The sequence below is a fragment of the Paramormyrops kingsleyae genome, chromosome 13 (genome assembly GCF_048594095.1).
Source record: "Paramormyrops kingsleyae isolate MSU_618 chromosome 13, PKINGS_0.4, whole genome shotgun sequence".
Lineage (NCBI taxonomy): Eukaryota > Metazoa > Chordata > Actinopteri > Osteoglossiformes > Mormyridae > Paramormyrops > Paramormyrops kingsleyae.
In genome coordinates this window covers 31861638-32005816 of record NC_132809.1, presented here as the reverse complement: position 1 = coordinate 32005816, position 144179 = coordinate 31861638, and the positions used below count along the sequence as shown (strand labels likewise).

The following is a 144179-nucleotide window of genomic DNA, read 5'->3' as shown; positions in this document are numbered from 1 at the left end:
GCTTCCCTGCCTTCACAAAACGCACACCTTGCAGAATTGCTAGCCCTCCCTCCCCTCCCCTACTGTCCCTGCCACTGGCCCCACCCCAGGCCATCTGTGTGGGGGGTGGGGCTTCACTTGCTCCGCCCACCCAAAACAACCCAACCTCCAGAGGGTCCCTGAGCTCCTGGTACATTCAAGCCCACTTTGCAGAGCAGAAAACCATAACAGATTCTTAAGATGTGGTGTCCTTCATGTGTCGTAGAATCACTGCTCAAATATCCCATGTAAACAAAAGCGTTAAGGGAACAGTAGAGGTCTAATATTTGTATTTGTTTCCTATACGTTGTTTTTAACCAAAGAAAATCTATTTTCGCCCATTTATAGACCCAATATTTTAAACCACCTTCAAGGGTACCACAGCAAGGGTTCTAGTGCTGCTTTAATAAGCTAAGAGTCCACCGATAAATAAAAGAGATGAGTTATGGTTAATATGACATCCCCAAGGCTAATGCTATAACGTGAATTTGTAGCTGATACGTTCCTGACAGATACAGCTCGATAATCTATATAAACACATCAAAAAATCAAAGGGTTTATGTTACAGGGAAATTTACTATAAATGCTTTAAATTCAAAATGGAATAATCCTGCAGTCCGTGGAAAAGATTTATAAAAACTGCTTCCAAGGCAAAAGCTGGGGAAAACAGCCCAGATCTATATATGATCACTGCCGGGTCTTTATTTACTTACTGAAAAATTAAACAGTTCTGATCTCCTCAGGAGAGCAGGTCAGGGGGGGGGGGGGACCCTGACTCCCAGAACTGAACCTTTCAGGCAAAAAGTTTCCTTTTTCAGTAAAATTTTATTTTTCATTGGTTCCCATCTTGCATAATAGTGGAATAAGATGACTGGGGCTCATTGTTTTCTTAATGTTTCTGAAGTTCCCAGTTTGATCAGGATTGTGACTGATCACCCTTCATCCTTTATATCTCACTAGCAAAACGAGAGGATAAGTTTCAAACACAGAGCAGAAAATCCGAAGAGGACATCAGCAGACTAAGCATCTCAATGAACAATCTGTCACCGGCCCGAGATGAACTTCTCCTCCTCACCCGCAGGGTAAACGGCAGGCACAATGTGGCTGTGAAACGCAGAACCGATGAAGTGGAAATGGACCAGAGATTTAAAGAAAAAAAAACATCAGTAGAAACGATGGCTTAATTAAGGAGAGAGCGACGAGTGAGGCTGTGCTTCACGCCTTACATTCTGCTCATTTAGTACTCAAATCAAGCACACTTTCAATAATGATAATGGCAAGACATTCCAGTCAAGAGACACAATGGTCAGTAGCGGGAACAATTCCTGATTTGCAACCACCCTAAACAAAGGTTTAGCATAGACTAGGGGTGGGTGATATAACGACAATTTCTCATGACTGGTTGCTACTGTATCCACGTACATAACTACTTAACTCTTATTATAATGACAGAACAAACGGACGATCAAGCAACAGCTGAAAATTCAGAGGGTGCAACAGTATGACAACAGACAGACGCATGTGAAACAAAGACGTTTCAGCCGGCATGACTTCTCAGTGCTGTCTGCGTATCTCACTTCTTCGTCAATTATCTGTCTGTCAGTCTCATTTTAGTAACTTGATCTTGAACTAAAAATTTAAATCAATCTTTTCTAACCACTTAACTAAAAAAAACAAAAAGAGAAACTGCATATACCAGTTGGACTGCTAAAAATATCATTTCCAAAGTCATTCTTTATGTGCAGTATATTACGTACCTTAAGTTTATTATAAGAAAGTTACAAGGAATGTTTCCTATAAGGACAGAATGGTTGGTTAAGTGGTCAAATAGTTAACATTGATACATACATTATAGTTTGGCTGGTTTGTAAAGAAGCAAAAAAAATTGTGATATATATATCATGGGTCATAATTCTAAGCAAAAATACTGTGATATGACAGTTTGGACATTTATCGCGCAACTCAAGCTAAGACTAATCAGACTATTAAATGTGCAGTTTTGTGCGAGTTTTAACTGCTTTCAGTATGCAGTTACCAATTAGCTTGTGGCAGACTTGTGGCTTTTACCTAGAAACAAGCAGCAAGCTTGCAGACCAGTGCTTCCCAACCCAGTCCTCGTGGTTCCCCATACAGTCCACATTTTTGCTTCCTCCCAGCTCCCAGCACAACTGAACCAAACAATCAAGAACACTGAATACCCGGTACTGGTGTGTTTGGAGCTGGGAGGGAGCAAACATGTGGACTGTATGGGGAACCACGAGGACTGGGTTGAGAAACGCTGTTCTGGAGAATAAGAACATGGAAGGCGCAGAGCCAAATCATGAATAACCCTTCAAAGAAACAGGAGGCATCTGCTGGAGGAACTGTCGTAACGGTGTGTTTTTGAACAAGTCTTCTCATAGGATAGAACCCTCTCCATCTTACAGCTGCTGCACACAATCTATTTAAAAATAATACATTCATAAAATGATGCAGTGCTAAATTATAGGAGCATGTTAAAAGCGCCATATGCCGTACAGCAAGTCCCTCTCTGGGGCCAGAGCATCTGAGACAAAATGCAAATGCTCTGAGGGGCATCGGCGGTGCCCGCAGTCAACCCTTCTAGAAAATTCTATAACTCCAAGCAGCCGATGGACCATTTCTCAGAGGAATCAGCTTTGATAGAGAAGATCTCAGTGTAGCCTGATGTATACAGTGGATGGTTTTAGTGTCTGAGGTTCAAGACCCCCCCACACTAGCAGCCAAGCGACCAGCAGCCCAGCAAGGTCTGACTCCTGCTTGGCCGACATGAATGACTCATTAAGATTAACTAAGTATGGATCTGTCAGGGTAAGAACAAAAGGAGATTCAGTGCAGATTCAGTGGCAGACAGACTAAAGTGACTTTTGTATTTTGCCAGTGCATTCTCTCTCTCTCTCTCTCTCTCTCTCACACACACACACACACACACACACACACACACACACACACACACACACACACACACACACACAGGGATGGTCCATTGTAGTCTCACTTTAATGCGATTTATTCAAAATCCCAAATGAAAGAAGTACAAATTAAAATAAAATTAACAAAAACTAATTGATGTTATAAATAGCAATCACAGTGTAAAATGTCCCAAAAAAGCTAGCAAAACATAGACACACACACGCACACACACACGCACACGCACACACACACACACACCCAGATTTATGCTCCCAGTTCTCCAAATTGGCACTGCAGGGAAGACATCAATTTGGTATCAATCACAATTATGCTCCATCCCAGGACATCTGTGTCATCCTCATCGCCACTCACTCACAGATCAATAAGCCTTGGAGATGCTGTGGTCAGGGCACCTACCACACCCCCCCAGTGCCCCTACCATGCCCCCCCAGTGCCCCTACCATCTGTGTCCCCGCTTCATTTAGGAGACACCCCAATGCCCCCCCCCCCCCTTCACGGACATTTCACAGTGACGTCCTTGAGAGGATGTCTGAGGCACCAAATGCCCCCCCCCCCCATTCCACCAAACTCCTAAAGAACGGGCAGGCCTGACGGTAAACAAACATCCCCCCCCCCACACTCCATCCCAGCAAGGCATCTTCATCGATATTCAATTTGCTTTCATTTTCACGCTATTTTCACCATCAACCACGGTGCCTGATCCATTTTCCGAGGCGACACATCGGTCTGCCTGTTCACCTTTCGTGACCGGACAAGCATCGAACCCCTGGCCATCGGCGCCATCACAGAGACCCCGAGAGGCGTCCAGTGGGACACAAAGCTCTGCTTGCAGCGAGGGCTGTCAGTCCGTCTGTTGCCCGTCATGCCCCTTCTCCGTGGGGATGCCCGGCCTTCCCCTCTGGCCTTTGGCTGACTTTGCCCTCCCCCGTCCACCGCAGGCCCAGTGATTTGGCTGAACCTGGACTTCCCTCTCTTTGTCTGGCCCTCTGGCTGACCCCTCTCTCCAGCTCCCCCCCAAACACGCAGCCCCACCCGGAGCTAATTTAAGAAGTCAGCCCATAAAACCTGGGAAGCCAAGAAAACAAACTGTCCAAAGGGGCGGCGATGGCTAATGGACCCATAAAAGGCCCTTTTTACACAGTTAAATTCCCCATTACATCCCTCATACAGGAAAGCCGGCCATTCAAATAATGAGAGAGAGAGAGAAAGAGAGAGAGAGAGAGAGAGAAAGAGAGAGAGAGAGAGAGAGAATGTGAGCAGACAGAGGCGACTGCAGGCCCTCACGTGGTGAAGTCCACCGATCCTACAGCACGGAAAGATTGTGGCCTCATTCACCATGTGGTTATGGACTAAAACACTCATTAAAATCCATACAGGACTACATTATATACACTAAAGAGTATGGAAACAGGGGCACAGCCCTTTTAGGGAGGCGTTAGCCGCTACCCCTCTACAAATTAATGTACACTAACTAGTTTACACAGCGTGTTTAAAATTGGACCCCCCCCCCCCCCCCACACCAATAAGAGTTTAGCTTAGGCTTGCAAATTTTTAATACCATCGTAGCTTCCAGACATTACATTCTGGTAGACGATATTTTGAGCACTTCCAAAAGCAATCCAAAACATCACAGTATAGCTAAAATACCACGATATACCCAAATATCATAAAACTGGCAATGATGAAGCCTGAATTAGCCCTAGTGACGCATGGAGACAGGGACAGCACGCACTGGGCGACCTACCTAACACCCGCACAACACAGAGACAGGGACATCACGCACTGCGTGACCTACCTGACACCCGCACAACTCAGAAACAGGGACAGCACGCACTGCGCGACCTACCTAACACCCAAACACAGAGACAGGGACAGGACGCACTGCGCGACCTACCTAACACCCGCACAACTCAGAGACAAGGACAGCACGCACTGCACGACCTACCTAACAGCCGCACATCTCAGCGACAGGGACAGCATGCACTGCGCGACCTACCTAACACCCGCACATCTCAGAGACAAGGACAGCACGCACTGCACGACCTACCTAACAGCCGCACATCTCAGCGACAGGGACAGCATGCACTGCGCGACCTACCCAACACCCACACATCTCAGATACAGGGACAGCACGCACTGCGCGACCTACCTAACACCCGCACATCTCAGAGACAGGGACAGCACGCACTGCGCGACCTACCTAACACCCACACATCTCAGCGACAGGGACAGCACGCACTGAGCGACCTACCTAACATCCGCACAACACAGAGACAGGGACAGCACGCACTGCGCGACCTACCTGACACCCGCACATCTCAGAGACAGGGACAGCACGCACTGCGCGACCTACGTGACACCCAAACACAGAGACAGGGACAGGACGCACTGCGCGACCTACCTAACACCCGCACAACTCAGAGACAAGGACAGCACGCACTGCACGACCTACCTAACACCCACACATCTCAGCGACAGGGACAGCACGCACTGTGCGACCTACCTAACATCCGCACAACACAGAGACAGGGACAGCACGCACTGCACGACCTACCTAACACCCGCACATCTCAGAGACAGGGACAGCACGCACTGCGCGACCTACCTAACACCCGCACATCTCAGAGACAGGGACAGCACGCACTGAGCGACCTACCTAACATCCGCACAACACAGAGACAGGGACAGCACGCACTGCACGACCTACCTAACACCCGCACATCTCAGAGACAGGGACAGCACGCACTGCGCGACCTACCTAACACCCGCACATCTCAGAGACAGGGACAGCACGCACTGTGCGACCTACCTAACACCCGCACATCTCAGAGACAGGGACAGCACGCACTGTGCGACCTACCTAACACCCGCACAACTCAGAGACAGGGACAGCACGCACTGTGCGACCTACCTAACACCCGCACATCTCAGAGACAGGGACAGCACGCACTGCGCGACCTACCTAATACCCGCACAACTCAGAGACAGGGACAGCACGCACTGTGCGACCTAGCTAACACCCGCACATCTCACACGCTGACACATCCAGCCGCGGTAATCAAGAGTTTCCTTACTCCCACTGGTCACCAGTCCCCCAGGCCACACTCCTTCCCAGGAGGCTCCTCAAGGACTCACCTTGTTCCTCTCAAAGAGCTCGCTCTGGATACTCTTGAGGTCAGAGTCCAGGGCGCAGGCGGCCTGTCTGCGTTTGCGTGCCAGCTGCTCCTCCAGGTCCTCCATCTGCGCACGCAGCTTCTTGTTGTCGCGCTCCAGTGCCAGCTTCTCCGTCTCCAGACGCTCTCGCCGTCCCCACTCTGCCGCGTTCTCCGCCTGCAGTCGCTCCATCTGGGGGGGGGCAAGATCATAAAAGCTCTGTATTTAACCAGCAAGGACACAATGAAGAATTTACAAAACAGGCACGTCCATGTCTCCTTGGTCTCTAAAAGTATGATGCAAATTCAACATGGCTTTTGGCACCGCTTAAAAACATGCAGTGCACTCCTGGGCACTCAGAGCAAATCATTATCAAAAGGCAAGAATGGCAGTCAGCTATCCCACTTTGCCTCAGTATTTACTTATTTAGGCAAATTCACAATTATCTCGATGACATGTTGATGAGGATGCAACACAAAGGAATGTGGGGTAGGGGGCGCCAGAGGTACAGGGTCATCAAGGACCCGAAATGAGATGTTGGCAGAAAAGGAAGCAGGATAGCAGATTAGTGGTATGTGCAAAAAAAAAAAGGACAGAAATATCAGGTCATATTTTATTTCTGACATGAAAAAATATATTAAAAAAAACAAAAACCAAAAAGATCAGGACTTCAAGGGAGCAGTCCATATAAAGAGACATTTTCATGGATTTTCCCATAAAATGGTAATTAACAGGGTGCAAAGGAGAAACCATAAAAAGATGGCAAAACATATTTATGTTCTGTGCTTGAGGAAAAAAAAACTGAATTCTGTGGTTTCTCTCTTTATGTAGACTGGCTTGTAGTCATTGGCATCCTGGTTGGCAGACATGATCTTCACAGACTCTAATCTGACGGACAGGACCTGCTTGCGGCATGTTGCAGGCGGACAAAAACCTTGTCGAAAGCAAACAGTTTCGGAGAAGAAATTCTCAGAAACCACAAAGCAAGACTCATTATTTACTCAAAGTCTCTCACTTTAATCAAATCAACAGATTTGGCTCAAAACCATTATTACAAGACAGGTTTGTTTGCCAAGCTGTGAATGTTTGGTTTCTGCTGAAAGTGTGTGGATAGTTCATTCATTATGAAATATATTTGACTTTAACCCTGCATATTAACACAAAGTAACCCATCCATTCTCTAGAACCACTAAACCAAGCCAAACACTGGGAGCGATGCCCGTCTGTCACAGGTCACACCCACTCCTGGAAAGTTTCCCGTGTTGAACATTTAAACATTTGAAGCACGTGGACTGTGGAAAGAAACTTAAGTGACCCAAAGAAAAACAATGCAAACATCAGTCCACATACAAACCCAGGCCTGGTGTGCGGCTCAGCAGATTAAGATGCTGTGTCTGTGGTTGGGAGGTTGTTGGTTCAAATCCCATAGTCAGCAGAGTGATTTTACCATTGGGGTCATTAACCCCCAATTGCTCCAGGGGCTGGTCGTCAGTTAAATAAAATGTGTGAGGTCTCAGTGCTACTCATTCAGCCATGTAGAGAGAAATAAACATGATTTATATTTACTCAGTGATTTCATAAATGTCTACATGTGGCACAGAACAAACACCAAATCAATGAGGCAGTAATATCGAACACTTGTTTGTGCTGATAATAATGGTAAAATTGTGAACCAGTAAACTCCACAGCCAGAGACACATATCCTAAATATCACAGCTTTTATTATTATTTTTTTAATCAGTCATATTTTACAATTCAGGAATCAATGCTGGACAGAAGGAACTAGTTGCAAAAACTGCATTCATTGTCCGGCAGTAATTGGCATCGATGTATTTAATGGATAAAACGTCGCAATGCCAAAAAGAGACTGCGACTTTGATGAGGAGCAGATGGGCCCAGTCTTTTGCAGATATACGGACCCAATCCAGCCACACCAGGCCAGAAACTTCCAAAACACAGACTCAGAAAGCTGGGAATTCTTCATCTGAGAGCTTGAAAGAAATGATAACACACCTACAGACAGACAAACCGACTCACGACAACAACGGCGTATGAACACTTAAGGATCCAGACACCCTTCCCACCAGCACAGGCACGGGGCAGCACAGGCACGGGGCAGCACAGGCACGGGGCAGCACAGGCACGGGGCAGCACAGGCACGGGGCAGCACAGGCACGGGGCAGCACAGGCACGGGGAGAGCTCTGCCTGGCTTTCAACATTATCCAGAGACGCAGCCGGCCAGTAGGGAGATTAGTTGTAGGGATGGTCCCTCGTTCCCCCGGCCGCTCCGATCTGACCCAGACTCCCACACAAGCCCGGGGCCAAGTATCTCAACTTGGTGATGGACAGGATGGTTTTTCTGCCGTTGCAGGAATCGGCTCCCATAGGCATCAATGCAGGCTTCATGGTCAGAAGCCATTATGGAAAATGCCGTCCATAGGCACCAAGGGGGGGGTGATATCCATCCCCGCGCCCACACCCCTGTGGCTGACCCCCTACCCAGCCTCTTCTCTGGACATAGAACCGGCGGGGGTCATAATCCACTCGGAGCCAGAGAGCCAGGAAGCCGGAACCTCAAACCTCCCCCCCCCCCAGCCTGGCCTCTCTCATCAACGGCAGCTCTTAAGCGCCCCCCCCCCCCCAATACCTCATTAGTTACATACACTTCCTCTGAGCAGCAGCACCTCATATATTTTCTCTTTGGTGGGGGTGGGGGGGATGCAGTTGAGTACTCCATCAGTCAGGCTGCATCGGAGCTCAGAGCTTCTGCGTTATATATCACAGCAGGATGGCTGCCGTAGTTTACAGGAAACACGCTTCAACCCCCCGCCCCTAGCACGTAATGACCAAGCAGGGAGCGGGCATCATCGCAACACGATCTCCGGAAATTACCGCACCTTTGGAACAGTGCCCGATAAATTCCGTGGGGCTCGGGATGGGAAGTGGGGAGTGGGGAGTGGGGAGTGGGGAGAGGGGAGTGGGGAGTGCAACCAGGCCTTGCACTGCGGTGATGAGTCACTCGCATAAACAACGGAAGCTGATTGGCCATTGGGCTGAAAAGGCCCGAACCGGCGAAAAGTTTACATCATGTGATCCGGTGCAACCAACACACCGCATGCGACTCCACGAAGGGCGAGGCGGTACCGTCGAACCCGAGGATAACTCAGTCCCGCGAGCCTCGGCCACTGATGTCTCTATTATCCCGCGATGACAAACGGTCTGTGGCGAGACACAGATCGTAATTAAGAACCTGACAGGCGAAGCTGGCAGGAGGAGGAGAGGAGAGCAGAGTCTATGATGGCACCATGCCAAGCGATGCGGACCAGCGAGGAGGCCGACCGGGGTCACGAGGCTCTCTGACACACACACACACACACACACACACACCTCCGCAAAAACCCAGGTGAGACAGAGTTAGTCAACTGAGTTTTAATGCAAGGCAGCCATATTCAACGGTGAAAGGTAGATTATATATGAGTGACTGACTGATAGGCTGCTGACTTTTTGTGTGGATGGGGGGGTTGTGACCCCTCCAATAATCAAAACCAGTCCTTAAATGGGTAGAGAACTCAACCCCTAAAAATGCTCAATCCTACGTTGTGGTGTGTGAGTGAGTGAGTGAGTGAGTGAGAGAGTGAGAGAGAGAGAGAGAGAGAGAGAGAGACAGACAGACAGACAGACAGACATGCCTAATAGTGCCTAATATATAGATGTACCTAACAAGTACCTAACAGAATTAAAAGAGCTACGAGAAAATGGTAAGCGACAAAAATCATGGGGTGTCGTACCTGGATCATGGGAAATGGCATAATGAATTTCATGAGCAAAAGTGACGTTTGACAGTCCATCAAGGTCTGACAGTGCTGGGGGGTGTTTCCAGGTGTCAGATAACCCACATGATCACTTTTATTACTGACGCGCCTTTAAAAAAGTGCACTATTCTCCTTTTGAAAGACCCTGGCAGCCCTCCCCCCGTGCTGGGCGGACAGCGGTACCCGCTGGGCCACTTCACCCGCCTTGTGAGGTCCAGCTCTGGCTTCCAGTGCTCGGGTGTGAGGTGGGGGAGGGGGCACTCACCTCGCTCCTGAGCTCTGCCAGCTTCTTGTCCATGCTGCTGCGTGCCCCCAGCTCATCCTCCAGGTCCTCTGACATGCGGCCCAGCTCGTCCTGGTGCACCTCCTTAAGGAGATTTAACTGGAGTGGTGGGGAAGGGGGTCACACAGCGTCCCAAACACCCCATAAAACACAATTTACTGCACATGATACAAGGACAGAGGAACTTGACTGGCGCTTAATGGCTTCACTACCCGAACGGTGACCTTTGACCCAGAAACAGGAGGTTAGCCGGATGTCACTGCACGCATTCTCTGCTGTCCTGCTCCAGAGACGCCTTGCTCGAACCCGCACCACTCTACCCACGTTGTGTCAACACTGTAGACTCTCAGATGAAGTGGATGAGAGCTGAATTCGGGGTCATTCCACGTGACTCGTAATCTCATATGTAATTTCACACATGGCACATTTAGCTATTTTACACGCTAATTTTCATCATTTGCATTCTGCTTAGTTAGACCAGCGTCTGGGCCTGGACGCCTTGCCTGCCTACCATTTACCCTCGAGCTGCTGATATTAAATTGGTCTGAAGGGCTAAAATAAACGTAAAAGGTTCTATTTCCGGTGAAGCTTCCAGAAGAGCCTGGCTGGCTGTTCACTCTAAGGCCATTTCTACAGGAAACCTCTCCGTTGTGTCCTGTCCCTCTGCCCTGCATTATTCTTTGCATCCTCCCGCTAAAGCGCTGGTTCCCCCTGCTGGCTGACTATACATACTACACCCCTCTGCAGCTACACAGCTGTTCTTACTTTGAAGGGAGGGGAGGGGGGAAAGGAGGGAAAAAAAAAAGTCATTTGTTTTGAAGCTGTAATCAACTCGGCTGCATCTACAGAAAATGGGCGCGTGCCAGCCTTTAATGACAGCGGAACGGGCGGGGAATCACGGCTGGCTCCGATTCCGAAGCCGCGGGGAGCCGGTGCCCAACATGCCAGCAGTACTGATTAAAGAACAGACTTGCGACTCTGACATACCTCCCATTCTGACCCAGTTTGTGTGTGAAAGGGCCAGCCTGCTACCTTCGACAGATGGAAGCCTTTTCAAACACACAAACAATGCTGCCGGGTCAGACTCCCTCCAGGTTCTGTTTTCTTGGCCTGTTTACTTAACTGGTCTGTCACATGGTCGCTGTCACATGGTCGCTGTCACATGGTCGCTGTCACATGGTATTAAACGTATTCATTTGTGAATGTGGGCAGTTGGATTCCACTGCGCTTTGTGAAGCGTCTCAGGTTCCTGGGACACCCAGGCCTGCGTTTCTGAAGCCAGTCGTCAGGGAACCCGTCATGACCTCCTACTGGGGGGGTCCCCCTCCAGGAGTCCCCAAGGACCACGCTGAGAAACACTGCCCTAGGTGTTGTGCCAGAAAGGTGAGGGATTATACCGGCTCCCCGTCTCTCGCTAACAGGCTGCAGGGCAGGTTCTCCGGTGATCGCGGCTCCCCACCTGTTTCAAGACCTCTTGCCTGGCTTTGTTCAGCTCCTCATACTTCAGTTTCCACTGACTGAGCTCAGCCTCCAGCTTCTCGATACTCTTAGTCAGAGAGTTCTTGTCCCTGCAGAGCGAGAAGGCAAGACTGAGTCAGATGTAGCAGCAGACGCCGCTGCCAGAGCGAGGCCTCGGAGTTCTTCGCCTTCTTAGGCGTTTTCATGAAAATAACAAAACACACACTTTTTACAAGGCACACTCTAGAAAATACGTGACAACAATCCGCCTCGCCCCATTCTGAACATGGCCTGAACGTGCCGTACAGCCTTCGAACTCCCCAGAACAAGCAAGTATCTCCCTCATCTTATTTCCAAGAGGGGTTCCTTAAAACACTGCAAATATCTTTGTATTCATAACTGCTCTTGCTGATCTTCCATTTGCAGAGCCCTTGTCATCCTCCATACGGCCGTTTACGACACTAAATGCCGCCTAAGCGCCAGCCATAGACACCGGCAGGTTAAAACTGAGCCGAGTTAAAGTAAAATATACGTGTGGCGTCCCCAAGGCACCTCCACAACATGTAAACAACCTCTTAGCATTGTCGCCCCGCAGAGTCTAACAGGAGCAATTAGAGGTAGTAGTCTCTGAATCTCGTTAGCAGGACCCAGCAGCGATCCTCATTCATAACGAGACAACGGCGAGCGTGACTCAGAACATCTCATGGACCAATTCAGGCTGGACAGATCTGCTTGGAGGGGGCGGGGTGGAAGAGAGCAGGTCCACATTCGCCATCAGGAGACGACGAACCAGCCGCTCTTCAGCAATAATAACCCCCCAGAAGTACTGCAGGAGTCCACATTACTAAAGGGAGAGGACTCCTGGGTGGGGGAGTGCAGCATAATGTCACTCATAATGGAGGAATTTAAATGCTATACCCCGAAGCTACACCAATGTCATGACCCCCATGTACCCACCTGCCGAGCTGCGGCCCCCACCCACACAGTCACATCTATTCCCCCGTATGACAGAGAAACAGAGGGCTGGAGCTCACTGGGAATGGAAAAGCAGCAGCAGCATGTCTCACCTCCATACTAAAAGGTCCTGAGGAGTCCTGCCTGAATCGGAACTTCACTTCAATAACCCTCCGTGAGCCCTGACTTATTACTACGTCCGGCTGTCCCTCTGCTTCAGAGCAGAAAAGCCCCCGGGGCTGGAGGAACAAGCACAGCGCCCCCCCCCCACCAGCTCTGCACCAGAAGGTTTAATTTCAGCACCTCAGACGGCCATTTCCATGGCTCTTCAGAACGACCATCATGCATCTGGCCAGCGAGGTTCCGGGATGGGGTGTCACCGACTGCCTCCCCCCATTATAATTATTCTGGGTGACCCGTTGGTTTAGTTTTGGGGGGGGGGGGGGTCTGGAAGCTTACTTTTTCCATAGAGGTCATCAGGGGCAGGATTGTGGGAAACTGGCCAGTTGTAGAGCAGGAACATACAGACATTACTAGCAGCATAATGAAATCTTGAAAGTGGCTTTTTTTACCTCTGGGCTACAGAGTCAGTTATCAGACACCCGGGGACTTTTGTAACAGCCACACTTTAATTCAATAAGCACTTTTCCTTAAAACACTCTGAGGACCCGGCTAAAAATAGGACCTCGACATGTTAATTACGCGGAGTAGATGTGAGCTGGGAGAGTCCCTCTAGTGCCCCCTGCTGGCCGGCATGCTTACTCGCGCTCCTTCAGCAGGACCTTCTGCGACTCGTCCAGGCGCAGCTGCAGCGCCGTGACCTTGCTGCTGTCCCCCTCCAGGGCGGCGATGTCATCCCACAGCAGCCGGCCGCGGTCCTGTCGGCTAGCCGTGGACCGGAGACTGCTGGTGCTACGCCCCTCCCAGGACTCGGGGGTGTCGGCTGTGGGCTGCAGGAGGCAGTCCAGGAGGTCAATGTCCTGGGGGAAGCACATCATAGATTTTATTTCTGGATGGACTTCATATAGGTCCATTGAATATTAACTAATAACTATACAATCCTCATTCCTCTACTAGCCTGATACCACTCGGTGTTCTTGATGTTGAACTTTTTGCTCATTAAATAGTCGTCTTTTTCGGGGGGGGGGGGGGGGGGGCATACATGATTCCTCCGCTTGTCCATCTCAGACCAGGGAAACGAGCACGGCACAGACGCCTCGCACCATAGCAGAGATGGGTTGCATGTTTTACAGTGCTTTACAGTGCTTTACAGTGCTTTACAGTGCTTTACAGTGCTTTACATGCCTCGAGTCCTTCACCAGCACCTATGCCTGCACTGTGCCATTTGCCTCACTTGTATGTCGCTTTGGACAGAAGCATCAGATAAATAAAATAAATGTAAATGTAAAAATATATGCCTTTAAAGCATTACTGAGTGCAAGTATATACATATAAATAAACATGCACAGGCCATTGAATTAAGCAGTAACCAGAAGTATTCACAAGTATACATTATATTTTCATTACTTTTGCTGTCATTATTGTTAAGGTTCCCATCTAACTACAACTGCCCTTCACAGCGTTTTGACCTACAAAGATCTTCCAATTTTCTTCTTCCAAAAGAAGGTATAACACAGTATAGACAAGCAGAACAGTATGTCACCACCATAAGGGTTGTAAAAAGCTGTCAACCATCAGAGGAAAACATATACATATGCCTCGATTTAATGACAAACAGCAGCCACAAAGTCTAAAAACAGGGTATATAATCTAAACCACACAGAGTAAATGTGTTGTCAGGCACTGTACATTAAACTGGGAAGCGCCACAGACTTCGACCATTTCCTGCCTGAAAACGAAACCAGTGGTCGCATATCAAAGCTGCTCTACTGAGCTACACTAATTCCCAAAGCACACCCGCCATAAGGCCCGCAATTGCTGCCAGCTATGCGCAGTTACGGATATCTACCACAAGAGGTCTCCGTATGTAAATAGAACTACTCAGCGTTAGACATGTGGAAGCACTCAGGAAAGTCTACGTTTCAAAGCGGGATCGTTGATGGGACAGGAAACAGGATCTAATTTGACCAGGGCCTCCGAATTGAATTACTCTTCTAAAAGCTGTTTATCCAGCAGAGATTTATAATATACTAGTACGTGAGCTGCATGTACGTATACATGTGTGTGTATGTGTGTATTAATATGAAAAACGTCCCTGTCTATGTTGGCACAGAAGCAGTTGCAAAGGTACAACATGCTAGGATCTCTTCCTCCAGGGTGGCCAGTTATCAAATATTCTTTTTTTTTCTCCCCAGTGAGCCATGTGTTTAACACAGTGTGTGAGTTTGACACAGTAGCTGAGCACAGGCGTTTGAAGGCACTAGCCCGGACCCCCAGCAGTAATGCACGCAGCCCTATGCAGGGTCATATCAACGTCAGTCAGCTACAATGTCCGTGACACAGTGGTAGATTCATTACGGTCTCAGCAAGGCTTGGCTGCTAGCTTTTCATACTGTCATACCTTCCAGACATTATACCACGGTATACAGTATTTTAGCGCCATTTTCAAAAGCAACATTATTCCAGAATTTTTAAAATCTTGGCATTGAAATTCACTGACTGGGGGGCTTCCCACAACACATCCTGCCAAATGTATTTCCAAGGTACTGTGTGAATGTTTCCTCGAACACAACCAAAATAAACTCCGCTTCTTTCATTCGTTTCCCATAACCACTTATCAAAATTCAGGGCTATTCGGAACCCAGAACCCATTAGCATAGGGGACCAGCTGGACTGGAAGCCAGTTTATCACAGCGCACTCGCAATGAGCAAATCAGACACCTAACTTCATGCTGTGAGACTATGATATTACTTCGCAATCCGGTCCTTGGGGAGCCACAGACAGACCACGTTTTTGCTAACTCCCAGGGAGCCAGGAGGGATCAAAAACGTGGACCGTCTGTGGGTCCCCGGGGACCGGATTGGGGAACACTGGACTACGGCAAAGGAGCGAGAGAACATGCAAACTGCACATCCCCAGCGCTGCGGACTCCTTCTCACTCTGCTCTTTGTGAGTGAAGCAACGCTGTCACCATGCCGACCTCTTCCAGATGGAGGGAAATAGAGAAACAATATTTAGCATGTGTGACAAAAAGGAACTGCTTAAATACGTACTAATACGGACTGCATAGCTAGCAGATTGGGAGACCTGTCTGCACTCTGAACACTAGTGTTTGGAAAGAGTAAAAAGAAAAACAAAACTATTAAGTAACTGCAAAAGCCGACTACTAAGGGAAACATACGGAGTTTACTTGGCACCACAACTGAAAAAGTCATGCATTTTTCCCTTGCACATTCTGAGAACATCTAGCTCGAAACGAATCTCAGCTCACAACGTATTGCCAAAAAAGACAAATACAGCACGTAGCAAAGTACACAAAAAAGAGCAGAAAAACCTCAAACGATAACTTCAGCGGGCATGTAACATACGGTCATTAATTACATAAACTGTCACTGCTCAGATGGCAGCCAATCACAGAGAGGGGGGGGGGAAACGAAGCTGCATATTAAAACTGCGAAGACAAAACTGAAGAACGGTTTGGATCGTACTCTTAAAACAAGGAGAAGAGTCAACAGGAGAGAATGTGTCATAGGTGTGAGCGACACAGCAGATTGGAAACAGGCAGAGACATTAAGGACAGATTCGGCGATCGCACAGTAATTACGCAGCCACTGCGGGGCAGGGGGGACGGATAAACACGCACGTTTGGGACGAGCTATGGGGGACTCAGGCACTTTAAAACGTGGGTCAGCAGGGGCAGCCACACCAGAGCGTCAGGCTCCAACAGAGTGGCATTGGCGGGAAGACGAACAACCCGCCACGAATTCCTGCCTATGCCTGCAGCTCCAGGTTCTCAAAAATAGCAGCCGGGATGGAGAACAGTGACCTTGACCTACAAACGGGCCGTCGGCATAGAAACAGGAACCGCTGGCCCTCTGGGATTGCCGATCTGCCGTGGGAGATCATTAGCAGGTGGAAGCATTTCAGGGATGGAATTTCATGTATCACGGCGAGATGGGCTTGGGGGGGGGGGGCGGGTTTGCACATTTCCTCTGCTTGTCCATCTCCGAGCAGGAACACGGACACGGCACAGATGCCTCGCACCACAGCAGAGACGGATCGCACGTTTTACAGTGTGCCGACATGATGCCGGGCCTTCCTCCCTGGATTAACGATCTCCAGCACCAGTTTGCAAACGAGATCCTCCAAAGATCCTCCAAAGGAATATAACCTGAAACACCACCTGGAAAGTGGCATAAACGTCACATGCATTCACCTGGGGGGTGGGGGGGATGCTCGAATGCACAAAATGGCACCGTCAATCAACGTAGAATAAGACCAGATTCCAGCCTAAACATTTTCACAAACACTTATTCAGGGGAGATTGTATTGCAGCAGGCAGACAACTTAATGGCTTTAATAATGAGTGTATTTAGCAACTATAATGACAGAATGTATTATAAAGCTCTGCTACTGATGGTAATTTAATAAACGTGAACAGACAACACTTAGTGTTGTTATGCTTATTCTGACGGTTCATCTAAAACAGCGTTCTCTTCCTGCATAGTGCTAGTACCACCATGGTATGCCACACAATTTGCACAGTGTAAAACCACCTTTATGTTTTGTGATAATTTAAACTACTCCCAAAATTACGCAGTGATAAAGGAAAATGTGCGTTACAATGAACTGAAGCGTTCTAGAAATCATAAAGGTAATTTTATTAAAATAATAATAATAATAATATAAAAAAGAAGGAGATGCATCGACTTCAGATATTGTCGTCGACCCATTTTCAGCTTCAGCGTCATGGACTTCGTCGAGCAGTTGCAGCAGCCCTAGAGCATATTCAGGGGCGGGGCCACAGGCGCACTGGCCCCTGCTGAAAGCTGATTGGTCCCCGGAATCCTCCTTCCCCTGTCACTCACCCATTCAAAACATATGATGGGCTACCTTGCTCTTGTCCGGTTTCTCTGCTCCCACGTCCCGCACGGGCTCCTGCTCCAGGCATCCAGGACTCTCGGCCTCCTGCTCCTTGTCCTCCAGGGGAGGAGGTGGGGAGCCAGGGTCGATGGGCGGCTCGCCGGCGCCCCCGTAGCGCTGGGCGTCGCGGCGCAGCTGCTCGTTCTCGGCGGCCAGCTCCTGGCGCTCACGCCGCACGCCCGTCAGCTCCTTGGTGAGCGTGTCCAGCCGCTGCCGCAGCTGCCGCACCTCCTCCCGCGCTCTGTTGCGCTCCGCCCGCACCTTGCTCCACTTCTCCCGCCAGTTGGCGGTGCAGTCACTCCACCAGCGCATGGTCTTCTCCATCTGGGCCGCCCGTGCCCGCACCTCCTCCAGCTCCCGCAGCCGCAGCTCCTCCCGGCCCTCCCAGTCCCCCCCGTCGCCCACACAGCCCACGGGAGACAGCAGTAGTGGGGGGCTGGAGTTGGGCGTACCCCCCATGGGGCTCGGCGTGTTGGCCATGCTGTCCGGGGACATCATCCTGTCTGAGCCCACGCCCAGGCCCAACCCGGAGAGGATGCCGGCCCCAGATTTGGCCGCTTCAGTCATGTGGGGGCTGGGGGTGTGGTTCATTGCCGCACCGATGCTTCCGGAGGAGGAAGGAAACTGTATTAGGAGTCCATAATCCTCTGCAAAGGGGATTTCCTGCAAAACATATGGGAGGGAGCAGGAAAGCGCAAGTCAAACTAAAGTACTAGAGCCAGTATCACTTTTAGAAGATACAAAGAGACAAAGAGCTCAGACTGATTAATACCACCATGAACAGAGTACAATTACATGGGCAGGGCCGCACTAATTAAGTCACACAACTTCAATTCCCTACATGAAATGTAATGTATAATTCATCTACTAAAATCAACCCAACACAATAATCTAGAATCTTTTTTTCAAGAAAAAGCAAAAGCAATGAAAACACAACACAGGAACCTGGATGAGATTAAAAGTGTGATTAAAACAACAGAGGCAGGGTTTCAAATGCATGCAAGAAAAAAAAAAAACTCAAATAAAACCTACAGTCTTTCAAAGGGGTGACATTCATGCAGCTCAGGTAACACCCAGCAGTGTCATCCTGGGACAAGGCGGCCCGTATTTCCATATTCTTGGGACCGAGGGAGACGACGTGAGGACAAATGCTTAAATAAGATGCATACGGACCCAGGGACTGATTGTACCGGACAGATACTTTCAAGGGCAGTGCCATGTGGAATTGTGGGACAGACAGACCCCACGAGTGAGACTGAGTGGCACACCTGCAGACCTACGATGCAGAAGTACTACTAATGCGTGGAATAAAACAAAAGCCTTTCGGTGCCAAGCTGGGAAAACCGGGGGCGATTCTAGATATTTTTAAAGGGGAGGGGAAGAGCAGCCAAAGATGTGTTTTGAATTGGCTGAGGGGGGATGGGGCACTCCGGCAGCCAATCAGCTTCCTGGTGCCCCCGTGGACCAGGACCTGGGGAAAACAACATGGCTAAAAAGCAAACTGGCTTCCAACCTTCGCAAAAGCAGGCAAACTGAAAGCGGGCAGCTCGTTTCAGGTCTCCAGCAGCTCCGGCCAACCAGGCTTGGTCATGTGGTTGAGGGGCGGGGCTGCTGAAACGAGAGAAAAAAATAAAGGCAAAATAAACCTGATTCAGACTGTGGAGAACTTGGCTGCAGCATTAAAATGCTATTTGCAGAACGTCATCACAAAGGCGGCAAAGGAAATGCCATTCAGACTTCAGAAGTTCTGGGATTAGAACTTCAGCTTCAAAAAGGGCAAGTAACACTGATGTGGTCACATTGAATTTCTGCAATTTTAGCAATCATGTATGTCCACTTAGTCAAGCGCTCAAAACGGAGACACGGTAGCGAGCTGCAGTGCACACAGATGTGCATACCAGTGTAAAGATGGGTCACTACAGAGCGCAGTAGATGCCATGGCAACCCTACAGCAACCATGGCAACCCTGCCTCCAGCTGTTCAGCATTTCCACTGTGATTGTGCAGACACTGCTGGGCTGTTGGGGAGTGGGGCTCCAGACATTGATATGAGATGTAGTCGTATCCCATAAGACATCACCCTTCACAAAATGAACAGACATAACGTGAATGGTTGAGAGAAGTTGAACAGAGACCGGAATCACCCCGGACGGGATATTAAATTATCAAAAAAAAAAAAAAAAAAAAAAAAACTGAAGAAACAATGATTTAAGAGAGACTGCTTCAGTGTTATGGATTAAGAGAGATATTTAAACCCCAAACACACAGAGACACACACATTCAAAGCAGGAAACAAACTTGCAATAAGCCTCCACCCACACCGCAGATATCGACCCGGTTCTCAGTGCCTGATTTAAATCTTGCAGTACTGAAGTCTCATGGGGAATTAGCAGCCCGTATTTCCTGCTTGGGTGAGCAGCAATCTGCTTTTGATGCCAGACGCGCCGCTCCCCCAGGCTAAAGTGGATGCTCAGGATTACAGACACCTGGCATTTTTGGCACCTGGGGTGAACATTAAGGGTGAGCACAAGGTCAGACTCCACCAAGAAGGGAATCAAGCTGAAGACTTGCCCCCCACTACTGAAATGGAAACTGGGGCACAGTCACAGTCCCCCTGGCCCCAGTCACAGTGAGCAGGAGGGAAGTTGCTGGAGTTGGTACAAGGCATTATTTTCATGATACAGATGCTCCCAACTACGCCAGTGGGGGAATCTCCTCTCAACAGTCCAGTCTGGGTCGAAGCATTGGGGTGCCTAAGAAGGTTTGGGGCCTGAAGGCACCCCAGAAAAGGGGCTCAATTTTCATACAAGCTTGCATAGGGACGAAGAAATTATGACGACAAAAAAATTAAAAACCTGTAAGCCTCAATAGCCCCTTGTTCATATGAATGTGCTTTAGCATAGTTAGCGGAGTAACAGCAACATGCCAAACCAGGGTATCAGATACACACAAAAGCAGGGTTTTTCGGGGGGAGTGAGGAGGAAAATAGATGCTGAAAAGCTCAAAAGAACAATAAGACGAGAATCTTCTGCTGAGGGGCAAAAGAAAGCTAGTGGTTTATGGTGTCAGACGAGGCCAGAAAAGAGTGAAGCAACACGTGGATTCTGGATTCTGGTAACAGCTTCAAAATAAACTGGTGCCATCACATCCAGCTCCTCTTATGCCTTGAGGGTCTTTGGGATTCAGGTTCCACCCCTGCTCATGCCGTCATAGTGCCAGACTGGGAACATTGAGAAGCATCCCATGTAAACTTTGCTGAAGACTCCACTTCGAGTGGCCCTGAAGTTCATCAATAACCACAAGAGTCCTTGGGCTTGTGGCTTTTCCCTGTACTGGAGAGCCGGGAAGAGGAGATCCATGGAGAGCAGGATGCAGCAAGCAAAGTAAGAGCAGAAGCCAAAATGAAGAATGAGGGAGATTTAAGGGGGAAAAAAATGAAAGGATTCCATCTGGATTATTCCGCATGAAAGGGGTAAAGAACTGCCTTTACCTTTGCTGCTCAACAATGTGGAGGAAGAGGGAGTTAGAAAGGCATGCAGAGGTGATTTCTGGAACTGTGGGACAACAATGAGAAGATCAGGTCAAGGACCTTCACGTCACTATTGTCATTCAGTAGCAGGCTTGGAGGGTGAACATTTAAAAATCTGCAAGCACTTCTGAGGTGAGACCTTCAGCTCTCCTTTTCTGCAATCCTCACCCAAATGTTAGAATAACAATTTTTTTTTTTGAATGACGTCTACAAAGACCATGTCATTCAAAGCACCGTTAGCACTGTAAACACAGGAAACCAAAATCAATACTTCACCTGCCTGTTGACTGAGAATTAGGCTGACTCAGCAAAGAATGGAAAATGAATGGTCTGCCAGAGTGCTTCATAAAAAATATCTGAGTGCCTGACCAATTTACAGCCCTACTTGTAACTATGTAGGAGCCCAGAGTGAGAAAACTTGGAACGATAAAAATGTATAAACACCTGTCACACATTATAAATCTACAGTGAATGTTTTCCCTCACACCTCTCCACTCAGTTCTTCCAGTGTTTTACTCTGACAGATTTGACGCATCATAAATGCTGTAAGGTTACCCCCTCTCAGTATAGCTTAACCAGGGATCAGACACCACAGGTAAAATAGGAACAACCAGCAAACCAAGAGATGGCCAGTTAAGTAGATCAGAAAGATGGAGGCAGCGGTTCACTGTGAAGCAGGACCTACACTTTAGATGGGGGAGGGATATAATTCCATGAAATCATGTTGCCAGAAAGGAAAAGATCCATAAATCAATGGGTGTGGGGTACCTGGAACTTTCACCTAAAGACATTTTTCATGGCTAACCACTCAGCCCCCTCCCACTCCCCACAACTCCCAGCTCACCACAATGCCAATTGCCACGGACCCCTAAGGGGGACAACCGGAGACACCTCCCATCTACCACTTCCTCTCCACTTCAACGCATGCATGAACTTTACCGCTCTGAAGAGACAGCAGGCAACCGACGGCGAATCGGGCGCAACAGAACCTTCGGCCCACGCAAAAACAAGTGGGGGTCCCTTGGCTGGGGAAACTGCACGTAAACGAAAAGGAAATGTATGAGGGATACAGGCGTAGACAACATCATTTTAAGTCCTGAAAAGCAATTGTAGAAATCAGCATATTTTTTCAGTGATCCGTAAAAATGCTCACTTGGCTGAAAAGGACCTTTCTGGGTTGATTCATTAAGACAAAGTTGTGATGAATGGGGAAGATGAACTGAGCACCTCCAGACCAAGGTACAGGTTCTGGATGAGAGGTTCTGCCAGGGTCCAAAGAACCTGGAAACATATAAAGGCCACACAGAAGAGTCCCCGTAGGAGCAGTTTATCCTACCTCAGCTCAAAGCCCATCCATCACTGCTGCATCCTTACAGATGTAGGACAGGAAAGGAGGGATCTGAGTGCCGCTCGTAATGCTACGATCCAGGTGAACACACCCACATCAGAAACCGGATCATTTGGGTCGGGACTAAGGAACGGTGGTGGAATAGGTCTCACAATTTTCTGCGAAATACTGACAGCTACTAGCTAAGGTGTCGATGAGATTCAAACTGCAGTGGGGGAATAGCAGTCAGGACAGTGCATTAGAAGGACAAGACGAGCCAAGCAGCAGCCTGTCAGTGATGGTACGGCTGCTCCCAATTCCAGTACGGGAGGAGGTGTAGGCTTGATTAGCATTCAAGATTCAAGATTCAAGATTCTTTATTTGTCACATGTAGTTATAGCTGGTACAACGTACAGTGAAATGTGTTTCCCTGGCTGAACTCCGACTGTGTTAGACGTAGGATAAGTATATAGGTACTAACAGAGGATAAGTGTAAAAAGAGGAAAAACGAATTTATATACATCTATATACAGAAGTAAATATGCATTTACCATGTAATAAATACAGTGCCATAGGTGCAGACAAGGTAATGTGCAGATGTGCTATGAGGTGCAGATGTTTTTATAATGTACAGATGGAAGAAATTAAGTTATATTGGATTGTGTGTCGTTGTCCGTTATGTGTTGTGTGTGTAGTTGTCATTCACCAATGGCAATACTCGACTGTTATTCACAGCAAAATGATTGGTTCACAGACCAATGAGTGATGGCAGGCTTTTTAGGATGCAAATGCAAGCAGCACATTCAGTTAAAAAGAATGGAAAAGATCTTCTGCTGGAACTGTAGCGGTCTATCCCATTACTTGCATAAATTAAGCACGAAAGCTCTTCCAACTGTTGGCTGTAACCGCTGAAAAAAAAGTGTGCTTTAATTTTTAAAACAAATTCATTATGCTCTGACCGTTTGGACTAGTGTGGTGCTGAGGTAGGTCCCACCGCATGGCTGCACTCAGGTTCTCACCCCTGAGGTGCTTTGTCGTGTGGTGGGTGCGGCAACGCGCTGTATCAGTGCGCGCTCCTCATCATATCAAAGCAAAAAAACACGGTAAATAAACAATGGTATTAAACCTTAATAATATACACACCATATCCCCAACTACTGCTCATAATGGAAAAGGGTTTTGGTTACCAGGAAAGGGGCTGGATCCACGGGAGCAATTTTCATCAGAGTTAGCATGCGTGGGCTGCTAATGCGTTAAAACAGTAAAATTACAGAAGTTTGTGCCAGTTTCCAGTACAGGAAGATTTAGAGTATCTGGGCGTTCACGAGTACAGCTTCACTTTGCTTCCAGCACTGGAATATGGGAAGAGTAACAGAGCTCACTATGCTGTTTTTTGGCACATTCTTGGTGTGTTCCTCTGAGTTTAACCCCCCCCCCCCCCCCCCGCCCGCCCACCCGCCCGCCCTCCTCCTATGAAGTGGCAGCGGCTCCTCACATGACAAGAGAACACGAGCATAATAAATCAGGTACAGCCCACCGGGAGACCACTGTAATCAGACACAGCCTGGCTGCTTCTTCAATTTCAATGCAGTAGTAGCCATGACCTGATTCCCCCCCCCCAGGTACTTGGAATCTCCCACCTCATCCTCATTGGTTCCCAAGGCCCTCGGGGACCATGGAACGTCCTCCAATGTTCCCCTGCAGTAGTACAAGGAACTTAGAAGGGAGTGGGAGGGACTGGCAAGAAAGTGAGGGGCGAGAACCCAAAGATGTCATCTCCAGATGTTCATGACATCACTCACCGCAGGGAGGCAAGGTTTGATGTGGGTAAACGAGGGTGACAGCTTGGCGACCCAACTCCTTCCAGCAGCAACGACAATTACGCTGGGCGTTCATGTTGTTCCCGGCTTGACAGGCATTGTGTCAGGAACCAGCCCTAAATTAACTGCCTGATCCAGAGACTACATTTGACCTCGAAATAATGAACATGGTGGCATTACAGAGAAAGACCTTCTACTCCAGGGGTGCCCAACTCCAGTCCTGGAGGGCCGGAGCCCTGTGTAGCTTAGTTCTTTCCCTGTTCCACCATAAATGATTCAGCTCAAGAGCTGTGTGGTAATTAGCACAAGGAGTTGAATCAGGTGTGTTAAATGAGGGGAAACCCAAAAATGTGCAGGGCTCTGGCCCTCCAGGGCTGGAGTTGGACACCCCTGTTCTACGCAGTACCACGTCAGACTGACCATCGGTGAAAAAGAGTCAGGCGAAAGAAAAAGAAAGGGAGAACACATTCATATTCACCTTACAAATAAAAAACAAGTTTGAGGTGGCTTCTATTGCTCCTATCAGCACAATGCATCTAAAGCTGTTGCCTACAGCCATCTTAGAAGAGTATTTTCATACACTACACAGTCATGTGAAAAAGAAAGTACACCCACTGTCAATTCTAAAGTTTTTATGTATCTGGACATCATAAAAAAAATCATCCGGTCCTTAGCAGGTCTTAAAATTAGGTAAATACAACCTCAGATGAACAACACATGACATAAATAAATAATGACACTAACATAAAAAAATAAGCCAAAATGCAGACACTGTGTTAAAAAATAAGTACACCCTTACTGCTTCAATAGGAATTAAGATGGTAAGTAGAGCCAGGTGCTGCTAATCAAATGCACTTACCTGTAACTGTTCATCACCAAATGTGACGACCTCTATAAAGCAGAGGTTTTGGCAGTTTGCTGGCATTCAGGTGTGTTAACACAATGCCAAGGAGGAAAGACATCAGCAATGATCTTAGAGAAGCAATTGCTGCTGCCCATCAATCTGGGAAGGGTCATAAGGCCATTTGCAAACAATTTGAAGTCCATCATTCTACAGTGAGAATGAGTATTCAAGTGGAAAACATTATAGACAGTTGCTAATCTACTCAGGAGTGGACGTCCCAGCAAATTCACCCCAAGGTCAGACAGTGTAATGCTCAGAGAAACTGCAAAACACCCAACAGCTACATCTCATGACTTTACAGTTAGTATGTTTCATTTAAGTTCATAAGTTTGTACAATTAGAAAAAGACGGAACAAGTATGGGCTATCAGGAGAAAGCCTCCTCTCTAAAGAGAACATGGCAGCATGGCTTAGGTTTGCAAAGCAGCATCTGAACAAGCCACATGACTTCTGGAACAACGTCCTTTGGACATACGAAACCAAAAGTAGAGATGTTTGGCCATAAGGCACAGCACCAGGTTTGGCAAAGACCAAACAGCAGATCGGCACAAAACACCTCATGCCAACTGTCAAGCACAATGGTGGAGGGTGATGATTTGAGTTTGTTTTGTAGCCACAGATCCAGGGCACCTTGTAGTCATTGAGTCGACCATGAACTCCTCTGTATACCAAAGTACGGTAGAGTCAAATGTGTCATCTGTCCGACAGCTAAAGCTTGGCCGAAATTGGGTCATGCAACACGACAATGATCCCAAGCACACCAGCAAATCTACAAGAGAATGGCTGAGAAATAAAATCACGGTGTTGCAATGGCCCAAAGTCCAGACCTCAACCCGACTGAAATGCTGTGGTAGGACCTTAAAGCTGTGCATAAACAAATGGCTGCAAACCTTAAATGAACTGAAGCAACATTGTAAGGAAGAGTGTCAGCCAAAATTCCTCCACAATGATGCGAGAAACTGATAAAGTCATACAGAAAACGGATTACTTCAAGTTATTGCTGCTAAATGTGGTTATAAAACCTACTGATTCATGGGATGTATTTTTCACAAATGGCTACTCCATTTTGGCTACATTTTTGTTAAATAACGACACGGTGGAAACTGTTTGGAGTTGTTTCACACCCGATGTTATATTTAAATAATTTTAGAACCTGGTAAGGACCAAATGACCTTTTTTATTATGTCCTGATATATAAAACCATATAACTGAAAGAGGGTGCATACTTTTTTCACATGACTGTACATACCTTTAATAGAGCCAAGACTAAATAATTTATCAAATAAAATTCCACAAACAAACAATCTTGTAGTATCTGTATATTAAAATGCATATTGCAGAGACACCATCCACCACAGACAGACAGTCCACCAGAGGTCTGGGACAGCTGATGCAGACAGAGACAGTCAATCGCAGGTCCGGTACGCTCGGCATAGAGAGAGCGACAGAGAGAGCCTGCCGCAGGTCCAGTACGCTCGGCATAGAGAGAGTGACAGAGAGAGCCTGCCGCAGGTCCGTTATACTTGGCATAGACCGAGAGAGTCTTCCGCAGGTCCGGTATACTTGGCATAGACCGAGAGAGTCTACCGCAGGTCCTGTATACTTGGCATAGGCCGAGAGAGTCTACCGCAGGTCCTGTATACTTGGCATAGGCCGAGAGAGTCTACCGCAGGTCCTGTATACTTGGCATAGGCCGAGAGAGTCTGCCGCAGGTCCGGTATACTTGGCATAGACCGAGAGAGTCTGCCGCAGGTCCGGTATACTTGGCATAGACCGAGAGAGTCTTCCGCAGGTCCGGTATACTTGGCATAGGCCGAGAGAGTCTTCCGCAGGTCCGGTATACTTGGCATAGGCCGAGAGAGTCTGCCGCAGGTCCTGTATACTTGGCATAGGCCGAGAGAGTCTGCCGCAGGTCCGGTATACTTGGCATAGACCGAGAGAGTCTGCCGCAGGTCCGATATACTTGGCATAGACCGAGAGAGTCTGCCGCAGGTCCGGTATACTCGGCATAGACCGAGAGAGTCTGCCGCAGGTCCGGTACACTTGGCAAGATCGAGAGAGTCTGCCGCAGGTCTGGTACACGACGCAGAGAGACCATCTGCTGTATTTCTCAGTAAGATTCCTGAGACAAATAGACATAAACATCCTCTCCACCTGCCCTCAAGAGACAGAGCTGCTCAAAGGTCACGGTCTCTCTTCTAGGCTCCACATCACACGAAAAGCTGCATCATATAGACCCAAAAGGGGGCTTGTCCCACAAGTGCGAATCCTCCCACCAGCAAATGAATCAGACAGGGAGGTTGGGACAGGAGATGACACTGTGGGGCAGTGTGCTAAAGTGTGGCTCGGCGACTTTGCAAAAGAGTGAGCTCAACAGCTTAGGACGGAAACTGTAAATAGTAATGTGTGGTTATGAGGGTTGGAAGTCTGTGCCCATATCTGGAAGGTCAAAGGAACTTATGAGCAAGGCCCTTAACCCCAAAAACTGCTCCAGGATAATTTGATGCTTGTTGCTCCTGTGCTCTAACTGCAAGCTTCACTCTTGTCTGTGTGTCTCATTTGTGAATGAAATGGGATATATGGAAACCAAAAGAATTATTATATGCTTGTACAAATGGCAAATAAAAGTATCACTATTATAGCAGCTGCAAGGAGCATAAACTGACTGAAGTTGGAGAGATTGGAGTGGTGAGTGCCCAGAAAGAGAACACATTCCCTGTTCGTCTGTAGAGCAACAAAGCAGAACGCCAGGCTCTACAGTAGGTGAAACGTGAAACGCTAAAACCTGATAACACAGGACCTCATTAAAACACATAGTGGTCTCCCCTGCTCTCACACATACACAGTAGTAAAGGGATTTCAGCAGCTAAAACCCAATTCTCTTTCCAACAAAAACAACCCCCTTTGTGGAGGGAAGAGGTTGAGTGTCTGAAATAGCCAGCAGGCTATTGGATACTCCCTCCTGCCCATCTGGATGTTAAGAGCGCCATTATTCATGAAGCAGAAAAACACGCTGAAAGCCTTAGACTGTAGGCTGTAAAATAACAGGTGCACGGCGGTAACAGGCTTCAGCTCAGGCACAGAGCAGAGATTTGCACCACGGGGGAAAAAAACGCATCAGCGGGGCAGAAGAGGAGAAGCGAATGAAGGAGCCAGGGAAATGGGCAGTGAGGGCGAGCGAGGACCAGCAGAGGAGACTGGAGAGGCAGGTCTGGAGGTGCCGGGGGCAATAAGTGGTATCTAACAATTGATCATTTTGGGTTATTAATAGTGCCTCACCTCCAGAACATAAATTCCCTGTTTTGCCCCCGCAGTAGGGGGCTGAATTTCTAGCCAGCACCCAGCATGTGCCCACACGCTGAGCCACTGTGATGGAGAGACAGCCTGGTGCCCTGGACCTGGTGCGCTCAAACGAGACAGAAGCACCTGTTCGGCAGAGAACTTTCATGGGAACGGCCGCAAGCATGTAACAGGCCCATCTCCGGGTTAACGGCATAGCTTCTTCTAATTTGACACGCAGTGTTCTCCGGAAGCCATGTGCAGATGTAACCCCGATTCAATCCAGAAGGCGGAGAGGACGTGTCATGGTGGCGTGCCTTTGTGACAGACCTCTTATAACCAAGCCAGCAGTCCAACACTCTCCCTGAGAGGTCATTGGAAAAACACAGAGGCCTAATTTAGCCCTGCATGCACTGTTTGAACCCTTTGTCCTCTTAATCCACTGTGCCTAAAACTGGCAGCCTTTATTAATATGTTAAGGGTTGTTTTAACCATACATTTGACAGCCTTCTTTCTGTATCTTTTTTTTTAATTCACAATTAGCCGTAGAAGTTCTCTGTTTTCTTGAGTGAACTGCATCCACAAACATACTTCATCCACTTTTCTTCCTGTGGTAAATCTAATTTTAAAATATCCGTTTTAGTGCGTTTCTTCACGATACAACCACTGTATCTTTCCTTTCGAATTATTTTCAGCCGCTGTGCAACCTAGCATGCAGAGTTAAAAACCAGCAAGTCAAAAAGCATTGGTTTGCTACTCCTGTCAGCAGGCTTAAAACATTTTAAAATAAAAATTACTTGAGAAACACCTTTAGATCGAGAGACATTATCTCACTGATCATTTTCACTGTGATAATAAATCCCACATGCTGCATTTTGTCAGAATCCTACAGAGAATTAAATGAACATACGCAGATTCCACAAGAGAGACATAATTAATTTACTGTGCAATAGCATGCAACTGATTAAAAGACCTCCAGTGGTCCCATGAGTGCTACGGATCAACAGCGAGGGCCCATGCCAGAGAGCCGGGCCCCGAACCGCCGCCACACAGAGAAACAGGAGATGACTGCAAAACATGTACTTGGGTGGGGTGGACCTTCCTGGCAAGCTACCCGCATGTCCACTAACTCCATGTGACAGACACAAAAGCCAAACCCCACAGCTGCATCTGTGGCTGATGTGGGAAAATGGTCCAAGCGCCAAACCCTGGGGTCACAATAACAGCCGGGGAAGGAGTGGATAGAGCCTAAAAGGAGGTGGACACGTGACAGAGGACTAAAATGAATCTGTGTGGAGAACAAAAAAAAGGGCAAAAGAAAAACTGTGTGCATTTGAAGTACAGGACCACATGCGTGACGATGAGGACCGAGACACGGGTCATATCCATTCGGTATAACCGGTCGCAGAAGAGGAGAACTCTGGAAAGCAGTGAGGTGGGGAGCACATGGGAGGAGATGCGGGTGGGGCAGAGGCAGACAAAAGAGTTCCATGACCTGAACAGATGGCACAGCGGAGGACTCCAAAGGCAGAATGGGGGAATCACACACACCCCGGTTATTTACTACTGGAGAGGCGGGTCGGGGCACTCGGCCCCGCTTCCCCGGTACGGGCCACCTGATTTATGGTACGACCCGACAAGTGGAACTTGGCAAACACGGTAACCCACATGGGGGGTGTCTGCATTTCCCTGGGCCCTATATGAGGACTTGCAGAATGACTGCAAGACACCACAGACCTCTTATCCAGCTTTTATGTAGCAGCATTCGTGTGTAAAAATGTAGTCAGTCAGTGAAAACAGACTAAATAAATAATAAAACAGAAATATGAGGAGGAGAGTTACAACCAGAAGAGGGAAACAAAAACACTCTCCACCCAGGAAGATAAATGAAATCTTAAAAAGAAAAAAAAAAAAATCATTCCAATCCCGTGAAGTCAAATTTCTTTAATAAAACATACAGTTTTCAGTGAGAACAGGTCACATGGGTGCCTGTGAAATCAGAAGAAATGTCCTCAGTGGGGTAAATAAACCGGAAACGAGTAAAATTGTTTGAAAAATGATTTCAGTCTACTGTCTGTTGAAGAGTGCAAAGAAGATTTAGATAAGCTGCCACAAACCCTCAGCTAAAATCAAAGGAGACAAAGGAGCGACAGCCTCCCCTCCCACACTCAGTACTAAATCGGTTACACACAATGGCTGAAGACAGAAAACTCACATCTTCTTGACACATGTTGAGCAATTAATGCCACAGTACACTTAGTACAACACGACAACGTTCCGCTACTGCTCATAAACAGTGACACAGGTCCACGCTGCCCTCAGACATACTGCTGCACTGCCAAGAAGCAGAAGGGTAGAAAGAAAGCAGGTGGATGAGGAGCCAGAAAACACCTCTCAGGAGGACTGGGACAAGTGCCAAGCCAGGTAGGGGGACGTCAGGAAGCCTGAGGCAGGAACACTTCCTGGGCCATCATTCCCAGGGTTAGTGCAACCCTGAGGTTCCTCTCCATTCACATAAGACTAGCAGACTCATTCCAACGTCAGTTACAGCTGCTTCCTTAGTTTAATGGTCATATCAACCCAGCTTTCTCTTTCACTTGACCACACAGATCTGTATTCACTGCAAAAAAATAGACAAAAGGCTTTTGTCATAATACCTGATAGTAAAAAAAAAAAAAAAAACGCTTCATGTCAGTCTGATTGTCTGAATGAAGGAAGGAAAAAAAAAAAGTAATTTGACACACTGACACATTCATCCATCTTCCAGCAGACGTACAGCAGAGGGCACTGTGCCATCCGTTGACCCACAGCGTCACGCCTCATCGGGATAAATGTCTGAAACGAGGCGTGTCCCATTCAGCAAGGAAGGCTCAAGTGATCATGTGCTATAAGCTCAACAAGCTCCCCAAAAAGAGGCATTGAGGTACGGAGACATTTATGTTTGGCCCATAGAAAAAAATCGGAGAAAAAAAAAATTAAAAATCATTTAATTATGGGGGTCCTCCAACACCTTGGGGCGGTCATAGTCTGTTCTGGTGGAACAAGCTGCCTGCACTTTTCTCTGCTGGCAGGTCAGAGAGACATGTGACCATGTGACCAAAGCTGACCTTCTACCCACATCCCTCCCAACGCTACATTTCTTGAGCACAAACTGTATGACAACTTGAAACCAACAAATGTGTCCTTTCAATGCCTCAGTACAAAACCTCAACATGAATGAAAGCTGTTATGAAGGTCAGTAATTCATGAGCTCAATGGTGAGGCCAGTTCTCTGCGAGACAGAGGCAGCCACGGAATGATAACAAAAAGGTGGCCTAGTTTCCATTCCCCAAGGTTTAAGAGACACCAGATGGACTCGTTCTCGCACATAAATCACCCAGCTAGCGGCTTGGAAAGGCGGCTCCCTGGACCGGGTTGGACGGCGCCAGCGGTCCGCGGTTCTCCTGTCGCGTGCCGCATCAGGGTCATTCGATTAACAGCCAACGTGGCCTGAAAGGCCATCCGGGTCACGGGCAAGACGACGACGTGAGCATGACATGCGAGCCTCCATTTTCCACAGAGAGAGAGAACACTCTCCACATTCGCACGTGGACATATGTCGGTCTAAAGCTGCCTTTCCAAATCCAGTCCACAGGGTCCCCAGACAGACCTCGTTTTTGCTTCTTCCCACATCCTGCAAAAAGGTCGACTGCCTGGGGGTCCCCAAAGACCGGATTGGCTACACTGGTCTAAAGACCTCAAACAGGAAAAGCTCGGTGGTCTCTCATATTCCCGTGTTTCTGTTTCTGCTCTGTGGGTGGAATAGATGGGATGGATTTGATTTTTAAGTATAGTTTAAACCCAAATCAGCACGGAACATCTGCCAGCAAGGAAATTCGAGCAAAAAACGATTAAGACCATCCACAGAGGAGTGGTAAGCAGAAAGTAGCTCAAATTCAATTCCAAGTCTTCACCAAACTTCTACTGTGAACTTTACATATGGTATCAACTTTGGGGGGGGGGCAGCAAAGTACCAGCAGCTAAAAGTTTCCAACCCTGTGATCCGAACCCTTCGTCTCATACACTCAGGCCAGAGCAAAGGACTGCAGCACAGAGGCCACCAAGGTAACCGGGGAGGGGGTGGGGGGGGTCCCTGGTTTCAAACCACATGAAGCATAGCATGGGAACTCACACGATCCACAGAAAGGAGGAAGAATCCCACAAACGGCTGTAAACAGGGTAAAACATCACTGCGGGACATCCGCCGTTTCCATGGCGCCTCCTACTTCCGCAGGGATCACGTTAGGGCTGACTCACTCTTCTGGCAGATTCTGAAGTCGGGCCTGTAACTTCACTGACAGTAACAGGAAGTGCTGGATGTTCCTTACTGGCTGATATAGGAGGTGACTTTACAGAAAAAGCTGCACCCATGACTGTATTCCTGTCCGGGGTGACAAACTCCCATCTTACATTATTCACAAGCCAGAGAAACATGCTTAAAACTACTCGAGAAGGTTTGTTTTTAAAAAAATAAATAAATAAAATGCTTTGCACCTTGGGGGGGATATTCTTAAAAGTTTTTTTCCATGCAGTTCTCCCGACAGCTAAACCTCTCACTCTCTCTCACTCTCTCTCACTCACTGGGACCACCACTACTACATCATCATCATCAAACTGGGAGAAGAAAGAATGCCAGACAATGGAGGAGAGGAACCAGAAGGAGGAAAAAAAGAAAAAACCTCAAATCCAAAGTTGACCACCCCCCCCCCCCCAACATTACAGAATACAAGGAAGAAACAAGGGACGATCACACACTGACAGGCAGTGGTATGTTTAACCCACTTCCCATTGGTTACTTTACTTGGTCACATGGGGTGAAAACAAATGTTGACTGACATTGCACAACAGTCCCTCCTGCCATGTTTCCACGCCTCATTCCACTTGCAGCTCTCCATTTTCTATGCTATACATATTATAAACTTCAGCCGCACACAAACACAGATGTGAAGAGGACCCCACACAGAGATTCAAATGAAAGCACCATCAGACTCATACGAGCGAAGAGGACCTGGGAGAAACTGCAGGCAGGCCTCGGAAACACACGATCAGCCCACAGCACTGGCAGGCAGGCCTGCATCAAGATGGTGTTCCAATTCATTTTGCCCAAAGACAAACAGCCTTTGTGTGCAGAGCCTCTAATTACCAGGCCAATTACTCGAGTTGTAGGGAAAAAAAAACGAGAAAAAAAGAGAGAGGCGTTGGCAAGGATAATAAAACTCCAGCCGCCTTGATTCCAAAAGGGCTGTTAATCTCGTAATGAAACGGCGAGGAAAACATCGTAAGCGTGCCGCCGTGACCTTGCGAGAAGAATTCCGATCCTTGGGCGGGGGAGGGTGTCGTATGCGGAAGGCAAGTCCATCTCCGTCTTGCCGGGAGCAGAGCACGGTGCCACACTGTCGCCGCTCATCATTTATTCAGCGGATAAGAAGCCGATCAGAGCAGAGGGGGTAACATTTCACAGCCTAACCTTGTCAGGTGAAAAAGCGCATTCAGCACCCCATCTGGCAAAATTTACTCTCTCTGCACATGAGCTCTTTCAAGACGACCCAAGAACACGCGAGGCAATCCGGACCTCGTATGTGGGAATAAGTGTGTACGAGGAAAGATTAACTATCCGTTACCAGGCTGGAAACTTTCCACCGGGTGTCTCTCGGCAGCGGGAGCAGCCCGGGTTCGGTTGCCGTGTCGACAAACGAGCGAGCTGGGTGGTCGTCAAGGACGCAACAGCAGTGTCTGTCGCCGAGCCCGTGGTGAGGTCACCCTCAGCGTGCTGTCACTTTTCCAATGAACTCTGGAAGCCGTCCGCACACAGCGTGACACAACCCATCATCTCAGCGTTTATCCCAGTTATACTGAGGACATCAGCAGCAGGACCGGAATTCTTTGGCAACCATGACACAGATGCTTAAGAGCTAAGAGCTGTCAAAAGCAGTGGAGCAGACTGATGATTATATCTCGACTGATCCCCACTTTCTCCATGCATGCAGTGTTACAGGTCAGCTCAAACCTCTTACGAGGAAGAGGGAAAAAAAACGGCCATCATCTGTGCTACCAGAAAGCATGTGGAATGAGTTTCTCAACTATATTTAAATGTCTTTAACCACAGTCCCTCTAGACATGCGAAAAGTCATTAGTACAAGTTGCTCTCCCTGAACGATCACTGTATACTTATTTGGTGTGGATAAACAAATTGAGGGCTGACAGTGTTTAATGGCCCCTCTACTGAAACGCATACAGGGTATCACTGCTCAGGAGGATGATATAGTTGTAAAACTGCAGATCAGTTGGGCACATGTTGATGATTATAAGAAAGGGATAGATGACACGTTCCCCTACCCACAGCCCTGAAGAACGGAAACAAACGGCCCCTTAGATCTTTGACGCCTGCAGTGAACCATGCAGGGGTTCCATCTCCACGGCGTGGTTCCACACGATGGGGAAAATCAACACACAAATCCCGTCTGGCAGGCAGATTACCCTGCTGTCAAGGCCTGAACCCCATCTGCTGCCCCCGCTGGAATGAAGTCCACACACAGGTCACATCGCCCACCCCCAAAGGCTACAAGCTTCCAGCTGACGATAAACCCTCCATTCTCTGGATCTCATACCAAAGGGGGTCCCAAGCGGGGCTTTGACACCTTTACGACATTCTCAGGCTCCCTGCTCCAACAGAGCTGCAGGTTCAGGGTGGCCTTCATCTCCGCGGCCTCAGGCATTCGCGAGCTTTCCCTTTTTTTAAGGGCATATAGATCCCCCAGTCACCCACATCCTGCCCGAGGGGGGGGGGGGGGGGGCACACTAGACCGTGGGAGATTCTGCCTGATTTTATTGGAGAATCCGTAGCTAGAAGGGAGGGCCTCCTTCCTACAGCTGACGGAGATTAGAAACCATTAACCAAACATTACAAGTGGTGGACGATCACGGTGCTGCAAAAGTAATTGAGCATTAAAGCATCAGACTCCTGCTGCTAATGGACTGGCGGGGGGTGAGTGCCGCCCCCCCGAGAGCCAAGCCTATAGATTAAAAAAATTTAAAAAAAAAACTTTTTAGAAAGCCTCAGTCTGACCCATCCCACTCCCAGATACGGAGCAGAGAGGCCATGCATAATACAAAAATCGGAAAACGATAGGGATCAACAGACAAACAGCCAAACGTCAACTTTGTTCTCATCCAACAATGTGGCTACGGAGACGTCAAAGACCAACCCCAGTACGGTTACACACAACTAAATGAAACCAACCAGGCACCCCCTGCCTTCCCCCCCCCCATATACAAGGACAATTTTAGAGGAGGACGGTAATAAAATGTAAGCGTCCATGTTTTTACAAACGTACATCATGCAGACGGTCCCATCTGGCCAAGACGACATTCCAACACACTGGCGGGGCAGAGTGGAGGACAGCGTTGGAGGACAGCGTGGGAGGGCTGCTGAGGAGGACAACGTGGGAGGGCTGCTGAGGAGGACAGCGTTGGAGGACAGCGTTTGAGGACAGCGTTGGAGGGCTGCTGAGGAGGACAGCGTGGGAGGACAGCGTTGGAGGACAGCGTTGGAGGACAGCGTTGGAGGACAGCGTGGGAGGACAGCGTGGGAGGACAGCGTGGGAGGGCTGCTGAGGAGGACAGCGTTGGAGGACAGCGTTGGAGGGCTGCTGAGGAGGACAGCGTTGGAGGGCTGCTGAGGAGGACAGCGTGGGAGGACAGCGTTGGAGGACAGCGTGGGAGGACAGCGTTGGAGGACAGCGTGGGAGGACAGCGTGGGAGGACAGCGTGGGAGGACAGCGTTGGAGGACTGCTGAGGAGGACAGCGTGGGAGGACAGCGTGGGAGGACAGCGTTGGAGGGCTGCTGAGGAGGACAGCGTGGGAGGACAGCGTGGGAGGACTGCTGAGGAGGACAGCGTGGGAGGACAGCGTGGGAGGACAGCGTGGGAGGACAGCGTGGGAGGACAGCGTGGGAGGGCTGCTGAGGAGGACAGCATTGGAGGACAGCTGAGGAGGACAGCGTTGGAGGACAGCTGAGGAGGACAGCGTGGGAGGACAGCGTGGGAGGACAGCGTTGGAGGGCTGCTGGGGAGGACAGCGTTGGAGGACAGCGTTGGAGGACAGCGTTGGAGGGCTGCTGAGGAGGACAGCGTTGGAGGACAGCGTTGGAGGACAGCGTTGGAGGACAGCGTGGGAGGACAGCGTGGGAGGACAGCGTTGGAGGACAGCGTGGGAGGACAGCGTGGGAGGGCTGCTGAGGAGGACAGCGTGGGAGGGCTGCTGAGGAGGACAGCGGAGGAGGACAGCGTTGGAGGGCTGCTGAGGAGGACAGCGTTGGAGGGCTGCTGAGGAGGACAGCGTGGGAGGACAGCGTGGAGGACTGCATACCTCCCACTCTGCTGTTTTTCCAGACTCAGCTCAAGCCTGGCTAGACAAAGACACGGGGCCTGAATTCATATTGCTTGCGAGCTTTCCCACATCTGCGGCTAATTAACCAATTTAAATAAGCATCTTTTTAATCTGGCTCTGCTCGAGGAGCAGAGAATGAAAGACAACCAGAGGACCCCACATAACCCTCAATTACCCCATTTTTAATAACGACACTATCCTTCACAGTTTCGTTTCTCGGAGGCCACTTAAAACTTTTATGGACTGAGTATCAACTAGGTAAACCTACAATTAAACACCAGCAGCTCTCAGACATACTGGGTATATTTATTGCCTTATCTTAATTACTTTTAGTCAACAGGCCCTGAAAATGATTTAATATACAGCAGTATCCAATAAATCCCCCCTTTGCCACCAATCTTTACACAGAAAGATGTAACGATTCGCCCACAGCCCAGCAGTAGGGACACGCGGGCGGGCGGGCAGGGGACACGCGGGCGGGCTTGGCGGGGGACACGCGGCGTGCCGTTCCCTAGCTGCCGCCAGTACCCTTTAATAACCAGACCCCCACCCTCAATGCAAAAGGCTTATTGCGTACAAGCTGAGGAGCCCCACCAGTGCCAACAGTCACTACTTGCATTGCATTCACCGCATTCTTTCTCCACCCCCAGCTGCACTCCCCTCTAGGGGAGTTTTTCGCCACTATGATACTCGCTCGGGGGAAAAGGGGAGGGGGGGGCAAAAAAAATCCGAGCCTTTTCCGGCCCCATTACCGGATGTGCCGCAGTTCCTACGCTGCCATTTCAGCCCCCCAAGGATCCAGTGACCCCTAAAGACGGAGCCCCGATAAGCCTCCTGTATGTTCTTGCATACAAACTAGTCCAGCATTCAGATACTGTCAGACTATCAGATCATAACTACTGTCCCAATTTAACAGATATATATTGCCAGCATTTTTTATAAACCCAGTTTTAATACATTGTTTTGTTTTTTTTCCCCAGAATCATGGGTAAAATCCCACTGAAAATCTCCTTTAATGTAAAGACACACACCAGTTAAACATAAATGCCTCAAAGGAACACACCTTAAGAAAATAAAGGATTGGTATGCAAGAAGTAAAGGACACACACCACTAAGCTAAAATAAGAAAAAGACGCAAGGCAAAAATTTCAATCTACCTGCTGCAAGTTACTGGTGTTGAGGTGGATGCGACATTAAGTGTTCTGACTAGTCTGCGGCTTTTAGGGCCAGAACACACACACACACACACACACACACACACACACACACACACACACACACACACACACACACACACACACACACACACACACACACACACACACACACACAGTAACCCAGAGTCAAAAGTAACCACTGCTTTGTGGCCGCATAGGAACAGTCCAGCAAAAATGCAAACTTAAAGCTTCGGCGAAGTTCTGTGTTCCTTCTGTGTTCACTGCTGCTGATGAACCCCGAAGATACATAAAGATACAACAAAAACAGGCATTTTCACAGCTTATTCGTGATTCTATACTTCACTATACTATATGACCAGCGAAATGCAAAGGAATAAAAAATTCAGAGAATTAGCCAAGCCAAGCATTTTCCCCCCCGAACACCCACTTAGAATCCCCAGCAAACAACATGGACACACCACAGCTGGTGCAGATTAATCCAGACAGCGAGGTCAAACACAAGCTCCAGCTCAGACCCGAGTCAGGAATGTTCGTCGACGATCGCGGACCCCGCTGCTCGCATTCTGCACTGCAGTCACACAGGCCCTCGATTATAAGAATATTTCACGTGTACCGTGGTTGTGGAAAGGTCACTTTAAAGGAGTCACCACATAAAAAGTGACAGGTTATCAACTAAAAGAGTGGCAAGTGACCAAGGGGAAGGCTTCTAGGACGACATCAAGCCCATTCCCAAGGGAAAAGCCCCCCAACCCCAACTGTCAGGAAGGTGCCCATATTAGGAATAGATAGTGATACTTTAATTTACCCCTGTGGGGTAACTGGGTACTTTTTGCCATCCCAGCTCTACTTGACTCACAGCGCAACTGGGGTTAAGGGCTTTGATCAAGGCTACAACATAGCCAGCAGAGTAATGCCTGCAGGATCTGAACCAGTGACCCTCTAATCACAGGTACAGTGGGGCCACCTGCTTCAATCTAAAACAAATAAATAAAATAAACTGAATGGACGGCTTGTCTCCATATTGACTATGCTGACTGCCAAACCCAAAATAGGTCTTTACAAGCTCAGGCAGCTTTTCACCCACACAGCCGTATATCCCCAGTACTGCCCATGAGACAAATTTATAGCAAAACAGAGACAAAACACAGGACTGACGATGGAATTCCCCAGAAAGATTAGCAAAACTTGCTTCCATGAACTTAGTGTATTAAATATTTACTTTCCGGTAGTCACAGGCCAACTGTCACTTCAGATTAACTTAAAAAAGATCCATATGAACAAATGAGTTGTTCCATACAGCACATAAAACCAGTCACAATGTTTGGGATGATCAAAACCTTTGGCAATGTCTTCACCTTGACCAAAACACAAGCCCGTCAAGCTGGAACTCAAACCGGGTAGGCGAACTACAACCAGACACGCAGATGAAATATCAAGACACAAAGAGAAAATATGAGGGAATTAGATACAGAAAGTGGAAGGCAGATGCAAGGAGAGACCAGGAGATGAAACTTGCGGTTAAACGCTTTGAACAACCAGTAGTAATAACCTAGGGAAAGAAAGTTAGTTCCAGCAGAACCACATCCATTTAACAGCATGCTCTGTGGCAGGGTCTTTCAACTCTGGACCTCGATTCCAAATCCAGGCCGTGTTTTCAGTTCTCCCAGGTAGTTGTTTAATAATTACTGGATTCTGATTGGTCAGAGGCTTCACACCTGACTGACAGGTAAAGGAAGGCTGGAAAACCAGCAGTGCTCGGACCTTGAGGACCGTGAGTTGAATAACCCTGCTCTATGGGCAAACATGTCAACAGGAAATCCATTAACTGCCTGCTTTTATTTTTTTTTATGAAATATTTAGATTCTTTACAGGCTGTACAAAGGCAATATAAAAACCCACATCTCAGCCTCTGCACGCCCGAGACGGACACGTAGCCAACAGATGGAAGCAGATGGGTGGTAATTCGCCCGGTCTACCGAAAACACGGCGTCGCCATAGTAACCACACAAGAGTCTCTCACCATAATGAATCAGAAAGAAAATGGAAAGGAGGCTGGAATCGACGTCGCATCTGCCAGCCAGGTGCCAAAGAAACAGAGGCATCCATTTTATCTGGAGAGGGTCACCAAGCGTGGCTTTCAAAAATAGCCGGTCACCCGTTGGGACGCTCCTTACCTACCGTCGCCAGAATGGAAAGCAGAAGACGCCGACATGGGAGCTCATTCATCTTAACAACTGCACATCCAGTCAGACATCTTGGAGACCTAACAGACCATAATATTCACAGATACTGTATAGATATATGGTGCTTACATGTGAAATATAAAACTACCGGCTTTGGCAAAGGCTACTGTATGGCGCATACACACACACACACACACACACACACCATTTCCTTTATATCCAACACGGAATGTACATTTATCAGACATTAAAACTGAACTTTAAATGATTCAATTTCATACAAATACCCATTGTGTTAGGATAGATTAACAACAATGTTTATGCAACCTGCATACCTGTAAAGGCTGCTTTTCATCACAGAATATGAAGTCCAAAAGCAAAAAAGCATAACGGACAGGAATCAATTTAACAAATACTATAGTAAAGAACCAGCGAATCAATATCTAACCGCTGCAGCCTGGAGCATATCCCAGTCAGGATGGTGTTCAAAGCTGGGGTAAACCCTGGGCGGGGCAGAAACCCTGGGCGGGGCAGAAACCCTGGGCGGGGCAGAAACCCTGGGCGGGGCATATGCACTCAGCTCCAGACAACTGTACACTAAAGGTCATTTATAATGTCAGCTAGCCAAACTACATGTGTTCATTTTAAAAGGACCCAGAGAAAACCCACGTGAGATAATGACAACATGCACACATTCCCAACTCAGGAGGTGTGAGACAGTGCCACCCACAGAGCCACTCCCCTTGCAGAAAGCACCTTCCTAGCAAGTAAAAATCTTACATGAAGGTTTTGTAATAAAATTTAAGTACAGACACAATTCCAAAAAGCAGGCGGTTCATCTCGCAGGCGCAATGAATCTTTAAAAACATCATCCAGCCTCAGGTGATGGTGAGAAAGCTGCAGAGCTTCTAATAGGTCGTGAGACTGATGAGGATTTATCAGAAGAGTTTTCCCCAGTCTTCCCGGCAGATGGAGACAAGGCCAACGTGACACACACGTAAATACAAAAATTATGGAACAATAAACAAACGCGGGACACTTTGGAAATGAATCTAAATCAAGCAAATAAGCTTTGGCACCGAAGTCAGCACTGAGGTCTGGGATAGGAGGGGGCAGAGGAAGGATAAACTGCTGAGAATGAGGAACAGGACGGGAAAAAAGACAAAAATCGATGCAGCTAATCTCAGCCAGCCGCACCCCTCCATCAACCCCAAACATGATGCTATACTGTAGTAATAAAACAAAAAAAACGTTCAATATGCGTCTGCCAGAATCCACTAACACATGCCACACGTACCTAAACTTTCTCGATTGTATCGAAAACACACAGAGCGTTACCCATTACAACAGCTGAATATTTTACTTAAGAAGTTCAGCTCAGTACCCTTGCACTTCACATTGGGCGTCTTGCAAAAAGACTGCCGTCCACTATAAGCCACCAAATATCAGGTGTGGCTCGTTGCATTGGGAAACATTTCAGTATCACTGCCTACAAACTACTCCAAAAAAAATCTAATGAATGAAATCAGTGCCATAAACAGTATGAACTTAGAAGATGCGCTTGATATCAAATATCAGCAAATGGCCAGATATGACAAAATCCCGCCCAGCCCGTAAGACAAAGTGTGACATGATGCACGACAACAGCAGCAAAACCGCCGAGAAAGGCGGGTCCAGGAGAAGCAGCAGGAAGCGGCAGCATCTGTCACCGAGGCGCGGCCCGAAACAGGAGCGCCGCGGCCCAGCGAAGGGGAACACGGCGGAGAATGAGCGCTGCGACTCCCATATGTGGGAAACGTTACAAAATTAGAAAATACAACACAGTGATCCCTTTGTGGCTCAGTATATCGTACGCTGCACCAGAAACTGCTGTTTATATGTGTGCCAGACTCCCAGGATGCGGCCTTGCCTGACATTATAAAGGATTTACTGTGTAACAGTTTGGTTCTTTGGCTGCTATTCTGGGAGCGGAAAATGGGGAGGCAGCAACTTGAATTTGTACGCCCTCCCATTAAATCTTCTTTGTTTGCGAAGGCTATAGTTTTACAACTGCGCGTAAAAACGGAGTGAAACGGAGGATGCGGCCGGCACGGTCATCACCCACGCCGTCAGAAGGCGCCGTCTGCCGGACAGACCGCACTCAGCGCGGTCATCACCCACGCCGACAGAAGGCGCCGTCTGCCGGACAGACCGCACTCAGCGCGGTCATCACCCACGCCGTCAGAAGGCGCCGTCTGCCGGACAGACCGCACTCAGTGCGGTCATCACCCACGCCGACAGAAGGCGCCGTCTGCCGGACAGACCGCACTCAGCGCGGTCATCACCCACGCCGTCAGAAGGCGCCGTCTGCCAGACAGACCGCACTCAGCGCGGTCATCACCCACGCCGTCAGAAGGCGCCGTCTGCCGGAGAGACCGCACTCAGCGCGGTCATCACCCACGCCGACAGAAGGCGCCGTCTGCCGGACAGACCGCACTCAGCGCGGTCATCACCCACGCCGACAGAAGGCGCCGTCTGCCGGACAGACCGCACTCAGCGCGGTCATCACCCACGCCGTCAGAAGGCGCCGTCTGCCGGACAGACCGCACTCAGCGCGGTCATCACCCACGCCGACAGAAGGCGCCGTCTGCCGGACAGACCGCACTCAGCGCGGTCATCACCCACGCCGTCAGAAGGCGCCGTCTGCTGGACAGACCGCACTCAGCGCGGTCATCACCCACGCCGACAGAAGGCGCCGTCTGCCGGACAGACCGCACTCAGCGCGGTCATCACCCACGCCGTCAGAAGGCGCCGTCTGCCGGACAGACCGCACTCAGCGCGGTCATCACCCACGCCGTCAGAAGGCGCCGTCTGCCGGACAGACCGCACTCAGCACGGTCATCACCCACGCCGACAGAAGGCGCCGTCTGCCGGACTGACCGCACTGAGCACGGTCATCACCCACGCCGTCAGAAGGCGCCGTCTGCCGGACAGACCGCACTCAGCGCGGTCATCACCCACGCCGTCAGAAGGCGCCGTCTGCCGGACAGACCGCACTCAGCATGTCAGGTGATTTTTGTGGAGTTTCTAAGGTCCAAAAAAAACATAGAAAACATTATCCTGCAGAGCAACTACAGCTGCTAGAGGCCAGGTTTTGAACAGAAAATAACAATCAGGAAAGTCTCAGTGCACAAAAACTTAAAAATAAATGCAAAATATTTAATCTTTCAAAGTCTTTAAAATATTAAAACACCACATGATATGAATCCAACTTGTCAAGTTTTATCCCATCATTGCACCACCCTCGTGGCCTCATGTGCATTTTGGGTTGATTAATGGCTCCAACACCAAAGTGGAGAGTAAATCTTAAGCGTAATTAATAACTCCGTATTTCTCTATGTCCTGCAGACGCAGACACTCAGCTGACATTTAAACTGGAGCAAAGAACTAACTTCACGGGTGCCTCACGTTCCCCCGAAATCTCATTGGCTGGTTTAACACATATTCCTCGCAGCGATGTTTTTCATTGGCTAGCGCGATGGCCGGAGCAGATTTATTTTAAAGTTTATTAAAACAAAAGGGTACTTACTACCCCGAGAACGGGGCAGCCGGAGCCCGATACCATTTGCTGGCCCGGAGTCATAAACCTGCGGCCCCGAAACAGCATCACCTTTTGAGCACGCCTTACGAATAGCCAGGCGGCTCCCTGCGCTCAGACCCCATCGAAAAGCCTCTCATCGGAGGGCTGAGGTGCGCTAGGAGAGCGCCCGCCTGGCTAGCCTGCTAGCTCAGCAGCTAACCGAGCGGGGACGGTGCGAGGAGGGATTCCGACACATTACAGGCTGACGGGGTTACAGGCGGCGGAGCAGCCCGCTATAGCCAGCCCACACCTATAAGAGAGACAGAAAGGGCCGCCGCGTCTCTATAATGATCGCAATCAGCTCTCAGGCTACCTAATAACCGTTTGGAGCCACTAACACACAATGGCAGTAACCCAGTATCGATCTTGAGTTGTGCGGTACCGTGCGCCGATGGCCAGCTAAGCAGCCGCCCCCAGCCGCACATTATTAACTCGACCCACCCAACGCCTTCCCCCGTTAAAAGGAACGTGGAAATGCACTGACCTTATTAGCGCTCGATTCGGCAGAAAGACCTTGTCGACTGCTGGCACTAGTGTGTGATATCCTGCTATATCCTTCTTTTATTTCGAGTCCGTCCCTTCCTCCAGAAAACCCCACCGACCGTGGAAGTGCGGCGGAAGGGGGGTGGGACTCGCGATGAAGGCGGGATTTGAAAAGGCTCCAGGCGGGGTGGCAGGTTCAGGAGTCTCCTTGACGCCTAGGATGTAGCGAGACGCCAAAACTAATAACAATAAGGTGACCTAATATTAATAACCAAAGCTTGTTATCGATAATCAATAATCTGCTTGATCTATATGATTATCGCTTTGAATGTGAAACTGCGAATATATCTTTTTAATTCCAGTGATTAACAGTTTGTCTCTGTTACCTGTTCAATGAAAAATTAGTAGACAGTGTGATTTTCGATAAATATTACAATATATATTAAGCAAAAAAAAACAAAAATGATAGCCAAATACAAATTATTTACGAACAGAGTCCGTCAAATAAATTGGTGGAGTGTTCTGCCGACAAATCAATTACCTTTGCTCAATATAATCTCTATGGAATCCAAAATACTTCCATCCAGCGGAAGGTGAAGGCGAATGCTGTCTATGAGTGAGTCCAACAGCAAGGACGAAAATTATTATGATCGGTAGTGTTGAGAAACGTAATCCAATAAAGACAGAAATGGAAAGTTCAGCTTTTGTTTCAACCAACCAGTTGAGCGTAAAGAGTCACAGTCACAGAGTACTCAACTGGGTGGTTGAAACAAAACCTTGGTCTGGATTTTTATTTTCTGGACCTGAACTCTTTTGTGAGTAATTTCCACAACACTGATGATTGGCTTAGAAAGGACATGCAGAGATCATGCAAACGCAGCAGAGGTAAACTTTACGAAACTTATTGATGATCTCAGATAGGCGTTGGGCGGTATTTCGGTAACAGGGTATACAGCTAGCAGTATGGTGAGTGTATTTTAGATCCCCTGAGACCACTGAATTTTATCACTAAGATTTAAAAATTGCTTTTGAAAATACTGTGTGCTGTGGTGCAATGTGTGGATAGTATGATGGTATGAAAAATTAGGTACTGCCCAGGCTTAATTTCAACCCGGCTGACTATGGCGGTCTTTGCCATGTGACCGTTGCATGCACATCGATATCAACATCGCACATCGTACAGGTCTACGTGCATGTCTCAGTATGACATTTTTGAGTTTTTGGCTGTTTGCCTGATGCTGCAATTTTGATGGAAAAATGGTGGCTCGGGAACAAAAAGTCTAAATTTAGACAATGACAATGTAAACATTGCCACATGTTGTGACATAAAACTGACGAACTCTAGGGCAGGAGTTAGGAGAACCAAAGGGTTTTTTTTATTGGGGTCAAAAACAGGAGCAAAGGAAATAAACAGTATCACAAGGGGTCAAAACAAAACGGCTAGCAGAGGAAGAGCACAGGCAACAAAAGGATTGATTTCAATGACCGAACTGGGGCTGACAAGACAAACAGGTGTTTAAGTACCGTAGCACCAAATAGACTAAAAGCATTGCAGTGGCAGCAAAGAAACAACACAAGATGGTTTTACACAAAGTTGCTCTATAATTACAGTCCTTAAAATGACGGCACACAAGCAGAAAGAACACAGATACACCATGAATGGCTGGGAAAGGCGAGGAGGTTACATGGCAAGGATCAAGCATAAACACACATAATTGTACACGGAACAGTCGGGTATACACTAGCACTTACGACAACGATTACACACAGGAGCTATTTACAACAGCCTGCCAGGATATGCAAATGTGATTCCACATCCACCAGCGCTACAATAGAAAGACTAACGAGGAGTAACAAGCAACAGGCGTGGCTACACAGGGTAACGTCAGGGAGGGACTGCCGGACATAATGGGCAGGACATTACAGCACAAATTTAGCCTATTGTTTTAAACACTGTAGCTAGCTTGGTAACAGGCGGTGTTTCAAAGTGAGAATGGAACTGTTAAAAATTTAACAAACCAAGAAATGCTTGGTGCAATGTCAAGTTTGTGATTTTTCTTATGCTGAAATTGAAAAAAAAGAAAATAGCTGAGCATTGAAATAAGCTACCAATGTGTCCTTAACTCACATAACTGATCCAAGACCTCAACATCATATTATTTTGTCTGCATGTTTTCTGTTCCTGTTTGTTTTGGATTGTATTCTTAGCTAAGTGGTATAACTATATTTACTTTCAGTGATTATAATTACTTGTCACAAGCTTGGTAAACTTTGTTTTTGTGTTTGTACTGTACAATTACTTTATTATGAATTGTCCCATGAAATAAATAAATTACAATGTTTCAGGGCTTTAGACATGCTATGAATCCATTTCAATGACTTTGACAGCTGGCCATTTTCCATTCCATAATATATATGAGTTTTCAAAGCCTTATTAGTGATTGATGTGGAACATAAGATGTTCCAAGTTGTTGTAGATTCATCCACGTTGGCTGGTGTAAAACCCAGATGCATCTACATCAGAGTAGTAACAAAAACAGTATAATACGATGAGCTTGTCTTTCAAGGTTTATTCTTTCATTTAAATATAAGGGGGAAGTGATGCAGCTACTGAGTTTAACCACGCTGGACATGGACAGCTCTAACGGAGCAGACAAACGAGTGCCAAAGCATCTCCTTGGAAATCCCAAGCCAGCAGCGCCCCCCTCCCTCCCCGACCCCCCTTAGTGTTTGAGGCCCCGCCCCTCATTGCTGGCAGTCGTGAACCAGGGACCCCAGGGCGGTTTGGGGGGGGGGGGTAAGGCTGGGGGTGGGGGCGGTAATTAGAAACAGAGGGAGTACACTGGAGCCAAGTCAGAAATAAGATATAGGCTGTTTTTTTGTCATTTTTGGTAGCAAGCATGCATGATTCTCTCTATCACAAGGGCCTTCCGGGCATTAGCCGTGTCTTGATGGGTTTGACAGGTGTGAGCTGGAAGCTCTGCAGTGATGTTCAGCGGCTTATCTGCCGGGCCGCACCGGGTGAGATACAGCCACCAAGCCGTTCGTGATGCATGACTGCCTTCTTGTGGCACTTCTGCAAAAAAGTCCAGGCCTCAGGTTTGCTTCTGGGAAAGCATAGTGTGTCCCCAGTAGCATTTCTGCTGTGGATTCGTTGCCACAGATGGAAAAATTAAAATGAACAATGAAAGACATAGGACGGACCAGTTTAACACTCAAAGATCGGTTACACAAAACCCTTAAATAAATCCCTCAGCTAACTCTAAGTGTCATACTTAAGGGGAAAACTTATGGTGTTTTGCGCAGTCAAATCTAAAGTGCAGAATCAAGGTGTTCATCATTGGGTCCATTGGGTTCTTCCAGTCCAGGACTACTCTTCTCGGGATGCGTTCATTTACTCCGGCTATCGTCATAAAACTCGGCCATTTAATGGTAAAGATACAGTCAGAGGAACCTTAGGTTGTTTTCCTTACTTTGGTTTCTAAGGTCTTCTGTGGAACTGTTTAATGCACTTTTAGGAATTCGCTACATATAAGACCAAAATAAGGAGAAAAACTTAAACACTTAAGTGACTATTTTAAGGAATCCTTAAGGAAAAGACTTAATGGTGTTTTGTGCAACCAATTTTATTTTAAGGAAACTTAACTCAGGCTTTAAGAGAAATCTTACCGTAAGGTGATTTTTGCAACAGACCCCTGTCCTTTATTTGTCATGAAGTGTTCTGTTTACTTCAATACCTGAGTGTGATGTGGGGGAAAAACATTTCATCGAATAGAGGTACTTCATTAAAGTCTCTTTGGGGGTGAAAGTGAAGTTAACCGCAGGGAGCTGGGGGATAGGGGCTCTGCCCCAGGGCCCATGACCCTTCTGTTTGAACCAATGACCTTCTGAGTGCAGCTACAGAGGCACAGTCCACTGAGCCACACACCAACCTGTCGCTTTTAATAAACTCAGCCTTTTAAACAAAAAAAAAGTCCATTGTAAGCTGTCTTATGTTGTCTTGCGTGTAAACCTGCTTTTAAAACCTCAGACAAATGCTATTTCATTTCACTGTATGCCCACATATTTTGAAATGACAATAAAGTTTGATTTGACTACTGGAACAGGCCACTGCCATAAGTGACTTTAACCACGGAGCAGATCAGTCAGTAGAGTCAAGAATGAAGCTTTGTCAGCTTTGATTATGATGTGATTCTCAAACTCACACAAAAGCACAGCAGCCCTGAACTGTCTGCCAGCAAATCCTCACCTTAATCAACAAAACATAACCAAGTGGGGAAAGTGCCAGATTGATTGTAAATCAGCCATGAAGGACAATATTTCTGACAGTGACTCCTGGGTCTCAGCAACCAATTATTCAAACAGCTTTAAAGCTTTTAGGGTGTCAAGGTAATTTAGCTGACAGCTCCCTTCTAATCATGATGGCACCTTTTCATAATGGAGACAAAAACTCTGATATACAACAAAGGATTATGGAACCATGAAGCAACAAAAAAAAACTGTGGTCAAAATGTACAGACGAGGAAGGTTCTGAGAAAAAGCAGGCCTTCTGTTGTGTGCTTTACATAAGTCTCTGATCCACCAGTTATACAATGAATAATAGCATGAGGAGAGTCATAGAACTTCGGCACGGGCCTCATAATTACACCTTCTGCAAATGAGGATTTGTTCACAGTAGAATTTTTTTTTTGTGCGAATGCAGCTAGTTTTAAAAACATCAAGCTGCTCCTCACAACTATAGGATGCCTTTAATTACACGGCAACTGCGGGTTGGGAGTGAGGCAGCACACAATGGAGAACTGGAGAGATGATAATCCATCCACCCATTTGTCCTACTCATGGTCACGGGGGTGTGGAATCTATCCGAGAAGCTATGGGTACAAGACAGGGATTAACCCAGGAAGAGGCGCCAATGCAGAGATAATACTGAATTTAATAAATCCATCCATCTATCTGTATATTTTCTGTACCTCCTTGTCCTAACCAGAGCTGCAGGGGTCTGGAGCCTATCCCAGGCTGCAGGGGTCTGGAGCCTATCCCGGGCAGCAGGGGTCTGGAGCCTATCCCAGGCAGCAGGGGTCTGGAGCCTATCCCGGGTTGCAGGGGTGTGGAGCCTATCCCGGGCTGCAGGGGTGTGGAGCCTATCCCGGGCTGCAGGGGTCTTGAGCCTATCCCGGGCTGCAGGGGTCTGGAGCCTATTCTGTGCTGCAGGGGTCTGGAGCCTATCCCGGATGCTACACGTGCAAAGCAGGGAATAACACAGGATGTGCTCTCCTTGTGCCTTTTTTCACATATCGCTGTTGTTTTAATGCTAAATTTAATTACCGGTGACAGAGCATTGAACAGCGGAACGAGTCTAGCAGTGAGGAGAATAAAGCAAATCCTGCTTCATAAGCCTTGTCGCTGGACAGGAGATGGTGCTGACAGACAATCAGCAGCACTGAGGGGACGGTGATGTCTCAGTCATGACAGTGGTGCTTATCCTCAATAATGGAATAATGGAATAGTCCACTGTCCTGTTCTCCTCTTTGATTTATTAAGTGACTGTCACTATTGGCTAGACGATCCTCTTACAAAATGTGTTGGTTTTAAGGTAAAGAAATCGTAAAGCAAAACTCAGAAAAGTGAGGATGGTCATGAGAGATGAGGGTCATCAGGTTACAGCCCAGCTTTATTCCCCTTCCTGTATCTAACCATCAGCACAGGATGAAGCAAAGGCCAAAAGAATGAAAGGGAAAGCGGAATGAATGGATAAAGCAGCTGATCCCAAGTGAAAAGGCTGCTGTGTAGCCGAGTGGATTTGGGGTTTTGCCTGGTGAGTGATGCACAGCGTCGCTGAATAGACAGGCCAAGGAGGAGTGTAAAGACACTGCAAGCTCCATTATCATCAGTGAGCTCATCACTGGGTCACAAACCTGCCTCTGCTTTTATTTACCTAACTGTTCCCTGTGGTACCTCTAACTCCAGTTGGTAAATGGTCTTAGGAAATGTTCTTTTCCACTAATTTACTCTGAAACATCTTCCTTTCTCCAACAGTCCTAAAACTTGCATGTTCCCCCCCTATGTCAACATGGAGTTTCTTCCAGGTACCCAAATTGCCCCCCCCCCTCCAAAAACATGCTGAGGCTAGTTGGAGTCACCACACTGCCGATGTGTGTGCTTGTGTGAGTGAATGGTGTGGGAGCGTGCACTGCAATGGGCTGGGGTCCCAACCCAGGTTGTTCTCTGCCTTGCACCCATAGGCTCCAGACCCACCATGACCAAGAATACATTTCAGGGAATGGATGGATGCTTGTTCACCATTAATGAATCATGATGCATCTATTATCTCAAGTAGCTGCTGTATTTGTACTTCAATAGTTACTGAGTAATTACTAAGTAATTATGGGTATAAGATACTGTGAAGTACCAGAATAACTGGATATATTTTTTGTTCTCCAGCTGTACCCAAAAATGCAAAAAGGCTTTACTCCTACTCTACTGAAATCTTTGAGATATTGATCTGCCGTTATCCTAATAATCGGTTGTAGCCTGTATATGTGTCTATGTGGAGTGCGCTTTTCCTGTGATGCATTAAATATTCATTAAAAGACAGAGATCAAGCTTCAATTGCACTCGTGTTATTTAGCATCTTCTTCAAAATGTTTGTGTAATGAGTTCATAAATGCATTTCTACTGTAACTAAGCCACAGGACATGATTCTTATGTCTTGAGCACTTGTGTGATTTGCTACATTTCAGACTTTTACGACTAAAGGTTTCACCTACAATAAACGGTGGTGACGTCATTCACAGAAGGTGACGTCATTCACAGGTGACGTCATTCACAGAAGGCTCAGGGAGTTTCACACAAGGCACCCGGTAAATCCAGAGGTCAACATGAGATCTTCATGCCGCATCCTAGCACCATTATAAGGGTTATATTTTATTTACGTACTCAGCAGATACTTTTATCCATATTTAAGAAAGCAGAGTAGGACAGTGCTCAATGGCCCAATGATGAAGCCACTGTGCAAACCCGGGATTCTCAGATGGCGACCTTCCCATCAAGGGCAGAGCATCCAAACTTGCTGAAGCCCACACTGTCCCCCATCAGGGTACGATGTCTTTATTGCCTGATCCTTATACATTTTGAGCTTCCTGACTTCTATTAGCATTTTGCTTGCTTTGCCTGGAAGGTCTATATATCGATCAGCAGGCAGGTTCTCTCCTTATTATGCAGCACAATGTCAGGACGTTCCGCTAATGCACCTTGTCAGGCACACGCTCATAGTACTTGTCTGGCATTAATACCCCAAGATGCCTGCACATTTCTGAGCGGATCCAGCTGGACGTACTCAGACTACAAACATTGTGCACCTGCCTAATATGGTTTCCATGTTGCTGGGCCTTGTTACACATTCTGCATCTGTTGTCAAGCGGCTGTTTAAAGATGTTCTTCTGGTGGTACTTAGTATTAAGTGTCTGGACCTGGGCTGCTGGAATCAGACTCTCCATTTCTCCTATGAGACTTGATCTGTGTAACCAGGGCACAGACATATCTTTATAAGCTGATGATCAGCGGTTTTCAAACTTTTTCGACAGGGCCTCCCTATGGCTGATATACTTCTGCTCCCCCCCCCACAACATCAGATATGCTAATCATGCTTTCTGTTGTTCTAGGTGATGCTTTGCCGTCACATTTTCTTTTAACGCCACTAGCAGCCAGAGATTCCTCCATAGTTCCTCCACGTATGTAAACATTAACTTCCCCACCATGAACTTTCTGTCATGATCTGTCTCCGTCGTCCCTTCCTGTTCCTGTATGGAACCTGAGCCCTTTTGTTGGTGTTAATTCCAACTGTCTCACATCCCTTGTTTTGAGTTGATTTTTATGACCCACAACTGCCCCTCATGTGCACCTTGGTACCAGTGTTAATATGTCCCTCTCCATCCTGCCCCCCCCCCCCCCCAGCCCCGGCATTGTTACATGTTACAGGAGTCCAAACTCCCCATAAGTCCATGTAAGAAACTACCCACCACTGTCATCTCCCTAACAGACAGGTTCCTGTTCCTGTTTCCTCCTGCTCCTTTGGATGTGACACTTTTGTTACATTACAAGTCATAACAGTTCAATGTATTCAGTATGTGGTGCCTGTCTATTTTGCACATTTAAATTATTTTAATTTGTTAGAGTCATATAATGTGCACAGCCATGTAATGTGTTAACATTATTTGTAATATTTCTGAAGGTTGCAGTTTTAAATAATATTTTTCAAAATTGATCTGCCTCCAGCTCAAACCTCCCGCTTTTTTCCCCCCGAATTGCCTGCAATTCTGTGACTCTCCACCAGGGGGGGGGGGGTGCCCCACATTGTGAATACTCAGTCTATGTCCATACAAATTTGCAGTATTCTTCTCAATACCCTAGATGGCGACAAAAACCAGCACATCTACTACCTTCCCATACAGCAGGGGTCCATACTCACCGGATCTGCTGCACAATTCCTGAAGTTGAAACCCTAGACCCTAAACTAGATGAGGGAGTGATCTGGAATATAGCCCTTTTAAATCAGGAAATGCCTTTTTATAAACCTGACACAAAGATAATTTCCCGTCATCAGACTAAGAGCAACTAACTCTAAGTAACATCTAACTAAATCTCCCAGAATTCCCCCCTGGGATCAAGAAGGTTCATCTTTATCTAGTTATCTTACTAAACAGCTGCACATCAGCTTTTTCTCTGAGCACTTCAGAGCTGCTGAGACTTTATGCATGGAGTAGAATTTGTTTAACACCGCGGCTGCACCCCACTAACAAACTAAAAACAAAATTCTTGTGATGTGTCAGTATCATATGTCACAGTCTGATATACTTTACTTTATTTCCTGTGGTTACTTTTGTTGTGTTAAACCCAATCAATGACTGACAGCTTAGTGTCAGCCCTCCTATGACAGGTTTCTGAACCACATTTCTCGCATCACTACTGACAACCAGAGAACACAAAGCTCGTCACTGCGTGGGCGTCTCTTTAGTAACTGTTGAGCTATATTACTAGCAGTAGCACTGACCTCCTTCTGACACGGTGAACAATTAGGCATTACACTTACACTTGAAAAATAACTATAGAAATATGGGCTGCAATGTCTAAAAACAATCAAAAGAACATTCCACATATCATATACTGGACGATTAAATAAGTAGCTGGAGCAACAGTTGAATGAAGTTCTAGAATCTCTAAAAATTGGAAGCGTTCCACAATTTTGTCCACTGGTGTAAATATCAGAGGACCACAAAAAAGCACAAAATGGCTAAAGAGCTGAAGAGGAAACTCAGTGATGTCTGCATGTCATGATGGATACAGAAACTGACTCAGGATGTCAAGACTCCTACTGACAGAGCTCGTCCCACTCATTTAAAAAACTACATATCTGGTATTCTGTGGCCTCGATGTTCAAATGCAAAATAAAACAAACTAAAATTTTTCTTTCCCTTTTTGGTTGCATGCATGCATAATGCACTTTGCTGCTGGGTTTAGGGCTTAGTGCTGCTTAAGCACTCAGCGTTTCTGAGAGCTCAGCTGCAGAGCCAGACCTATGCGAGTTTCAAATGCAACTTTCAACGTGACCTTTTGTGACTAATTGCGACCACACAGCAGAAAGGTGCTACTGGGGATCGTTCCTGCCTGCTACCATCAGACGCCACACGGCCTCCTTCCGAGAAGCCCCCCTCACCCACAGCCATAATCTTTGTACCAGTAAAAGACGCATTTTTTTTTTTGTTTCTTTTTTTTTTGTTAAATAGCACATCTGCTAATTTAATACTGTTATCTTTATTTCTTTGTTTATAAGTTTTGTATTTCTCTTAATATTTATTTGAACTTAACAAATTTACAAACGAGAGGAGGCCATTTGGCCCATCAAGCTTGTTTGGGGAGAACTTAACTAATACTGTAGCTCAGAGTTGTTAAAATCTTATCTAGCTCCGATTTAAAGGAACCCAGGGTTTTAGCTTGCGCTACACTAGCAGGAAGACTATTCCATACTCTAACTACACGTTGTGTAAAGAAGTGATTTCTCAAATTCAGTTTAAAATGTTCTCCTGCTAATTTCCACTTATGGCCAGGAGTTCTAGTATTTAAACTAATACTGAAATAGCCATTTGGCTGAACAGCATCCAGACCCGTTAGAATCTTATATACCTGGATCATGTCCCCCCTTAGTCTCCTTTGCTCAAGGCTAAACAGATTCAGCTCAGCTAACCTCTCGTCATAAGACATTCCTCTAAGACCAGGAATCATTCTTGTAGCCCTATGTTGAACCTTTTCCAAGGCAGTATGGTGACCAAACCTGCACACAATATTCTAGGTGGGGTCTTACCAAAGAATTGTATAATCGTAGCATCACCTCCCTTGACTTAAACTCCACATACCTAGAGATGTAACCCAACATCCTTTTTAATTGCTTCCCCACACTGGCAAGAGTGGAACATGGAAGCATCAATATACACACCGAGATCTTTCTCATAATCAGCTACCTTTATTTCAGGGGAACCCATAAAATATCTGTACTTTATATTTCTGCTCCCTGCATGGATTACCTTGCCAGGTATCAGCCCAGTCACTAATTACGTAAATCAAGATTCCATTGTAGCCTCTGTGCTGCTAGATCAGTATCTGCTACACCACCCACCTTGGTGTCATCTGCAAATTAAACCAGTTTACTGTATGTATCGGTGTCAATATCATTCATGTAAATTAAAAACAACAGTGGTCATAAAATTGAACCCTGCGGTACCCCACTATGAAAGCAGGCTCACTGTGACATTGTGCCTCTAATAACTACCTGCTGCTTCCTGTCTGTTAACTAGTTTTCTATCCAAGCTGCTACAGTTCCTAAAATCCCTGCAGCTTTGAGCTTAAGCAAGAGCCGTTTGTGGGGAACAACATCATAGACCTTCTGGAAATCTAAGTAGATCACGGCGTAGGCCTTTTTGTGATTAATTTCTCTTGTAGCTTCCTCAAAGAACTCAAGTAAATTAGTTAAACAGGATCTACCTCTCCTAAATCTATTGCCTATCCCTCAGAATGTTATTTGAATACAGGTAATCTACCATTTTCACTTGGATTATAGCTTCCATTACTTTTCCAGTTATGCGAGTTAAACTAATTAGCCTATAGTTTGCTGGATTACTTCTATCCCCTTTTTTGAATATGGGTGTTATATTAGCATGCTTCCAATCTGAAGGTAACACACCAGCAGATAAGGATTTTTGAAATAGTAAAGGTTGGCTAATAATATCTCTCATCTCTTTTAAAACTATATAAGATTCTTTTTTTTTTTTTTTTACGGTTAGAGTCATCTTTATTTACAGCCAATCCTTTGTCCTATCAGGCAACGCCTTTAGGGTCACTTGACCGGGCTCCATCTCGCAGGCATTTTCATTTTTTTTTTTTATTCTGTGTTTTTACACAGAATTACACAGAATCCATTGAAATAATGGCAATGTGCCAGAGATGGTTCCCTCTGTTGTGTGGATGGGATGGAGTGTAACAAAAACCCTAAACTAGCACAAAGTTTTTTAAAAAAAAACTAAAAAACTTTCTATATCTTTATTTTGTCATTACAATGCCTACTGCAGTGAGAGTCTTTACTTGCAGAGAGAGTTTACTTGTTTGCACTATGCATGCAATGTCTTTTGCACTGAAAGCATGTCTGTTTGTGCGCTACTGTACATGCTCGCTGCTGTATGCTCAAGAATTTCCCTCTGGGACCAACAAAGTTTATCTAATTCTAATTTTAAGGAGGAGAAGTCTTTGTAGAGGTCACTGTACTGCACATTACTCAGGTCTGTCCAAATAATATCTGGACACCATATGTTATGTATGGTTTATAAATCTTAAGAGAGCACAAGTGTTACACTTCCTGCCCTTGTCCTACAGCCCCACGCATAGCAGAGTATTTTTGGTCTGATGCATCTAATGCCTGGGAATCTCACCACATACTAGATTGTTTGTTGTTGTAGTGGTAAGGCGTTGCCATTGTGCAGAATGACACCTGATCTCTGGGCGTTCGCTACTCTGTGCCATGTCATTACTGGGCATTTGATAGGATTTCAAGCTGTTCTGGCAGCAGGAAAGTACTCTTGGGTCCAGCTGTCTGGTGTTTCTGAAGTAGAGCCTAAACATGTTCAGTGTGCCAGGTTTGAGAAGGAACTCCTCCCAGATTAATTGCTATGCTGACCCTTACTGTATAATGAAAAAACAACATGCAGTACAGAAACAGACAAATGTATGTACACTACAGTTCTTCAGCAAGTTGTCCTACTTCCTCTCCAGAAATGAAGAACCGACTTCTTTGGTTTGTATGCCAGCAGAGAACTCAGAAACGTTCACACAAGTGCTTCATATTCTTCCTACAGTTGTCATATTGGGCCCCCACACCAATGTGACACGTCTTCTAAATATGAAGAAAAACCACTAAGTAGCTCCAGAGTATTGACCCGTTCTGTGAACGTTACACTTGCTTTGAGGTGTTCTGAACATGTGCCCATACAGATCATAGTTTCTCTCTTACTTGTTGCACCTACTTTCATTACGGCTCGGTTCACCACACCTGCTGGGCTCCTTCCTTCATCTGGGATGGGGGGCCGAACCCAGGTGTCAGCCATGCCCCCCCCAGCTATCCCACTGAGGCATGGTGTCCTTTGACCCAATGAACTCATTAGTCTGCAAAATCCCCAGGGAACATTATCTGTATCAAAAACAAGTCAAGGGCAAGGTTATGGAACAACCAATGAAATGGAAATCTTAACTATTTTTAGTAGCATTCATTCAGAATGAATTTACTTCATGCAGTGAACTCAAGACATGACACAAAAAGACGTGGCATATTAAGATTGCTGCTGAATCTTGGCCCCACTCAGTTATTGCTTGTATGGATCCTGCCCATATACAGCCTCTCCCCAGGTTATGGTGGGGTTATGGTCTGATAAACATATCATAGGGCAAAAATGCATTTCAACAGTTCACCCAACAAATATCATAGCCTAGCCTAGCCTACTTTAAAAACATGCTTAGAACACTTACATTAGCCGAAAGTTAGGCAAGAACATTAACACAAAGCCTATTTTATAATAAAACATTGAAAATCTCATGTAATTTATGGAGTAATCCACTGAAAGTGAAAAACATTTACTCATCGTAAAGCTGAAATATCCTAACACAGACCATCGTAACCCAGGGAGCGTCTGTACAGTACACAGTGCTGACTGAGGAGTTTATTGCTCCAGAAATTAATTTCTCTCTCTGATGTGGGGAGGATCAGTGCATGTACAGTGTCTACTCATGAGCACTAAGTGTTCAGTACATGGAGACCCTTCCTCAGTATGTGGGATCATGTGACCTGTGTGACATTCATGTTGCCATGTTTCCGGACACCGGACACACCAAAACACTTTCCTGCTACATGTGGTCTACTTAGCCAAAAAAGAAAAATCATATATTAAGAATAAAAAATTATTATTATTTCAACACAAAGCACACACAAAGAGCACTTGTATAGAACCTCGCCTGTAGGAAAGTCAGAAAGAAAAGCAGCATGCCAGAGCAGGAGTTGAGATTAAAGAACAGAACAGAAGGTAAGGTTTCTCCAAGCAAAAACTGGAAGAAAAAAAAACTTTAAATTATGTAATGAGATATATTACGTGTATGTGTTTTTTTGTAAACAAGGCAGATATTATTGAGAGGGATGATCTTCCCCATTTCAACATTGGGGGGCCTGAACATGTAATCCTCTGCAAAATCTACACCTATAGATCAGGGTGGTGTTGTTGCAGTATAGGGGGGGTGTCAGGTTCCAGCTGGAGGGACTCCATATGCTGCAAATTGGGTTGCCAGATTTTAGACAATTTTATGTCATAACCACAAAGGGAGGAGGGCATCCTTTATTCAGTGGGTTCCGGTGGGGGGATCAGAATAACACAACTCCCAGTAATGTGAGAAAAGTTACAGGTTCAGCGAGATAGGGCGGCAGTGAGTGTGAAGGACACCGGACTGGCCAACCAGAAGTGAAGGGTGGATGTCTGCAGGAGTAATGGCTGAGAGTGAGACAAAGACAGACTTCCAAAACAAGGGTGGGGGGCACAAGTCCAGAACATGTGGGTGAGATTAGCTGGCGCTGGGCGACATTTATCACAATTTGGATCAGTGCCAGGATAGATGTCAGCTAATTTGCTTTTAGATCAACTGACTCTGTCAATCACTTTGCATCTTATGACCGCTTGCAAATAGATGAAGTGTGGACACAACTCAAAGATATGACTCCCAGACCTCTGTCTCTCTAAATTAAGATCCGTGGACCAAGTAGTGCACAAACTGTCAAAGGCCGAGGATTGGTACATGACCCACAAAGCAAATGGCCTTTGATTCACCTTTCTCGATTTTGATTATATTTGGAATGTGAATTACATGTACCTTTCAGACTTCAGAAATATATATATATATACACACAGTGATACCTCAGTTCTCGAAATTAATCTGTTCCGGACCCCAGATCGAATCCCAAAAAGTTCGAGTTCTGATTGAATTTTTCCCATAAGAAATAATGGAAAACCAATTAATTGGTTCCCGGCCCCCCAAAATTACATCTATATTTATTTATTTATTTTAGCATTTAAACACGAAATGAACAGGATAAAACAAGAAGAGCATTTTTTTTCTTAATGGCTTCCAAAACGATAATCCCAACATTACCCCTGTCCTGCCCCTATCGTCCGCTCCTTCCATGTACCACGCCCCCTCGTTAATCTCATGTGGGATCCCCCTGTGATCAGCTGTTTCTGGTTGTTGTCATTAGTCCTCTGTATTAAGTCCGCGTTTCAGTTTGTTTCCCCAGTCCGGTCATTGGGTGTGTTCGACTTGCTTCGACATGCGCTGGCTTAAAGCAACGCATTCTGCATTCTGATCCTGACGCAATGCATTACGGTTAGATGCATTGCGACCTCTCACCCGGCTGCACAAACTGGAACCGCCTCCGTGACGACACACCTTTGCCCTAATTGGCTGAAGAGTTTAGTTACACGCATGACGTTTGTATCCCAGGCAGTTCCGAACTTCCGATGCGTAATCTGCTATCTCTCTGGAATATCACATAAAGCAGTGAGAACTGGTTTTCAGTTAATTTACCTGGTAAAATAAAGTTTAAATAAATCACATAAATGCTCTAATAGTACACGTAAGTTAGTGGTTTATTTATTGTTAATTACTGTAATGTTGCGCTGCTTTATTTGGTTAATCGTCCAGTCTGTGAAGAAGGCATTCAAGTAAGAATTGCATTGTAGTATGACTCATTTCCTGGCGCGTACAATTTATATTAGGTCAGCGTTCACGGTTCGACTTCTGATATTCAGATTAGGTTCTAGGTCAAACTGGTTTGTTCGACTTTCAAGAAATTCGAGTTCTAGTGAGTTCGAGAACCGAGATACCACTGTATATTCCAAAAAGATGATTCTAAGATAAGAATGAACACATTATTCATTCTGAGGGATAATTATTGTGCCAAGCCATAGCTCTCATTGCGCAAGATTAAAACGACAAATTAAAACAAATAAAATATAAAAACATTATTCGAGACCGTAAAAAATAGGGAGTGTGCACGTGCAAAAAAGTCCAAACAGGATTCCGTATAAACGTGATTCTGATTTTCTAGTTGTTGAATAAGCTTTTGAAAAGGAATAGATCAGACTGGCTAAACAGATATAATAACATGAATCTGGATAATGTGTGGCTTTGAGGAATCAAATAACTGAATATGTAAATGTGGTTTAGGGGTCAGATAAGACCCCTGGCAACAGGATAAATTTTAAAAAAAACTTTTGAACTTGCAGAACTGATATCTCAGAGAGAGATGTAAGGCAATACATGGGCTGTTAACTGTCCATGCATATTAGCAGCAGTAACCAGGCTCTCTGCGCAGTTCTGCTATGATCATCATCATTGGGCAGAAGAAATCTAAACCTTCTATGAAGTTTAGCCAATGCACCAAGAATATTGAAACAGGAAACCAAGGAACAGCCTGAAAACAGCCAGAACCCTCCCTTCAGCAGAGATTGCATCACTATTCCCTTCTTTGGGCTTCTCCTTGCACATTCTTCTCTTATCTAATGCATTTCACTGTCTCTGATTATACGATAAAACGCCATCCGGCATCTTTTTCAATAATGCATTCATATTCTGCTGAAACCATCTGTAATTAAATGTTTTTTTTTTATCAAATTAAACTATGAATTGTTTTTAAGTGGTTCATTTATGTTACTAATGTTACTATGTTATTTCAAGCTCATGGTTAAATACAATGAAATGCATAAAAATTTAATTTGTTAAAATATGTGTATACGTGAAACTAACATACACTACTTTAACAAGAGACTATACTGTTTGACTGCCCCACACATGAATTTACATTTTTAACTCATTATTGTAAACATGTTACCCCAACAAGAGAACAAGTGCGAGGTTAACAGATAGAGGGCAGCACACTGGTGCTGTGGTTAACTTTGCTGCCTCACACCTCTGGGTTAATTGAAGTTACCAAATTGACTATAGGTGTGTATGTGAGAGTGAATGGTGTGTGTGTGTGTGTGTGTGTGTGTGTGTGTGTGTGTGTGTGTGTGTGTGTGAGTACACCCTGGGATGGGTTGGTGCCCTGTCCAGTCTCCGCGATTGGCTCTGAATCCCCCAAGACTCTGAATAGAACAAGCAGTTACAGAAAATGGATGGATGGAAGTTTAACAGTTTTTCTGTCATTTAAGTAATTGAAGCACCCGTTGCCAAAATCGCATAGATTCATATTTTATACAACTGGAACTGCAAATATTAACTACTGCACAGGGCTCTCAAGTCTCACGCATCGACCGTGAGACACGCGCATTTCAACCAGTTCCCACGGTTGGGACCGCCGCACCTTGTGCTTCTCACGCTAGGATGTAAGGGGCAGCGCTCACCAAGGGGTCCCGTTATACAGAATTAATGGACGAGGCGCAGGCGTACGGAGCGGAGTTCTCCGCCGAGTTCATTGCCGTGCCGATCGAGTTGGACAGAGTTATCAGATTTATTACTTGTGATCCCGCTGCAAGTACATTATCACATGGATGCGCGCACACATGGGGTGCAGACAGAGTGGGAGCGACAGAGCAAGACCCGAGGAATGCGGTAGGCAGGGGTCTGAAGTGTCACGCTTTGGCCGTGAGACACACGCTCCGCCCCTAACAAACATGATCTCACTCCAAACTTGATGACACTTGAGAGTCCTGCTACTGCATATGCAAAGGATGCATTCATTTTAAAAAGGACAACACTGCAGCAGGGAACAGAGGGCGTGGAAAAAAACATCTGCCCGAATCAACACGTTCATAGATAATTATACTCTAATCTTATTAACAAATTTATCAGACCTGTGCAACCTAAAACAATGTCTAGTATAAAGGATGGAAAAAATCCACATGAATGGTTCACTACAAGTACACTGTGCTGTTTATTTTTTATTTCCCAAACCTGTAAAAGCCCTATTATTGAAGGCATCCCAGGAGTAATACTATACTATACTCAGTGTTGGGGAGTAACGAGTTAAATTACGTAACACCGTTACATGTAAAAATGTAATTGTAATCCGTTACAGTTACTAGAGAAAAAAGTGTAATTAAATTACAGTTACTTAAGGAAATATTCATGATTACAATTTTAGTTACATCATAAGATTGTATGCAAAACCTTGCTAATATCTTTAATAACAGCATTTTTAATCATCATTATTTTCCCAGTGAGTGATGGCATCAGTGTCTAGCGGATCCTCCTGCCACAACAAAGCATCATGCTTTTATAGGTGACTGAATACTCCGCTAATTCTGCCTGATAGCGCTGACTGCGTTACCTCAGTTAAAGTACTCATTAAAGGAAAAAGACCAGGAGACCTTAACAAATGAGGAGAGATACAGCGAGGACTGCAGAGGTATAATTTGATTATCATGAATGTCGATATCTGAATAAATGCACTTGCTTACTTCTAACAAAGTTTGGCTGACCTGTCCCAAGATGATGAGGGTCCATCCATCTTGACAATACTGCTGATCACACTATGAACCTGTTCATAATGTCCTCTGTATAAGTGAAAATAAGAAACTCAGAGGCTCAGGATTAATGTATATGTTGTCTTCCTAGTTACCTGTTAAGGAGTCACACCAGGTCATTTCATTTTAATTCAAACAATGGCCTTTGCTTGACCTTTTTCGATTTTGATTATATTTGGAATGTGAATTACATGTACCTTTCAGACTTCAGAAATGTTTTTTTTCCCCAAAAATGTCCCTTTGAGAACTAGTACCTTTCCTACACGGTGTTGGGGAGCTGGAGGAAAGCGCCGTAGCTTTGACCCCCTCTCACCCTCACCTATGTGGAGGAAGCGCTGTCGCTTGCCACTCCACACATGCACTTCTGGGACTCAGGACTTAAAGAGACAGCACACTTCTTATCTTTTACTTGCGCAAGGGTGCCCACTCACTTAGATGCAACAGACAGTATCTGCGCCTCAGTTCAGTGTCACACCGGGCGGTCCCTTGGCTTCTTTATTTATACTTGGCGGGAGGGGCTTACATGGGGCGTAGTTTAAACTGTTAATACTGCTAGTACCTTTACAGACAAAGGTTTATCAGGAAACGCTATACAACCCAGGGTAGGCCTCCTTGGCCATGTTGACAAGCCTATTCCCCACCCAGAGTTATAGTTCCTGTTCTCTCATCCCTCGGCGTCTAGGGACCACTTTGTTCTGCCCTGTCACTAGACGCAGGGGCTGATACATATATATTACATAATGCTAACACACATACTTAATATGATAAAAGTAATACATTTTCCACTCTAACACACGGTAGGTGACAAAGGAAATATTGGTATTTAAGAGTGTTCTCTTATGACCTTCACATTTCAGAAATAGCCTTCTTTCGTGATATGGTCAAAATCAACTTTTTCGTAAGTTTAACTTTCTATTTTCAAGGTCAATGTTCATCATGTTTGGCTGTTAAAAAACCCTTGAAGGGCTTGGAGTAACACGTAGATTTTTCTAATTAAATACAGATACGATGGGGTTATGTTCCGATAAACCTATCATAAGATGAAAAAATACTGTAAAGTGAAAACGTATTTTAACACCTAACCTAACAAACATCATAACCTAGCCTAGCCTACCTTAAAACCATGATTAGAACATTTACATTAGAGTATAGTTGTGCAAAATCATTAAAATCATTAACACAAAGCCTATTTTATAATAAAATATTGAATATCTTGTGTGATTTATTGAATTATGTACTGAAAGTGAAAAACAGAATGGAATTGGAATAGCCATCGCATAGTCAAAATATCAGAACACAGACTGGGAAGCATTTGTACATGTTTGTATTTGTACCACAAAACATTTACCTGTTATTCAGGAGATTTTTTGTCAGTTCAGGTTTTACTCTTCCCCCAAATGCCTTTTTAAGACTAAAATATAGCATTTTGTAAAAAAAAAAAAACACTTTTGAGGTGCTTATCTCATGAAGGGAACCAAGTAACAGGTTATTTACAAGCAGTCCGCATACATATTTCAGTATAAAATGCAGAAGTGTTATTTCAAGCCCTTCACTGTTTTAAATAACCAAACACAGTAAAAATGCAGTTTATGAGATAAACTGTTCTTCTTAGCTGTGGTATACAAAAGGCACTGCACCTCAAAGGGAATTAAAGTAAAAATTAAAACAAAAAAAAAATCTGAGCTCTGGAATGTATGTGTAATTCACATGCCAGATTTTATTAAAAAAGGTGATACATAAACTTTATTGGATTTTTTTAATTAAACTGGAATGACCCAGAAGTAAATAAAATTGCGCAATCTCTAGTATGTGACATTTTTATTTGTGGGTAATAAAGATATCATGAATTGAACTACAGTGAAATTGTCATCTGTTTCAAATTGTAAAGGTTGTGAGTAATTACTGAGACAAACTGACAAGAACTCTGATCTGCAATGTGGAGGGGATGATCTACCTCTGGCTCAGGACTCAATGTGAGGTGGAGTCTTGTCTGATTGCGGTGATATTGTGCAGTACCACACATGCCATAATAATGCTCTCTGTGGGGAGACTCTCAGTCCCTACAATCACTACAGTCGGGCCTTGAGTATACCTACAGCCATCTTAACCCTGGCTCTAATCCTGCTGTGGGTCAGACTGAAGCATGACTGCAGTTAATGTGACGGGTTCCCTCTGTCCCCAAGAAAAAGCCCATCCAACTGCCCTACGAACACAAGTTACATACCCTATAAGTTATTGAACCATCGACATGGCATGGCCATTTCGCTTTGACATTGGAGATTATGTGTGGCACATAAACTTCAGAGTGGATACAGTAAGGTACAAAACATTGGGAAATAAAACTTTTTAATTGGAATAAAGTGTTCCAACACTACCTATGCATTAATGCATTGGACTGACTTCCTGTCCCTGCACAGATTTTTATTGAAGGATCAGTAATGATATTTTGAGCTGTATCTAGGCATAGAATGACATTACGGAATCCTGCAATATTTACTTATAATCAATTATAGTAATAAATCGTTCAGTACCTGTAAACATTTGTATAATTTATGATAAACTTGCCAATTTGGTGGAAATTGTCTTTATCATCAGAGATTTAAGTCTGGGGGGGAATGACAATGATATGCAGCAGCCTATTGGGTGCACCCAAAATTAAGTTGCTTTGTGTTCAGCATATCATTCAGATGTGAATGTAAATCCACGGCGTGTGATGCTTTAAACGTGAGACTAAAGCAGACTGTCGAAACCTGAAGTGATAAACGGTAATATTTCCCCCTCTCTGATTTCATTTTCTTGAACGGAAAATCCAGAATTTGCGCTAATTCTGTAGTAAACATACTGGGGTTACCTCCTAAACACGCTTTCTTCCATACTTACGAAACCAGCTGTGCGGAACAACCCCTTGCAATATGGTAAACAACTGGAACAGGATGCGTGCGGCTGCCGTCACGTGACAAACCCACATGTACGCAAAGTGCGTAAATGTACGACATGCGAACTGATGGGAACGCGAGACAGCATCGGCGGGGAGGACAGGGCACAAAGGCGCAAACAGCTGAGATCAGGTATTTACTGCTTAATCTGGCCAAACTGACAGGGCAGAAAAGGGCGTTTTAAGCGGCGACACTTTCCTTGATGGAGCATATAATATATGTATATCCATGTAGCTATAGTATATTTTACTACTGTTTTAATATCACGTCTGTGTGAAGGATTTTGCTTCAGCCCGTTGGTAGACGGGCATCGTACATCGACACAGGGATGTGTCCGTAAACCGTAAATAAACAGAAAATCGCTTGGTTTTTTCCTTCAGAAATTGGACCATTCTGCTCAGAAAAGGTAATATATCGCTGACTACTACCCTGTCATCTTCAAGGCTTATACTGGAAAAGTTCTCAATTGACTGAAAAAGATGAAAACTGCTGTATATATCCCTATACTGTAGATAAGGAATCTGTATATGCGGTGCTGTTTATTAATATGTTGTCCCTTTTTGCTACATATTTTTGTGGTTTGAATTTCCGTCATGAATTTAGATATTTATTTATGTTTTATTGGCAATGACGCGGAAATTCGCACGAAGTAGTCGCATATTATTATTGAAAGGAACGGCGTGAATACAATGTGGTTAAGCTAGATCGGTCGCAAGAATTGCCGTACCACTTCGATATTTTTAATCACACGAATGTCGGACTCCTTTTTGTGTTGAATATGTTTTTCAGGCACAAAGACTATTAATTGGCAATGGCGAGTCCTGCGCGGGTTGTATATAGAAATACACGTACAGTTTGGACGGTTTACAGTATCTTTTAGTGGATCATTTAGAAGCTTTTTTTGCTTTCTTGAAACTTTTATAGCGACTCTTATATCGTAATCTCTTTCATTATTCTGTGGTTTACGTGAATACTGACTTTCGTAACTGCAGTGGTGTGCAGGTTATACGACAGAGATAATTATACACACCTCAACAATGTTGCTGCTGTTTTCTTAGATGAGGGCAATGCTAAAATGAGAGATCACTGTGCCGGTGTCCCAGTGTGATTAACGGAAATTCACTGGTGCCCTAATGGCAACGCAGGTAAATGTTATTTTAATTAATTAATAATTAATTAATTGCTCGATTAGAGTAAGTAGATATGAAATTACATAAACACACGGATGGTATTTGTTGATACCCTAGATTACTGCCTTTGGGCCTGATGAAGTCACGGTATATCCTTTTTTCCCCAATTTACTTTTTAAGTAAACATGTTTGTGCAAGCTCGATAACTCCTCTGTGGAGGGGGGGGGGGGGGGGGTGTTCCTCAGGGAAATGATCACATCCAAGCTTGATAGTACCGCAAACAAATCACAAAAGAACATCTGAGACTGCAACAGTTAAACAGAAGCATGAACCAGATTAACCAAGATGACATAATCTGTTTAATGTGTGAACAAGCGCATTGGTACAGTTGACTGGGATTAATTATCTCTTCTACATTTTCCCTGGGTCTCATCTACTACCCCATTATCTTCATTCGCAGTTTATGTTAATCCTGTCAAACAAGCCCTTCAAGTTATTGTATTCACACAGCTATACGAAGCATCCTGATAAACACTGAGTTACTAATCAATCTGGATTTAATTGCAACTCTGTGAACCAAATATCAGTTGAGAAAGAGTGCTTTCCTTGCCAGAGTCTAGTTCCATTCATTGCAGGCTAACATCTGACATGACATATGAGTACTTTTCAGGTAACTTCAGACATCACATTTAAACAAATACTGGTTAACTCATTTAGCAATGCAAATAATTACTGGGAAAGAAACTATAGCTAGCTGTCTTTCCACATTTTTTTACTGTTGAGTACATACTAATTGATGATGTTATGTTCAGGTGAAATGTTCTTGTTTATGTTGAGGTGTGTGGGATGATTCCATGGATACATGCATGCATATACAGTACTGTGCAAAAATCTAAGGCAGTCAAAGAAAATTGTTTAAATGATCTTCATGTTGGTTTAACACTTATCGTCAAAGCGTGTCAGCTTTCAAAACCTGTCCTAAAATCATCCCAGTATTTCCAGCAACCATGCTATACTCCAATGTGTTTTCTTGACTAAATCACTACCCCACTTTGTTTGGCCAATCAAATCCTCATAGTTAGTTAATTAATTAAGTTAATTAATCAATTAACTGAGCTGGTGAAGAGATTGAATGAATGCATGGACTGGGTAATGTGCCCCCGGGGAGAGGTGTGGGAACCAAAGCGTTGCAGCTTTTTGCAGAACAAAAGAAATTGTTTATTTTTGTTGTGTTAGCGTTAATTTGCAAGATCTAATGTAAAATTCAGTTTTTTTTATTCTAAGTGAATATACATTTACTACCCAGTTGAATAGTCTTAAACATTTTATTTGCCTAAGACTTTTGCATAGTGGTGTGTGTTTATGGAGTCTTTAGAGTCTTTAGTGAAATGCATATTTTTTATTTCACATATATTTCATGTGCAAATTCTTAATTTCTTACTCAGTATTTTACTTATTTGGCCGTTTTATTAAAGGCGGGTGAACATCCTTAATACTAACCTTGACTGAAAAGTTTAAATATTTAGCAGTTTTTTAAAATACATATAAGTTTATTTAATTGTGTGTCTGTGTGTGTGTGTAGGGGGGGGGGGTCCAGGTATACATTATGTTGTGGGGACCAAGTGTCCCCATAATGTGATAAAACCTGTTATTTTGATGTTTTTAAAATAAAAATCTGTGACTGCAATCAAAAAACTAAAAATGCCCAAAGACTTGTATTTTATTTGGTTACTTATGGTTAAGGTTAGGACTGGGTGGGGGTTTTGGGATTAGGGTTTTTCCCATAAAAATGAATGGACAGTCCCCACAAAGATATGAGCACAGGAGTGTGTGTGTTTGTGTTTTGTGTATTCACAGTAAAGTATTCCTCATCTTTGTGGCTTATTTTATGCTACATGTAGAATGTTCCCTCCAAGTGCATTGACATGAGTTGGAATGTAAGTGAAAAGAGTAACGTGATCTTGTTACTGGTTCAGCCAGCAGTGCTTTGAGTTTGCTATTGCTGTTTGCAGAACACAGATAGAGTTTGGTGGTTGTGGTTTATTTTTTTGTTTTGTTTCTATATTGCTTCATGCAGGTGAAGTTGGAGGTTTGTGGAGATGGGCAAATATCCTGAATCAGGTGAAACATTGAACGGGAGTCCATCGTTGCTCCCAGTCAGCACTGCGGAGCCGGTGAAAGAAGGGATGCAGTTGAAGAAGGAGATCTCGCTTCTCAATGGCATCAGCCTAATCGTGGGAAACATGATTGGCTCGGGCATCTTCGTCTCCCCCAAGGGCGTACTCATCTACAGTGCCTCCTTCGGCCTGTCGCTAGTCCTCTGGGCCATCGGAGGAATATTCTCAGTGGTTGGAGCACTTTGCTATGCTGAACTTGGCACCACCATCACCAAGTCGGGTGCCAGCTATGCCTACATCTTGGAGTCCTTCGGCGGCTTCATCGCCTTCATCCGCCTGTGGACGTCTCTGTTGATCATCGAGCCGACCAGCCAGGCTATCATCGCCATCACGTTTGCCAACTACCTCATCCAGCCGCTCTTTCCCAGCTGTGATCCGCCTTACGCTGCTTCCCGTCTCATCGCTGCTGCTTGTATCTGTGAGTCTCTCTGGGATCAGGAACCTGGATGCATTTGCAAGTAGCAGTTTACAGCTAATCTAAAAAAAATTTAAGCTCTTCTCCAAGTCTGATTGGACTATTATTAAGTTCATCCAGTGATTTAATGCTAACAAAATAACCAGTGCAAATTACTAAGAACTTTTCCATTTGTTTTCCTGTAATTTGCTGTCCTGGAGGTTAGCCTATAATGTGTGCTATACTATACTCAGTTATGCGGTCCACAGACATTTTAGCATTTATATCCTGGGTTTTATTAAGAAGTATATACCATAATTGTTTTTTTGCCAGATCAATGTACTTTTGGTATGTTTCATTTGGGTGTGGTGGTGGAAATTTGGGAAGTTATCTGGTGGAAGCACCGCTCTCAGATTCTCAGTGTGTTCTCCCTCCCAATCTCGTAGGCTTTTTGACGTTCATAAACTCGGCTTACGTGAAGTGGGGCACTCGCGTCCAGGACATCTTCACCTACGCCAAGGTCATAGCCCTGATAGTCATCATCATCACTGGCATCGTGAAACTCTGTCAAAGTGAGCGACTGCTTCATTCTTCCCGGTTGCTTTGAAGTGTGTTTGTCCCTCTTTTCCACCCCTGTTGCAACCCACGTCCATTTCTGCTTTTGCTTATGTTTAGCAGTGAGCTGTTATTTATCACGTTATGGTTTTTTTTTTGTGCTAATGTAATATGTTTTTCTTCTCACATGCTCATATATGTATTTGTGTTTGCACATAGGACACACCATAAATTTTGAGGATTCCTTTCAAGGCTCGTCCTGGAAACCTGGTGACATTGCCCTGGGCCTCTACTCTGCACTTTTCTCCTACTCCGGCTGGGACACGCTCAACTTTGTCACAGAGGAGATAAAAAACCCGGAGAGGTTGATATCGTGTTACTCTTTCCAGAATGTAATGTTCAAGCATTGCTGCCTTTCTTTGGTGTTTCTTCTTTCAGTTTGATTGGTTACGGAGCTCAGTGGTCTTTAAGCAACCTTAAATGACTTGCAGATTGCCCATTACCAGTTCTTCAAGTTCTTTGGCAGTAAGCGCGGTCATCCTGAGCTGAGGTCCCAGACTCTTAATTGCCTGTGATTAAATCATTAGGCAACTTCATGGGTAGCATTGATGTGGCTGTTGTTTGCCCTCTGGATGTTCCTCCAGTCGAACCAGAACACAATCTCATGAAGCGTAATGACTCACAGTGTAGAGAAAAACAACTTGAACGTGGTGATGTCAACTGAGCAGAATTGGCAATTAGGAAATGCCTTTAATTAAGAAAAGATTTCAATGCAGAGGTTATTGAAGCATACAATTAACAAGTTTAACTTGTTTATAGCGCATAACTCTGCAGGAACATAAATCTATGACTCTCATATGATACAGCACTCTTATTGCCCTGAATTTCCAGAATTGTAGGGGACTTTTTCCCTAAAAAGGGATGGACAGAAATGACTGTATTATGGTCAGTCTATTTGTCACCAGAGCTGTGTACTCCTCTCATTGTCAGTCCTCTAGTTTGGCCTTGTCTTCAGTGAACCGTCACTTAGACCTACCTATTTTGTGACATTGCACATAGTTAAGTTGCGGGATATGTTTTTTGTTTAATTTCTTTTGTTTTATTTTTGTTAAACATGTTTTGTCTGGCCATTTTGCAAAAAAAAAGGGACATTTCTTGGTGAAGGGCAGTAAGGTTCATATGTGCCCTTCCCCAGAGAAACGGAAGACATGCCGAAACCGAAGAACATCCCCGGCATTTGCTAATTTTCCACACATTTTATTTCTATATAGCGCCCTTCCTAGCACGGTTGCCCCAAATTCACTCAACAAAGAATCAAATAAGTGTCTTTTACTGGCATACCAGAGTAATGTTACATTTAAAAAGAGACATTTAAGGACAGTTTCCAGGAATTGTTTCCTGTTTGATGTGAGAGGTTCTTGATCTTGATGGGACTGGATCTGTTGTGTCTTTACAGAAATCTGCCTTTGTCAATCGCCATCTCCATGCCAGTCGTTACGGTGATCTACATCCTCACCAACGTGGCTTACTACGCTGTACTGGACATGGGGGCTATTCTTGCGAGTGATGCTGTTGCTGTGGTAAGTGTGAGGTCACATGGATGAGTTCTACCTTTTATAGGAGGGTTGCTCAGTGGGATAGGGATCTTTGCCTGTGTACGGAAGGTTGTGGGTTCGAATCATGCAGTCACTTCAATAACATCACAGTTGGGTCCTTGAGTAAGGTTTTTAATTCTAACTCCTCCTGGTTATCTGGTCTGCTCTGCATCACCTTGGACAACAATGTGTGCTAAATACACATTAATTATGATATTTTCATGCATCTGCCATGAACCGAATGGCACACAAAAAACTTTTTCTGTGGTTTGTCTCTCATTACATGAACATGAATGGTGCCTGATCTTTTGTCATTAGATATAGATTTGCTTTTAAAAGCAATTTTAAAACACTTTGGTATACGTGAGTATCCAGGAGTCAGCAGTGCCTGTGTTTAAATGTAAACACCACGTCTCTGTATCTCTGTGCAGACGTTTGCTGACCACACGTTGGGCGTGATGAGCTGGACCATACCCATAGCTGTGGCTCTCTCCTGCTACGGCGGTCTCAACGCTTCCATCATCGCCGCCTCCAGGTGAGCAAGCATCCCGTGTCAAAGTCCTGGCTCTGGATTCCCCGTTACGGCTTTGTCACCTCGCCCTTGGCTGTCAGCTGTCCCGTCATCTCTATCATTTACTCATCCCGGCTCCGGGTGTCTGCGGGCTGTGCAGACACATACTTCCTGTATTACTTCATGTTAATGCCACAAACATGTTGTGTCACAGTGTGAGGGAGGTAGGGCTTCCCAAACTGTGTTCTGTTCTACTCACTAATCACTTCTTACATTCTTCAGGCCAACCCCAAAATCTTTATTGTTAAAGATTGCCTTGGTTTGTATGACAAACATTCATTAATTGCACCTCTAATATGCTCTATGCCTGATAATTTTCATTTTTTTATTTGTTGCCATCTGGATGCACTTTATAATATCTGCTGTGACCAGGGTCTTCCTTCTGAAATCATAACCTTTTCCATTTTTGTGAAGGGGGGGTTGGCCTGTTCTTAATATGATATATTTTTGTCACATGGGGTTGGCCTTGGTGCCCTTTGCGTTTGGCCTTGAGCCCATGTAAGCAGGTTTGAGGCTATTAACAGAACTCAGGTATTTCCCTGTCACATCATTACACTTTGGGACATTATTGTGACAGATTTTAACGGAACTTGTCACGCTGGTTTGGTCATATGAGTGACCCACGGAACAGAAATTGCACATGTCTAGGGTGAATATTAAGGGACATTTAAGCTAACAAAGTGTGAGCTTGTGGTCCCCCCAAACCCCAATGATTTTGACTGGCTCCCTTAATACAAGTTGCACAAAAATGGTTCTCATATCATTTTGAAGCTCTTCACCAGCTCTCTATTTTGCGTGATACTATGTTATCCCCAAAATGAAAAATGACCATGATTAAACATATCATGAACATATCATGGCTTGTATGTGGCATCACATGTCTTCATATACTGTAACTAATGGGCCTGAAATAGTATGGCAAGCCCAGGTGTCACGAATGACATCAAAATGGCTGCTGTGTAAAGGACCCATTAATGATATGAAACCATGTGATGGCAGCTGTAGTGTTTACACAAAATACAGAGCTGGCATTTCTCTCCACACTTTATTAGCTTAAACCTGCCTTAATTATTCAAGACACATGTGATTTCAGTTCCATGGGTGACTCGTATGACCAAATCAGCATGCTGAGTTTTGTTAAACTCTGTGATAATGTGACATTACCATCTTTCCTCCAACTGCCCTCTGTCTCCCCAATGACAGACTTTTCTTCGTGGGCTCTCGCGAAGGCCACCTTCCGCACGCCCTCTCGATGATTCACGTGCAGAGATACACTCCCATCCCTGCTCTCCTCTTCAACGTAAGGCCTGGGTGCTGTCATGCTTTATCTCTGGGGAAACTGGTATAGCGAAGCCTTTCACATGTAGATTAAATACATTTCATCAATATAAAATGTATGTTGCTGTACTTTTTAATTTCTCCTGTTACAAGATGGAATTTGCCATTCATTATGAAAATTGCCATTCACAATTCCCAAACATATTCTATAAGCACTAATGCAGTATTAATACTCAGAGAACATGTAAAACTGTACACACAGATTTGGAGGCAGGAAACAAAAAAAGTGACTACTGAAACAATTCATTAATTTCAATATAAAGGAAAATGTTTCAATATTTGGTTGCCCCCTGCTGGTAAGATTGATGATCTGCAACCTTGCGTACAGTGTGCCATGGCGTTGATCTACCTGGCCGTGGAAGACGTCTTCCAGTTAATCAACTATTATAGCTTCAGCTACTGGTTCTTCGTGGGTCTGTCCATTGCTGGGCAGATCTACCTGCGCTGGAAGGAACCGGACAGGCCCAGACCTCTCAAGGTGAGAGTAAAAGGACAACAAAAGCAAACCAGTTTTTATACCTTGGTTTTTTTGCATTTAATAAACTTTCCATTTGCTCTCTCCTCCCAATCCTTTCCTCCTCTCGTGTGTATGGTCACCCCTTGTGTCTGTGTTTCTGCAGTTGTCTCTGTTCTACCCCATTGTATTCTGCTTCTGTACTGTGTTCTTGGTGGCCGTGCCCCTCTACAGTGACACCATTAACTCTCTCATCGGAATTGCCATCGCCCTCTCCGGGGTGCCCGTCTACGTACTCGGCATCTATTTACCAGAGTCCAAAAGGCCACCCGTCATCAAAAAACTGCTCCGTAAGTAGCCCCCTTCACTGCCTACCTCTTCCCAAACTGTTTCTAGCATCATCTAGCTTTACTCAAGGTCACTCACTTAAATCTCTGGTTTGTCTGTATGGAAATTGTGAAACACAAAAGTCTACAAAAGTTCACTGTAAAAGAGCTATGGCAGAATAGTTAATGTGCGATATTTTTGCTGAGACGATCAATAAAATTCAAGAAACCAGGCAGTGTAGCATGTTTTATGTTGGATATTTGGACTTTGGTGGGTGTGTCATCCAGATGCCTGCCTGTGCTCCCCGACCCCTGTTCCCGGACAGGTTCCCTCACATACTTCACGCAGTTCACCTGCTGCTGTGTGCTCACAGAGATGGACAAGGTGGACTAGGCCTGCGCTCTGCCAAGCACGCTGTACACTCACCTTGGGGATCCAGTAACCTTTGTAGCTTTCAGTTCGTCACACTGGTGGCAGTGCCTGCAGACTGAGAAATGTCTCCTCATTATCCTACGCATCGACTTCTCCAAAGGTCTTTGAACGTTTCAGGACTTCATGCCTTAGCAGGAGATGGTCAGATCACCATGTTCAGCAGTGGCTGGCTTCACGCAGCTTCACCTTCGGGGTTTGTTCCAGTGACATGCAGTGTTGTTGGGTGCCGCTGGTCGGTGCTCGGCTTTGGGGAACCACAAACAGTATGTACGTGTGGCCTATGGTGCTGGCTAATGCACCAACTGCCACCAGGGGTCACTGTGTTGCGGATTACAGTGGTACCTCGGTATACGTCCGCTTTGGAATAAGTCCAACTTGGTATATGTCCTGTTTGGACGCAAAAAATTTTGCTTGTAATCGACCTTTGTTTGGAATACGACTCGCGTGCTACAACTTGTATGGGTCAAAATCAGTCAGGACACCGCGCACTACCCTTGTTTACCTCTCGAGACAAAGCCATGACTGCCCATCAGCGTCAGTACGCCAGTTGCTACCATTCAGTGAACAACTCGCGCTATAACTCTTTTCATTTATTTCATCTAAGTGCTTTTGTATTTTAGTATTAAGCAGTGTTTAAATTCTTTTATACAACCCCATCAATGTATAATATACCAATAACAATCTGATTTTTTTTCATGGGAACGGATTAATCATTTTCACTTTATTTCTTATGGGAAAAATTCCTTTGGTATGCGCCCTGTTTGGTTTAAGTCCAAGGATGTGGAATGGGATTAAGGACGAATACCGAGGTACCACTGTATTTTCTGCTTCGGTGATAGACCTGACATGTTATCAAATGTTCTTCGATACTGTAACACCAGTGTATACCTCTTAAAAATATATTTTTCAGCTTTTACTATCTCAGACTTTTTAATCTCCCTAAGTATGGCAGCCCAAAGAACATAACTGACACTGGCTTTCGCAAGCAGGGGGAATCTTTGGGCAGGTAGAGGTTTCTTTTCATTTTGGGGAAGCTTGTGGAATGACATAGAAGGTGTTCTGGCTCCACCCAAAGCAGCTCTTTGTGTCCATGCCCATCTATGCAGGAAGATTCATCAGCGATGCTGGTATAATGCAATTCGATTTTTCTGTATTGTCTTGTTTTTAGCCAAAAAGAAAAATCGTGTAAGTACCACATACTGCTCTCTGGAAGGTCGAGCAAGCTCACTGCATGCAGTGACATGAACAGCACTGCTCAATGTCAGCCACTGTGAGCAATTAACTTCTTGAACCCTAAAGAGGCTGAACATCCATTCCCAGTTTGCATTTTACAGTGCCGGGCACCTCTGCCAAAAGATGCCTTCACTGACTTTCCTAAAATTATAATGTTTACAGTTTTATTGATATGTAGTTTAGTGTTTGTAAACACAAGTCTTTTTTTCATCCGTTGTTCCTCTGGAAACACAGGTAATGGTTTGTAATGCTTGTGTTGGTTACTGGGCAGATGCTCGTGGTCTGGTGTTCAGTGTAGGGATTAAAAAGTTGTGGGGAAAAGTCACATCCAGCAATATCTATAATGTTCAAACAGCTGTTTTGTATAATTTATTCTAGAACTTTAAATAAAGTTTTATTTTAAACCTTACACTGTCGTGGATGTCAAATATGGCTGAAGATATATCCTTGAGATGTATAACAAGGCAGATGCTTTTGTCCGGTGGTTAGGATTTGCATGGACAAGGCTTATGGTGCTGTGATCAGAAGGTTGTCAATTTAAATGCCACAGTACAGTGATTTTTTTTTTTCCTTCACCATTCAGCCCTTGAGGAAGGCCCTTAATGTAAGTGATTAAGATCGGCAGGCCAGAATGCACCTACAAGATGTCATATTAATCTCACATTAGGGGTGTCAACATGGAAATTATAGATGGCAAGCAGGACTGGCAGATCCTTCACTATAGCTGTGGGGTTGTTTTTGACATCTTTATTGAAATATTTTTGCCCAAATTTTTTTGAAGTCTGTATCTGACACCATAACCTTAAATTTCTCCTTTGTGCACATTTCTTCATATAATGGAAAGATCAGTTCTGACATGTTTCATAATGGTGTTATCATCCTCTGCAGCACTTTTGCTGCACTGATATGAGGTCCTCTGAGGCTCTTTAGATGCGGTGCATCACATGTGACAATAAGACTGCGCTGTCCGCATTTCTTACCCCTATGTAGCAGAAGCCCTAGCAAACTTAAAGTATACAGACTACATAGACATACTGACTGTGCAGGGAGTTCAGGATGCAGGATAGGTAGGGCACAGCTAGGAGCAGGTTGTGTCCTGATCCCCCCCCCCCCCCCCATGGATACCAAAATCCATGGATGCTTAAATCCCTTCAACTAAATGCCATAGCATTTGCATACAGCCTACACACATCATTCCGTATACTTTAAATGATCTCTAGGTCGCTTATAACACCTAATACCATGCAAATTAAGGAAAACAGAGTAGCCAAAATAAATGATGTGATTATGTCAAATTAAAAAGGAGAAAGAAGAGTATCTCTGCCATTCTGCCTCATCAGTATAGCACTCCAGAATGCTAGGAGTCCAAATTCAAAGCACAGCAAGATGTTAGGGTAACACTTAAACTGAGGGCCCTGTACTAGAACCTACAAACATGATTTGAGTTGAAGCAGTTCAGCGTGGAACATCTCAGAATAATTCCTCCAGGGTGCCTTAAAAAAACTGATTTACAGGTATGACAGGAGTTATTTGGTTACAGTCATCACTTCTTGAACTGGCATAACCAGTTACTGACGGTAAGGCACTGACTCCCTTTTCACCAGAAGGCACTGGGTGTGCTCCAGCGCTCCCATACTTCCTGAGGCTGAAGATCTGAGTACTCAGTATCGGAAAAGATAGCATCCAAATTATTCCAGAAAAATGTTGTTTTTGTAATAGTCCAGAGAAAGTGTAGATGTAGAGAACCATTGCACTGTTTGTAATGGGAAGCCTCACAAGCTGATACGCCTCTTTCTCGATGATGCCAGCTACTGATTCCCGTAATGGGCACAAAGGAGAACCTCTCACAAGACCTAAACAAATGTGTCATGGAAACCGATAGCTTCACCCAGTAAGATCCATGCTGCCATTTTACAAAGAACCTGTGCTTGACCAACAAGCTGCAAACTCCAGTACATACAGTAAGTCAGACAAAGACAAAATGTAGGGTATGTGGAAGGAGGTGATACTACATTGTTTGTCTCATGTAGAAGAAAAGAATGTCCATCAAACCTGTCATAATTTCATTAACAGTAGGTCATATCTCATGCAAGGTTAGCAATGATAACAACCAATTATGGTCTACAAATGGCCCAGTAATACATTAGAGATGTAAGAAGCATCACAATAAAGAATGAAATAGTTTGAAAAAGTAAGTCAAGAGATGAAATTCACTGAAAGCCTCACGCCAGCCCATGAGGCTCAGCTCGAGGAGGTTTCACTTGATGTAGGTGCTGAAGACATGAATCAGCAGCAGGCACAAGTGAAAGCTCTCAGTGACCATCCAGCTGAAGGTGGCTGAGAGAGAGTAGTGCAGCAGGACAGCCATGTACAAACAGGGATTGGAGTCTAACAGGTTTGCCACTAACTCACTGCTGGAAGATTGGGAGATGGGGGTAGAGAGGTACAAGGCGGAGAGGAAGATTTCATGGGTGGTATTTCACTCAGCACTCTCTATACCTATATCTGTAGAATACGATGAGAGTCACAAGCATGAACATTAAGGACAGACTACAGCCCACAAGACTGATGTAGGCCATGACTTTTCTCTATCTGAGATACTGGTGGACATCTGTGTCCAATAAAAAAATAAAAAACATGTTTTCTAACCATTGGGGCCAGACTTCCAAAACAACAAAGTTCATGAGATGTTTGCTCCCCACAACACCACCTAGACCTCTTACATCATGCTGCCATTCAGCCATTTTTTAAAAGGCTGTTTCACATGTGAGGAGTTTCAGAGGTTCTGACAACAAAACTGGCGTTTTCCTTGCATTGTTATCAGAGGAGTTTTGCCCACATTGAGTTAAAAAATGATGAAGACGACAAGATTATAGCGACAGAGCCCTCATTTTTGTTTTGATTCCACTCAGTTGAGCCTTCGTGTCCATCAAACTATGAAATTGTAAATATGATAGTTATATAAATTAATAACATTCAATAATGTATGTAGGTTATACATTATATATTTATAAACCAGCTAGATTTTTATTAATTTAGTTGGCTAGTTAATTAGGTGAAGATATTGCATGTGTGACATTAACAGCTCAGGCTAGTTGTCAGCCTGTAAAAAGTCAAATAGTACTTTTGCAATAATACAAATTTTTCAATTGTATCTTATATAGATGAAAAAAGCCAGTGAGAAAGCAAATGTGTAATATAACCATTACTGTGCTTTATGTTTAGTTGTGTGTAATTTTTTCCTACATTTATAAACATGGCATATTGGCTCCTTATCTTGCTGTGGAAAAAACAAATTTGAAATTAATTAAAATGGAAGAACAAAGAAAAATTATTGTATAAAATCAAAAACTCCAATAGCATATTTTAAAGTAAAATCTTAATGAATTCAAGTACTGCTTACTTTGGACAGCATCGCATGACTACTGACTTGTGATTTTGCAGCACAGGTTTTGAAAAATTCTCAAGTAATTTTCTTATGTTGACACATCAGTCAGCTGCATGACTGATGTGTTATTGCTGTTCAGACTGCCCGGGAAGTCAGTGTAACCATGTCGAAATCTTGATTTAAGTAAGATTTACATCCAGTTAATGCAAAATTGCATAACTGATGATTTTACCTAAACACATGGCTTCTTGACATAAACATTTAAGGTCATTATTAGTTTGTTAAAGACATCCAAATACATCCAACCTTCCTTCCATTTCCTATAACTGTGTTTCTTAATACTGCCCCTGGTGGCTGACTGTTTTTGCAGTTTTTTTTTAATTATTTGTGACAAAATTACGTAATGTCAAGGGTATTACGGTAGTATAGTGTATGTGTTTGTGGTGGGCGGTGGGGCAGGCTTATTGAGTCCCCACAAACGTTGAAACCAAACCTGTGCCCTTGGGTAATGTTAAGCCTAAAAAGCCTGGTGTTTTTTTTTTTTTTTTTTCTGAAAAAAAAAAAAAGCATATTGCTGAAATATGTATATCCATAGATGTCCACACACTTTAAGTAGGGTTATCAGGTAAAACTCTATGTCCTTGCCATCCTGAGACCAGGAGCTTCTCATGTGGATAATGATCTTGGGCACAGATACATGAGCACCGCAGGCCATCAGCTCATCCAAGGAGACCTGAGTTAATGGATCTGAAGAGACGGAGAATGAGAGATCATATGGAGGATGACAACAGAGATCACTGATCAAAGGCAGTGATGGGTAGAGAAATGGATATATCCAATCTCAATACACGATTGTACAGGAGGTGCCGTTTAAGTCATATTATAAACGTCCTTTCACGTACACAAAAATGATCTCACATTCACTAAATTTACCTCACACATAACAAAAAAATGGTGTTTCACCATTCGCTGTTTCACTTTGCATATTTGCTATTTTACCTCACACAATTGTTGTCTTTGTGTGATAAGTAGCCTATTACGACGAAATGTGAGAGGCAAAAGTCGTATTATTTTGGGCGGTTCATCTTTATATGGAACAATGCGATTGGCTGAGCCAATCTGTCAATTTCTCAGTACTCTTCTGTGCTGTTCAGATCAGAAATGTTTTCCTTTGCAATGTACATACATGTGTGCTGTTGTGCTTGTGGTCCCATTGTAGAAAAAATCTTAAGATGTAGGCATAAGTTATTAATAACTGTGGAATGTGAATTTATTCCTCTTTCATGTGCACTCTTCAGCACGTCGTCATTTTCTCTTGTCGGTAAGAAGCCGTGAGATCCTCACTATGTGGGAAAAGTCCAGTGGGCTTTAGGCAATTTGATCTGCAGTTCTGCTTAGACCCGGACTCGCATTCGCTAATAATAATAATAATTACTTTTCGCCAGCAGAGGCCGCCCATCGCCTTTCATAGCATTTGACCCATTTAATTTGATTTTACTTAGTCTTCAAATCTTTTTAGGGTACACTTAAACATCAAGTTCGCCTGTTGTACGAAAGCTCTGTGCTTTATTAAATTCTCCTAAAAACCAGCCCCAGTTTCAGAGGGTGCCACCAAATGACACCTTTGTCAAAGTGGCTTTAATAGGCCGGGAAGGATGAGGAGGCACTAAAATGCAGTGTCGTAAAAGCCGCGTGAAGGGCAGCAAAATCAGCATCACAAATGAAAAAAGTGGAAATGGTCAAATAACCTATCGAAAAGATGATGTTTTTCTCCGGATTTTTCCTGAGTCCATGATTCTAACTGGAAAGACCCCACACAAACCTTATAAATGCACAATATTAGAGTCAGACTCAACAGCAAGTTTTAATTACGAGGCCGAGGCAACCAAGGGGGAAACATTTACACATTTTCCTAGAAGTGCTCAGAGTATTCTTATGAACTCTATGCTGGAAATACGGCAAACAACATAATATTTTTTTATTTCACCTCTTAGCCCCCCCCCCCCATACCCCCCCCCCCCTCCCATGCCGAAAAAAATGTTACAACAAACACACAATGACTAAAAAGGACGATCTTCACATCTATTTAACAGTTAATTATTAAGCTTATGAACAAAGCCAGAATAAATCAGGTCTCGTGGTAACTTAACTATGAATATTCGATCCAATATCTTTACATCTGCAATATCTGTACAGCCAAACCCTAGTGGTCATGACTTATGTGAGCTTTGTCTAGTTCTTTGGGATTTCTGTATCTGATCAGAAAGTCCTTTCAGCTGTTAATAAGACCACCCACCAACCCGATTGTTTCTGGCTAATTTTATTGCATTGAGAAGGATGCTCTCAGCATCCCTTCCTGAAGCACCTGTCCATCCCATCCCCGCACACAGTACAATTAAATATGCCTTCCGGTGCCACATCCACATAAGAGGACGTTCAGCTTATCAGTCCTTTTGATGGTGACATTCAACACGCTAAAGATGGTTATTTACAGTCTTACCTAGGCGATACAGAAGTGGACCCGAAAATGCATATCATGTCTGATGTCATTTACGGCGCGATTGCCTTTAACAAAGTTATAAATTGTAAATTTACTATTCAGTGCTTAATAAATATGCCATAAATCACGCAGAATTAATTAAGTAAATGATAATTAGTGGTACCGTCAGCACTTGCTAATCTGAGCCTGAGTGTATCCGAAGTTGCACAGAACATACGCTGGGACACTATTAAAACATCTGGCACAAGCTAATTAGTCACATTTCGGCTTCTGCTTCTATCATTTTTAGTTTTATTCACCATATGAATCACAAAATATTCACCGACACCATTTAATTAATAAATCATAGTCTTGTCGAATTACTATGATACGAGTGAAGTGAAGTTTAAGGAAGCGTGGTTATATCTTCTCATCCGCCATCCATCGCCAGCCCCTTCCCCATCCAACCCCCCCATGAGAGATCTGAAAGGGGGCGTCCAACAGCCGTGTTTTATTAAGCTGAAGAAAGAAGGAAGGCACAAGAAGTAGCCTGCATGTCGGCAGGGTATTATGCGTATGAACTGAAAGAAATCTGGATTGTACCACCTCTGTGTTTGCTGATTTGCAAGTACATTTTAAGAGTTACATATATTTTTTTGTCCGTTCTGTTCTCAAGCGTGTTTATTTCGAAACTTCTCTGTTTTGGTGCAGCCAGCGCAATTAACTCAAAACCAAGAATATGCGGGGAAACAGTGAAATGAGCACATTTAAGATACAATAAGTTTTTTTTTATTACGAATTGCGGAATGAAACAACTGCATACGGTGTTTAATTAGGACGCACGAGTGAAAATGATCAGTTCGGTTAAAATCTGTGCTGTCAGTCTTGTTTGACCGGGAGGGCAGGAAACATAACTTACAGGAGCCTGCAAACGCTGGAACCGAACTTCTGGACATTTGTTCGACAATAAATAGAAATGTCCTGTATACTACATGCAAAATTTGTTTACCCCTTGGTGAATGGAGCGCGTCCTTGAGAGTGACAGTACGGATTATTGTCAGCTTCCGCGATTTTTGATGCGGTCGATGTGTGTTTATTTCCTCGGCTCAATCTATTTTTTCTTTTGCTGCACCAAGAAACAAAGGACTTAAATTTCTAAGTTTAATTAAATAGCAGACACCGCGTCAGCACCCGTCCTTGTCAAGGGTGGATTGACAAGGTTGCTCCGCTAGCAGGGTGACAGCGCCCGGATAAGACAATGGTATCGTCGATGAAATGTTGGACTATGTTGCTCATCGAATGGAGCGCGGTTCTGTCATTACTGCTTTTACTGAGTAGCGGTTCGCATGCTGGGGAAGACGAGTCCTTCAACCCTGAGGTGATGCATCGTTTTTTATCTTTGATTGATCTATTACATTGGGTTCCATTGCATTCATTTTCTTGCACTTTAAAATTACAGCAATTCAATGTTTGGTACATTAAGTCAGCTTGTAAGTAGTCAAAACCGCAACTTTATCTAGTATTAGAGTGATATGAATACAAATGTACACTTGGTCAGTTAACTTCAGCAATTTCCAAGTGTGACAGATGATAGTAATGGATACGTTGAAAAGTACATTAATTTCATTCTGACTTCTGTCGACAGTGGTGGACTCGCCACTTAAGCACGTACTAATGAGTGGATGGGTTACTAAAGTTAATACTATGAAATATTACCATTGGCAGCTATCGGCGTATTACACGTTGTACATCATCATATGACTTGGCTTGGTAGGTTTTGTGGTTGCAGCGGCTCGTAAATACGCGTTCTTCGTTATTTACAATATTGTAACGTGGTTGTATTGATTTCTTCTTCTGACTTTATAATTTTCTAATTTCTGACCTTAAGCCGCCGCCAAAGTACACATATCGCCTTAGTTCGGCGACTTCCTCGACATCCTCGCAGTGGAGACCATATGTGGACATGAAACACACTGTGTATCTGCAAAGGGCCGGTGTGTATGTGGGTTTTCGCTGCAACTCCCTAATCATATTACTAATTAGAGGACTGATTGGCTGAAGTTTCCTCACACCTGGGTTTGAACAGCTGCCCTATAGGTTATCCCAAAAACCTGCATACACACCGGCCTTTTGCGGATAAGATTCCCACCCCTGCTGTAGAGTTTCTTCTGGAGCAGTGAGGAGTTGATAGAAAGCTCACCGCTGTTACCTTGTCTTGATGTCGCAAAAGTTTCTTATTATGAATGAACCTGTTAAAAGCTGCGTATAGTTCCGACGTGGTTTATCTTGGCAGAAATGTTTGATGGGTTCTTGCACGTCCCTTTGCTCCTTCCTTCATTGGTTATTGTAGGCCCTTTCATTACTTCCAATATCCGCATGCACTTGCTGTTTTAGTAGATTCAGTTACTATCCCTCCTTGAATGGCCACCCATCTCTTCCTTCCTCTTCTATTCTCTCCCTCCCCCCCCCCCTTTTACTCTCACCCCCACCGTTGTCTTTGTGCTGACTTTCTGACACACCTGTCATAAAACGGTCTGCAGGCTTAGACAACAACATTGGTGGTGAAGCAATAGGAGGGACAGATTGGATTTGCCCAAACTCATTGAGTGAGCAGGCTCTACATCAACAGCTATTGTTAAATGTTGACAGAAGGGCTTGTGGGTGACCACTCCAGACAGAGAGTATTGTCCCCTGAATTTCCATCTATTTGCCTGTCGAGGCATCTGCTCCCTCCCCCAACCGCGCCTCGCATCTACTAATCCACAGACATGCAGATAGTATAGCACATAGTAATTACACTGTTTTGTTGAATCTTGGTGGGATGTACAGACCGGCTTATGCCAAGGAGGGTCAAACCGAGGTAAGTGGGCCATGTGCTTTTTATGATACTCCAGAGATGGAAGCTCCAGAGAAAAACGTGAGGATCATTATCTGACTCACATTGAAGTGTCTCCACAGCCAGTGTCTGCTTTCCATGTAACTTTGTATGTGTGGCTGGTCAGACTTGTGTCCATTTGAGACGGGTACCTAAATGCCTCCAGAACTATGCCACAAAGTTACTAACCCCTAATATCCAGATAGCAGATCTCACACAGCAATATGTGGCTGGTCAATTAATGCCAAAGAAGACACTAACATAGTAAGTTAGACCTGTAGACAGTGTGTATTTTGCGTTTACTAAGGATTCTTTGTTTAAAAAGAGCTTTTAGTCGGCCTTTGAAAAGGCATATTGCTTTTTGGAAAAGCTAGCTTGTCTTTGACCGAATGGCATGGTATTCATTTCTATCAGACACTCATCACACTGCAAACCTGGAGGTGGCAAAAATGCCACCAACCAGGAACTGAGGCTGGAAGGAATTCATCTCACGTGACATGTGGGGGTTTGTCTTCCTGTGGCCGGGTTTATATTGATTTGATAGGCTCCTCTCTCCACATTTGCACATCTGTCAGTGATGGTACCTGATGTAATTGATTCCATGTTTCATCTCCAACTGCAAATAAAACAGAAAGTAAATCTATAGCTATATTTTGCATGTTGTTTTCTTACATTTAGCTAAAATAGAAACAATTATATGCTTCTAGAATAGACGGTACACTTCCTGTAGCTGGAATGGAAAGACAGATGGTGGATCTTTGTTGTCTGAAAGATGATGATGTGATGCACTTAAATTCAAACCTGTAATATGGGAAAAAAACAGGTTGTTTTTTTCCACCACTGCCAAATAAAGACCCTTTGGAACATGGCTGAAATTACAGATACAAATACGCCAACCTACACCCACACAGGAGCGTGAATTGTGCCTGACATAGTGTGGAACGTTCTGCAATCCCTCAAGAACATACCAGCAATATAAAACCAGCAGGCCCCACTGCACTATTGCATATATGTTACAGGATTCTGGTTTCTGACGATTGAAGGCTTCCAACGACAAGCGAAACGTAGCATGTTCATCAGAATAATCAATATTGACAATGAGATAATGGCTGTAGCTGAAGATGTTTGAGTATGGATTTATCAAGGTCGGTATTACATTTACCGTGGGACTGTATCTATCCTTTTGACCTTTGACCATCCTCTATTACATAGATGGCTCCCTTTTTGAAATGTTTGCCTTATTTATACAAAGCATAAAATCTGCTCTCTCTCTCTCTCTGCCTTTACTCAGCCTCTTACTGTGCAATTCTTCATTCCCCACAAGTCCGTCATTCTTCTTCTCAGTCTGGCATCTTTGACCCAATTCCCTGGGCCCCCCATCCTAAAGACGGCCCAGCATAGCCCCCAGACCCACAGCTCAGCTTGACTGTATGTCCCACGAGCCATAATGACAGTGTTGTCTGCTCCCTCCCGGGTGGCCAACCCAGAGCAGGGAGTTGGGATGGGGGGCGGGGGGGGGGGGGATGGGGCGGCGCCACCGTGGCTCAGCTGCTCCGCCTGTGCCTGCTGAGCAATACAGCTGTTTTGCCAACAAACGGAGCAGAGACACTGAGGCCTGTGAGGCTCCCTGGCCATTCAGGAGGTACAATGGACGCTCTTGTTCATCCTGCCTCAGCCCCAGCATTCCAACATGCTGCTCATCTGCAGGATTCCTGCATCCGTTCCTCTCATTCCGATTCCCCCAGTACTGTACCGCTGCTCGGGATTGTGGGGGCAGAGCAGCTGTTTCTCTGCAAAGGGAAGTGATGCCGAAGGAAATGTCGTTAGTTTCCGAAAGTGGCTGAAAACCAGCATCCAAGAATCTCTCCACTAGTGGACAAGTGCGGAAATGGTGCGGTCCACATAGTATCAGATACTGGATATATATATATCAGACACTATTATTGCCATCATCCAATGCAATGTACATTTGTTTGAAAGCAGGGTCAGACGGTCCCTTAAGGATAAAACAGATTGTTCAAGGGTCCAGTAACAAGAGCACTACCAAGCTGGGGATTTGAACCAACAACCTTCCAATCATAAGCACAGAATTCTAACCAGCTGAGCCTATATATATATATATATATATATATATATATATAATATATTTCAGATATAATGGATTTAGGGAGAATTGCAGAACATACTGCATGCGGTAGGAATGCAGTTATGAAGGCAAACGATGGATCAATGAAAGAGTGGTTTGTGGGTTCTGAAGGATTCAAATTTCTTTTGTTGGTTGAAGGGCCTGCTAAATTGACCTTTTGTTCGAGATCATTATTTGTTCTTTGTGGAACATGGTTGCGGTGTTCATAGTGCATCTACTTTATAAGCAGCTTAAACTCTTATGGAATCCACCATAATTCAGTTAAAAACATTAATCTGCAGATGCTCTTTGGCAGAGCACAGTGAGAGGTTCTGCTCAGAGAATGCAGACACAGGACAGGTGTGAGATATAATTCCACTGTCTCAAAGTCCCACTGAAATGAAAACTCCCCCCTTACTCTTTCACTATGGTTTCACCCAAAAACACATTTAGGGCAAGTTCCCAGTCTTCTGGAAGTTAAACCATAATCCAGCTGTTAGTATCTTGGCAGTTCCTACCCCTGGCCGATCTAGGGCACATTTTTACTGATCTGTGTCAATTTCTCTGTCAGTGGATCTTTAATCCTGGCACTGTAACTCGAGGCTGTCATTGAGAAGCACTTGGCAAGGAAGCGTATGAGTGAAACATGTGTCTCTTTAGATCTCTCTCCTGCACGAGCACCTTGAAGGATGCAATGTTGCCATCCTGGAAATGGACGTTGGCGGCGAATCCCTGACATCCTTTGATTCAGAGTACTACACTTGCTTCAGTGCCCTGCAATAAATACCTTCATACAGCTGATGCCAGGTGCCCTTTTGTAGAACCAAGTGGAGTTGATGGGTGCGACAGAGCCCTAGTTTCTATTCTTAATTGATTTTTTCTCACACACACACACACACACACACCCTGCCCCCCAAACCTCAATGGACAGGGCTGCTTATCACAAGGTATAGGTGTGTCACTAACAGACGGGGCATTCAGACATTCACAGGGCAGTAGATCGGAAAAAGAGGAGCCGGTGTTGACTGGAATGAGAGTAAGGAAATGTTATAAATGAGCGAGTGGGGAGCAGAGACCAGGAAGTGTGTTTTGACACTCTTAAAGGTTCTGCTCGTTTTGGTGTATGGGAGAGCACTTGGGAGGTCAGAGCTTGCTCTGACTAGACCATTGGTCAGCGGCCTCGATGATAATAATGCACCGTTACCATGGGAATACTGGGGCGTCGTGCCACAGACAGGTCTCTGCTCAGAAGCAGGTCTTCAGGGTTGGGAGGTTTTGAGTGGCTGAGTAGGTCTCAGCACCTAATGGAAGGCTGTAAGCTGGCAGATAGGGTCCTCCTCATGATTCCCATCCAGTAAACATGTCCCACTGTCTCCCACTGTCTGCTTCTGGTGAGCATTTGCTGCGAGAAGCTTTACAGAGACACGTGGAAGCAATGCTGGTTACTTTATTTTTATAGGATCCTTTTGAACTCAAAGAGCTAAATCCAAAATCCTGCCAACTGTTAATGTACTTCTGAGAAAGATGGGAAATGTGTGATATGTATTTTTATTACTTTAATAAAAATATTGCCATTTGGTTCTGCTTTAGGAAATTGTTTATCATCACAGGAACATAAGCTCCTGTCAACAAGATCATTTGTCCTTCAACCATGTGCCATCCGATGCAGAAGGAGATTCAATGGTTATTATAATAGTTATACTGTACATGCAAGTGAAGTGCAGTCAGATAGTAGTTTTTTTTTTTTAAAGTGAACACGTTTTTCCTCAGTCCATGTTTACCAGGGGTCTCCAACTCCAGCCCTGGGCAGGTGTGTCTCATCAGAAGCCAGGTAGGATAGAAAACCTACTGGATAGTAGCTCTCCAGGACCGGAGTTGGAGACCCCAGATGTATACAAACAAAACACCGACATTTCTAATGCTGCAATGATCGTGACTTTGCCGGTAAAATGGGCCTTCTCGAGTTGTGATGGAGTCATTGGCAACCAGTCGATGATGTCACGGATCAGGTCCACTCCCCCTGTGTCATGTGATCTGCTGACCTCTGGCTCACCGCTGTTTGTATCGCCTACATCGACAGCCCATCTGCCTGGGCTAATGGGCTAATGGCATCTGCTTGTGGTGATGCTGAGCTGCCCCCCCCTTCCTGTTTCTACCCAGGCATGGTTACGGATGTACGGGTATCTACCCCAGACCAGCTGGCAGATGTCCACCATGCGCTCAGGGCAGATCCTGTCCAACGCCGTCAGAGAGATGCAACGCTTCTACGGCCTGACCATCACCGGCGAGATGGATCCAGCCACTCAGAAGTACGGCGCCTCCCCCACTGCCGGGTCGGATTGCACTGCAGTCTGTCACCTGAAAACGGTCAAACAAATTGCTTCTGGCCCACTGCACCTAAACGTGTCATGGGTGGGATTACAAAAGCAGCAGGAGGTGCAGTGGTGGGACCGGTTGGCAGTAACCTGATAGCTCTGTTATGGAAGCCTTTTCAGGAAGCAGCCCACCCTGTCTGTCTGATATGTCATGTGTAACTTGACTTGATGCAAACGATTGAGAGGACGTTGTTCACGTATCACATGTCCTACTGTTGAACCCTGTGCAGCATCTCAGTAGCTCAATAGTTGGAGAGTGGCATATCACTTTGTACGTCGTTGTATCGATTTATCTAGTTGTCTGTGAAGTGCTTGAGTCAATATTCTGCACTACTTGAATTTTCACAAACTACACTATTATTCACATACCTTGCATTTACGCCTCTCTGTTGTGTTTTTTGTGTCTGGTATTTAGTCTGTCTGTCACCCCGTTATTGGTAACTGTCTACTGTCATGGTGTATTCAACAGTAGCAAGTTGGACCAATAAAAATTTCCTCCAGCCTTGGTTGTATGGCAATAAAGATTCTGATGCAGAACACTGACCATGGAGTGTGATACCCATGGAAAGTTTTACGAGCTAGCTTAGAGCTCCACTTGCAGTCGACGCTAATTTCTCTCTTTGGGCAGGGCTATGAAGAAACCTCGCTGTGGAGTCCCAGACAAGTTTGGGGGTCAGATCAAAACTAATGTTCGGCGGAAGCGCTTTGCACTCACTGGCCACAAGTGGACCAAAGACCTGCTAACATTCAGGTACAAAATGAAGTTTGAGTTCCCTCATAAATATGAGTCACTGTCAGAAACCTGTACTACACACTTTAAGATATTTTTGATTGTACTTTAGCTAGTGTGTGCCTATGTGCCTGTGGTCGAAAGGTTGCCAGGTGAAGTCCCATTCTCGGAAGATTTGTCACATTTCTGTAAGGCCATTATCCCCTCAAGATGCTCTTGGGTCATCTCATAAACTGCTGACCCTGCATTCTGAACCCAACCTTTGTTTTCCAGAGTATACATCAGGGCTCTTCAAATCTGGTCCTTTCTTTCCAGTTGTCCCAAACAGTTAGTGTAATAATTACTGATTTTGACTGGTCACAGATGCTTCATACCTGGCTGACAGGTAATGGAAGACTGGGAAATTGACATTGCTCAGCCCTTGAGGATTGAGATTTGAATAGTCCTGGCATACATGTATGTCTCAAGAATGACAAAGAAGAACAAGATGTAATGTGCACAAACGATCGAGTTCCAATATACTTGTGCAAATGTCAAAGTACAGCTTCATTCAACTTCATCGTCCTACTGCAGCTAGTTTTATTTTGCATAGAATGTTGGAGTGAAGAATATGTCTTGATTTGAGGTATATGTCTCGACTTCTTCCAGCATCCAAAACTACACACCGAAAGTGGGGGAGTCCAACTCATATGAGGCTATCCGCAAAGCCTTCGGGGTGTGGGAGAGAGTGACACCCCTGCGATTTGAGGAGATCCCCTACCATGAGATCAAATATGGCCGACGCAAGGAGCCTGATATTCTGATCTTTTTTGCCTCTGGTTTCCATGGTGACAGCTCACCCTTCGATGGTGAGGGAGGCTTTCTAGCTCATGCCTACTTCCCAGGTCCCGGCATGGGTGGAGACACACATTTTGACTCGGATGAGCCTTGGACAGTTGCCAATGAAGACCATTCCGGTGAGTGCGTTGGCCATCCTAGTAGAATGTCGTGAGACCTCATTGTTGTATAGGAAATCCTTTCCATCAGTGACATCACTGCTCTGGAGTAAGTAAGAGAGTGTCCTTGGCCAAGGAACCTCATGTTTTAAATGATCTAACTTAATTCTTTTAATAGACGTATGATTGAGGCTAGGCTGACGGTTTCTGTCATGTTAGTTGACTTTGTCACTCTTTCAGCTAAATGTCTACATGACACCTTCAGCAGTAATAGAAAAAGCCACATTAGTCTCATTCCTACTTTTATAATTCTACAGAAGTACCTACAAAAGAAACTGGAATGTTGAGCTCATCTTGTTCTCGTTAGCGGGCTCCTCAATGAAATTCACTCATCAGTTTATATGAGGACAAGCTGATTCAGGTTGATAGTCTTTAGAAAACCCTTTTTATTGGTGGTATCCAGGGCTAAAACCAGATCTCAAGTTGCAGACCGTGATCTTCTTGACTCAAAGTCAGCTAAATAATGCTAATATGGTTGGTAAAGAAAAGCCCTCCATTGGCTGATCTCCACACTTATTTCTTCTGCTGTTTTTAAACTTCAAAAGGCTAGATGATCAAACCAGCAGGGTAATGTCATCCATTCATTCAGTCCCACCTACCTCTCCTCACATCAATACTCTAAAACAGTCGTAAAAAATATCAATGGTTTTTAGCAGCCTTGATTGTTTTGGTGTTTTTTCCTTGCATTTTGATTCTTCACTTATTTTCTCTTAAGCGCCGCCAAGGAATTAACTGAACCCTTTCCAGGAATAAAGCAGCAGTTTTGTCATTTCCTGAGTTAAAAGAGGCACAGATGGTTAGCTGCACATTTGTATTGTTAATCGTGGAGGTACCGTGGGCAGGGGGCGGGGCAGCCACTTTCCCGGAGCCCTTATATGGAAGAGACGAGACTCCAGGGTAATGGGCAAGAGAGCAGGTCTGCAACCCTGGAGGTGGTGTCAGAAACATCTCTGCGCAAAGGTGTACATGCTGTCGCCTAGAGTATGTAGGCAATAAAGAGAAACTTATCTAGGTTTTAGGTTTCATTGTCATATACAGATACTGTATTCTAGCAGCAGAAGTATGCAAAAATGCAGGATTGAAGTGGATAGCAATAAATAAATAAAATAGATGTGCAAACAATAGTGGAAGCAGGACAGAGAGTGCGTAGTAAATAATAAATAGTATATAATAAACAGTTTATGAGTCATTCCACACAGTTTTCAGAAGGGGAACAACTATTTCTCTGGAATCTATGAATCCTTCTGGGGAGTTGCAGAAAAAGGAGATCCCTAATCTTCTGGGAATGAAGCTGTGGTTGTTTTCTAGTGAATGCAGCAAATTCTAGCAGGACACATAAGAGTCCTCGGTATTCACTTGTGGAAGTGCTTATGGTTAATAGCCAGTAATTTGCAATAGAAGTGCGACATTCCTGAGACAAAAGGACTGCGATGTCTGAAATTTGTCTGCAGAGCCAACAGCTGATATCGCCATATCTGTAAAACAGAACAGACATCTGGATGCTGGGAGAAGGTGCTAGGATCTTTGAGCTGTGTATGTGAGCATGCAAGTGAGCCTTGATGTTAGTCTAGCCACATTTTTAGTGCAAATGGATTTTAAATGGGCCTTTGTACATGTACTGTCGCATGACTGTCACAACCCTGCCCCTTTTCCATGCTCCTGCATCGATACTCGGGACCCTAGAATGATTGGAAAGAATGGGGGCCCAAACATCTATATTTCCTTTGACAGCCTCTAAGATAGACGTGATCTCATCCCTGATCTCTCCTCCCCAAAGTCACACATCTTTTCAGCTTTTCCTGAGTGACATCAGGACACAGGGATCTCACTTTGCCGGACTAAATACGCAGACTCAGAGAGAGCGGATCCAGGAAATCAAAGTCCAGTTAATCATGCAGGCTTGAAGAAAATGGGGAGGCACTATTGAAGTGAACTGACCTCCAGGAATTCTTTAATAATAAAAAAACCCCTATTGAAATTGTGCTGAGCTAAACCCTGTTTCTGGACTTGGCTGGGATTCAGTTGGACTTTTCCCTATCAGCAGGGTGCTGAGGCAGGTCATTGTAACTGTGATGCTGGAAGGTCAGGACCCTGCCTTACTGGAATGGTTGCACCCTATTGATCAGGAACCGTGTGTGCATTGCAGAGAGGAGCCTTCAGGAGGGCCACCAGCCTTACGTGAAAAGGGAGGCAAAGGCATAGACTGGGGGGCAATAAAATGGCCTTTTAGGGCTTAGTAAATTTTTGCGGAACATGGGAAAACAGCTGACGCAAATGATGTGGTTCTGTAAAGCACGACAGAGTCTCAGTAAAAGCAGGGGCACCACGCAAGGCCTTCTGCGAAATGCCTGGCCCTTATCCATACGTCTCCATTAGCATCGCTAGCAACTGCAGCAATTACCTCTGCGGGGGAGTAACGTAACGTAACGCTTGCCCTTTTTTTCCGTAAAAACGTGCAAGTAAAAGGCTTTACTTGCGCAAAGTCACGCGCCTCTCCCTTATATACACGCACGCACACAGTGACATTCGGTGGAGCGTACGCCTGGCGTGCTGTGGGAGGATGGGATATCACAGGGGGGGTCAGTGCCCCCTTGCACTTTCACTCAAACAATCGCTCACACACGCACTGGCATGCTCACTCACACAAACCCCACTGTGCGGCCCTTCCTGCCTCGGCCAGGGGGAAGTGGCCCAGGGTCAGGGAGTTGAGCAAAAGGCTGGACACAAAGAGCTGCTTGAGACTCTACCTGGAACAGGGACCTGCAATAGCAGGGAAAGCCTCGCTTTCACCATTACTGTATTCATTCTAAAAATAGTGTGGATTTCTATACTGTACACATTTATTTCTCTCCAAGCAAAGAAGTTCACGCTGTAGCAGAAATCCCATAATATACTTTTAATACCTACACTCGAGGACACTGGGCCTTATGTCTAGTGAATCTTGGTCCCAGAGTTTTGTGTTTATTTTCAAAGAGTTTCTATGAGTTGTGAGGAGCGGTTCTCAGAGTTCCTCGCTTGAATTAGCACGCAGTGATGTAGAGAGGCTATAAACCTTACTGAGTTTGGTGCAATAAAACCACAATTCGGACCGCTCAGAGCCGGTTACGAGATCCAGTGTATGTGCCGATTTTATGACACGCAGGTACCACTCGGAACCCAGCGGTTTTATAGTTCCCAAAAAACCGGAGCGACTCAAGAACGCAGACCACACCTTCAGTCTGTTTATCCACTGATTTAGAACTTTTACAGAATAAGAACTGACACAATGCACGGAAACAATCGTGTGCATTTGCATTAAGCGTTATAATTCTTTCCGTTCAGGCAATGACCTCTTCTTGGTGGCTGTGCATGAATTGGGCCATGCGCTGGGCTTAGAGCACTCCAACAACCCTCAAGCCATCATGGCTCCTTTCTATCAGTGGATGGAGACGGAGAACTTCGAGCTGCCTGAGGATGACCTGCGGGGGATACAGCAGATCTACGGTGGGCCTCTCCGCTGACAGGGCTTCAGTGTGCTTTCTCTGGAAACAAGGCGCTTGTGTGTTTCCCATTCCCACCCTCTCTCCCTCTCCCCCATGCTTCATGCTACCCCCAAAGGGATAGCAGTGCCAGGCCAGGTCCAGCAGGAGCATAGGGATGTGTATGTTACCTCAAGCCTTTGTGTCCCGGCTCCGTAAATCTGACATTGTTCATTAATAGAATTTATAGGAACGGTCTAGCTTAATGAATCACTGACTCAGTGCAGTAGCTTGTATTGATACTGCTGGGGGTAACTAGTGTTTGACTTTGACCTCATACTGAATGGTTGGTTCTTTCCACCAGAAGATCTCCGGCATTGCAGTTGCTCTCAGTGTGTCCAGCAGGGCATTAAATCATGTGCTTGGCTGTTTACCTCTTATTTTGGGGTGGAATGTGGTTCAGTGGGTTAGGACACAGTGCCTCTGACCAAAAGGTTGTTGGTTCAAATCCTAGCTTTGGTTTAATTTTGGGGCCCTTGATGAAGGCCCATAACCCCCCAATTGCTCCAGGAACCATCTGACCCCACTTTCTCAAAAAAAATAAAAATAATAATGTATATAACTTTGTATAAAAGACTCTGCTAAATAAATATAATGTAAACATATTATCCAAGTTCAAGGCATTCAAACTCATTCTGTTTTCTGCAGGGCCACCAGACAGCACCCCTACCCAGACCTTGCCACCCGTCACACCTCGCAGACCGGCCCAGCCGGACCCCAGGCCTCCCGTCCCACCAAAGACCCCCCCTGGACCTCCCCCCCGGCGGCCAGACAAGCCACACACCACAGAGCGCCCGGACCACTACGGCCCCAACATCTGCGAGGGAAACTTTGACACTGTCACTATGCTCAGGGGAGAGATGTTTGTTTTCAAGGTGAGGTGATCACATGTCTGCAATGAACAAACAATCTAGAAGACCAGACATGGTCAGGCATGTTCACAGAGAATAAACAGCCTGGTTTTCTCCCAGGTGGTCAAAGTATAAAGACAAAGTCTGATATTTTTTGTGCTCTGAGAGAACATGAGGACCTGGTTTTGACTCGAGTTAACAGAGGCCTCATCCCTCCATTTTCCGATTCACATTTTAAAATATTTCTTGACAAAGCCACTGAAAGAGGGGCTTTCAGTCGTTGCCACACAACTCAGAGAGGGAAATTCCGGAGTTGCCTTATTACAGTCACAATGGCCCATAGTGTTAGCGTCTCATACTCACAGGATGACTTGAATTTAAAAACTACACGGAACTCTTCCTGTCTTTGAACTGAGTTTACGGCATGAACTTTAAGAATTTCAAAATCGAAAATCTTCATTAATTTATTCATGAGCAAATTAATAATTTAGAATCATTTTAAATGTGAATAAAAAGTAACACACTCTGAATGGAGTATATAGCTGCTGTGACGGTTCAGGTATTAACTTCCACTGCTGTAATTTTCTCTGTGTTCCAGTCTGTCTGACTATAAGACTGTTATTGAGTTATTGTGTTATTTTCACATTGACCTTTGAGCTATTATTCCCCTAACTAATGTATCCCGTGCCTTTAAGAACACCCTTAAATTACTTGGCAATAACTGGCAGTCACAGTCCATTCTTACACCCTGAAAAAACACAAAAATATCTCTGAATGCACACAAGGGAATCCAGCCTTGTGTAATCTATTGTCAAATGTGTCACATTGACAAATAAATGGGAAAGAGCAGTGTGTGTGTGTGGGTGCATCAGCGGCTGGGGGGTAAATTTAGAGGTCTTGGCAGCTTTCCTGGTTCTGCTTTCAATATTGGATGAAGCTGAAGCAATCTCACAGTCTGGAGGCAAGCCAGGGAGATAGGATGTAGAGGTTAGCTTTGCTGCCATGCTCTGGGCAGGATTTAAGGCCTCTGTTACTGTTTCTAAGGAATGGATTCAAGTGTCGGCATTACTGTGCACAGAGCTGCAGCCTCTCCGTGATTAAAGCCCTTCCCTGTTCTTCAAAAGGCCAACCGGAGCTCTCTCTTCCCGACAGGGTCGTTGGTTCTGGAGGGTGAGGCGTAACCGAGTTCTGGACAACTACCCCATGCCCATCGGCCATTTCTGGCGGGGGCTGCCTGGTGACATTAATGCTGCCTACGAACGGCATGATGGGAAATTTGTCTTTTTCAAAGGTACGTCTTCCAGTGCTTCCCTTATTTTTCTTAGTTATTCCAAAGTAGATCACATTTCCTATGCAATGACTGATAAATTAGCTTTATCTATGTTAATTGGGATCACTAATTAAGACCGTAACTGAGCCTTAGAAACCTGACAGATGAGAAATCACGGACCTCGGCTGGTTCTTAATGCATTTTCCCGCACAGCCAGGATGCTGACGCTCAGCTCACTTGCTGTAACTGGAGCCTCTTTTTGCTGTAACTGGAGCCTCTTTCCCAGCTTCTCTGGATCTGATTCATGGTTTTATGCTCACAGCTTTTAACTGATGCACAGAACACTGAAGAATTCAAGTTAGCTTTGTTTGTTGCTTTTCATTATTTGCAAGTTTTTTTTTTAAGGTGACACTGAAAATATATATTCACACACCCTCCCCCACTCAACTCCACCTTGCTCAGTATTGTGCTGGCATGTGGCATCCCAGTTTCAAACCAGTTAAACTATAATATGTCTTTGGGGTGAGGTAACACATATAAATTTTTGGCTTTTTTGACTTTAAAGTGCAATTTTTTATAAAACTTTTAAAGTGAGAAACACTCTGTAGAAAGTCCTGGAAAAGCCATACTTGTATCTCTTTAAGACAGTTGGCACTATTCTCGAAAACGTCTTAAGGGTAAATGATGTCACTGCCAAAACCTTCCAAAGTCTGGGCAGTTGCCATTGACGAAAAATACGAGGCAAAAAAAGCAGAATAGAAAAAAGAAAACTTGGAACCAAACATCTGGCAGATGTGAAGCTGTGCATTACATCAGCCAGCGGTTTCCAGATGCTGACTGCAAAGGTTTCGCTTCTTAACAAGGATCTGAGTTGGTGGAATGGGGAGAGATGAAACGGACCTGGGCACAGTGTCCCGGCCGGCGTGCTGCATAACAATCTCACGCTAGAAACAACATCCCGGGATGCTGTTAAAACCTCCATTTGTGAGAAGGTCACGTGACCAGCAACTGACCTACATACAATGGTGACGTGGCAAGGACTGAGATTCCTGCCTCCCAGTTGTTTCGGGACTGTGGATAACCCCAGATTGCCATAGGTTCCAACCCCCTGGGAGCTGCACTATTTCAAAATCAGCGAAAAAAACTCATAAACGTGTCGCTCATTTTTGTGTGTTTCTGCACAGTTATAGATATAAGCAGCCTGAGCTGGCAAAGCGACGTGGCATCTGCGAAAGAAATACGGCAGTAATCAAAAGTCGCTGTCAGTGTGGAGGGAAGCAGCTGCTGGGAATTAGCTTCTCTTTTCAACTCTTCTAACGTTGCTTCCCTGATCTGCAGGAAGTAAATATTGGCTGTTTAGGGAGGCAAATCTGGAGCCTGGCTACCCTCAGGAGCTTACAGAATACGGCCAGGGCATCCCATACGACGGCATCGAAACAGCCGTCTGGTGGGAGCCTTCAGGGTTTACTTACTTCTTTAAGGAAGACAGGTAGATACACGGCCGCTAACCTTTGCATTTCTTACTTTTTCATAAGCTCCTTCTCCCTTCAATACGTTACATTTACAGTTTATGTTCCACCAAACTGTTCTGAAGTGTGTACTTTGCCCATGCACGCTGTTTCACGCCGCTGTGCCTTCCTGCTCTTTCTCTGTTAGGTACTGGCGATTTAACGAGCAGTCCCGCTCTGTGGATGCAGACTACCCCAAGCCAATCAGCGTGTGGGGCGGAATTCCACCCTCTCCCAAAGGAGCCTTCCTCAGTGATGATGGTGGTGAGGGAAACGGGGGGGGTAGGGGAGGACGAATGGCCAGGAAAATACCTGTAACTGTGCTTCACAAAGGAGGAAAATGTGTGTGTCTGTGTGTGTGTTTGTGTGACTGACAGAGAGGGGGGGGGGAATAAGAGAAAGTAAAGCACAAAAAGATAGAGAGAAGGAAAAAGTGACTTAATCTTTGCCAGCGTGTGGAAATGAGAGCCCTTTCTCACTAGCTTGGGCTCCTGGTCGTTATTCTTGCACCTTTGATTGCCTATGACTGATTTGGCTTAGTCTGAGGGCAAGGTCCAACCACTCAACTGTGACATGAGAAACTGCATGCCAGATCTGATTCCAGTTGTTCTTTTAAGTGACAGGTGCGTGTTACTTGAAAGCAAACGACTCAGAGTCTGCATTTGTTCCACTGGACAGATATAAACATGGATGAAGTTGATGCCAGATCTGGTTTCGTGCCACAAGACGTGGTTATGAAAGCCTTTGAAAACCTCCCCATTATGAATTTCTATGTCGCCCCGTTTCCATCCAGGCAGGAAGGGTGACATGTGCCGTTTCTGATGGCTTCGGTCCCTAATGGTTGCCTGTCGTTGTCTTTTTGCAGCTTACACATATTTTTACAAAGGGACCAAGTACTGGAAGTTTGACAATCATCGAATGACGTGTGAGCCGGGATACCCGAAATCCATCCTCAGGGACTTCATGGGCTGCACTATGGACCTGGATCCAGACAAGGACACCGACACACAAGACAACCCCAGGTGGCCTGACGTGGATCAACCACCGTTCAACCCAGACGCTGGCCGTGACCGCACCAATGACATAGACTACAAAGATGAGGACGATGAGGTGGACGTGATCCTCAAGATCGACGAGAACGAAGCTCGCACCATGAACATCATCATGGTGACTGTGCCCCTTGTCCTAGTGCTGTGCATTCTGGGATTGATCTACGCCATCATCAACATGTTGCAGAGAAAAGGGGCTCCCAAGATGCTGGTCCACTGCAAACGTTCCCTGCAGGACTGGGTTTGACCTCTCAGCCTTTGACTGGAGCCCACTTCCTCCATCACTATCATCCTGCACACATCCACGAAGTAACACATGCAGACACACACATACACATGTAAACACACATACACCCACTTTACCTGGTGCTCAGCCCAATCTGTTAACTGTAGTCTATTTATATCGAAAAGTTTGCACATTATTTTTGTCCTTTTTTGTTACTTCTATATTTTTGTCTGAATTTATTGTTTTTTTAGGAATTCGTGTCTACGTTGTCTTACCTTCTCCGCCTCGTTCAAAGGATTTATTTCATGACTTGTGTACAAACACAATATAGCAATAGACTGGAGTCTTCTTGCGAATACTAACTTCAAAAAATTTGCACAGAAGGTGCAGTTCTGTGTGGCGGCAGGCTAACATTAGCTTAGCACAGCAGAGTGCTAACATTAGCTTAGCACAGCAGAGTGCTAACATTAGCTTAGCACAGCAGAATGCTAACATTAGCTTAGCACAGCAGAGTGCTAACATTAGCTTAGGACAGCAGAGTGTTTTGTGGTTATTCTACTCACCAACCCACAGCAATTCTGATCCTCTTTTGACGAAGGTCTTACGTAGATGTGTACTTCAAAGTCACCATCTTATCATCACATAGCAGTGCTGCAGAGCTCTAGCAGATTAACTGGACATCATTCACAGCTTTTTGAGCGGATTGGGTGTTTGCTGGGTTTGGTACAAAGGCAGATTCACAGTCACTCTCTTAAATGTTAATACCATGCATTTGTGGAGTATGTATCTATAAAACCACCAAGATCCCAAATGGAAAAGACTAAACAGTATTCATTACAGATGAAAATGCGAGCTTCCAAGGCTTGTACAAGTTTGATTAAGTTTATAGAGCTCAGAATTCAGTGATATTTATAAAGTCATGGAATTTTCTCAGTGCTATAATATTCAAGAAGTTGTTGAGGCCATTGTGCTGCAGATCCAGGACAGAACGTGGACCTCAGCACCTTCAGTCCTTCGGATGCCTGCACCTGTAACTCAGTGTCAGTGGTTTAAAGTCCCCTGTGGACTTGCTGCTTCCCCATGTTGACGCCCTAAGGATCCTTTGAAGCTTTTCTGTTGTATTAGACATAACAAAACTGGCAAGGATGGTGCTCCTGCTTAATGGCACATCATGGATCATTAAAAATAAGTCAGTGGATAATAAATGCATAAATATAAAAAGGAATGGGCACTTTTGGGGGGAAATGATTCAGAACATAGAACTGGGGAAAGCAAACTAACTTATATCAAAATCCAGTCTCTGAGAGGAGAATTATTGTGAAGTTCTTCAATGTTCTTCAATGTTGGCCGCATGGTGAGCCACACCATGGCCCCACTGGCACATTTTGGCCAAACCCTCGCCTCCCATTGGTCAATTGTCAGTTAGACCTGCCTAATTTATTCATGAGTCGTGGTGAAAGTCGGTTTCTCCCAAGTTATCTGCATCTGTGTAATGGAAACCAGACTGGGCTCCACGATAACAAGCGGCGAAGGCTTCCCAAAGGCCCACCAGATAGGGCTGCCTAATGTCCCTCCCTTTGAACTCCCGCAGATGGCCGTCTCTGCGAGTCCCGCTCCGGGCCGCCATCTCATAATGAAAGTGCGTCTGCGTGGCTCACCGATGCCGCCAGCTCGCGTTTCTACACACCTGCTGGCTTCCAATGAGCGCTAATCTGGGCCGGAGAGATTACCCTCCGCGATAAAGCAGGTCAAGCAGCAAATATGCTCCAAGTTAAAGATTAGCCTTTTCAGCTGCCCTAAATGAGTTCATTGTGGGTGAATGCAGCCTATACAGCTCCCAGATCCAGTGTTACCTATTTACTGTGTGGGGCTTGAAACTTGAGGCTTATAACTCTTACTGAGATAGGGCACAAAGAAGAAGGCTCTGTAAAAATCATTGAAACCAAGACAAAAACTGCAAGCCCTGTGCTGTAGTCAGTGATGAATCCTGTTCAGTATGGTTGCTTTCCAGCCCCCACTCCCCCCTCCCCCCCCCACCATTCCTGCCATACACCCCAATGTCCCTGGGAGGTTCGGAGAAGACTTAATCAGAGATAAAAGCCTCTGCACTGTCTGTCGGGCCTGCTGGAATGAATGGAGCACTTAAAGGTGCAGGTCAGTGAGAGTCCCTGGGTGGCGTCCTTCAGTGCTTACTCACACGCTGAAGGACTCAAGCTGCCTTTGACAGGAAGGGAGGGGGGGTGTCAATTTACAGAACAGCTGTATGTTTCTCTCCAGTCTTCCAACCCCCCATGCAATAAAGAATTGGCTTAGATCCACCCATCTTCCGACCACTTATCCTGGTCAGCGGGACCTGGAGCCTGTCCCAGGGAGAATAGGGGAGCAGGCAGGGTTCTCACTGGGCAAACACACACACACACGCACACACACACACGCACACACACACACACCAGGCTGCTTCCATCCATATTGTTTTTGTGTCCAGCCCAGCCTTCCCAGTACAATAAAGAGAAAGCTACGCCAATGAAACTACACCTTGTGTAGATTTGATTTTGAAATGGAGAGAAAGATGAATACTTCCATTACCTCGTTTAGATCGCACTGGACGACCTCCATTTGTTTGGGTAAAGGAGAGTTCAGGCGAAGTCGATTGAGCGTAGCCATTAAGCGAAGAGCCAAGCTGACGTGCCAGTGTCTGGCCGCCGTGTACAAGGTCGTTCCTGCCATTGTCCTTCCCCTTGTCCTCTCCAGTGGTACTCTACATCTCCGGTACTCCGTATACATATACATTCACAGATTACAAGAAGAGTTCCATCGTTCCCAAAGTATATATCTCTCTGCCAGCTCTCTTAACCACTAGATCTCACTTCAGGGTATCAGATATTGTTTTATATTTTAAGAAAAAAAAGACAGCAGGATTGTCATGTTTCATGTTGTTTTCTAGACATATTTGCCCTTATCGTGTGGCCGATGAATTACAGATAGGAAACTGAAAATATGTTTTTCCCTTTCAGATTTCCTTATCGGCACAGGGCAAATGCACGTGGTCTGCGGTGACCAGTGGTGTTGGAGAGTCGCTCTCAATATGCTGTTAAATGTCAGTGACAGCAAAATGTTTTCAAACCAGTGTTGTATCCTAGGATTAAGACCATGTACGGCTCAGAGGGAATCCCCGTCCTAGGATTAAGACCATGTACGGCTCAGAGGGAATCCCCGTCCTAGGATTAAGACCATGTACGGCTCGGAGGGAATCCCCATCCTAGGATTAAGACCATGTACGGCTCGGAGGGAATCCCCGTCCTAGGATTAAGACCATGTACGGCTCAGAGGGAATCCCAGATATCACCTTACATTCCACAAATGAGTTCAGTCTATAGCAAGCACATGGTCTTCATTATAATCGAAAATGTCATTGGTCAAGTAATTTGTCACATTTGTATTGACAATATTTTTATCTTAATTGTTTAAATTGTAAATTGTACTTATGTTTAAGAAACATATAATGGGTATGCAGGTTTTTTTTTTTATTTTAATGTTAATTTTTACTTTGTGAGTAACATTCCGTTTTTCTGCTGCAGTCACAGAAAATTTGATACTATTGATTTGCGTGTCGTTCACTGTTACATTGTGTTTAATGATCCATGCTGGACATGTGTAGCTCTTACACAATAAAAATGTTATAAAAACCAAACTGGTCTCTCTTATAAGTGTGATGGGAAATACATGTATTCTGACAGACTATATTGACCTTACAAAATAAGAATAGACAATACATAGCACAATAAAGTCTTTCAGCCGTATTATGGGAGTGGGTTTGGAAATGTCAAAGATGAAGTCAGTTATTTGCATCTACTGTAACTGAATTATTGCAGCTGATATCAGGCCCTTTCATAATACTTTTTGAACAATCACTAAAACTAACTGAAACGTGTACAGTATACCACAGAGTACTTACACCGTATTGGGACGTCAGGAAAAATAGAGCCACCCCTTCCCTGCTTTCCTGCCCACTTCCTTCTCTTTATTTGCTCCCAGGGTGAGATTAAGTCTGACTTCCGCTTTTTCAGGAAGAGGAACATGTGCTCCATGGGAGTCCGGCCCTTTATTCACAGTAGGTCTCTTAAGGTCAGACAGGAAGAGAGAGGAGATGGTAGGTTCCAGGGTGAAGGTGTAGCAATTTGTCAAACAAACATTCAATCCAGAAATTCTAGAAGGGAAGGATGTTTTTCAATGCTGGGTGTGTTCTTGCATGGATTTTTGCTATACACATTGCATGCAAGATACCTAGTATATCTCCACCAAGATCTGTCAGAAATAGCAAATGAGCTCAGCGAAACCTTTTAGAATAAGATGCGTAACACCAATATGACTGAATCCTGCCAGTTGCCTCCATAGAGATGGTAGCTTCAAAACAACAGAAATAGCTCAGCTGAATTTTCATAAACAGCTTCTTCCCTTTTGGCTTGGAACACGCTCCCACATTTGAAGCTGATTTGGTTCATTCATTATTACATTAATGCTTGTGATATCTTGCTACAAGAATGCTCCTTTTTGCTTTTAAACTTCCAGACTAATCCTTTTCGCATCCGACACATCGTTCATTCTCTGACCTCTTCTTCAGCACAATACTGTTCTTCTCAGAATGGCCCTACTTAGTGCTTCCCATTTCTGGGTTTCAGTTCTGCTTTGAAGCAATGCATCTCTGGAATGGCACTGACACAACCAGATATGGGTTATAAAGTATCTATTAAACAGTACCAGGCAACTTTTAACTAAGAATATATTACCAAACTGTATATTTGTATCTTGCTGTGTATCAGGGCTGCTGTAACTCTCTGCTATCCCACACAGAACTGGTTTCATCACGCACATTCTGAAAGCATGGTTATGGCCAACCAGTTTTGAACCTGCATTTCCTAAACAAGAGGTCTCTCCTCTTCTAGGTGGAGCATTCGGCAGCTGGGAGGAATTAGAGGACCAGATTGGGTAAGGGCACCATATAGGCCATGAGACATCTGGACTCCTCAACAGAAGGGCAGCCTGGCACTGAAGCACGCTGACATCACACTCAGGCCCACCCGTTTATTAAAAGTGACAACACTAAGCGCTTTTTAAAAGGCACAATTAAACAAAACAGGTTGGCACTGGATCCAGGGTCCAAACTCCTCGGAATGAGTTTGGGCTTGTTGGGGCCCTCCGCAATTGGCCTGTTTATTTTATGTTGAAATATTTGCCACATTCGTTTGGCTCTATATAAAAAAGGGTAATTATTTTGTAACACACAAAATTCCGTCTGTGCGACGCACACATGCCGGCCGGGGCTGACTGACTGCTTCTCAGTTGGCAGAGCTCTCCTGTGTTTCCACACCACTACTTTTCTACTTGTGGCTGAAGTTGTACTTGCAATTATATAAATGGGGTGCGTTCCTTTACTCAGCTAGACAACATTTACACTGGTTCACATTACTAAATAGCCAGTCAATGCCCCCCCCCCCCACAGTGAAGGGTCTACAACAACTACCAAATGCTAAAAAAACACTGACATCAACTATATGTAACTGAGTCATTCAGAACCTCCCATATTTTGTCACGACAACTGATGGAATCAATGGATTGTCTTGAGGCTGCTGCTTTCAGTTGACTCTTTATTTCTCACACCAAGCTTTGCTACAAAGGGTCATTTTAGAGACTAGCGATGAGCTCACGCAGACTACTGAGGTCTTTGCACAGTTGCACTACTTGGAAATGGCTCAAAAGCAGACTGCATTCCTTTTGCTGATTGGCAAAGAGGCCCTAGCACTGTTGGCTCACACCTCTGGGACCTGGGTTCGAGTCTCTGCCTGGGTTTCACGTGTGTGGAGTTTGCATGATTTCCCCGTGTCACTGTGAGGTGTCCTCTGGGTACTCTAGTTTCCCACCAACAGTCCAAAAACATGCTGAGATTAGTTGGCGTTACCAAATTGTTCGTAGGTGTGCATGTGTGAGGGAATGGTCCATTGCCATGGGTTGGCTCACCATCCAGAGTTGTTTCCTGCCTTGTGGCTGTAGGCTCCAGGAAAGGCTCTAGACCCCCTCTGACCCTGAACAGGATAAGCCGACTCAGAAAATGGATGGATGGAGGGCAAAGAGGCCCAGCGGAGTCGAGGGGTGAAGAGCAGGCAAACCTAACTTTTTGTTTAGTTTGGTGAATTATGGTTTGCTTGATGCACAGTCCCTTGTCAGCACCTACCGAACCTCAGGGTATAACAGTTACAACAAGAGGTCTGGTAGAGAAGTAGCATCGACAGTCACATAATTCTGGTGATTTGGCAATAATCTAGCTGTGCATCGAAACAAAACCAAATGCATTGCAAGTGATGATAATCTGCTGAATGTCGCATGCAGTTCCAGCGCATGGGAAAAGCCCACAGCTGGCCTGGTGTGTTATGTTGGTTACAGGAAAGGTCACCGGAAGATGAAGTCGTGCTGCTTTGGGTCACCCTATTTCCTGAGAGAAAATCCGATCCCTGACCAGGAGTGAAGGCTCTGCTGGTTCTGCAAGGAGCCCGGGTCCAGTTCCCACAGTCTCTTCAGTGCCTGATATTAGAGGCCTTAGACCCAAGAGTATTAAGGACCCAGCTTTGCAGCAACAGTGACTTCATCCCGGGACGCAACAAATGCTGCACTGTTCTCTGGTAAAACCCGGAGCAACACAGGTGGCCAATCTGAAAGCAGAAAGCAGCCCGGGATGTCACTCCTGTAACACTGCAGCAACGTTATACAGTGTTACACAGATGGATGTCACTCCTGTAACATTGCAGCAAAGTTATGCAGTGTTACACAGATGGATGTCACTCCTGTAACATTGCAGCAGCGTTATGCAGTGTTACACATATGGATATCATTCCTGTAACATTGCAGCAACGTTATGCAGTGTTACACAGATGGATGTCACTCCTGTAACATTGCAGCAGCGTTATGCAGTGTTACACAGATGGATGTCACTCCTGTAACACTGCAGCAGCGTTATGCAGTGTTACACAGATGGATATCACTCCTGTAACACTGCAGAAACGTTATGCAGTGTTACACAGATGAATGTCACTCCTGTAACACTGCAGCAGCATTTTGCAGTGTTACACAGATGGATGTCACTCCTGTAACATTGCAGCAACGTTATGCAGTGTTACACAGATGCTTTGGGCCACAACACCATTGGGTCAGAGGAAGTGAGAAGGCAAATGGTTCATCAGGTAGACATACATCACAATATTTAAAGCGTAGGGTCTTCTCAGGGTAATCTCATTTGTTTTCAAAACAAAATGTAAATAATTGTCCTGCATTCGTGTTAAAGGCATGTGTGTTTATGATCGACAGTACTGTGCAAAAGTCTTAGGCAGTCAAAGAAAATGCTTTAAGTTATTTATTTCATATTTCAAGTTCATATTTGCTCATAAAAATGCAATTTACCATTAGAACATATGCACAGTAACAGTAACACAATAAGAAACTAAAAAGGTCACAAAAGTTTTGATGAATAGTTAGATGAACATCACTTTGGTTCCCAAATCTCTCCTTGGGGCACCCAGACCATTCCATGTATCAGCTAAATTTCACCATCTGCTCAGTTAATTAATTAATCAATTTAACTAGTTAAATAACTCAATGAGGTATCTATTACCCAAGCATGGCATGCTAGTCAAAAACCTGTCAAAAAATACATCAGTTTATTGGATGGTTGCTGCAGATACTGCGGTGACTTTAAGTGAGATTTAGTAATGGATACGCCAAAACATTCCTACATTGACATGAACATCGACGTAGCATGTATGAGCAGTTGTGCCTGGTTTTATCTCAGGGTACATATATACACCCCCCCCCCCCACACACACACACACACACACACACACACACATACACAGCAGCTAATTAATTAATTACATTCTTGCCTACCTAATTCTTGTATCTGTTTATCTGTTTATCACTGTCAATCACATGGTGAATGTCCATTAGAAGTAGACCAGAGAGTTGGCAGTCTGTGGAACTTGCTGAGCTTGCCGGTGCAGATTAGCGGAATGATGTTACATCGCTTTTTTATTCTGTGGAAAATGAAAGATCGAACTATAGGCCAGATAATTCATTAATTACTTTGAGACCTCTTCTAAGTAGTGAATGAGTCAATGAAATCTGCTATTCTCCTCTACGGAAAATGGCAGATTGTCCGATGCGATCGTCTCCTTTATTTCAGAAGCTCTGTCTTTAGTGCTGGTGCTGCTAACTTTCAATATTGATAAAGTTTAAATATCGGTGAGTAATATCGGTATGTCAGCTGATATATTGTGAACCTCAGCATGTCGTTTTTTCCATCTTCATAAAGACAATATGCAATAAAGAAAATAGATAATGCAATATGTAATAAAGACAATATGTGAAGAGAGAAATATGTTGCTGAAGAATCGTGAGAGAAAATCGCAATCTTGATTTTGAGTAAAAACATTGTGTTAAAACATTGTTTTATCCATCCATCCATTATCTATACCGCTTAATCCATCTGGGTCGCGGGGAAGCTGGAGCCAATCCCAGCAGCTTCGGGCAAGAGGCGGGGTCCACCCTGGGCAGGCCGCCAGTCCACCACAGACATTGGTGTATTTTACCCAAAATTCTGCAGCGCCCTACTCCTCTTTTGACATGTCATGTCTGCAACAGACATAATAAGGAACAAAACAAGGGGAAAAAATGAACATTAGCCAAACAGGCGCCCACCTGTGTAGCATATAATATAACACGACCAGCTGACTGGCCCGGGGGGGCTCTATTTATATGGGGCATCACTGGAAACAATAAAGCAAAACAGCTTCATGACTCTGGATTAGTAAATACCAATAATAAAGAGGAAGGAAAAGCATTCCTCCATAAAGAACACGTGAACAAGAGACTTAATAGGAAGCACAGATGACAGAAAAACAGCCTGAAGCCCAGGCACTGGTTAGGTTAATATAGGTATTAAGTGTATGAATTTAGACTAAAGAATAAAACAGAAATGTCATAACTGGATTATTGTAGAATAGCTGATTTTTTAAAACCCAAAACTAAAAAAATAAGTGGAGCTTCAGCACAAAAAAAATCAATTGACTGTTATTTTGAGGACCAGGACAGAACACTGAACGCCATTCATACTTAATATCTCTTCATTGGGGCAAATGTAAAAGCAATCAGAGATTTAAATGCTTTACATTTGGCAGTATGCAGCGAATTAGGTTTGCCTCATTACTCTGTATGATATTTGAGTCCATATAAAATCACTGTTAGCCAATAGTTAATTATGATTTTTGGATTTTTGTTCCTCTGTAAGGGGATGACAGGTTTAAATCTCAAATCTCAATATAGATGTTTTGAGGGCTGATAGACTAAGCTACTGAACACCTGGATGCTTCCATTCTTTTGTGGTAGAGTTCAGTTTTAATAGTGTCCTCCAGAGTTTTATGTTAAACTGTTGTAATATGTCATGAGAATGCGGCTGATTTTACCATATGTCAACTGGATATGTGGCTTTTTAGCACTATAACTTTTGTGTCACCATTATATGCTGAATAGCCTGTGATAAATTTGAGAAGGTACTTTAGAAAGTGCATGAAGAAACCGAACACCATTTGTGACAGATGTAACACAATTGTTTCACAATATTGTCTTGCAACAGTAAAATATACACAAGGGCTACACTGGAACCATACCCAGCTGCTAGCTAGTAAACAAATTCATTCTGCTTTTGTGTGGGTCCCTGCTAGCATGTCTCTCGCCTGAGAGTCTGCCGTGTCTGCATGAATGATCATTCCTTATTATTTATATCCCCTGCGTTTGCGAGCAGACCCAGCATATGTGGCCGAGCCGTGCGGTCGGTTAGTCAGACATTCCGTATGCGTGATGCCTGTCGAGCGGGCAGATGTCCGTCCTTTTGCGAGCCACACCTGGGAAGATCAGCATCTGGGGACCGGGCAGCTCTGGCCAATGACTGTCGGCGAAAGACAGAAGTGGAAGCCCCAAGTCAACAGCAACAATGTGCAGTTGGGACAGTCAGGCTTTATCGTGGTAGGCAGAAAAGAGCCAGTGAGTCTTTAAATCTCAACTGAAGACCTGTTACTTAATTTAGCTTACCTGCAACTTAACGCGCAACACACCGTAACTATGGCTGCTGGTGCTGCAGTACACGCCATTTTTATGTACTATTTTGTCCATTAATGTGTAATGTTCTGACCACCCTCCCCACGTGTCCGGATGATGCCTGGGGTGGGCCCGATCTGAGCCGGAGTCCTGGCTCAGTCCCATGGAAGGGTGACATCGTCAATGTGACATCGTCAATGTGACATCGTCAATGTGACATCGTGGGAGCAGCCTTCACTCTGCCACTCTCACCGGCCGGCGTGGAGAACTGACTTATTGATGGAGCCTTGACCTTGATCACAGTTTACACCTTGCTTTTAGCAAGCAAGCCTCCTCTTTCTTTTCCAATAATGTTAGCATGCCCGGGGGGGAGGGGGTAGCCAGTTGACCTTAGACCCCCGAGGTTTTTTTTCCTCTCTACTTAGTAGTTTATGGTTCCTCTCCTCCGTTGTTCTCTGGTTTCCGTTCTTTCATCTCTTTGTTTTTCCTTTTCCCCCTTGTTGTATTTTTCTGTCTTAATGATGTTGTAACATATCACAACAAACCCATGTACAGCACCTACAGGTGACTTTATGGTGAAAGGCGCTATATAAAAACATATTAAATTGAATTCAATTCAATTGAATTAATTGGTCTCAGATAGAATCAGTCACTTATCCATTACAGTATATGTGTCTGTGTGTGGCATATATGGTATATCATCCATATGGTATATAAAATGCTCCAGGGGCGCCAGTAAATGACGTGGCCCTGCACCTGGACCCCAAGCTTCACTCTCACCTGTACGTGTTATGCTTGTGTCCCAAAGGAGAGCATGATGGGACACGTGAAATGAAGCATTCCAGTGTGCCTGGATTCGTACTCGTGCAAACGGCAAATAAAGCATCATTTCATTTCATAGTTCAGTCGATCTATCAGAAGTATGAAATGCAACACAGATCACTGCACTGCAAGAGAACCGAAGGGCTCAGTGCATGTGCATGTAGGTGCTACATGGAACACGGGGCACTGCACTGCAAGAGAACCAAAGGGCTCAGTGCATGTGCATGTAGGTGCTACATGGAACACGGGGCACTGCACTGCAAGAGAACCGAAGGGCTCAGTGCATGTGCATGTAGGTGCTACATGGAACACGGGGCACTGCATCACACTGCAGGACTTTGTAACAGATGGTTTTCCACAAACCAGCTTACAGTTTTGTGAGCTGCGCGCTTCAGCTGTTCTCAATAGACACCTTCACGCCGCCCATGAAAGCTCCATAAATCCAAACGCAGGATATAAATTATGCAATTTCACAAAGAAAGGATGGAATATAAATTACACAATGGACAGGGTGTGACTATGAAGCCTGCTGAACAATCTTCCACCTTCTCTTGAAAACAATGGTTCCCTCCCATCAGCCCGATGTCATTTGAATCTTTGGAAACGATCAAGACGCAAACATGATTGAAAACCCCTGCAGTCTACTGACAGTTTTACACAGTACCTATTAATACAGCTGGATAACAACCGAACAAACCCAGGTTAAGTGCCTTACTCAAGAACACAACAACAGCAAGGGCTTTCTGGGACTTGAACTTTTTCCCAGTATAATACACATGGTCCTGTTGGAAACACCTACAATTAGGCCCAAATGCCATAACAAAGTCTCTAAATTCGGGTAAAAACTAGCAATTTCACTGCCTTGCACCAGTTGCCATTAAATAGTCATAATAATACCCCTCAGGGATGTTTTTCACCCATTCCAGTGTTGAAGAAGGCCTTCATTACCTCTCCATGACCTCAGAAACCCGGCAGTGCAGCTGGAGTAATGTAGATGATACTATCACACAAACTCCCAAGGCAAGTTCCATTTCCTTTATGGGAAGGTGCAAGGCTGATAATCACTCGCTTTATGTCAGCCCCTCTTCCTCCATCAGTCATGATTTTGTTTTCGTAGAGATGTTAGCAGCGTTAATGTTTACAACAACGGAAGGCATTTTTGTGGGTCATCACAGAAAGAGAAGTCCATTCCTTACACGAAGGAGTCCAGCGATCTTCTCACTTTGGCCTACATTGGTTGAATGAGCTCAGTGTCTTAAATTGTGCTTTAAGCAGCATTTTAATATGAGGAGAAGCAAGACAATGATTGAGGTGGCAAAGAGGAGTGTTGTGTTAGTTCTGGTGCCTCATTTGGGTCATGGAATGAGAGGAAGAAGACAAGATCTAGGTCAGGGGCAGTAATTGTTTCAGCCTGCCTGTTTTAAATATATTATTATTATTATTATTATTATTATTATTAATATTATTATTTAAATGTAAGTATTTATCCTAATGTTGACATGGTCTAACCCCAGCTGCTGAACTCCTGTTCTTCCACAAAGGACAGGTTATCTCCTCTTACTTACATGCTCCTTTGCAATATCTGCAGTATGTTTAACTGTGTCTACATTTTTATTGTTATAATTGTAATTGTATTTATTGTCGTACTGTAAGGACATGCAGAGCAGGATTTTCATTGCATAGTGAAACTGACTTAAATCTTCAATCTCATGCTAGTTACATATATGTTCAGTGTTACAAGATTAGATGTGTGCCCTATTCAAGTATCAAGTAGGCCTTTATAGTCACTTTTAGCCATACACTGTTAGTGCAGTACACAGTTAAAAACAAAACGGCATTTCTCTCGAATGAAGGTACAACACAGATGAATAGAAGACTAACATTTAACAACCTAATAACATAGACTGCATAGTGACATAGACTGCATAGTGACATAGACTGCATAGTGTGCAAACATTGCGGAACACTGGAAATTGGCTGGAGCAGAGTCTTGTAATATTAACCCTGAATTAAAGCCCATAAATGACATGGCAAAGCTAAGGTGATGGATGAGCGTATCACCGCCGCAGAAGCACATCCCTCCTTCAAAGGCCGCAGTCATGAAGGCTGCAGAGAGTAGCAGTAAATGTAGGAGCGTAAGAAGGCCAGATAAGCTAAATGGGAACCTCATTGCATCATCTCATGATGAAAGACGGTGAGAGGAGGATGAAGGCGAATATGTACCCCCCCCCCCCCCGCATGGTGTATTTGGGCAGTATTTGTTCATTAATCATGGAAGCGACAGGATGGCTACTTGAAGGAGATGCAAGGGGGGGGGTCAGTCAGGACACAAAGGAGGCAGTGTTATTATTATAGAGAGAAACATTGTCCCGGGGTTTCAGAGCTCCACAGAGTCTCCCCCCTCCCTCTCTCTGATCACTTCTTCTTTAAATTCAGCTCCCTCCTTGCTGTGATTTGTGTTTATCTAACTTTTCCACTGTCATTCCCCTTTTTCACTCCCCACAAGGGGATACATACTGTTAAGCCTCCCTCTGTCTGACTCTTCCCTGGGCTGGAAGACAGACATTTTTGAGGTTTATGATGTAATAAAAAAGCTATGCCCAGAATTTAAATATGGAATGAGGCAAGTGTAACAGATCTCAATAGGACTTCTGTTGCAAGGCTCTTAAGAACTCACAGTAATCAATAATCGGGCCATTAATATGATCCATGACAATAAATCCATTTAGCTATCTTCGCAATCTTCTTCTGAAAGTTACTCCATCTGGTTCACTTGACCAGACCACACAATGAGGCCTTGTCCCATGCAGCTGAACCTCGACCCATCAGATTACGTCAGCAGTCTCTTCCTGCTACCAGGTGATTACAGATGACACTGGAATGGATACTCACATGTACAAAGTTCTCTGTCTTATATCCGTAAGACAAGTCAATGGAAGAACCCAAAGGTGTCTCTCTTTGGATCTCCCTGGGTGCAGATTCTTTGCATTCTGAAGATATCTATCTTTGACAAACAACTGCCAAAAATAGTCCTCAAAAAGACATTTTATTACTTTTAAAAATATAAGAATGTTTTTATCAGGTCCTACAGTTATTGCATAGTCTTTGACAGTTGTAAAAAGTTTGATTGTGATTATTTCTATGAAGATTCCAAACGGAAGAATGCACAGTTAAGTGTGCATTGCCTGGAAGTGTGCAGTCATTACACAGTTTCTATCACTTGTTAAGATGAAAAGAGTAACTGGCGATACGGTCACAGCATCTAGCTGCTGATACAAGGCCAGTTTGAAGAGAGTTTACTCAACAATTTCCAAGCACATTTCACTAGAATATGCACTCTTTTTTCCTGAATTAGCTTGAGTTTGTGGTCTAGAACTATTTTATTTATCTATTTTGTCAACTTACTTAATTACAGGAATATGTCAACCGATGATCATGTCACACTGTTTTTCCGTTGGTGGGTAAACTTACTATATTTTCCAGGATGTCGCACATTTCTGCTGAACTATGAGGTCAGACCAACTGACTTGATATATACAAATTATCAGCTATATATAATACATATACGTGTGTGTGTGTGTGTGTGTCTATATACATATATATATGTTTCTCAGCTACAAATAAAAATAACTCAAAACCACTTCTAAAGTAGGATATGAGCAAAGATGTCTACGGCTACACATGGTCTGTTCCACTTCCCACTCATTCATTGTCATAAATAACAGTAAAGTAATATTTTTTTCCCTATCTGAGAAACATTGAGAGATAGAAGGGATGAATGCCATCTGAATGCAGGAATGCACTAAGGAGTTTGGGGGGATTTAAGGTTACTGTAACCTTCCATTAGAAACCTTGTTAACCGAGAGTAGCTCCCGGTAATTTATTGGCAGAACCTGTTTGAAGGCCAAAAGCTTTACTGTTGGTCTGACCAAAGGACCTGCAGTCGTAATACATCAAAGTTAATCTCTGCAGGACAGCGCTTTGTGTTCACTAAAAGGTCAGGGAGTGCTGCATAGCAGAAGCTGCAAAGGATTCTGGGCATTTTCTTCAAAAGAAGCAACTTTCAGTCTGAATCTGCCATTAGTGGCATTACATTTTTCCCCTAACTACACCGATTCTGGAAGGGGATGATGTCAAAGATCACGTCCAGCTGGCGGCAAATTTTCTGATGAATGGAGCTACTGGCCACAACATCAGCCTGGAGTTTCCTCACAGAATGAGGTAATCTGCAGATTCCTGTCAATGAGGGTTTCACACTGCAACGCACTGCATGGCAGTTGGAATACCCCACAGATACAAAGTTGATATTACAGTATATTGACACTCCAGCATGTTGCCACTGTACTTTCCTCCACATTCAATCAGTTCTTTGTTTTGCATTTTTTTAGCTTTGGCTTCATGATTCTATCCTAAGTTGTGCATTGTCTGGTACATCATTAGACCACAATGTTTAAGAGGTACAAGCTACTGACCCAGAACATTGCACTTATAAGATTCATAACTATAATCCCAAAAAAGATACATTTCCACAAAGATCTGTTAGATATAGATGTAAACACGTGCCGTATCCCTGAGTGCTGTGTGTGCTTTACCACAATGAGCAATTCCCATTTGACTGTAAGACCCTGTAGAAACATCAGGTTACAAACAAAGGATACTAACCAATAGATTGTTGTTCCAGAAAGAAAGGTGCATGCTTGGCCTTCACTTACCAGTGAGGTTAGCAGGAAGTCTCCAGTCGACTTCCTGCCAACCTCTGACATCACAAAGCCATAGTCAGGGCTTAATTTGTATGTTTTGGCTTTTAGAGGGAACCCAGCCCACTGTAAACATCTTTGTGGCAGAGACTGATGCATCATGGTAGGTAAAGAGGAAAGCAATGTTGCTCTGCTCTTCTGTCCCTAGTGGGGACCCTAACGGAGTTTTTCCTCTTCCTGAAAGTTCCTCTCCATTCATTGGTGGTGCTTCCGGTAATTATTCTCCTCTGCCTGAAACATCTGAAAGAGGTGCTTTTATGTTTGTTTTCTTCCACACTGTAGCGTTGTGGTGCACACTTGACATTCTGCTTAATTTCTGACCAACACAAAATAACTGGATGCATAAAAGACATTTAATACATTGTGGGTGGTGTGTGGCTCAGCAGGCTAAGCCTGTGATTGGTCTGAGCCTGGTCTGGCAGAACTGTCACATGTCCGCGGGCCCTTGAGCAAGGCCTTTGATCCCCAGTTCCCTGGGTGCCACAGCAGGTGTGGCTGCTAAGCTTGTGCCATGGAGAGCAAGATGGTGCAGACAAGAAAGAGAATCTCCCAGCATGATCAACACAAGTATTGTTATTGCCAGAGAGGCACATAACTGGTGTGCAAGTCTGCATTTGCAGTATGAAGAGTTGCGTGCAGCAATTATTGTCAACTGCAGAAATGCATAATTATTTTATGTGCATTTGTGCCGTAGTGCCAAGAAATTTCCGTCAATTTTAACCATGAAAACCATGAATGAAGCACGCAAGAACTATATAAAGGGAAAAAGCACGGTTCTTACCTGTCATAACAGCGAAACTGCAAACTAAATAAGTACGCATTTCTGCTATTACGACAAGCAGTTACCACATATTGCTTTATACACTGAATGTGTACTTCCTCACCAGTTACAAGCATCCCTGATTATTGTATTAAAATACAGTTTTGCACTGCCTATATTGTGTTACATTGTCTCGGAAGGCAGAATGAATAAGCATTCCAGTGCACTGTCTCCTGACACCTGCAGGGGTTCCAGTTCCCCGGCACCTCGGTGTGGATTCTTCCTGTGTTGTGTGGCTTCTCTCCCCCAGTCCTGTGACATGTAGTTAGGATTTGTCCTGTAGTGTTTGTGGACCCCTGCCTTGTCCCTTTTGAGATGCTCTCATGACCTTGTGTTGTCCTGAAAGATGGATGTAACTATTCCTTTATGATTATACTGTATGCTGAATATTTGATCTAATATGCCAACACTCCATGTCATTCTCGACATCTCTGATCTAATTATATTAGCAATGAGGCAATCAGTAAAAATGACTCTGTCTCCTATTAGTGACCTCATATTTCTTGCAAAGGACGTGGTTTCAATAAATCAATAGATCAATTCCTGGAAATAGCTCTGGGGAAATATAAATGTCACAATATCGGTGTGATATGGATTAAATCTGAAAATTGCACAGCTCATCATGCTAACCCATATCAATCATTCCGAAGCAATTATATTACCCGCATGTTGAAGATGCAAATGCTACTTTGTTTTTCAGACAGTTTAATCTACTGATAATACAGGGAAATGTTTCTGTTCCAATTTAGAGTTGAAAGTCTAAATAAAATGAATGGAATTCTGAAATCGTCAGTATTTATCTGATTTAAGTGAGAATAACTCCAAGTACTCCTTCTGTGAATTGACATCATTCCAACGTTCTGCACTGTCTGCTTCTTTTCAGCAATGCCTTGATACAAAAAAAAAAACAAGCCATTTTAATGGAAAAATGGGAAATCTACTCTATAAAACCACCAAGTAGTGACTCAGGATCCTACAATGATAAACTTATTTACTTTTTGAAAAAGCTAGTTGGTGTAAATACATACTGCATTGAATGGCATCAACCCTCTGGAATCTTTCTTCAGTCAACCACCTGTCACGACATCTGAATAGAGTTAAGGAGAAGTGAGGTTAATTAGCGAGGTCTGGAGCACAGTGCACCGTCCAGGCAAAGGGGCACATCCCACAGCACACACACCCCCACACGGTCAGCTTCTCAGCCTGTCAGCCCTCTCCTCTTTGGCAGGCGAGCCTCCGAGGCCTCGGTGGTGACAGGGCCTTGGGCCACTGACCCTGAGGTATGTGGCTGAGGCAGCTGAGCAGGACAGAGGCGCCGAGTTACAATGGCTATCAAAATCACAGAACTAAAGATGTCCGGGAAATCACCGTCAACGACACACACAGGGGCGGATTAAGGTGTACAGAGGCCCCTAGGCTACAGTAGTCTGTGGGCCCCCCAACCCCACCCCCCTCCGCGCCAATGGGGGCCCCCTTGCAGGCTGGCACACGTGGGGCCCCTAGGCTTAAGCCATATCTAGCCTGTGCGTTAATCCGCCCCTGGACACACAGATCATGATCAGAAACTAGATAACGAGTCAGAAACAGAAACAAACACAAACAACAGATAAAACCAAAAAAATCCAGACGAGTAACCAGCCGACTAAAACCAAATGGAAAAAAAGCAAATCTCAAGATTGAGCAAGGAGACATTTACCATCCTCATCTGGAGATGGGCGTGGCCATGGAGAACGACTATGCCTGCGGCTGGTAACTAGCTAACCGGAACACATGACACAACCCTGCTTCTAACAAAACACATTATGAATGTTAAGATTTTTTTTCAAAGAATAAACCATGTATTATAAAGAATCATGTGTATTGTACAATTTTGCTCAACTGAGGTTTATTGTGATTAATTGGGTGTCAGTTATATTTATGGAACTGGCATGGAACAAAAAGGAGATGATCATCTGTTTGATAAAATAAAAAAAATCAATGTATGCGATACAAGCAATCTGTAAATCTAATCTGTAAATAAATAATTTTACCAGTATATTCATTTCACTTCACCATGGACTGTCAGCACTGTATTTCTTCTATGGATATGCTTAGAAATAAAATGATCCATATTTTGTTATTTATTATTTTGAAGCGGGGTGGTAGCAGGGGTGGGTATGTAGACGGCTGGTTAGGCCAACTGATACGCTGATCTATGTCATGCAGTCTGGTGGGGAGCTGTCTGAGAGAATGGACTTTGATTCTATTTTCTCATGTTGGTGTGTCACTGCCACAATGCCGCACTTACGTGTCTAATTGATAGAATATATGAGCCCATTGTGTTCACCCCCGAGACTCTTAACAAGTACAATGGATACATTTTCAGCTCTACTGCTGATGTCATTCGGTAATTCAAAGCCCATCAAGGAAGAGCTTTGGGTTTGTGTTGCCTCTGAGTGCGTGAGGACAGGTACAGCCTAAAAGCTCATAAGGATGTGAGCAATCAATTAGCATACGCTTGTCAACTTTGATAAGAAGCAGATGGTTAAGTAATTAAATGTTATCTATACATTGTGGCTGGAATATACAGCGGTTTGTGCTAGAAGTCATGGCGCCCCCGTGTTTGCAGTAGAAACCAGTATTCTGGCTAATAACCCACACTGTGAAGACCGAAGTCAATACTCAGGTTTAATCTCCACTTACAACTAGAGCTGTCATTTAAGCCTACGACCCGAGTTCCGCTAGACAATGGCACAAAGAGATCCCCAAAGCTCACCTCCAGACTCCTGCCATTGTCACATCATTATCCCATAGCCTTAAGGTCAGAAACACGGCCATCGCAACCTTTAATTAACATTTCTCTAACATTAGAGAAGATGGGCTATATTCCCGCATTAGAAAAGCGACACCTGAAAGAATTTCAGCCGTCTAAATGAATACTACTTCATGACATGGGAAATGTCTGAACAATGGACATCCTTCCATAATTCTATCAATGGTTTAAACGTCCACACTCAAAGCAGGGCTGCGGTGTCTCCTTAAGCGGACCACACCTGCAGTTCAGAAGGACGTCTGGTTTACATTACTTCCTGATATTCCAGTTTATTTCTCAGGATTGTGAAAACTTACACAGCTGTTTCTCACACAGACATACAAACAATAGGTTTTTGTGGGTTTTATGTGACTAAGTTAACAGCAATAGGTTCCACTAAAATAGTTAATTTAGCTTCCAACGTGTTTTCTACAGTAACATAAGCTTAATTCTCCCATGACCGTGACCAGGATGTGCAGTTGGAAGATGAATGGATAGATCAACAGATGAATGTTATTCTTCATAGTCCTCCATTTTTATATCATCCGTATAAGGAAGCAGAGTAACACTTTTATACCAAACCAATGAATTAATGGTTTGAATGTACATAAAATCAGCCAGCGGTAAGGCTTATACAAACATCAGTACATGCTGAGGTTTGGTCCACCTTCACATGCACTGAATTAATATTCAGTTGAAACACTAAACCACAGTTACCCAGTAAACAGATACCTGGCACTGCTGGGAATTTGAGGCCACTGGGGCATAATATATTTGTTACTCAACATAACTTCAAAAGAAGGACACCCAGAGATTTTCATCATGTCCATAAAAGAAACTGAAGTGAAACCTGAACAGGAAATATACACTTCAGGTTAATTATTAATCCAGATCATAAGAAGGTCTCCCCAGTATTTACACACCGAGCTCACGCCCCTGCAATTTGTGAAAGTATGCTGCACTTTGAAACAGAATACAGAGGAATTATTGCTTCTGATCAATAGGATGCAAGTGACTGTTATGTGGCAAAGGGCAGCATAGTGATTCGTCCCCGGAGGAGCAGGGGGTATAATACCAATTAGCAAAATACTTTACCTGAATTTGCATCACTTCAATTCCTCTAATGAAATGTCAAATGAAATGATACTTAATTTAAATGTTACTTCACATCAGTTCAGCAAATAAAATTTAAAAAGCTGTGTTTTCAAGCAGGTGACAGGTCTTTCAACACAAGACATGCGCTTGACCTCAGTTTTCTACCTGCTGTGTTTGAAAAACAGCACAGCTGAGTCACATTGAGAACTTGTGTTTTATTTGTTTATTATTTTTTCCGTTTATGATCGATGCTGTTTTGTATTCCAGACGTACGGTGGCCTTTGTGCTCCTTGAGGGCAGAAAAAGGAGGATTTCTGTCTGGAGTGGAATTGGGTTGGAGTCAGAATGTCGCCACTAATGAGCTCTAACGAGAAGTGGGACTCATTGAGTCGCTAGACGTGTCCCCAAGCAGAGAGGCATTTAACAGCCAGCGGCACTATGGATGTTGTTTTGTCTCAGTGCAATTAGCCAGCGTTGATGGGACCTGCTAAGCTGGACTGTGCATCTGAGTTGTACTTATTTGACCGGCACAAGATAATGATACGTTCCAAGGAATGCAGTCTCCTGCATTTATTTTCTTTCTACACTTCGCAAGTGCCCATTATTCTAAAGAATCTGCCTTTTAGCAGAGCGTGCCGAGTACCTGTACATGAAGTACATCTTCTTTGCTTTTTCAGCACATAGGAATGTCGATAAGTTTCAGCTCCGCTTTGTAAACACTTGGGGTGTGAATGGTGTTGACAAGCATTTGGAGTAAATGGTCCTGATCAAATTCCTTTGTCAGAAAAAAAATATATAAAATTAAGCAGAACACGCATCATCCTTAAAAAACAAAAACCATAACATATAAGGCCCCCACTCCCCAGCCAACACCAAGCCCATCTTCTCTCTCCCAATAAATTTATGAGGCCTTTGTCTTTTCCTGTCAATAGTGTATCATAATTCCCAGTTCCCAGGCTAAATAAGATAAAGCTTCTAATGTGATTGAGCGAGCCTCTTTCAGCCTGCCCAGTAAAAGGTTGCATCTCAGAATCAGCCGTGCCTTCAGCTAATTTAATAAAAACTCCATCAGCCTAATGGATCCTAGACTGAATTGACCACAGCAACCCCCCCCCCCCATCTCCACCCACAAACTGCCCGCCCTGCATTCCCCTAATCGTCATGGGAGCCAATTGGAATTCATGGAGGTGCACTCTGCATCTAGCACATGCCAGAGAAGAAGAAAATGAGAAAGGTGTTGGAGAAAAAATACGAGGAAGGTGAGAGAGAAGGACAGGAAGAAAGTGAGGGCCAATACCATGGTCCTAAACTGTATCTTCAATAAAACAATAGTGTTTGACTATAAGGAGCTTTTTCAATTAAAAAATAAATGATGCAACACTCATCTGTGAGTCTGCAAATGTTGTGCTGGCCCCTCTGCTTTTCATTTTGGTAAAGGTGAAGTTCATTAGAGCCCAGGGTAGTATTACTGCTGTGTTTTTTGGGGGGGATTTCTTTGGAGGACAGGTCTGTGTTTTAGCTTGAGCTGGCTGGAGACTCCTGTGCTGGGGAGCATTTATAGATTCAGCAATAATTTCCCCTCAGCCAGACGCACACAAATGCAAGGACGCACAAGCCTACACACACACAACTGCACGCGCATACATCCACACGCATATGCACGGATGCACGTATGCAGACGTACAGTAAAACCTATGGCCGCTTATATACTGACTGAAAGAAACCCGCACGCAGACACATACAATCCTCAAGCTTCATTGTGTTCTCCAGCAACCTGGTTGTGATTTATTTCCACATGGAAAAGGAAATGTGGACATTTGGATGCGTGTCAGAAAGTCATAAGAGGACGTGTCCTTGAGCTGTAAATCCCTTCCTTTTCCGTTGTATGCGCCCTTTCCAGTTTTATATCTATGAATGCCAAAGCATTCATTTAGATCCTGTGGATATATGTAGACTGCAGTGTTTTTTGTTTTTTTTTTCGCTGCTTCCATCTCATTTAGTTGCTCATATTGAGGGCAAAAGGTTATTATGCACATTTGAATTTGTTGTTTGAATCACGTTTCAGTCAGAGCAGGGAACCATTCTCCTTTTCAAAGAAATGTAAGTGAAATGTGTTGATTCGAATCGTAGATGGATCCAACACTGCTGGGGGTTTCTGTATAGTAAGGTTGCATATTCAAATGATGCCTCATTTTGACATTTGCACAAGTACAAAGGCATTCTTACATTCTTGCTGTGCTCTTTGAGACATACATGCACATAAATGTGCAGGTGAGAGAAAAGCGTGGGATTGAAGCATAGGGTCAGGGCATTTATCTGGCATCCCTAGAGCATTTTTCGGGGGGGGGGGTGGTAGGGTGTTTAAGGGTGTTGCTGAAGGGTTCCACAGAGATGTGAATTCGAACTGATGACCTTCCGGTTACAGGCATAGAGGTCCAAAAGCCAGCTGAGAGTCTATAGAAGAAGGGGGTGGTTTTGGACATCTACAACATCTACAACATCTCTAATGTTCATTCAGTCACAGACAATGTTAATTTAGGTGTCACGACTTATGGATGTGAAAGAAAAGAAGGTGACATTTTAGAAATAATGATTTGTATTTTAATACTTTTTTCAAAGCCAGACCCTGTACACAAAACAATGAGGATGAACTAGTCTCTTTCCTGAAATGTAGTGGAGAGAGGAGCTACAGATCATATCATGGAGACCAGAAGTGGCCAGAAAGCACACAGCAAACAGTACCCTCAGAAACCAAAGAAGTCTGTCCCAGATGGTCAGAATCATATAGGAGAAGAGGAATGATGGAATGGGTGGGGATGAAAGATCTTAGGAGACCATAAACCACATGAAGAAAAGTGAGGAGTTTGGCCCTTGCATATGGAGAAAGTGAGAGTCCTATGGCTTGCTGCGGCGTGGACACCTTCCCCCAGCCTCTTCTGAGCTGCGGGGTGGGGTAGGCTGGCCCCAATTGAAGCTTTAGCTGGAAAATGGCACCCCAGCCAGATCATGTCACTTTGGCAATCAGACCTGACTATTGACAATCCAGCAGTGCTACGCCACGTCTTTCCATGCCTGTCCCTGTCGCCACTGGACTGGAAGGCTTTTTCGTGGTTAATTAGGGCAGCAGTTCCTCGTGAGGGAAAGAGTGTCCTTGGTTACAGCTGCACCCACCCACTTAGACATAATCGGCTTGTTCCCCCACCTAAGAGCCAGGTTTAACAGGCAAGCCTGCAGCCCACCCTCTCAGGATCCCGGGGCCGTTATCAGAAAGAGCAGCAGAGGATCTCCCACAAACACATGTATGTGCTGGAGTTCACATTTTCGCCGACTGTTACAAAATGCCAACGTTAATGAATCACAGAGAGTACATTTCACGACACAAATACATAGTCCTGGCTGTCCTTCACAGGGAAGAACCGCTTACTGGCCCCGCTTTTGATTTCCTTTGTAAGGGCTGTAGGAGGGACCTAGGATTGTGAGTCCAACGAGAGGCACATGGGATGTATATCTGCTGCACGTCCGATTGATCCGACACAGACGGTATATCGCTGAGGGATGCATGGATGGCAGAATCCAAGCTCTAGATCACTTTCCAATCATGAGAAGATTCAATCTGTTGCTGGCTCATCCTCCAAAAGTTCTGAGCAGAATATCAAGGTGCCACACATACCCGCCAATCACACACAGCCACTCGATCCAAAGCCAAAGCCCAATCCAACCACAGTTGATTTACAAGCACCTCCATTAGTAATTACAGATTAAGTTTTCTCTTTAAATGCCCAAAGTGTGGTAGAACCAGATTCATGTTATCCATCCATCCATCTGTCCTTGACCCGCTTATCCAGTACTGGGTTGCATGGAAGCTGGACCCTGGATCCTTGACTGCATATAGATCCAAAGGAACCTCTAGAGTAGAATTCCAAACAACTTTTTTTCTTTTTACCTTTTTTCATGGAAATTTTGGGACAAGCTTTTGTTGGAAAGGAAAGCATATCGTTCACCTTTGATAATTCAGGGACAATTTAGCCTGAGCTGACTTCAATGGATGCTGCACGCTGTGATTTAAGACAAGCATCAAACCCTAGTGCTCGACATACAGAAGCTCCCCATTTTCCTTCATTCTGTCTTTATTTGGACTCAGATGTCACCACAAGAGAAATTACGTTAATATTCTCACAAAAGACTTTTTTAAAATAAGGAAAAGAAGGCTAATTCTATTTATCGGAATATCTTGGATTTCCCTGGAACACTCGGAAGTGCACAAAAGTTATCTACTGTTCTGAAAGATTATTTTAACTTAACGACCTCATTATACCGTGTAATAAATTGAGTCAGGATATGAAGCATCCGGCTTATGGGCAGCACTGTTGAAGCTCCATGGTTTTCCAGAAAGATACAACAAAGTCCTCAATCATGAGGCAAAATTACAAGGAGTGTCGGGCTCATGGAGAGAAAGAGAAGAGGACAAAAAAGGAGTGGAGAGGGACATGCTACGTACTTGGGGTGGCGCACCGGAAAGGCTCCGCGTTACCTTGTGTTTGGATGAGGATGCCAGATGGACTGGGGCTGAGCCTGGGAAATCTCTCTTCCAGGCTATCGGGAGTCTCTGCTTGGTACTGCTAGTCAAGGCTCGCTCAGAGTACACCTCTCATCCTACAGCAACTTGGGTGGCAAGGGGAGGAAGAGCAGGCGAGGCAGACAAGCGGACAGACAGACCTTAATTGGGCAAAATGCAGGGGAACCGCTGGCTTGGCCACTGGATTCTCAGGGAATGGGACCAAGAGTTTACAAGCGACAGCAGAAGCACGGGCACCTGGTCAAAGGAAACAGAAAATCATCGCATACATTTACAAGCTGTAAAATTACTAGCCAGCAGAGAACCATCCAAATTAATGACCAATATAATTTTAATAGGTAAAGCTCAGAATTGACATTGTGTTTGCCTCCATGGGTTTCTAAAATAAGATGCTTTTCTAAAGCAAGATCCCTTTCCAAACATGTAACCCTTCAACAGATCGACAAATGCGTAGTAGAAGGAATGAAAAAGATGTTCATGGAGTAAATAAGTGTGAAGGACCATGTCCTTCCGAGCGACGTCACCTTCAGCAAGTAATTGGCAGGTTTTTGGAAGCCATTGGGCCACGCAAGAGCCGTGCTGGAAAGCGGCTGATTCCGACTGTAAATCCAGCTTACCTGAAAGACAAGGAACAAACACGTCCCCTGAACCTCTGTCTTCCGCTTCCGCTATCTGCTTGGCCCGGTCGGTTCCTGGAGGTGAGCACAGCTTTGGGAGCTGATGTTTGTTTTTTTACATTTCTCACCTGGCAAATGGACTCGCAGAACTTTCTGGTTAAAATCATAGATATTTTCTGACAGCTTGTGAGGAGTCAGCCGACCACTAGAGAAAGTGGCAAGGTGACGGGGTCTGTGGGAACCCCGGCACCAGCCCATCCAAAACACAACCCTGCTGCTTCTGCTTTTTGACTTCCATCTCTGCCGAACAAAAATCGGTAACTGCTGCTGATAGTAGTAACTTCACTGGCAAGAAATGACAGGAAGTCTATGGACACAAAGGGGGAGGGGTGACTTACTGTAATTTTCAATGAGCTGTTTTTCTTTCCATGGACGTTGTGTGTCAGTAGATATGCATCAAAAAACCTACTAAAAAATCATACCTCTTGTTGGTTTGTACCCGTATTAAATGAAGACTGTTGATCTTGGAAGATACACGGAACTGTGAGGGTTTCAGATCTCAATCTTCAGTCCTTATCACTGGCTGAGATAACAGAGTCTCTCTCATTCTTTCTCTCTCTCTTGCTCAATCTTTCTCTATTCTGTCCTGACGTTTTTTACATCTGTTCCAGGGAACTCTTTTTTTTCTCAGTTACAGATGGAAGCCTTACACATCCCAGAGCCATCCTAACCCACATGCACACACTCATAATTTCATTAGAAATGGGTGAAATAAGCTCAGAAAAGTTGGGGGAGGCAGCGTCAATAGGCCTTTTCCTGTTGGAAAAATATACAAAACAAGCCTGCATTGAATTGACATCACATGGTCAGCAGTTATAGAGGAGACCTCTGAGGAAACAGGCCCCTCGCCGGCCCTGCTGATGATGTGAAACAGCTTGGGAAGTAAACACATTGGTGAAGACTGCCGAGTCAGGGAATCTGATGTCTACTGGGAACCATGAAGATATGTGGGAACGCGGGCATTTAGCGTGGTGGAGGCGAAGGGGAAATTTATATTTGATATATGCACATTAATTTGAAATATTATGTGAAGAGGTCATATGTGCAAAAGAAATCTACATATTAATCCAGCACACTGCATGGGAAGCACAAGGGGAGAGTGGATGTGACTTTGAGAGCATTAGGGTAAGTGTAATGAATCCTGTGATGAAGGGTGATATGAGAAATGAGAGACAAAGCAGGACGTGCCAGAGGATGGTCTGAGGACCCCTGCTGCTTGCTTGTGGCGTGTCTCCTTCCCGTCAGGCACTGCAGACCTCTCTTAGAAACACACTGTAGTGTCGCTCTCAGCAGTGTGGGTCAAAGCCCATGTGGTGCCCTAAGCAAGCCGCACTGCACAGGGAGAATTTCACTGCCCAACGTTTTTTATACATGTAAATCTAGCTGGTCAACAGTATAGGCGACATAGGCGGCTGCCTTGGGCACCAACTTCTGAGGGGTGCTGACCTGCCAGCCAATGTGACTTTTCTTCAGACAGGGGGCACTGGGCGTGATGCCCACCTAGGGTGCCACATTGGCTGGGACTGGCACTGCAGGATGAACTTAAAACAGTGGGATGGATGATAAAACATACGTGTACTAGGGAGTGGGGGGATGGCAATGGTTAAATTGTTTAGGCGGGGGGGTTGGCCTTGTGGCGCCAGCAGTTTGAAAAGTCACCACCTCCCCTGAAGATGCCCCCTTGGGCAACTGCCCATGCTGCTCCTGCCTGGATGTGCCCCAGACCCTGCCAGGAAGAGTCACTGACATGCAGTGCTGCTCAACAACCTCTGTCCAATTACTCTGATGAACTGTAGACCCTCACACTGACAAATATAGCATGACGCAGGGAAAACATAAAGGAGTTCACCTCAGAGCTAATGACAGTTATTAGCTGAGAATCTACTGCGTGACACTCAGAATCAACCCAAACAGGTGAGAGCGTGGTGTCACTGGATCAGGATACCTTACGACTTCTATCTGGGACCATAGCGGTTCATCTCTAATCCTCAGGGAATGCATGGCACTGTCTGGCCCGACATGAGGCTGGGATTTCATATACTGTAAATAGGGGTTTCATGTCCCATTCCTACATTCCCCGCATCGCCAATCTCATTACAGGCTTCGTTGTATCGCTCGGGTCCATTTGCACAACCTCTGCTCCCATATCTTTTCAACTCCTTTATTACAGGATTTGATTACAGAATTTCAACATATAAGAAAGTCAACCCGATTCTCATAATACTGAACCCAGCACTGTAATGCAATAATATAATCCCATGCTTATCCAGCCTGCTGTCTTTATTAGTCTGCAGAAACGTTGCCCCAAATAGGTAGTCATCTGGTTTATGACACCATAATGGATCTACGTTCCTTTTATTCAGTTTGTAACTAAAAGGAAATCGATACCTATCCCATAATAATCGCTCATTGGCATTCATTACTTTTGCTGTGTACCATCTAATTAGCAGCCTGGTCTGGGCTCTGGACTGGTGCTTAGTCAGCATAATGGCCCATTTAGCCTCGTCCTGCTGAATTCGTTGCAATTAGTGTTTGACTCGCTGGTTAATTTGCCTTGTGCTAGACTGCAGACCCTGTAGAGCTGTTCAGTGACATGTCACGCGGCCAAGAGGGAAGTACGTTTACATTGTAGCTACTAGCGCCATAGAAGGAGAGTCAGTGGGCCTAACCTGCGGAGGAACAGAATGAACCGCCAGCAGAGATTTATGAATTACTGAATGCAGGCCGGTGAATAGGCTCCATGCTTGTCCCTGTATTTACATCTGTGTGAGTGTGTGTGTATGCCTGCATCTGTGAGTGTGTGTGTATGCATGCATCTGTGTGAGTGTGTGTGTATGCCTGCATCTGTTAGTTTGTGTGTGTATGCATGCATCTGTGTGAGTGTGTGTGTATGCATGCATCTGTGAGTGTGTGTGTATGCATGCATCTGTGAGTTTGTGTGCGTATGCATGCATCTGTGAGTTTGTGTGCGTATGCCTGCATCTGTGAGTTTGTGTACATGATTTCCTAACTTTCTTCAAACTGCGGCACAATAATAGAGAACCTGACCCTGCAGGGGGGTAAATGTTAATCAATGACTCACAAGTCATGAAACGTTTGGTATCAACTTCCATATGTTTTTGAGGTTTGCTGAGGTGAAACGTGACGCTGATGGATGTTGTGGGGGGGAAACATGCCCTTGAACTGTACCTTGTCTTTATTACACAAAAACAACCAAACAAAAGATACATTTAGCTCTGCGCTGACTCAGACGTAATCCAGACTTGAAAGGAGTATCCTATGTTTATGGAGGATCAAGTCATTGCAAATTCTCTAGATTTTCTAATGTTTTGTTATTCACCAAAATGTCATTTATTTCCTTTTTAGAATAAAATCCCTTGGGTCATAATAAGTCAGGTGCAGTAAACAATGCACTGCATAAGAATGTTTTGGGTACAGCTCTGGGAAAAATTAAAAGACCACTTGTTCACTGTTTCACTCATTTCTGTCTGTGTAAAATATATATTTTTTGCAAACTGCAGCTTGGCTCTTCCCTGCTCCTCATTAATGAAGGGCTTCTTCCTTACTTTATGGGACTTCAGTCCTGCTTCTAGGAGCCTGTTATTCATTGTCCTAGCAGTGCACTTCACACCACTTAATGTTTCCCATTCTTTTTGAAGGTCACTTGAGGTCATCCTCCAATTTATGAGGCAGATCAGTTGACGCTTCTGCCCTCTATCTGGCTGGTTTCTGGTTATTTCCAGTGTCTCCTGCTTCACATTGTTCTCATGTACTGCTGTCTTAGAAACTCCGAACCTGGAAGCAGCTGGCCGTGCAGTGTAGCCTTCTGCCAGCGGAACCAGGATTAAACCAGGATTTAAAAATGCTGATTTTTAAAAATATATAGAGTGGTCTCAATTTTTTTCCAGACCTGTGTGTAAAGTAAGATATGAAAATGGTGTTTAAGTTTGGCGATCAAACACTAAAGAAATATCAGAGCAGCAGAAACTATATAGCAATAATTTCTGGCATTCTGGTTTTGAGATAAATCTGTTAGTTTGACATTGTTGAGTCACTGTGATGGTGCTATCGCCTCCTGATTAAATCTTTTACCTCTTGATGTGATGTGTACTGCATCACAGTTCTTTGAGTAGTTTCATTTATTACCCTTAATACATTATTCATTATTTTAGACATAGTGCTGTTTGAACTGTGCTTTGGAGATGGGACTGTCCTGGCCTGACTGATGATAGCATTAGTATTTCTCCACACTGCCACCCAGAGATTCAATCCCATCACTGCATCAGATTGTGTCAAAGGGCCCTGTGCCTTTTCTGGTTCTTCCACCTGCGCCTGTCTTCCTCTGGACAGCATTCGTCCTGCACATTCACACATTCACAAGTGTATCTGTCAGTCCCGCCACCCAAGTGCCCACGTGCTGAGAGAAGGGAGGAGGGAGGAGGTGTCATCTTCCTGGACCAAGTCCAATTGAAAGGAGCCTGTTGATGGGAGATGGAACCACTAAACTGAAGATAGTTATCAGCTGTCTTTACCCACAGTCTTGGCAGGAAGTGCTTCAGTGACTGACAGGCCAAGTCATCACACTTTTCCAGAGTCACCAGCAGACAGGAAGCAATGTTTCAGTGTTAACTGTGAACATTTCTAGTCAATAACATTCATGATTTCTTGAAATGTTTTGCGTGTGTTTATTTTCAAACCACTTTATTAGCATCGTAAACATTTTTTGGTAGCAAATATTAGCAAATGATAAGAATGAAGTTGTTGCGTGATGTTCCTCATGGCATAGTTGGCTCAACCTCATGTACTCTTTTCATGATGTCAGCTTGAGACTGGAGAGAAACCCCAACACAGGTCATTTCTTGTGGAGCAAGATGGTGGGCTTTGAACATTAAGCTCAGAGATCCCACTCCTCTGGAATGGAACCTCTTCCTCTGTTTCTGTCTAACAGCTGACCCCAGGGAGTTGAACCACAAGCATCCATAACAGTCCCACATCCTCGTCCCCCATCCCAACCCATAGCAAAGTGCTGTCAGCAGAATTACGACCAGAGTAAACAGTGTTTGCTTAACACTTTGTTTCCTGACAGCTGTAGACAGATCCAGGTGTCAAACTTTCTAACAGGAAGGGGACGGGACCCCATTAACTGCTGTCATCGAGGGAAATGGGGATGACTCCCCTTACTCAGACCTAGAGGCCCAGACCAAAGATCAAAGAAGGGAGTGATAGCCTGTCTGCACACTAAGACACCACTGTTATTCCCCACTACTGAAAAGAATAAAAAGAGAAAATATGGTTAATTCTGCTCTAGAGCACTGCATGTGGCATGAATTTTTAGCCTGAGACAATAGACTGTACCTTGGCGTCAAGGAGAAACCGCAGCGACGAAATCTATCACCATGCGAAATCCCAAAAGCCATGTGAAAGAGGCCAAGACATCTATAGGTTTCTCTGCCCATGTTAGAAGGGGGTGACTGATGTGCAGTGGCTAAGGACTTGTGACCTGAACATTATAGGGTCACAGAGCTCAGATTACAAGGTGGCAGCGTGGAGAATACCTTCTGCGAGATGTTCAAAATGAGTCAAAAATTTACTATTCACATGAATTGCCTCAACAAAATACCCCAGCTGTTTGAATATGCAAAATCGTACATTGATTTGGAAGAAAGTTTTAGCTAAGCAACCAAGATCTACAATTCAAAGAGGCAATATTCTCTCAGTCAGACAGGGGAATTGAACTATTACCTCATTGCAGCTGTAGGGCTGCAGGGGCCGAGCAGACTGGTGCACTTCCCTTGTGGTAGGTGGCATTAATGGTTCGGCGCTATGTCGCGCACCCCAAGCAGCCAAGGAGGACATAAATCATATGTGCGAGACGCAAGCCAAAAATGCAGTGGCCGACCACAGCCACATCCTGCTCGATACTAATGTAATAATTGTTAAAGTACGGCAAGGAAGAAGCAGATTGGTTGACAATTCCTGTGGCCTTGGAGGGAAGTACAAAAACCAACTGTTATGGTTTCTGGGTCCACTGCAGTGCCCAATTAGGGATGGGTGCATTGGCAGCATGACCCTCGCTTATTACCGCGGGAGATGTCCCAGCACGTCACTGGAGACGTCATTGCGGTGTGTCTGCTCAAGACGTTAATGCTGCTGACCCTTGATGAGCTGATGGACGACCTGAGCCTATTCAACACCGAGGGGCAGTGAGGGTGGGGAAAGGGCTGAGGTCTGCAGAACATGTTTCACTGTTTTCCCAAGTACAATACATCTCCCCAAGAAGAGACAGGATATGGGAATAAAGGAGGGTAATAAAGCATTGAGTAATAAAGGAGTGCTGCGTTTTCACCAAGAATGTAAGGGGTGTAATGCACAGACTACAGTGCAGTCATTGTGACACTGAACTTGCTGCACTTTAAGATGTCTACCTCAACATGCAAGGGCAGGCTGTTAGTGACTCAGTGACTCATGGCACTCATTTGAGTAGAGCAAGATGCAAGTAGGTGCTAATTGTTCTTTTGTTCCTGACCTGCACCTAAAACATTTCCTGGATAAAAAGGTCCGGTTGCTTCAAGCTTTCACAAAGTAAAACGTAAAGCCATCCATTGCTGAACACGACTTCTGATTTTGCAGATGAGTGAGTTGAGTCTGTTTTTTTTTATTTGTTGTTTTTCTAATGGTGTTAACTAGACTAGTGTAAACCAGAGCTTTTTGCTCTTTAGAAGAGAAGTATATTCATAGCATAAGCTTTGGTCTGTTGCATTTATCATAAGATTTGATCAAAAACAGCTTTACAGGCTCTCAGCAAGCTCTTTATAGTGATTAATGCCCATTTTTTATAGCACAAAGAAGCTACTTTTCAGGAACATTCTTACACATAACAGAAGCTGGATATATTCTGTAGCTAAAATATATTTGATGATAGCTGATATATTTGAAACATAATACTCAGCTGTTCAGTCTTTGTATATCGTAACAATAAAGTATCCTTATGAATCTAGAAGCTGTCAGATTTTATTTAATGTATGAGAATGTACGCTTCAGTATATTAGGGGTTACTTACATCACTGACAGATTTAACTTAATGGGAATCAATAAAGTAAGGAAGGATAACAAGCCCTGGATGGTATTTTGATTCCATTTTGAATTTTAAGTGTATCCCTAAAAGACCCGAGAAGGAGATAGAGTTGAAATGTGCTTTCTGTAGATCAGGGCTGCTTGACAGGAGAAGGACCTACAAAGACCAACAATAAATCAAGCACACAGACATCACTGTGGTTGAAGACTAGCTCTGACAAACACACAAATACGCACAGAGGTATATGTACAATCGGTAAGCTGTTAGCGATCCCATCGGCATCCTGCTGAGGAACAAAGGAACCCTGGGGCCTAGATGAGGAGCGATATGTCAGACACTGTCAGCTGGCCTCCATCTATGTAAAAGCATAAAGAGAAGAGAAAGATGAAAGAGACAGGAGAGGGGGAGCAGGCTGATACCACCTTACACCAAAGCATTCTGCCGAACCCCTTCCCAGGTTTGGAAAACCATGCTTATTATTTTCTAGGCATAATAAATATAATCAGTCAGAGGGACAGTTGGGAATTCTGCTTAAAGATGTCCAGATTCCAGGAGGAATGCAGATGAGTGAGAGAGTGAGATCAACTGCTCTGATGTAGTCACTGTGGATTTCCTCTCTGGCATCCCTTTGAAGTTACAGGCTTTGCAACAGATTTGTCCGATCAGACATTTGACAAGTTAACTCAGATGTTCATAACTTTCAGCCACAACCTCACGTGTCTCCACATTGTCCCCATAGTGGACACAGAGCTGCCAGCGCACAAGTTTGCTTTGAGAGCCTCGCCAAGCCGTCATGGTCAAAAAACAATATAGGGGTGACATCTGCTTTTCAGACATAAAGGGATTCCCAAGGCTGAGCCTGAGGAAAGTGAACTATGGCCAGGAATATTCTGTGAAACATATTGATTGGGCACATGGTGATGGCACATGCTTACCCAAAGGAGGCAAGCAATCATACAGAAAATATTGCATGAACTGAGCATCATGCCAAATCAAATTCGACGGGGACAGCTACACGCAGAAATGGACTTCCTGCTCTTCACACTAATAGCCAAAAAGACACTCTTCAACCTCATGCTTTTATGATTAGCCAAATAGCCAAAAGACCATTGCAATTTTACCCATGTATAGAGAATGATATCTTAACAAAGGAAATTAGGCCAAGTACTTTCAGGAGCAGGGCCCTTCCTGGGACTTAAGATGGCAAAGACACAAAGGTATCTCCTAATTTAGTTTCAGAGGAGTCAAGTTGCAGCACCTGCCCAAATAAATCAAAAACCCAATACAAATCAATTACACTCCAGTGCGTCTTACTCCTCCAAGCTGAACCACAATCTCTCCAGGTCGTTTTTTCGCTTTCTCCCTATTCTGTGCTGGACCAGCAGTAGGTTGGCCTAGCCAGGTGGTTCCCAAACCCCAACCCTAAACGCTGCATTAGTTTTTATGTTATACTGTGAAGTCAATCGCACACTTTAAAGGACCTCCATAAGGAAGGAAGATCCTTTCATCTCCTGTCACCTGGAGAATGGATTAGTCTCGCACTTGGGCGAGGGGGGGGGGGGGGGCACGGTCAGGTCAGGTTCTACTGATCCCAAGAAGGAAATGGTCTGGTCCCTCATTTCCCAGGTGCTGTGTGTTTGTAACGGTTCGGTACCGTGGCCGAGACAAAGTGAAATTGGTCTCCAAAGTGGACCCCCCCTCAGAAGATGGCCCCCCAGGTAGCCACCAATGTTGCCTAATAGGCTGATCAACACAGCTCACAACAACATGCGGGAGACATATTTCTTCCTTGTCAACTTTGAGCAGTGCTGCAGTGTCTCACTTAGACATTCTGCCAACATTTTCTGAGTAACACGGCATTTCGCCAGTTGCAGAAGCACTATGGGAATACTGGGATGTAGCTTGATAAATTAGCACAATCAAGCCACACGGGCATGAGTAACACATTGAGTAACACTTTGTTTACAAAAGCAAACAGAGATTAGATAGAGAGGGAGCAGGTAGGATAAGAGAGAAGCACCAGCCAAGGACACACTGGCAAACTGGGAATCTACCACAAAACTTAATCTGTAACCTTTTGAGGTGAAGGACTTTCAGGGAGTAGGACATTTTAGGTTGTACTCACACTAGGCAATCTGTTTTATGCCCAAGCACATTTAACCCCCAAAGTCCAGTTCGTTTGAGCAGTGCGATCACTGCATATTGTGCCATGCATGATATTGTGCATGACATGGTTAGCTGGATTTGGGCACGGTAAGCATCGGGCACAGTGACCGCTAATGATGCCCGGGCACGGAACAAACATGACGTCAATGATGTGACTGACACACGCACACACACATGTACACTGTACAAGAACCGGACCTGGAAGGAATGGATCGGATAGGTTCAGACTGCATCATTTTTTTACACAAAACTGCGTTGTGAAAAATAATGACACGTAACGCTTGGGTAGCGACAAACATTTCACAAACGTGGCGGTAGAATATTTGGTAAAATATGGGACAGCCTTCTTATACATGCAGCACAATTTAATAAAAATACTAGATAAATCTATTTGTATCATTCTGCCTAAAAAAACTCCAAATAAGCCACAAAAATAAGGACATTAATCATGCACTGCACTGTTCTGCGTGACAGCATTTCCCTTTCTATTCTTTTCTTTAACTTGAAAAAGTCACACCGAAATCATAAAAGTGTACTCAGGCCAGGATCATTAAGCGCAATGTGAGTACAGACCAGTGGGGGGAGTAGGGAAGAGGGACAATTGTGCCCGAGCATGGTACAAGGCATTTGGGCCTGGTGTGAGTACACCCTTAGTCTGTTTGTCACCAACTGCTGGATCCCAGTTTGCATCAGGACCGAAATACAGTTGAATCTGGGGAGATGTGTGATTGACTCCTTTCCTTTCAGTGAAAGGTTCCTTTCAGTGAACCTTCGTGTTGTGTTGCTGATGGAACCTCGATTGGCCCTCGGAATCACTGGTTCAGCTGGGGACCCCTGGTACAGTATAGGAAAGTTTTGGATCTACCTATCCATTTTCGGGGTGAGCGTAACATGGCCTTCGACATTTGTTTTTCCTTTCAGCGAGTTGCGATTTTGTGTGTAATGTTGTGTGTGATTACCCAAGGTTGTCCAAGTCGAATCAAAAACAAGAAAGAGGTAGATTAGAAATTTAGAGTAAAACAGGAAATTTCCCAAGGATGCACAAACACTGACCTGTTGTGTGATGCCCTTTCATGCTCAGATACTTTGTTTACACTGCCTTACTATCTACTCCCTGAAGGACAAATGCTGTGAAACATCTTCAATGAATCTTTCAGTTAATGATGTGTGGATTACCATTAGGCCGTGAGCATTGTGATATGGGAAGGGGTCACTGGAGCCTATCGCAGGGTATATGGGACAGCTGGGCTTTGCCCAGTAGGGAACGCACATATATACGTATACTAAAGGCAATTTAAAGATGGCAGTTAATCTACAGTGGTGGACAGTGAGCCACCACACCAACCATAGACCATAATAATACCAACCAACTGCAATTTGTATGTATCAAAGGAAATTCCATCCATCCATTTTCTTTAACAATTTGTCCTATTCAGGGTCACTGGGGATCTAGACCCTATGGGCACAAGGCAGGGAACAACCCGGGATGGGGCACCAACCAATCACAGGGCACAAGGCAGGGAACAACCCGGGACGGGGCACCAACCAATCACAGGGCACAAGGCAGGGAACAACCCGGGATGGGGCACCAACCAATCACAGGGCACAAGGCAGGGAACAACCCGGGACGGGGCACCAACCAATCACAGGGCACAAGGCAGGGAACAACCCGGGACGGGGCACCAACCAATCACAGGGCACAAGGCAGGGAACAACCCGGGACGGGGCACCAACCAATCACAGGGCACAAGGCAGGGAACAACCCGGGACGGGGCACCAACCAATCACAGGGCACAAGGCAGGGAACAACCCGGGACGGGGCACCAACCAATCACAGGGCACAAGGCAGGGAACAACCCGGGACGGGGCACCAACCAATCACAGGGCACAAGGCAGGGAACAACCCGGGACGGGGCACCAACCAATCACAGGGCACAAGGCAGGGAACAACCCGGGACGGGGCACCAACCAATCACAGGGCACAAGGCAGGGAACAACCCAGGATGGGGCACCAACCAATCACAGGGCACAAGGCAGGGAACAACCCGGGACGGGGCACCAACCAATCACAGGGCACAAGGCAGGGAACAACCCGGGATGGGGCACCAACCCACCGCATGGCACACTCACTCAGGTACACCTACAAGCAATTTGCTAACTCCAATTAAGCACACAATGATACAGGGAGAACATGCAAATGATGGAGACTCAACCCCTATCCCCAGAGATGGGAGGCAGCAGTACTAACCACTGCACATGGGAGTAGACTGAAAAGAGAAAGACAGATGGGAATATACAAAATCCCAAAGCATATTCAAAACTGAATACTGACTTTGCAAAGACACAAAACAGTGCAGCAGCACCTTCTAAATTTAAGGAATGCGCACATGGATTTTTTCTGATACTTTTCCTGTTATTTTTTCATGTTGAAATATTTTGTTAAAACGCCAGGCTTTCACATGTCATTAGAGCATATACACTTATAATAATCTCAATGTTTTTCCAGCCATAGGAGGTGTATTTTCATTTCAGCTCATTATCTGCCATGAGATTCTCATTCCTAACACATTGCGTTCAGTCTTGTATCCTTCTTCCTTTACATAAGGCATGCACACATATAAGGTATATATCCTTCTTCCTTTACATAAGGCAAGCACACATATAAGGTATATATCCTTCTTCCTTTACATAAGGCACGCACACATTTAAGGTATATATCCTTCTTCCTTTACATAAGGCACGCACACATTTAAGGTATATATCCTTCTTCCTTTACATAAGGCATGCACACATATAAGGTATATATCCTTCTTCCTTTACATAAGGCACGCACACATTTAAGGTATATATCCTTCTTCCTTTACATAAGGCACGCACACATTTAAGGTATATATCCTTCTTCCTTTACATAAGGCATGCACACATATAAGGTATATATCCTTCTTCCTTTACATAAGGCATGCACACATATAAGGTATATATCCTTCTTCCTTTACATAAGGCATGCACACATATAAGGTATATATCCTTCTTCCTTTACATAAGGCATGCACACATATAAGGTATATATCCTTCTTCCTTTACATAAGGCATGCACACATATAAGGTATATATCCTTCTTCCTTTACATAAGGCAAGCACACATATAAGGTATATATCCTTCTTCCTTTACATAAGGCACGCACACATTTAAGGTATATATCCTTCTTCCTTTACATAAGGCACGCACACATTTAAGGTATATATCCTTCTTCCTTTACATAAGGCACGCACACATATAAGGTATATATCCTTCTTCCTTTACATAAGGCACGCACACATTTAAGGTATATATCCTTCTTCCTTTACATAAGGCACGCACACATTTAAGGTATATATCCTTCTTCCTTTACATAAGGCATGCACACATATAAGGTATATATCCTTCTTCCTTTACATAAGGCAAGCACACATATAAGGTATATATCCTTCTTCCTTTACATAAGGCACGCACACATATAAGGTATATATCCTTCTTCCTTTACATAAGGCAAGCACACATATAAGGTATATATCCTTCTTCCTTTACATAAGGCAAGCACACATATAAGGTATATATCCTTCTTCCTTTACATAAGGCACGCACACATTTAAGGTATATATCCTTCTTCCTTTACATAATGCAAGCACACATATAAGGTATATATCCTTCTTCCTTTACATAAGGCAAGCACACATATAACGTATATATCCTTCTTCCTTTACATAAGGCACGCACACATATAAGGTATATATCCTTCTTCCTTTACATAAGGCACGCACACATTTAAGGTATATATCCTTCTTCCTTTACATAAGGCACGCACACATTTAAGGTATATATCCTTCTTCCTTTACATAAGGCACGCACACATATAAGGTATATATCCTTCTTCCTTTACATAAGGCACGCACACATTTAAGGTATATATCCTTCTTCCTTTACATAAGGCACGCACACATTTAAGGTATATATCCTTCTTCCTTTACATAAGGCATGCACACATATAAGGTATATATCCTTCTTCCTTTACATAAGGCAAGCACACATATAAGGTATATATCCTTCTTCCTTTACATAAGGCACGCACACATATAAGGTATATATCCTTCTTCCTTTACATAAGGCAAGCACACATATAAGGTATATATCCTTCTTCCTTTACATAAGGCAAGCACACATATAAGGTATATATCCTTCTTCCTTTACATAAGGCACGCACACATTTAAGGTATATATCCTTCTTCCTTTACATAATGCAAGCACACATATAAGGTATATATCCTTCTTCCTTTACATAAGGCAAGCACACATATAAGGTATATATCCTTCTTCCTTTACATAAGGCACGCACACATATAAGGTATATATCCTTCTTCCTTTACATAATGCATGCACACATGTATTCTTGCACATTTATATGACATCCTGCACGCACACACTGCCACTTTAGTTACCTTCTCACATACCTCATATTTTTTTGTTTTTATACTTATATTCTATTTTATATTGCATTATATTGTCTTCTTTACTTTTTGGTATTTTTAAGCTGTTGCTTTAATCTCTAATCTTAGTTTTCCTCTACAGCACTCTTTTCTTCCCTGTATCTTCCCCACATTGTCTGACTCTTATCTTACTCAGCAATTAAGCATTTTAATCCCAGGCTGTCTGTCTCTTCCAATCATTCTCCTTTCCCATTAGCTTTAGCAGCCTGCTCCAGTTCACCTTCAACTCCCCAAATTTACCTTCTCTTTCTTCTCCTTCCTGTCCAGTTGGGTGGTGTCCTGCACAGCTCTTGGATTTTGTCCTCCACGTTTTAAGGACCTGATGGATTATCCCCAAATCAGCCTAGACTCCTAATTGGTTCCTTCCCCTCATCCTGAGTTTTGCACAGTTGGGCAGAAAATTCTACCAAGTTCTGGAGAAAGGTCTAAAATCTCAAGGTGGCGGCTGTTTCTGAGATGCTGGAACCAGTTCATCTGGCAGCATCCACAGCATGGTCATAATCGCTTAGAAAATGAATCTTACCCGTTTCATTGCTTAGTGACAAAGTAACTGAGCCTCTTGAAACATGTATCTGTTTGCTGTATGTAATCAGTTACAGCCACACGCTTGGCAGGTCGTAGCAGAAGGCTGTATGCATTAATGAGCAGGTGGGACATGAGTGATATTCAATCAGAATTTGACTGATGCTGTTTAATATGTGGCACTTAAAAATGCAAGGTCATAAAATGACCCAGGTACATCATAAAGAATAACACAAATTTGGTGAAAGATAGGGTTTGATACAGTTCTTTATTTAGTTTTGGTTTTAACAGGATTTCAACAGATTTCATCATAATGCCAAATGCTATTCTTTAAAACAGCAAACACTGGAATTTTTTTTTCTGTGTGAACAGAGAATGTGGGCCGTGCTGAGTGTGACTTCCAGCGTCCAAAAACATGTGGCTTGGGTGCACTGGAGTCACTAAACTCCTTGTGGTGGGGGGGCGTGTGTCCAGTGATGAGCTGACGTTTGGTCTAGGATGTCCCCTGCCTTGTAGTTTTTGGGATGGACTCAAAGCTCAACATAACCCTGCACTGGATGCGAATTTGTGGGAAATGGGTAAACGGAAACAGGTCTACACCAATCATTAGTTTATAGGTCATTACAGGCCAATCAGAGGATTTGAAACTGACCTCTTGTACTTTATAGGTCATTTCAGGCCAATCAGAGGATTTGAAACTGACCTCTTGTAGTTTCCTTGCAAAAAACATACACCTTACCACATCTCATATTGACAAGGATATCGTTGTTTTGTGTGGCTGTAGGATTTTTTGTATTCTCTTATCTAAAGCCAGATTGATACTTTTACAGTTGAAGTGTATAGGAGATGTGGTTTTCCATGTTGTCTTTCCTGAGCTAATCTAGTTGGAGGGATGATGCTCTGTGGAGCTGAAGAAGCTGAGGGTGGTATCTGAAATCCTTTCTTCAGCTAACATGGGAATTATAGTCTTTAGGTAGCTAGTAATCCCCTCAGACCACATTAGAAGCCTTATTTTGTCCTGGCCCTCTCATTACCCTGAGAGAACCCTATATCTCACAGAGAACCGTATAACCAGGCTCTGACCATCCTTTACATCGTGTTTAAGACCCATCCCTCCTATAGACAACCAACCTAACAATAAAACAACCAATGAGGGGTGCAGACTGCTAATAACGCATCTCCGCTACAACGCCCCTTACTCCTGTATCAGTGGGGGTACACATCTTTACTGTCAGTATTGCACAAGAATATTTTCACAGCTGTTCCATGTGACCAATTCATCAACCTTTTTATTTTCAGTTAAATGCTTGAATGATTCACCTTTCCGAATCATTCCGGAAACTGTCCTGTTATGCTTTGTCGGTAATATCACACCCTCCAGCCTCACCAGAGCACTCTCCTGGGTTAGTAAAGCATACAGGCGCATAAATCCTCAGTCTGTATTCCGTGTAATACTTGTGTATCTCCATTTGTGGTTTATTCTGCTTGTATGTAATAGCACAATGTCTGGCCAGTGTACATGCGAGAAGTGCGACTGGCTATTTAACACTGAAATGGCTTTTGCGACAGTAATAAGTGATTGTACATGGTTTGTCTCCAGGCTCCAGACAAACCACTCATCAAAACATCCAGTACCTGCAACCCCCATAAAGGTCAGAGGTCATCAATTACTCCAGTAGACATCCGAGGGACCCCATGAGGACCCTCACTGGCTATATGTCAAAGAAAACTTCTCATTCCGTTTTGATCTTGATGCAGAAACTGGCCAGGTGCTGCTGATTAAAGAGCCTTTATTATTCTTTGTGGTTTCTCTCTCCAAAGTGGAAGTTCTTGCCAGTAACACATCAGCCATGGAAAGGGACACGTGAGTCAATGTAGGAAGATTCATACTGATCCTCAGCACCCTCGTTCCAGGCTAACGCTCGCACACCTCATACTCGCTTAGGTGTCCTTTGGGGCTAATCTGGGCTGGCCTCTCTCACGTGGCCTATTGTCCTTCAGGCCCTAATCCTGTTAGCTGAATTCCGACTCACCTAATCCACACAGGGGGCTGTTTACTCTCCCGAAAAGGGCTGCTTCATTGCCTCTGGAATGCCAGGGTACAACTGAACCCAGCACGCAGGTAAAACTTCATCTATCTCCCTGTTCCTGAAGGCAAAGTGTTTGTCGCTCACGGGTTTTTGAGTTTCCCCACAGACGATTGCTCAGGTACTGGAGTAGTTGCTGCTCGTGTGGGTCTCTGGCATAACTTAGAGTGAGGTAACTGTAAGTCTTAGGTCATTAACACTAACAGAGACAGAGCTCAAGGCAAATTGCAAAAAGGGATCTGGTGCTAATTTGTGATCCGGGAGTGCGTGTGCGTATGTGTGAGTGTGGAGTGTGTCTACAGGAAAGTGAAAATTAGGTCATTTGAATGATGGTGCTAAAATGTTTTTGGAAACTGATGAGTAGGCCAGAAAGGCCAGGTCACTGAAGGGAAAACAATGAAGTCAGTCTAAAATAGGGTGAAGCTCTTTTTTCCCCGTGTGTTTTTTTAGCTGCCTATGTGTGTGAGAGAGAGAACGGGGGGGGGGGAAGCTCACAAAGTCACTAAGCTGGCCGGCCCAGTTCCCTGCTGTCTAATTTATTGTCATCTGGCCCGTTAAAACTAACCATACAGGTGTATAAATGTCACGCTTTTGCAATACAAATTGTGGGCACCACGCCAAGATGATGCGATCACCCACCCACTCAGGACGCTGACCTCCTGGAGCAAATACCACGAGACCCAGGTGCATTAACACTCTGGGGGCTGTTTACACAGCTTGCCGCTTAAAAAATACAAATATAAAAAAAAAAACTGTGAAAATTCTTTTAGACGGCCTTGAGTTAACACACTCTCTGCCTGAACCCTTAAACCTCGACAGCCGACCTTAAACGCATCTCTCCGCTAATGTGTAGCTACTTAAAACTCATCGAATTTGGCAAATGTGCAGGACTGATCCATGGGTGCCTAGAGGAATTTTGTGATTATAAAGGATCAGCTGTAAATCTAAAACATCTGAACATGGGTCTGGGAGTTTCAGACACAGGCCTGCATGAGGCCTGTGTGATTCTCCAGGAAAGTAACTGTGTGTTTCCACCACTGATGACAATTCCAGTAGATTTATAGGAAGAGCTCAGACTGTTTCGCCGTGGTGTCTATGGTTATTTCATTCCCACTTTGGTCTGTCTCTGTTCCCCTGCGACAGGAACTGCTGCAGTCCGTTTATCTCAGGTGTTATCTGCCATTCTGCTAGTCTGCAAGAGATTAGGGTCTAAGTCGTTAAATCACTGATGAGGTTTTGTGACCCTCACCACTAATTACAAACTGCAGTTTAGTTTAATGCCAATAACCGGAGGGCTCTCCATCGTGTTTGACCGTGCTTTAGTGTCTCAGTGTTTATTTTTCTGCTTAACACTGAGCTTTTAACATCAGATAAGGTCAGGCAAGGTTTCTTCAGTCTCATAGTTTTGTTGTACTAATTGTGTCATCTGGAATTTTAAATTTGGTATGAATGAGGACGATTTTGGGACAGAGGCCAGCTTCTGATGGTGACTGATGGACTCCGGTCACTATTCTGTGTGTTAATTTGACCTCTTTGCTCCATCGCAGGATGCTTAGCTGGGTTGTGAAAGTAGTCCCTCACCCTCCAGGACCTTCTGGAAAACTGGATGAAAGGAATAACAGCCAGGTAGCGGCACAAGTGACTCCGGACAGTTTCATGACAAAGCTACAGACTCCCCACTTTCTTCAGGCATAAAAGAAGAACAGAGACTGAAGTTTACATTGTTAATACACGTCTTTCATTTCCCAACAGGAAAAGAATGCAACATTTCAAGACAAGGTCACAAAAGGAGGTGAAGATAAAGATAAACACTGAAAAGTCCATTTTTACCTGTGACTCTAATCTCACGTTTACATGTGTTCTTACTGACAGTACAACTGGACCCAGGGCAAATTACTGCTATTGGTTGACTGAATAGTTTTGACAGCCAGAATTACAGCGCTTAATACAGTATAATGGCTTTATCATAAATACAGTTCTTTATGTACATGAACATTTGAATTTATATTGTGTGTTAGCAGAAGGTGGCATAGTGATTGCCTTGGTGATCAGGAGCTCCGTGCTAACAGGTAATATCCTCTGGCCCAGATTGGACTGACTGCCAAATTGGGTTTTTACAGGGTCAGTTGGGTGAATGCAGGACAGGGGTTACAGCAAACCTGGAGTAGCATGGATGTGGTGTAACAGCTTCAGGCTGATGCGTTAAATTGCATTTTGGGGGTTTTAGGGAATTGATGCAGGTTTCTTAAAGGGGCCATGTCCCATTTTTTTTTGTTTTTATACTTTGTCAGCCAAAAAAAATGCTTAATTAAACCACATACTCCTGTACCTCTGTTCCGCCTTTATAAGAGATTTTCACCACATACCTGCCAGAATCAATCGTAATAGATTACAATAGAGTATTATAATAGTAATAGAGTACATGCGATTTGCAAGTATATGCAAGTAGATCCATGTTTTAAAAAAATACTATTGTTACTGGTTATTAAAATGTTCACTTTATCATTGTCAGTCTTAAAAGTATTGTTTTTTTTCCCTCATCTTTCACCAGAGGCAACGTCTGCACAAAAACCAAAAGATGAATCGACAGAAGTAAACACGTAAGAATGTGACTGCATATGGGGATGTGCTGTACGGGGATTTGTTTGTCTGGAACCATGTGCACAGTGTGCTCTACTTGTGCACGTGATTTAAAAAGAGTGCAAATAACAGGAGAGATATAATGGTATAAGGCCATACGGAGGTGGTTTTAGCAGCTCTCTTTATTCTACTGACCCTTTCGCTGAGCTGGGGGGGGGGGGGGGGCTACATGAGACAGGTATTAGGGGGATCAGCAGCGTCAGTTTGTGAAGGATTGAGCAGGCATGGTAATAGTCTGGTAACAGTCACGGCACTGAACAGGGAAGGAATGTTTGGGTTTTTTTAACCATTTAAACCTCTCTGTCTACCCACAGCACCCAGGGGGGGGTGCTGACCTGGCTTTCCAGTGGGATCACTAATGCATTGCCGCAACCCCCTGCATCCCCCCCACATGCCAAGGTGGGAACCGGAACCGCAGCAACAGATCATTCCTGT

General features: G+C 44.6%; 3 protein-coding genes across 7 annotated transcripts in view; 2 read left to right on the top strand and 1 right to left on the bottom strand.

The window, feature by feature from the left end:
* The window catches only part of ccdc102a (coiled-coil domain containing 102A), a 65548-nt gene extending 20444 nt beyond the window's left edge, over nt 1-45104 (bottom strand). Inside the window, exons 1-8 of one of the 5 annotated variants that reach the window (XM_023827251.2) lie at nt 44965-45104; nt 44425-44638; nt 19189-19286; nt 17646-18338; nt 13394-13611; nt 11679-11787; nt 10202-10318; nt 6106-6315 (exon numbers count right to left, since the gene is read on the bottom strand). In XM_023827251.2, the coding sequence (XP_023683019.2) occupies nt 6106-6315; nt 10202-10318; nt 11679-11787; nt 13394-13611; nt 17646-18266 (1275 nt within the window). In that variant the 5' untranslated portion in view covers nt 18267-18338; nt 19189-19286; nt 44425-44638; nt 44965-45104. Of the gene's footprint in view, nt 1-6105; nt 6316-10201; nt 10319-11678; nt 11788-13393; nt 13612-17645; nt 18339-19188; nt 19287-19573; nt 19847-44424; nt 44663-44964 lie in introns of those variants that run through there. The other 4 variants (XM_023827250.2, XM_023827252.2, XM_023827253.2 and 1 more) reach the window with 4 other exon arrangements.
* Nucleotides 45105-68670: 23566 nt separating this feature from the next.
* slc7a6 (solute carrier family 7 member 6) lies at nt 68671-76075 on the top strand. Its single transcript, XM_023827369.2, has 9 exons — nt 68671-69185; nt 69608-69733; nt 69936-70080; nt 71173-71296; nt 71743-71846; nt 73086-73182; nt 73549-73698; nt 73841-74024; nt 74327-76075. Exons 1-9 carry the CDS (start codon nt 68690-68692, stop codon nt 74392-74394), a joined length of 1494 nt encoding a protein of 497 aa, XP_023683137.1. The 5' UTR covers nt 68671-68689; the 3' UTR covers nt 74395-76075.
* A 5955-nt stretch (nt 76076-82030) lies between these two features.
* mmp15a (matrix metallopeptidase 15a) lies at nt 82031-102746 on the top strand. The gene is made up of 10 exons (XM_023827200.2): nt 82031-82911; nt 88694-88842; nt 89537-89659; nt 90287-90594; nt 93955-94116; nt 94800-95026; nt 96155-96293; nt 97611-97761; nt 97929-98044; nt 98646-102746. The coding sequence occupies exons 1-10, from the start codon at nt 82792-82794 to the stop codon at nt 99074-99076; spliced, it is 1926 nt and encodes a 641-aa protein (XP_023682968.2). The 5' UTR covers nt 82031-82791; the 3' UTR covers nt 99077-102746.
* Nucleotides 102747-144179: the final 41433 nt, after the last annotated feature.

Bases quoted from the DNA above. Each gene is read 5' to 3' on its own strand.
- slc7a6 (XM_023827369.2), top strand. From the start codon at position 68,690: ATGGGCAAATATCCTGAATCAGGTGAAACATTGAACGGGAGTCCATCG. The intron at 71,847-73,085 runs GTGAGCAAGCAT...CCCCAATGACAG, and splicing joins TCCATCATCGCCGCCTCCAG to ACTTTTCTTCGTGGGCTCTC. The intron at 73,699-73,840 runs GTGAGAGTAAAA...GTGTTTCTGCAG, and splicing joins ACAGGCCCAGACCTCTCAAG to TTGTCTCTGTTCTACCCCAT.
- mmp15a (XM_023827200.2), top strand. From the start codon at position 82,792: ATGGTATCGTCGATGAAATGTTGGACTATGTTGCTCATCGAATGGAGC. The intron at 82,912-88,693 runs GTGATGCATCGT...GTTTCTACCCAG, and splicing joins ACGAGTCCTTCAACCCTGAG to GCATGGTTACGGATGTACGG. The intron at 96,294-97,610 runs GTACGTCTTCCA...CCTGATCTGCAG, and splicing joins GAAATTTGTCTTTTTCAAAG to GAAGTAAATATTGGCTGTTT.